Consider the following 144,179-nt stretch of genomic DNA (forward strand, 5'->3'; position numbering starts at 1 on the left):
GTCTGGTGATGACTGGAGAGGTGACCCTGCTGGGACATTATACAGTAATGGAGGGGTCTGGAGATGACTGGAGAGGTGACACTGCTGGGACATTATACAGTAATGGAGGAGTCTGGTGATGACTGGAGAGGTGACACTGCTGGGACATTATACAGTAATGGAGGGGTCTGGTGATGACTGGAGAGGTGACCCTGCTGGGACATTATACAGTAATGGAGGGGTCTGGTGATGACTGGAGAGGTGACACTGCTGGGACATTATACAGTAATGGAGGGGTCTGGTGATGACTGGAGAGGTGACCCTGCTGGGACATTATACAGTAATGGAGGGGTCTGGTGATGACTGGAGAGGTGACACTGCTGGGACATTATACAGTAATGGAGGGGTCTGGTGATGACTGGAGAGGTGACCCTGCTGGGACATTATACAGTAATGGAGGGGTCTGGTGATGACTGGAGAGGTGACACTGCTGGGACATTATACAGTAATGGAGGGGTCTGGTGATGACTGGAGAGGTGACACTGCTGGGACATTATACAGTAATGGAGGGGTCTGGTGATGACTGGAGAGGTGACACTGCTGGGAATGTTGGGACATTATACAGTAATGGAGGGGTCTGGTGATGATTGGAGAGGTGACACTGCTGGGACACTATACAGTAATGGAGGGGTCTGGTGATGATTGGAGAGGTGACACTGCTGGGACACTATACAGTAATGGAGGGGTCTGGTGATGACTGGAGAGGTGACACTGCTGGGAATGCTGGGACATTATACAGTAATGGAGGGGTCTGGTGATGACTGGAGAGGTGACACTGCTGGGACATTATACAGTAATGGAGGGGTCTGGTGATGACTGGAGAGGTGACACTGCTGGGACATTATACAGTAATGGAGGGGTCTGGTGATGACTGGAGAGGTGACACTGCTGGGACATTATACAGTAATGGAGGGGTCTGGTGATGACTGGAGAGGTGACCCTGCTGGGACATTATACAGTAATGGAGGGGTCTGGTGATGACTGGAGAGGTGACACTGCTGGGACATTATACAGTAATGGAGGGGTCTGGTGATGACTGGAGAGGTGACACTGCTGGGACATTATACAGTAATGGAGGGGTCTGGTGATGACTGGAGAGGTGACTCTGCTGGGACATTATACAGTAATGGAGGGGTCTGGTGATGACTGGAGAGGTGACACTGCTGGGACATTATACAGTAATGGAGGGGTCTGGTGATGACTGGAGAGGTGACACTGCTGGGACATTATACAGTAATGGAGGGGTCTGGTGATGACTGGAGAGGTGACCCTGCTGGGACATTATACAGTAATGGAGGGGTCTGGTGATGACTGGAGAGGTGACACTGCTGGGACATTATACAGTAATGGAGGGTCTGGTGATGATTGGAAAGGTGACACTGCTGGGAATGCTGGGACATTATACAGTAATGGAGGAGTCTGGTGATGACTGGAGAGGTGACACTGCTGGGACATTATACAGTAATGGATGGGTCTGGTGATGACTGGAGAGGTGACACTGCTGGGACATTATACAGTAATGGAGGGGTCTGGTGATGACTGGAGAGGTGACACTGCTGGGAATGCTGGGACATTATACAGTAATGGAGGGGTCTGGTGATGACTGGAGAGGTGACACTGCTGGGAATGCTGGGACATTATACAGTAATGGAGGGGTCTGGTGATGACTGGAGAGGTGACACTGCTGGGACATTATACAGTAATGGAGGGGTCTGGTGATGACTGGAGAGGTGACACTGCTGGGACATTATACAGTAATGGAGGGGTCTGGTGATGACTGGAGAGGTGACACTGCTGGGACATTATACAGTTATGGAGGGGTCTGGTGATGACTGGAGAGGTGACACTGCTGGGACATTATACAGTAATGGAGGGGTCTGGTGATGACTGGAGAGGTGACACTGCTGGGACATTATACAGTAATGGAGGGGTCTGGTGATGACTGGAGAGGTGACACTGCTAGGACATTATACAGTAATGAAGGGGTCTGGTGATGACTGGAGAGGTGACCCTGCTGGGACATTATACAGTAATGGAGGGGTCTGGTGATGACTGGAGAGGTGACCCTGCTGGGACATTATACAGTAATGGAGGGGTCTGGAGATGACTGGAGAGGTGACACTGCTGGGACATTATACAGTAATGGAGGAGTCTGGTGATGACTGGAGAGGTGACACTGCTGGGACATTATACAGTAATGGAGGGGTCTGGTGATGACTGGAGAGGTGACCCTGCTGGGACATTATACAGTAATGGAGGGGTCTGGTGATGACTGGAGAGGTGACACTGCTGGGACATTATACAGTAATGGAGGGGTCTGGTGATGACTGGAGAGGTGACCCTGCTGGGACATTATACAGTAATGGAGGGGTCTGGTGATGACTGGAGAGGTGACACTGCTGGGACATTATACAGTAATGGAGGGGTCTGGTGATGACTGGAGAGGTGACCCTGCTGGGACATTATACAGTAATGGAGGGGTCTGGTGATGACTGGAGAGGTGACACTGCTGGGACATTATACAGTAATGGAGGGGTCTGGTGATGACTGGAGAGGTGACACTGCTGGGACATTATACAGTAATGGAGGGGTCTGGTGATGACTGGAGAGGTGACACTGCTGGGAATGTTGGGACATTATACAGTAATGGAGGGGTCTGGTGATGATTGGAGAGGTGACACTGCTGGGACACTATACAGTAATGGAGGGGTCTGGTGATGATTGGAGAGGTGACACTGCTGGGACACTATACAGTAATGGAGGGGTCTGGTGATGACTGGAGAGGTGACACTGCTGGGAATGCTGGGACATTATACAGTAATGGAGGGGTCTGGTGATGACTGGAGAGGTGACACTGCTGGGACATTATACAGTAATGGAGGGGTCTGGTGATGACTGGAGAGGTGACACTGCTGGGACATTATACAGTAATGGAGGGGTCTGGTGATGACTGGAGAGGTGACACTGCTGGGACATTATACAGTAATGGAGGGGTCTGGTGATGACTGGAGAGGTGACCCTGCTGGGACATTATACAGTAATGGAGGGGTCTGGTGATGACTGGAGAGGTGACACTGCTGGGACATTATACAGTAATGGAGGGGTCTGGTGATGACTGGAGAGGTGACACTGCTGGGACATTATACAGTAATGGAGGGGTCTGGTGATGACTGGAGAGGTGACTCTGCTGGGACATTATACAGTAATGGAGGGGTCTGGTGATGACTGGAGAGGTGACACTGCTGGGACATTATACAGTAATGGAGGGGTCTGGTGATGACTGGAGAGGTGACACTGCTGGGACATTATACAGTAATGGAGGGGTCTGGTGATGACTGGAGAGGTGACCCTGCTGGGACATTATACAGTAATGGAGGGGTCTGGTGATGACTGGAGAGGTGACACTGCTGGGACATTATACAGTAATGGAGGGTCTGGTGATGATTGGAAAGGTGACACTGCTGGGAATGCTGGGACATTATACAGTAATGGAGGAGTCTGGTGATGACTGGAGAGGTGACACTGCTGGGACATTATACAGTAATGGATGGGTCTGGTGATGACTGGAGAGGTGACACTGCTGGGACATTATACAGTAATGGAGGGGTCTGGTGATGACTGGAGAGGTGACACTGCTGGGAATGCTGGGACATTATACAGTAATGGAGGGGTCTGGTGATGACTGGAGAGGTGACACTGCTGGGAATGCTGGGACATTATACAGTAATGGAGGGGTCTGGTGATGACTGGAGAGGTGACACTGCTGGGACATTATACAGTAATGGAGGGGTCTGGTGATGACTGGAGAGGTGACACTGCTGGGACATTATACAGTAATGGAGGGGTCTGGTGATGACTGGAGAGGTGACACTGCTGGGACATTATACAGTTATGGAGGGGTCTGGTGATGACTGGAGAGGTGACACTGCTGGGACATTATACAGTAATGGAGGGGTCTGGTGATGACTGGAGAGGTGACACTGCTGGGTCATTATACAGTAATGGAGGGGTCTGGTGATGACTGGAGAGGTGACACTGCTGGGACATTATACAGTAATGGAGGGGTCTGGTGATGACTGGAGAGGTGACCCTGCTGGGACATTATACAGTAATGGAGGGGTCTGGTGATGATTAGAGAGGTGACACTGCTGGGACATTATACAGTAATGGAGGGGTCTGATGATGACTGGAGAGGTGACACTGCGGGGACATTATACAGTAATGGAGGGGTCTGGTGATGACTGGAGAGGTGACCCTGCTGGGACATTATACAGTAATGGAGGGGTCTGGTGATGACTGGAGAGGTGACACTGCTGGGACATTATACAGTAATGGAGGGGTCTGGTGATGACTGGAGAGGTGACCCTGCTGGGACATTATACAGTAATGGTGGGGTCCGGTGATGACTGGACAGGTGACACTGCTGGGACATTATACAGTAATGGAGGGGTCTGGTGATGACTGGAGAGGTGACACTGCTGGGATATTATACAGTAATGGAGGGGTCTGGTAATGACTGGAGAGGTGACACTGCTGAGACATTATACAGTAATGGAGGGGTCTGGTGATGACTGGAGAGGTGACACTGCTGGGACATTATACAGTAATGGAGGGGTCTGGTGATGACTGGAGAGGTGACACTGCTGGGAATGCTGGGACATTATACAGTAATGGAGGAGTCTGGTGATGACTGGAGAGGTGACACTGCTGGGACATTATACAGTAATGGAGGGGTCTGGTGATGACTGGAGAGGTGACACTGCTGGGACATTATACAGTAATGGAGGGGTCTGGTGATGACTGGAGAGGTGACACTGCTGGGACATTATACAGTAATGGTGGGGTCTGGTGATGACTGGAGAGGTGACACTGCTGGGACATTATACAGTAATGGAGGGATCTGGTGATGACTGGAGAGGTGACACTGCTGGGACATTATACAGTAATGGAGGGGTCTGGTGATGACTGGAGAGGTGACACTGCTGGGACATTATACAGTAATGGAGGGATCTGGTGATGACTGGAGAGGTGACACTGCTGGGACATTATACAGTAATGGAGGGGTCTGGTGATGACTGGAGAGGTGACCCTGCTGGGACATTATACAGTAATGGAGGGGTCTGGTGATGACTGGAGAGGTGACCCTGCTGGGACATTATACAGTAATGGAGGGGTCTGGTGATGACTGAAGAGGTGACACTGCTGGGACATTATACAGTAATGGAGGGGTCTGGTGATGACTGGAGAGGTGACACTGCTGGGACATTATACAGTAATGGAGGGGTCTGGTGATGACTGGAGAGGTGACACTGCTGGGACATTATACAGTAATGGAGGGGTCTGGTGATGACTGGAGAGGTGACACTGCTGGGACATTATACAGTAATGGAGGGGTCTGGTGATGACTGGAGAGGTGACACTGCTGGGACATTATACAGTAATGGAGGGGTCTGGTGATGACTGGAGAGGTGACCCTGCTGGGACATTATACAGTAATGGAGGGGTCTGGTGATGACTGGAGAGGTGACTCTGCTGGGACATTATACAGTAATGGAGGGGTCTGGTGATGACTGGAGAGGTGGGAATGCTGGTACATTATACAGTAATGGAGGGGTCTGGTGATGACTGGAGAGGTGACACTGCTGGGAATGCTGGGACATTATACAGTAATGGAGGGGTCTGGTGATGACTGGAGAGGTGACACTGCTGGGAATGCTGGGACATTATACAGTAATGGAGGGGTCTGGTGATGACTGGAGAGGTGACCCTGCTGGGACATTATACAGTAATGGAGGGGTCTGGTGATGACTGGAGAGGTGACACTGCTGGGACATTATACAGTAATGGAGGGGTCTGGTGATGACTGGAGAGGTGACACTGCTGGGACATTATACAGTAATGGAGGGGTCTGGTGATGACTGGAGAGGTGACACTGCTGGGAATGCTGGGACATTATACAGTAATGGAGGGGTCTGGTGATGACTGGAGAGGTGACACTGCTGGGACCTTATACAGTAATGGAGGGGTCTGGTGATGACTGGAGAGGTGACACTGCTGGGAATGCTGGGACATTATACAGTAATGGAGGGGTCTGGTGATGACTGGAGAGGTGACACTGCTGGGACATTATACAGTAATGGAGGGGTCTGGTGATGACTGGAGAGGTGACACTGCTGGGACATTATACAGTAATGGAGGGTCTGGTGATGATTGGAAAGGTGACACTGCTGGGAATGCTGGGACATTATACAGTAATGGAGGAGTCTGGTGATGACTGGAGAGGTGACACTGCTGGGACATTATACAGTAATGGAGGGGTCTGGTGATGACTGGAGAGGTGACACTGCTGGGAATGCTGGGACATTATACAGTAATGGAGGGGTCTGGTGATGACTGGAGAGGTGACACTGCTGGGACATTATACAGTAATGGAGGGGTCTGGTGATGACTGGAGAGGTGACACTGCTGGGACATTATACAGTAATGGAGGGGTCTGGTGATGACTGGAGAGGTGACACTGCTGGGAATGCTGGGACATTATACAGTAATGGAGGGGTCTGGTGATGACTGGGGAGGTGACCCTGCTGGGACATTATACAGTAATGGAGGGGTCTGGTGATGACTGGAGAGGTGACACTGCTGGGACATTATACAGTAATGGAGGGGTCTGGTGATGACTGGAGAGATGACACTGCTGGGAATGCTGGGACATTATACAGTAATGGAGGGGTCTGGTGATGACTGGAGAGGTGACACTGCTGGGACATTATACAGTAATGGAGGGGTCTGGTGATGACTGGAGAGGTGACACTGCTGGGACATTATACAGTCATGGAGGAGTCTGGTGATGACTGGACAGGTGACACTGCTGGGACATTATACAGTAATGGAGGGGTCTGGTGATGACTGGAGAGGTGACACTGCTGGGACATTATACAGTAATGGAGGGGTCTGGTGATGACTGGAGAGGTGACACTGCTGGGAATGCTGGGACATTATACAGTAATGGAGGGGTCTGGTGATGACTGGAGAGGTGACACTGCTGGGACATTATACAGTAATGGAGGGGTCTGGTGATGACTGGAGAGGGGACACTGCTGGGACATTATATAGTAATGGAGGGGTCTGGTGATGACTGGAGAGGTGACACTGCTGGGAATGCTGGGACATTATACAGTAACACCACTGGAGGGGTCGGGGTGATGACTGTATCATTATGTGTCAGGTTCCTATAAGGTGTCAGGACGTGGCGGTCTATTTCTCCATGGAGGAGTGGGAGTATGTAGAAGGACACAAGGATCAGTATAAGGATCAGGTCATGATGGAGGATCAGCAGCCCCTCACATCACCAGGTAATAGACATGACTATATACACACGTCCTCTCATTATTTGTATATAAAGAATGAATTCAGTCTCTGTATGTGTTCCCTACAGTCAGATCCAGTAAGAGAACAGCACCAGAGAGGTGTCCCCGCCCTCTTCTTCCACAGGATGATCAGGTAGATGGAGATATTCCCTATGATCTGTAGAAGGGCTGTGAAGCTCTTGTGGTCAGTCCCCTCACCCTCCATGACTCCTCATCTCCTGCTCATCTATAACATCCCATGTGACTTCTCCTACTGTCTGATGACTTTTACAAAATTTCTTCCACATCTTATGAAACAGGGTGAAGATCTGAGCAATATTAATGCTCGAGAGACAGATATGAGCGGTGATGAGCAGTATAAGGAGAACATTCCTACAGAGAAAGATCTCATCTATATTAACGGTACAGACATGAAGGAAGAAGAAAAGACAGATATAAGCAGCAGTGAGCAGTGTAAGGAGGACATTCCTATAGGGAACGATCTGATCTATAATAATATTAGAGATTTAAGGGAAAAAAAAGAAACAGATGTGAGCGGTGATGAGCAGTATATGGAGGACATTCCTACAGGTAACCGCCCAGGTGAGTAGTAACCATGAAATGCAGAGAACAGTCACAGATTCTGCTTAGTCACCGACTTTAATAGTTTTTAATGGAATTTTTTTAAAGGGGTATTCCGATGGAAAACTATTTTTTTTAAGCAACTGATGCTAGAAAGTTAAATTACTTCTATTTAAAAATCTTTAGCCTTCCGATTAGGGATCGACCGATATCGTTTTTATTAGGGCCGATACCGATAATCGGTGGAGGTTAGGGCCGATAGCCGATAACTTATACCGATATTCCGGTATAAGTTATCGGCTATTTATCCCCCCGCGACTCCTCTGTAGATCATTGATTTAAAGCGGGCGCTTTAAATCAATGCACTGCAGTGGCTTTTGCGGTGCCACAGACCGCCGCCGCCACCCGCTTCTCTCCCCCTGCCTGTCCGGGGGTCCTGAGACCTATCACCGCCACCGCTCCCCCCACCACCGCGACCGCCTCCACCGCACCACACCCGCCACCCCCCCCCCTCACCCGCCGCACCGCGACCAACCCCCCGCACCGCACCGACACCATTGCCTCCCCCATCTCCGGTTTTATAATTATATAATTACCTGTTCCCGGGGTCCACTCCACATCTGGCTCCGATGGCGTCCTCCTGAACTGTCACTGTGCACACTGAGTCACATCACTCGTCATTGCGCATAGTGTAACACAGGACGCAGCAGGAGCAAGAAGTAGCGTGGGCTTGGGAACAGGTAATTATAAAACCGGGGATGGGGGAGGCAATGGGGGCGGTGCGGTGGGGGGTGCGACGCGGTGCGGTGCTGCGGTTCGGGGGGGCGGTCGCGGTGGGGGCGTGGCATTATCGGCAAGGTAATTGCCGATACCGATAATGCCCAAAATCGTGATTATCGGCCGATAATATCGGCCATACCGATAATCGGTCGATCCCTACTTCCGATACTAATCAGCTGCTGTATGCTGCAGAGAAAGTTGTGTAGTTCTTTTCAGTCTGACCACACTGCTCTCTGCTGCCACCTCTGTTCATGTCAGAACCTGTCCAGAGTAGGAGAGGTTCGCTATGGAGATTTTTTTCCTACTCTGGACAGTTCCTGACATGGACAGAGGTTTCAGCAGAGAGCACTGTGGTCAGACACAAAAGAACTACACAACTTCCTCAGGAGCATACAGCAGCTGATAAGTACTGGAAGGATTAAGATTTTTAAATAGAAGTAGTTTACAATTCTGAATAACTTTCTAGCATCAGTTGCTTAACCCCTTAAAGGACAAGTCTCACAGTAAACAATTGTTCAGCTTTTAGTGCTGAAGGTAAAGTTATATAGGTTTGTAAATCACTTCCATTACCAATGCTGCTTAGAAACAAGCTTTATCTGCATTCTTCTGTCTGACAGGAAATTCAGCTGTTCCAGGTTTTCATGACTTGCGACCCCCTATTCAGACTGTTATTAGCAGCATCCAGGGGCCGTGACGTGACAATTACCCAGAAAACCCCTGTGCTGCAGAGAGCTCCCTGAGCTCGGCCTTAGCCCCTCCCATCTGATGAATATTCACACTGTCCTCCCTCTGTTCTGCAGTGATTGGCTGAGCAGCACTGAGTTAGGGGTGGTAACAAGCTCTCTGCTCAGGCAGCTGAGAGCAGGAAATGTGAGCAGTGCATGCAGGGAAATGTAGTCTTTGAGATCACAGGCATAGCCACCATAACCAGGAAGTAACTGGAATTTATGAGCTGAATAGCCAGTGAATGGGGGCCGGAAAAAAAATCACAAACATGTCAGAGAGGTGGTAGGTGAATATACTATGGAATGGCTAGGTATTTATTTTTTTCTTTGCTGCATGGGATATCTTCTTTAAGGGCTCAGGGATTTTCCGTTTTTGCACTTTCGTTTTTTCCTCCTTACCTTTTAAAAATCATAACCCTTTCAATTTTCCACCTAAAAATCCATATTATGGCTTATTTTTTTGCGTCGCCAATTCTACTTTGCAGTGACATCAGTCATTTTACCCAAAAATATACGGCGAAACGGAAAAAAAAATCATTGTGCGACAAAATCGAAGAAAAAACGCCATTTTGTAACTTTTGGGGGCTTCTGTTTCTACGCAGTACATATTTCGGTAAAAATGACACCTGATATGTATTCTGTAGGTCCATACGATTATAATGATCCCCTACTTATATAGGTTGGATATTGTCGGACTTCTGGAAAAAATCATCACTACATGCAGGAAAATTTATACGTTTAAAAATGTCATCTTATGACCCCTATAACGTTTTTATTTTTCCACGTACAGGGCGGTATGAGGACTCATTTTTTGCGCCGTGATCTGAAGTTTTTATCGGTATGATTTTTGTTTTGATCTGACTTTTTGATCACTTTTTATTCATTTTTTAATGGTATAAAAAGTGACCAAAATACGCTTTTTTGGACTTTGGAAATTTTTTTGCGCGTACGCCATTGACCGTGCGGTTTAATTAATGATATATTTTTATAGTTCGGACATTTACGCACGCGGCGATACGACATATGTTTATTTTTATTTAATTTTTACACTGTTTTATTTTTTTTATTGGAAAAGGGGGGTGATTCAAACTTTTATTAGGGAAGGGGTTAAATGACCTTTGTTAACACTTTTTTTTAAATTTTTTTTGCACTGTTATAGGTCCCATAGGGACCTATAACACTGCACACACTGATCATTGTTATCCCATAGGGACCTATAACACTGCACACACTGATCTTCTACACAGATCACAGGCGTGTATTAACACGCCTGTGATCAGTGTTATCGGCGCTTGACTGCTCCTGCCTGGATCTCGGGCACGGAGCAGTCATTCACCGATCGGACACCGGGGAGGCAGGTAAGGGCCCTCCCGGTGTCCTGTCAGCTGTTCGGGATGCCGCGATTTGACCACGGCGGTCCCGAACAGCCCGACTGAGCAGCCGGGTCACTTTCACTTTCACTTTAGAAGTGGCGGTCAGCTTTGACCGCCGTTCTAAAGGGTTAATACCGCACATCGCCGCGATCGGCGATGTGTGGTATTAGCCACGGGTCCCGGCCGTTGAGGAGCGCCGGGACCGACGCGATATGATGCGGTATCGCGGCGCGATCCCGCTTCATATCGCGGGAGCCGGCGCAGGACGTAAATATACGTCCTGCGTCATTAAGGGGTTAAAAAGAGTACCCCTTTAAGCCCTGTGTCCTGTCAGTCTTTTCTGCTGTATATTCCTTTATTCAGTTGGAATACAAGGATTCCTGATCTCCCTCCTTACTGATAACGCTCTATCCCGGGGGAATCCTCTTTGGAGACTGATAAACGTATTATCTACGACTACAGAGACATTTCATCTCCCTGTCCGTTCTCCCTCTGCGGCAGAGCAGCTCATGTCCATGTAACAGGGGACGAGAACTGTGGCCAAGAATTCAATAGAGTTCTGTATTGTAGCAGCAGAAGTGTGCTGGGATAAGGAAGCGCTGGTGGACACGTTCTCTCCTGGACTCTCCGATATTATACAAGATGAGATTGTGGCCTCCTGGATCATCTGAAATGGTGAAACCAATGCAGCTCAGGACCACCCCCCTTTCCGTGGAGGAGAAGGAATATATTAGGGGGAGGGGATGTGTCTTTATTGTGGCCCTTTGCTCAGATCATGCCAAACCTGGTGAGGAAACACTTGGGGTCCTGCTAGGGACAGATATTGGGTGGGCTTTCTTCATCCCCAGAGTTCCACAAAGACAAAGCTATGATTAGGATTATCCTATCATGGTATATTTCCTCTGTGGTCACGCAGGTCCTCGTGGTCTCCAGTGCTGATGGGTATTTTGATGATGTGTTTGTAGCCAAAAACTCTATCCCACTCCAGCTTTGGGTCCTCTGGCCATGGAAGTGATTTATAGAAGACCCTTACAGCCCCCTCACCTTATCCATGAGACAGTTCCCTTGTCTGTGGTGTTGGGGGCACTTTACCAGGGGACCCTCTAGTTCCAGGTGATTATCTCTCGGCATTATCCTGTTGTGCTCGGTTCTCTTTGTTTCCAGAAACATAATCCCCGTTTGGACTGGGTCACAGCTGAGGTTTGTCTTGGTCCCCTCAGTTGGCTTCTACCTGTATATATAGATCGGTTTGGTTGGTTTGTATCTCCTCGGTCTGTCGTATAATTGTACACGACAAAGATCTTCCTTCCTAAAGTATACCAGGAGTACCGCAATGTGTTTGATAAGATGTAGGCGGGGGGCACTACCTCCCCACAGACCCCATGATTGTACCATTGAGCCTCAACCAGGTGCTATACCCCCAAAGGGCCGAGTCTACCCTCTGTTTGTGTCAGAGAACCAAGCCATAGAGGAGTATGTTACAGACGGACTGTCCCAGGGGTTCATAAATAAATCTAGTTGAGGCCCCTGGGATTGGTGAGTTGAGGCCCCTGGGATTGGTGAGTTGAGGCCCCTGGGATTGGTGAGTTGAGGCCCCTGGGATTGGTGAGTTGAGGCCCCTGGTATTGGTGAGTTGAGGCCCCTGGGATTGGTGAGTTGAGGCCCCTGGGATTGGTGAGTTGAGGCCCCTGGGATTGGTGAGTTGAGGCCCCTGGGATTGGGGAGTTGAGGCCCCTGGGATTGGGGAGTTGAGGCCCCTGGGATTGGGGAGTTGAGGCCCCTGGGATTGGGGAGTTGGGGCCCCTGGGATTGGTGAGTTGAGGCCCCTGGGATTGGTGAGTTGAGGCCCCTGGGATTGGTGAGTTGAGGCCCCTGGGATTGGTGAGTTGAGGCCCCTGGGATTGGTGAGTTGGGGCCCCTGGGATTGGTGAGTTGAGGCCCCTGGGATTGGTGAGTTGAGGCCCCTGGGATTGGTGAGTTGGGGCCCCTGGGATTGGTGAGTTGAGGCCCTGTATCAATCGTAGGGGCCTCAATCACATTACAGTCTTATCCAAAGTAACTTATAGAGAATCTGACCCCTTGTTCTCCACACTAAAGCCAATATACGGGGTTATAGTGGGGTAAACAGCTTTACAAAGAGGGGTCACTTACTCACATCCGTGTAGTATATGCAGAGTTCCGGCGCTGTAATCTTTAGCTGCATTGCTACGTTGTGAGAGATTGTTCTGTATTACAAACTGGAGAAATGTGAATTCCACGAAGGTCACAAACGTTTTCCACCCTGAAAGCTGCCGTCACCACAGCTCCCATCCTGGGTCACCACAACCCAGCTTTCCCATTCATACGATGCGTCTGAGACAGAATAGGTGTCTCACCTTCCTACCCCAGAGAGACCATTTTATCCTTATAGCTTTATTACCAGGAAACTTTCCTCAGTGGCCATCATTTGTCCCTCAAGGAGTGGCCGCACTTGTCTGTGGGTACTACCGGACCTATTCTAATTCTTCTGGATCACAAACACTTCATTTACCTCCCTGCGGCCAAATGTTTATCTCTAGGACAGGCTAGGTGGGCTCTCTTCTTCTTCTCCCCATTTTATTATGTGTCTCCTTTCTTCTTGGCACTAAGAACACTAAGGCCGGGTTCAAATGGCTGAAAATGTGCGGAATGAACACCCAGAAAACACGGGCGACATTCCGCAGATTTAAATGATCCGATGGCCGATAGGACGGCTCAGAAATGCTGCGTCTCATAGACTGTTATACATTTCCTATCGGAATCTGCAGGAAGAATAGACAAGTCTATCTGGACTTTCCGTTGTGTGCACAGTGCAGCAGAATCTTATAGAAGTCGCCTCGGCAGCACATATACTAAAATCTGTGTGGAATATTCCTGCTGAATTCCGTGCAGACATTCTGCTGTGTGAACATAACCTAAAGCTGATGCCCTGTCTCATACCAGTCATACCTGCTGACTGTATTATAGCCCTATATGTAGTACTGTCACCTGCCTGTTGGGGGCCCCATTCTCACCGCTCTAAGCTCTGCTCCTCCCGAGAAGCCTAGTGATAGGTGTTTTATGCCTAAAAAACTCAGGCTACCTCTGTTCTGTGTGCACCATGATTCCAAAGCAGCCGGACACCTCAGGAGAAATCAGTTATTATGGGCCCTGTTGTGAAAATTCTGGTGGCCCCGTGTTCTGACCTCTACACAGTGATCATTGGGTTTGAGACTGAACACAAGGTAGGATGAGGAGATTGTTCCATTGTGTAATATTCTGGACAAGATATAACAATGAATATATGAAAAGTTTAACCCTTCAGTGACCCATTATGTTTATTTACCTCATGGGGCCATTAAGGGTGTATGGGGAGGGTCCGGGACTCGGGCCCCCTCTATACCTGGTGGATCTTGGCTGCATTCTTCAGCTATGGGCCGCTGCTAATAGTTGACACTGAGCAATCTATGGCTCTGGATATTAACCACTTAGATGCTAAAGTCAAAGCTGACATCAGCATTTATACAGCCTTAGAGAGAATCATTGGGGTGCAGTGGTAAGGATTGGCTCCTCACGAAGCGAACATTGGGGGCCCATCCATCGTCATGGCAGCCTGAGGCCTTTGCTAGGACTCTGTCACTGCCGGGACTCTGCTATTGATACAGCCTGTCTATGGTCGGCTCTAATGGATCAATGCAGTAAATACGTACTGCACTGATCTGTATGAGCAATCCAATGACTGCTCATACAAGTCCTATAGAGGGACCAAAAAGTGTAAAATATGTTTTTAAAAATGTAAATGAACCCCTTCAATAATCTTTTAACATTTTTGTTGTAAAAATGTAAAGCTATTTTTATTTCAATTGTTTTTTGTGTAGTAAAGCGTAACAAAACTATACAAATTAGATATCGCTGTGATTGTATGTACCTGACTTATATTTTAATGCTTGTTGATATAAGTAGAGATGAGAGAACTTACAGTAAATTCGATTCGTCACGAACTTCTCGGCTCGGCAGTTGATGACTTATCCTGCACAAATGAGTTCAGCTTTCAGGTGCTCCGGTGGGCTGGAAAAGGTGGATACAGTCCTAGGCTGAACTAATTTATGCAGGAAAAGTCATCAACTGCCGAGCCGAGAAGTTTGTGACGAATCGAATTTACTGTAAGATCAGTCCCACAAAAAACAAGCTCTCAAATGCAATGTAGATGGAAAAATTTAAATAGTTATGGCTATGAGGAGAGGGGGAAAAAAGAAAACACAAAAGCTTAAATTTCCTGGGTTGTGTTATTCTCTGCAGATTCTTGTCCCAGGAGATCAGAGGAGAATCTTATATCTTCAGATTATAAAGCAGATGATGATATCACACAAGATACATATGAAGAACATTCCATTATCCCAGATACACCCTCAGCCCTTCACAGCCAAGATCTGTCATCTCATCCTTATATACAGGTCCTGTCTTCTCATTCATTGCAGGATGTTCAGCAAAATAAAGGTCACAGAAGGGGTGTTGGACATCAACGAGCTCATATAGGAAAGAAACCATATTCATGCTCAGAATGTGGGAAATGTGTTACTTCTAAATCAAATCTTGTTAAACATCAGAGAATACACACAGGGGAGAAGCCATTTTCATGCTCAGAATGTAGAAAATGTTTTACTCAGCAATCACATCTTGTTACACATCGAAGAACTCATACAGGGGAGAAGCCATTTTCATGTGCAGAATGTGGGAAATGTTTTACTCAGCAATCAGAGCGTATTAAACATCAAAGAACTCACACAGGGGAGAAGCCATTTTCATGTTCAGAGTGTGGGAAATGTTTTACTCAGCAATCAGCTCTTGTTAAACATCAAAGAACTCACACAGGGGAAAAGCCATTTTCATGTGCAGAGTGTGGGAAATGTTTTGCTCAGCAATCAGATGTTGTTAAACATCAAAGAACTCACACAGGCGTGAAGCCATTTTCATGTTCAGAATGTGGGAAATGTTTTACTGATAAATCAAGTCTTGTTAGACATCTAAGAATTCACACAGGGGAGAAGCCAATTCAGAGCAATAAATGATGCAGATAACACATCTATATATTATCCATGTACATAGGATATCTGACATTTATACATATATCATATACTGCATCTCCAAACTTGTTACCAATTGTTAAGAAAAGTTTTCTTTCTTATATGATTTATTATTCTTATATTCATCTCCGCACACTGGACTTATAATAAATGTAATATTGTCCCTGACGTTGTATATAGGGAATGTAACGCGTCAGTGTTGTCCCCGCCCCCTTCTCATTATGATTATAGAGACTTTAATTCAAGGCATCAGACAGGATCCGCGCGTCTCCCTTGAAGATCGTCTCTTCTGAACATAAGATGCTGTAAAACACAATAAACAGGTCATAATAGCAAGGTCATAAATTACTTTGATATCAACCTCTTCACTAGCATCAAATACCGGCATAAATAGGACAGAGCATACAACCACCCATGTGCACCGACAACACAAGACCAATAAGCTGACACACAAACAAACAGACAAGCAGAACAAAATATAACAATACAACACACGAAAAGGGGGAAGAGGGGAGGGGGCCAGGAAAGACAAAGAAAAGGAAAAGATAGAAGACCTGCAGACACATGTGAAACCCCAGGAAGCTCACTCCAGACCAGCTGAAAGACGAAGAGGACCAAGGGTATTAGTAAGGGACGCCAGGGAGTACCATTCAGTGTGACGGAAAGGTAACACTATGGCATCAATTGGGTTGTGGTATAGTGAGCGGACAGGAAAGTACGCCACTTTGCAAAGAATTTCCTCGCATTGTGTTCTCTGTGTCTTTCTGTATCCAGTCTGTCCACCTAAAAGAAAGTCTTAATTTCTACCACATGGGCTATGACCGGCATGGGAGTCTTTATCCAGTCACACATAATTATGCGCGCGGCCACCAGGAGAATGACGTGGAGGAATTTTGGAATAAATCGTAGACCCACCTCCTCTGCAACAGAAAGATCAACAGACTGGAACAGAAGTGCCTGAGGAGTCAATGGAACCCGAACGGTCCAATACCTAGTGATATAGTCTACAACGTCCCCCCAAAAGCTCTGCGACTTGGAACAGGACCAAATGCCATGATAAAACTCTGTGTCGGGAGTATTGCATTTCGGACAGGCAGTATGTCTGTCTGGGAATGCAGAGGTAGCCGGGATATTAAAGCCTAAGTAGCCAAAGTGCATAAGCTTAAAAAATGTTTTGCGCCAGCGCTCATTGATGACATTATCCGCTCGCGTACGTCAGGATCCTGAAGAATTGACTCCTATTTAGCAAAAAGTGTATGTTTGGAAACCTTTAAAAGACGGTCATTAAAGTATCTATACAAACCCGAAATAGACGCCTTCCTAGTTTGTGGACCTACCTTGTCTTCAAAAGAGGAGGAAGACAATTCAGAGGACAGTTCCTGAGCCGGGATGTGCAAAAACAGAGAAGTTGGGACACTTGGAGAAAATGAGAAGGCGGCAGAGAGAAGTTAGTAATTTCCTGCGGGCGGAGCCACAGTCTTTCCTCGGCATCCATCAACTGTCTTGCCACTTTTATCCCCTTCCTACCTCAAACAAACTGTTCTCTCTGCCCTGGAGAAATTCTAGATGACCCCAGAGATTAAGACGCCCAGATAGCAGAAAAGGTAGACCATAGGCCCTATGAACAGCTTTCCACGTTAAGATAGTGTCCCTAATTACTAATGAACGCATTATATGGGTGGGAAGGCATGGGATGCGGGTATGGAGGCAGGAAACCAAATTCTAAGGAGAAGTGAGCTCTTCCTCCAAAAAATTGTTGGAATGAAAGCTAGACTCATGGACCCAGTCCATGACATGTCTAGAGAGGCATGAGAGGTTATAGCCACGGAGGTTGAGAAAACCCACACCGCCATCAGCCCTGCTAAGCATCAGTTTTTGTAAGGCAATTCGCGGGCGCTTACCCGCCCATATAAAGTGTGTGAAGGCTGAGTTTAGAGTAGTCACAGCCTTATGTTTCAATAAAACAGGCAGGGTTTGTAACTGGTATAAGAGTTGAGGAAAGCTGATCGTTTTCAAATGACATTTGCCTTGGAAGGAGATTGGTAATTGATGCCAGCGACGAAGCTCATCCTGGATCTGCTCGAACAAAGGGAGATAATTCAAGGTGTAGAGGGAAGAGGGGTCTCTACCAATTTTTATACCTAAGTAAGTGATATGGGGCTTGACAAGATCCCCGGGTATTCCCAGAGTATTCCAGTAAGAGGAAGACCAAGAGGGTCCCCGCGGGAGTAGTTCACTTTTTAGTTGATTGATTTTATACCCAGAGAAGGTACCAAAATGAGCTAAAGTGGACATCAGGGGGGCGTAATGGGCACTCAGATTGGCTTGGAAGATCAAAACATCATCCACGAAAAGAGTTAATTTGACTGTTTTGCGCTGGATTGCAATGCCCTGATACATATCAGAGTCCTCCAGGTGACGGGCTAAAGGTTCCAGATTGAATAAGAGAGGGGACAGGGGACATCCCTGTCACATCCCTTTAAAAAGAGGAAAGGAGGGAGACAATATGCCTGTGTAAATTTGTGCCTGGGGGGGAAGCATAGAGACCCCCTAAAAATGTATGGAAATGACCAGTAATGCCTACCTTGTCCAACACCATCCCAAGCCAGTCCCACCTGACATTATCGTATGCCTTTTCGGCGTCAAGTGCCAGTTACAGTGGTTATTCCCCAGGCTCAGGACGGTGCTGCATCCTATCCAGGACAGTTAACAATTTGCAGATATTAGTCACTGATGACCGAAAGCCCACTTGGGAAGGACCTATCAACGAGAGCAGAAACACACTTAAGCGATCAGCAAGCATTTTAGACACTGGCTTAAGGTCTTGGTTAATAAGGGATATGGGATGGTAGGATTGGGGCAGGAGGGGATCCTTGCCGGGCTTTAGAAGGAACTTAATGACGGCTGTGTTTGAGTGCAAAGGCCAAGAGCCAGAATGCTGGAGATGGTTAAAGTAAGACGTTAATGGGGGCGTCACTTCATGAATCAAGACCTTATAAAATTCACCGGAGAAACCATCAGGGCCCGGCCCTTTCGCATTATGGAGACCTTTAATGTTCCGTCGAACTTTGTCTTCAGTGAAGTCCCCATTAAAAGCATCTCGGTGATCGGAGGACAGCGAGGGCAATTGAACAAACTCCAGAAACGTCTTACCAAATACCATATCCACAGGGGAAAATGTCATGGTATCCTGGTACATAGCGCACCGTGATGTACGTTTACGTTTATTTTTGGTTTCGATATAGATGTGGTGGTGAAATAATTGATGTTATTACAAAGTAAAATTGTTGGCGTATAAAACAAGCCTCATATGGGTCTGTAGGTGGAAAACTAAAAGCGTTCTGATTTTTAGAAGGTGAGGAGGAAAAAATGAAAGTGCAAAAATGGAAAAACCCTGAATCCTTAAAGAGTTAAAGTTGTCCTCTTATGACCCCTATAACTCTTTTATATTCCAGTATACAGGACTATATAAGGGTCATTTTTTTGTGCCATAATCTGTAGTTTCTATTTATATCATTTTGTTTCGATGACAATTTAGATAATTTTTTATAAATTTTTTCCTGGTATATGAAGCAACCGAAAATATTTATTTATTTTTGTTTACATTATTTTATTGAAAAATGGGAAAAGTGATTCAAACTTTACTAGGGGAGGGGCTTATTCACATTTATTAACACTTTTTTTTAGTATATTTTTCAGATTGTTTAGTCCCTTTAGGAAACTATTGCATGTGAACCTTAGATTACAGTAGGGATCAACCGATATCGATTTTTTAGGGCCGATACCGATAATCTGTGGAGGTTAGGGCCGATAGCCGATAACTTATACCGGAATATCGGTATAAGTTATCAGTTATTTATCTCCCCCCCCACCCCGGCAACACCACTGCAGATCATTGATTTAAAGCGGGCGCTTTAAATCAATGAACTGCAGCGGCTTTTGCGGTGCTAGAGACCGCCGCTGTCAACCGCTTCTCTCCCCCTACCTGTCCTGGGGTCCTTCTGAGTCCTATCACCGCCCCACCACCACCGCACCCTCCACCACCACGCCGCACCCCCCACCGCACTACCCCGGCCAGAGACCGCCGCCGCTGCCCCATTGCCTCCCCCATTCCCGATTTTATAATTACCGGGGTCCACGCTACTTCTGGCTCCGGCAGCGTCCTCCTGAGCTGTCACTGTGCGCACTGACTGTGACGTTGCGTTGAGGACGTCACTCGTCATTGCGCAGCGTAACACAGGATGCCGCAGGAGCAAGAAGTAGCGCGGACTCCGCGAACAGGTAACCGGGGATGGGGGAGGCAATGGGGCGGCGGCGGTCTCTGGCCGGGGCGGTGGTGGGGGGTGCGGCGTGGTGCAGGGGGCAGTGCATTATCGGCAAGGTAATTGCCGATACCGATAACGTCCAAAATCGTGAATATCGGCCGATAATATCGGGAAAAACTGATAATCGGTCAATCCCTAGATTGCAGACACTGATCAATGCCATCATATAGAACAGTGTTATCGGCGCTCTATTACTACAGGCTGCTGAGGCTGTCTACTGTAAGGGAGCGCTGATCGGATGAGCTGGAAGACGGTAGGGACCCTCCGCCTGTCCTCTCAGCTGATCGGGACCCTGCAATTTTGTCGTGATGATTGCAGGATCTAAAAGGTTAGTGTCAGAAATGTGACCAATCAGTGATGTCCGTCATTAGTTGTGGGTCCTGGCTGCTGATAACAACCGGGACCCACCAGGTATGAAGCGTGCTCAGCTTCATTTATGGCCAGTGTCCTGAAGGAGTTAATAGATTCCTTACTATACCCTGTTATAAACCTCATATAGGTAAATATCCTCAGGTGCCACCATGTAGGATTTCCGAGCTCTTTCTTTATTATAATCTTCCTGACAACATGGCCGACACTACATAAACAATAAATCTCCATATAATGGCCGTCCTTAGTATAGGTTATTCATATAGGAAGAGTCATATGGGCTTCAATGTCTTTAGTCTCATCTCTTGGACTTTCTTCCCAAAGGGCCTGGTTACCTCATCCAAAATGGTGGATTTCATCCTTCCAAGATGGCCGCCTCTGTCTCAGCTTCTCACAGCCTCCATTCTTCTCCTTCCTGTCCGTCCGTGTCCCTCCTCTATAATGAACTCGTGTGAGTTTATAGTAATAGTCATGGGTGTGTCTATTATAATGGAGGGTGTGTCTATTATAATTGGGGGGGTCTATTATAATTGAGTGTGTGTCTATTATAATGGAGGGTGTGTCTATTATAATTTAGGGTGTCTCCTTTATAAATGAGGGTGTGTCTATTATAATTGAAGGGGGGTCTATTATAATTGAGGGCGTGTCTATTATAATGGAGGGTGTGTCTATTATAATTTAGGGTGCCTCCTTTATAAATGAAGGTGCGTCTATTATAATTGAGGGTGTGTCTATTATAATTCAAGGTGTCTCCTTTATAAATGAGGGTGTCTATTATAAATGTGGTTGTGCCTATGATTGAGGGTGTGTCTATTATAATTTAGGGTGCGTCTATTATAATTGAGGGTGTGTCTATTATAATTCAAGGTGTCTCCTTTATAAATGAGGGTGTGTCTATTATAAATGTGAGTGTGTCTATGATTGAGGGTGTGTCTATTATAATTCAAGGTGTCTCCTTTATAAATGAGGGTGTGTCTATTATAAATGTGGGTGTGTCTATTATAATTGAGGGTGTGTCTATTATAATTCAAGGGGTCTTATTTAAAAATGAGGGTGTGTTTATTATAAATGGCCAGTGTGTCTATTATAAATGGGGGGTGTCTATTATAAATGGGGGGGGTTTATATAGTGCACACAGATTCCGCAGCGCTGTACACTCATATTGGTCCCCATTGGGGTCACATGTTATTGAAGTGTGGGAGGAAACCGGAGGAAACCCACACAAACATGGAAGAACATACAAACTCTTTGCAGATGTTGTCTTCTGTGCTGCAAGGTAACAGTGCAAACCACTGAGCCCCCGTGCTCCCCCATGAGGGGGGTTTATCCTAATATATATATATCTGGTTCATTACGAGTCCAATCCTCCTCCCTTGTGGGCCGGCATGGTATACATTAGGTGGTGGGTGTTTTCTTATTGGATACTTCATGTGTATATATGGTATATCCTCCCACTGTACTGAAATAGTATTGTACTATGTCATTAGATTCTATATATATACATCCAGCACTGTACAGTGTATCTCAGTGATAACCTGTAACCTTGATAATGAGAACATGTATTGAGAAATATCCCATTACATAATATGTAACATATGTGAATAAAGAGCGATCTGTCAATCATGGCTGGTGGGGGCGGAGTAACTGCGAGGACCCCCCCCCCCCCTTCCTGTTTCAGGCAGCATGAAAGTGATGAAAGTTCTAGAATCAGAACATTTTCCATACACATCATTATTCCCCCATGTGATCGTGTGGTGCAGACATAGAAGATAACTCACTTCTGTACGGCCGGGTTCACACTGCAGAATCTCCGCGGGCATCACTAGGACGGCACAGAGTAAGCGGATCTGCCGAAAGATCTGATCAGAAATGTATTACTGTCTATGGGGATGGCAATGCAGTCCGCGTGGTCTCCTAGTACCGCAAGCAGAGGGATGAGATGGATAAGGAACTCTGGGGGAGATTCTCAAAGAATTTTACGCAAAAAAAAACAATTTCTGCCAAAATTTTGGCATGAAAAGTATCGACCACATTTTCAAAGTGCTTTGTGGTGCGGCTTACACTGTTCACGTCAGTTTTGTAAAAGTGGGCGTGTCCACGAATATTGTCTGCTTTACATGATATTTGGGGTGAGAGTCCAGTTTACATCCAAAATTTCACTCCAGCTTTTTGATATCACAGAATTGGTTGTAGGTTTATTGTTTTTTTTTTCTTTGTTTTTTTGGAAAAGGTGTAATTTAGGTAATTATTAAAAAAAGAAATAATTATTATTGAAAAATGTAATTAAAAAAAACCATATATATATCAAAAGCTGAACTGTGAGCCGCTCACCGATAGCGCTCTCACCTCCCCACCTGTGCCCCGGGCCGACCGGTACCGCCTCCGGCTAAGTGCTTGTACGAACAGAACAATAAGGTCCGGCACTAGAGTGATTGCAGGTAAAGACTGTTTGTTGCTTTATTGAAGATATCGCAGTACAAAGCTGGAAGTCTAGACTGCGATATCTTCAATAAAGCAACAAACAGTCTTTACCTGCAACCACTCTAGTGCCGGACCTTATTGTTCTCTTGTGAGATGTTTCTGACAGAATTTTCTGGGATATAAAATTTGGTGCAAAAATCAGCAATTTTGGTTCCAAAATTGCCAATTTTGGCGCAAAAAAAAAATCCAATATGGCTGCAACAAGAAAAAAATTTTTTGCCACAAAGAAAAACAAAAGTGGCACAAAAATTAATGTTCACATATTTTCAAAGCAGCACAAAAGGCTTTTGAAATTGTGAGGAGAAAAAAAAAAAGGTGAATAATATCGCTGGAATAGAAATTACAGTATTAAACATTTGTAACAAGGTTTAATGTATAATATTCTAGTACCTGGTGACGTATATACAGATGTATTATTTTGATTCTGTTTGCATTTTGTATAACAGACATTTCTGTAGGTGTACAACAAGATGTGCTTTCCGAGTAAAACATTTCCCACATTCTGAACATGGAAATGGCTTCTCACCTGTGTGAGTTATTTGATGTTCAACAAGATTTGATTTCTTAGTAAAACATTTTCCACATTCTAAACATGAAAATGGCTTCTCCCCTGTGTGAGTTCTCTGATGTTCAATAATATTTGATTTTGAAGTAAAACATTTCCCACATTCTGAACATGAAAATGGGTTCTCCCCTGTGTGAATTCTCATATGTCTAACAAGCCGTGATTTAGAAGTAAAACATTTTTACACATTCTGAACATGAAAATGGCTTCCCTCCTGTGTGAGCTGTTTGATGTTCAACAAGATTTGATTTCTTAGTAAAACATTTCCCACATTCTGAACATGGAAATGGCTTCTCACCTGTGTGAGTTCTGTGATGTTCAACAAGCCGTGATTTAGAAGTAAAACATTTCCCACATTCTGAACATGAAAACAGTTTTTCCCCTGAGTGAGTTCTCTGATGCTGAACAAGCCACGTTTTAGAAGTAAAATATTTTCCACATTCTGAACATGAAAATGGCTTCTCTCCTGTATGAGTTCGTTGATGCCCAACACCCCTTCTGTGACCTTTATTTTGCTGAACATCCTGTGATGAGTGAGAAGACAGGACCTGTATATAAGGATGAGATGACAGATCTTGGCTGTGAAGGGCTGAGGGTGTATCTGGGATAATGGAATGGTCTTCATATGTATCTTGTGTGATATCATCATCTGCTTTATAATCTGAAGATATAAGATTCTCCTCTGATCTCCTGCTACAAGAATCTGCAGAGAATAACACAGATTTTATTAATAATTGCGCCCATATTTATAGTCTTTTTAGTACAACATTGTAAGTGCAGCATGTGACATCATGGAACCTTTTCAACAAGGGAACCACCAGTAATGGCGGACATCAGCGATATCGCTGATGTCCACCATTTACCCCTTAGATCCCGTAGATCAATACAGATCACGGCACCTGTGTCAGTGCGGCGCTTGTAATCGCTGATCTGATTGTAGGTGGCACAGAGGTGCCCTCACCTGCCTCCACCGCTCTCCCGGGGTCTTCTGCACTGATCTGCCTTCCAGCAGACCAGAGCAGAAGATCGCTGATGATACTGATCAGTGCTATGCCTATGTATAGCACTGAACAGCATTGGTAATCTAATGATTGCAATAGATAGTCACCTATGGGGACATAAGGAGTTAAAAATAAAAGTAAAAAAAATTGAAAAACCCACCCTAATAAAAATTTTAATCACTATTTTCCCCTATTTTACTCAAAAAAGCATCAAAAAATGATAATATAAACATATTTGGTGTTGCTGCCTGCATAAATATCCTATCAAATAATGTTAATGATCCCGTGCGGTGAACAGCGTAAACGTAAAAAAGTACAAAAAAATTGCTGCTTTTTGGTCACATCACATTCAAAATTAATTTTTTTTATAAAAAAGCGACTAAAAAGTCACAAATACACAAAAGTGAAATAAAAAAAAAAATACAGGTCATGATGCAAAAAATGAGCCCTCATACCGCCCGGTATACGGAAAAATGAAAAAGTTATAGGTGGTCCAAGTAGGGAGACTGATTTTGTAAAAAATAAAAAAAAAGGTTTGTGATTTTTTTAAAAGCAGGACAATAAAATAAAAATATGTGATCACGGGGAGAATTTTAATCATTGACCAACAGAATAAAGAAAACGTCATTTTTACCGTAAAGTGTCCAGCAGCGTTTTCATTAAAATTTCCTCACAAAAAATAATAATTTGGGTTCGCTGTACACTTTATGGTAAAATGAGTGATGTCATTACAAAGGACAATTGGTCCCGCAAAAAACAAGTCCTCATATGGGTCTGTGGATGGAAATTTAACCCCTTAAGGACTGAGCATTTTTCCACTTTTGTTTTTTCCTTCTTACCTTTAAAAAATCATAACTCTTTCAATTTTGCACCTAAAAATCCATATTATGGCTTATTTTTTGCATCACCAATCCTATTTTGTAATGACATCAGTCATTTTACCCAAAAACCTACGGCGAAATAGAAATAAAAATCATTGTGCGACAAAATTGAAGAAAAAACGCCATTTTGTAACTTTTGGAGGCTTCCAAAAGTAAGGGGCGGTATGAATGCTCATTTTTTTGCGCCGTGTTCTGAAGTTTTTATCGGTACCATTTTTTGTATTGATCAGACTTTTTGATCGCTTTTTATTAATTTTTTCATTATATAAAAAGTGACCAAAAATACGATATTTTGGACTTTGGAATTTGGACATTTCCGCACACGGCGATATCACATGTTTATTTTTATTTACACAGTTTTTTTTTATTTTATGGGAAAAGGGGGGTGATTCAAACTTTTATTAGGGAAGGGGTTAAATGATCTTTATTCACAATTTTTAAACTATTTTTTGCAGTGTTATAGGTCCCATAGGAGGCTATAACACTGCACACACTGATCTTTTACATTGATCATTGTTATCCCATAGGAGACTATAACACTGTACACACTGATCTCTTACACTGATCATTGTTATCCCATAGGAGGCTATAACACTGCACACACTGATCTTTTACATTGATCATTGTTATCCCATAGGAGACTATAACACTGTACACACTGATCTCTTACACTGATCATTGTTATCCCATAGGAGGCTATAACACTGCACACACTGATCTTTTACATTGATCATTGTTATCCCATAGGAGACTATAACACTGTGCACACTGATCTCTTACACTGATCATTGTTATCCCATAGGAGGCTATAACACTGCACACACTGATCTTTTACATTGATCATTGTTATCCCATAGGAGACTATAACACTGTACACACTGATCTCTTACACTGATCATTGTTATCCCATAGGAGGCTATAACACTGCACACACTGATCTCTTATCCTGATCATTGTTATCCCATAGGGTACTATAACACTGCACACACTGATCTCTTACACTGATCATTGTTATCCCATAGGAGACTATAACACTGCACACACTAATCTCTTATACTGATCATTATTATCCCATAGGAGACTATAACACTGCACACACTGATCTCTTACACTGATCATTGTTATCCCATAGGAGACTATAACACTGCACACACTAATCTCTTATACTGATCATTATTATCCCATAGGAGACTATAACACTGCACACACTGATCTCTTACACTGATTATTGTTATCCCATAGGAGACTAGAATGTACAAAAAAGAACAGGACAATGTGAACAAGAGTGAAGGTAATGCGGCAAATAAAGAAAAATCTGAAACCAGCGTAGCTCGGCATTTTTCAGAATACAGACACAATGTGAACGAACTTAGATGGCAGGTACTTGAAAACATAGAGGGCGAGAATAAGGAACAAGTAAAAATGAAACTATTGAGGAACGAGGTGCGCTGGATACAAAAACTGGGTACTTTAAAACCGGACGGGATTAATGAGATCTGCAATTTCAATGTATTTTTATAACTAAGCGTATACTGTAACTGTACTGTTGTTTTCATGTGGTTTTTTATGTGATTTTAATTCCTTTTGATACGTTTTTGTAACTTTTGTATTTCCGCTGTAGAATTAAGATCTCGCGAGAATGTAAACATATTTAACTTGATGATGGGCGTTTTTCACATTATGCTGGACAAAGAAGGTGTTTCCTTCAAAACGTTGCATGGACTTACACACCTGCTGGTGTAGGAGATGGCCGTATACAGGTTATACAACTAAAGACAACTTGATGAGCTGATACATATCTCCTGCTGGACACTGCTGATTTATTACTTTGTGCACATGGGTGAATATTCTAATGTTGAAAAATTGTATATCTTCTGAATATATATATATATATAAAGAAAACTTAAGCATCAATTGAAACGTGTGTTACACCCTTTTTTCTATTGGATGCATTTTTTCTGAATACAGAGCACTCAGGTAACCACGTTTACCCCATGCACAGTGAGCCCCCACACTTATGATTGTAATCCCATAGGAGACTATAATACTGCACACACTGATCTCTTATACTGATCACTGTTATCCCATAGGAGACTATAACACTGCACACACTGATCTCTTATACTGATCACTGTTATCCCATAGGAGACTATAATACTGGACACACTGACATTACACTGATCATTGTTATCCCATAGGAGATTATAACACTGCACACACTGATCTTTTACACTGATCATTGTTATCCCATAGGAGACTATAACACTGCACACACTGATCTCTTATACTGATCAATGGTTTCTCATAGGATCGATGATTCTTCCGCTTGACTGCTCATGTCTGGATCTCAGGCACTGAGCAGCCATTTGGCGATCGGACACCAGGAGGCAGGTAAGGGACCCTCCTGCTGTCCTACAGCTGTTCGGGATGCTGCGGTGAAATCGCTGCGATCCCAAACAGCCCGCTGAGCTAGCCAGGGGTAGTTTACTTTCACTTTAGACACGGCAGTCAACTTTGAACTCTGTGGCTAAAGGGTTAATAGCGCGCGGAACCGCGATCAGTGCTGCACGCTATAAGCAACGGCCGGGCCCTAGCCGCTATGACGCAGGGCCACAGCGTTATAGAACGGGAGCGGACTTAAGGGGTTAAAAGAGTTATGGATATTAGAAGGTGAGGACGAAAAAATTAAAACGCAAAAATAAAATTGGCCTGGTCCTTAAGGCCAAAATGGACATGGTCATTAAGGGGTTAATGATAAAACGCATGCTAAGTATCAGTAAAGGCAACACTTTGAAACCACTGATCTAAATCAAAATCCTGTCCGGCTGCAGCATCATCTCTGTCCCAGCTGAAGCACAGACCTGGCAGGACTAGTACTCCTCTGTGCTCACTCCTGTCCTATCAGACTGCAGCATGAAAGCAGAGAGGAGGGGGTTACAGAATAGCCTGCAGTGATTGGATAAAGAGACCCGGCACAGCAGACTCAGGGAGGAAGTGAATGAATGGTGAGTGAGGGTGGGCTCAGTGCTTGCCTCGGACACTCCCCTTCCTGAACAGTGGATGCCAGAATAGGTGAGCAGCAGAACAGAGGGATTTGTGAGCCAAATACAGAAGACAAATAAAACAGATCTGTATAGTATCTGGATGACCTAGTGAGTAACATATATGAGCATTATATTTTCTGTGATTACTGCAGTCGGTGACTGAGTAGAATCTGTGACTCTGTATTTAGTGGTTACTACTCACCTGGGCAGTTACCTGCAGAAATGTCCTCCTTATACTGCTCATCGCTGCTCATCTCTGTCTCTTCCTCTTTCTTTATGTCTGTAGCATTAATATAGATCATATCTCTCCCTGTAGAAATGCCCTCCTTATACTGCTTATCACTGTTTACATCTGTCTCTTGTTGGTCCTTTATGTCTGTAGCATTAATAGAGCTCAGATGTTTCCCTGTAGGAATGTCCTCCTTATACTGATCATCACTGCTCACATCTGTCTCTTGTTCTTCCTTTATGTCTGTAGGATTAATATAGATCAGATCTTTCCCTGTAGGGCTGTCCTCCTTATACTGCTCATTACCACTCCCATCTGACTCTTCTTTCTTTATGTCTGTAGCATTAATATAAATCAGATGTTTCCCTGTAGGAATGTCCTCCTTATACTGCTCATCACTGCTCAAATCTGTCTCTTCTTCTTTCTTTATGTCTGTAGCATTAATATAGATCCGATCTTTCCGTGTAGGAATGTCCTCTTTATACTGTTCATCACCGCTTACATCTGTCTCTTCTTTTTTCTTTGTCTGTAGCATTAATATAGATCAGATCTTTCCCTGTAGGAATGTCCTCCTTATACTGCTCATCACAGTTCAAATCTGTCTCTTGTTCTTCCTTTATGTCTGTAGTTTTAACATAGATCAGATCTTTCCCTATAGGTATGTCCTCCTTATACTGCTCATTACTGCTCACATCTGCCTCTTCTTCCTTTATGTCTGTAGCGTTAATATAGATCAGATCTTTCCCTGTAGGAATGTTTTCCTTATACTGCTTATTACGGCTCACTTTTGTCTCTGGAGCATTAATATAGATAAGAACTTCCCCTGTAGGAATGTCCTCCTTATACTGCACATCACCGCTCACATCTGTCTCTTCTTCTTCCTTTATGTCTGTAGCATTAATATAGATCAGATCTTTCTCTGTAGGAAAGTTCTCCTTAAACTGCTTATCACCGCTCACATCTGTCTCTATAGTTTTAATATTGTTCAGATCTTCACCCTGATTCATAAGATGTGAAAGAAATATTGTAAAAGTCATCAGACAGTAGGAGAAGTCACGTGGGATGTTATAGATGAGCAGGAGATGAGGAGTCATGGAGGGTGAGGGGACTGACAACAAGAGCTTCACAGCCCTTCTACAGATCATAGGGAATATCTCCATCTACCTGATCATCCTGTGGAAGAAGAGGACGGGGACACCTCTCTGGTGCTGTTCTCTTACTGGATCTGACTGTAGGGAACACATACAGACACTGAATTCATTCTTTACATACAAATAATGAGAGGACGTGTGTATATAGTCATGTCTATTACCTGGTGATGTGAGGGGCTGCTGATCCTCCATCATGACCTGATCCTTGTACTGATCCTTGTGTCCTTCTACATACTCCCACTCCTCCATGGAGAAATAGACCGCCACGTCCTGACACCTTATAGGAACCTGTATTGTGAATAAACATTTAATTCTATACAATTCCAGGATGTTATATGGAGACATTTGAGGGGATATTCCTGCACATGATTTATCTTCTTGCTCTCGGATGATGAGGTGAATACTTGTCGGGGCAGATCCTCTATATTATGGTCACATGTCCCGAACTGACCGCAAGTCTGATGATCCAGCTGTCAGTTCAGGTCATTATACCCAAAGTACCTGTCCCATGGAGTGTAAGGAGCTGATAAGGACCCCCACAGTGAAATAGCGGGGTCCTGGTCAGCTGAGAGAACGTATGGAGGTCCCTAACCTCGCTCCACGCTGTCTGAACGACGCTCCAATCCTGCAGGCAGCCTCAGCATCACAGCATTGATCAGTGTATGTAAGCTGATGCAAAATCATTTTTGTACAAAAAGTTAGAACTTTTTTATATTTTAAAAGTGTTAAAATAAAACCTATATAAATCATTTATCATTGTAATCGTTTGGACCTACAGAATAAAGAGAATTATTACCGTAATGTGCACTGCGTCCAAACAGAAGACCCCAGATTTTAAAAATTGCTTTTTTTTTTCACCCCATAAATAATATTTTATTTTTTGTTGTAGGTTTTACATTAAAATGATTGATGTAATTTTAAAGTACTAATCAGTGGTGCAAAAAAAACATCATCAACAACAACAACAAGACTCATATGGGTTTGTAAAGAGGAAATTACAAGCATAATAGGCTGTTAGAAAGCGAGGAGGAAAAAAGTTAAAATAACACAAAAATGAGAAATCGCTGTGTCGTTAATGGGTTAAAACTCAAAACTGCCGGGTCCTGAAGGGGTTAATAGTACAAAAAACATCTGACAGTACTCCACATGTGACCACACACATACCTCCACCTGCAGACTGTACAGGAGCCGTGTGTCACCGTCATGTGATCACTTGGAGGAGGAGTCACGTGATCAGGGGCCGCTGCTTTAGGCTCATCTGCTCAGTGTATGCAGGACTCTGCTGTCACATGACCATTATCACAGGTCCTTCAATCGCAATCTCTTCTATCCTGCACTGCTGAGCTCCGCCCACTCCTGTCACATGATCCTCCCACAGGTCCTTCAGCCACAGTCACATCTCTACTGCTAAACTTTGCCCCTAAATGTACTGGTCACATGATTGTGACATCATCACAGGTCCTACACCTCCAGCATGTAGCAGATACAGAGCAGGTCCTGGTGGGGCAGTCACTGCTGTTGTGTTGTGTGTGGAGATCTCTCAGAGCAGCAGCCCCTGATCATGTGACTCCTCCTCCTCCATGTGACTGATCACATGACGGTGACATCATCGCAGGTCCTGTAAGCACACGGCTCCTCTACAGATACAGGTATGTGTGTGCGGTCACCATCAGATCAGGATTATTGGGGATGTTTATTATTAACCCTTAAGGACACGGTGTATATTTACATTCTGTGCCCCATATGGGACTTTGAGGTGAGCTCAGGAGCTATAAGCAGCCAGGACTCACCACTAATGACGCTCATCACCATTAACCCTTTAGATTCCATGATCAAAGTCGATTGCAGGATCTAATATTAGTAAAATGCAGTTGTTGGGGGGCGGAGTCTAGATCAGCTGAGATGATGGCCGGAGGGCCCCTTACCGTGCTCTGTGCTCAGATCGGTGCTCTAAGTATACAGACACCTCCACAGCCTGTATAAGCCGAGCACCGATAACACTGATCACTATGGCAGAGCGTTATTCAGGGTTTGTAATAGAAGCCCCTCCCCTAATAAGTTTATATCCCATTTCTGTAATAAAATAATGTAGGTGGGCGTGGCTTAGACATGGCGCAGTACAGTTGTTTTTCTAGGGAGCGCCGTGCCGACCAGTGGTTGTTTGCCTGATTTCCTGCCTATACTGCCCCCCAGGGGATGTCTGGATGGTGAAGGTATCAGGTCACTTACCCGCCCATCCTGTCACCTGGTCAGTCTCTTTTCTCCGGGTATCAGCCACTTCTTCCATACAGGACTATGTAAGCATCAGGTTTTTTAAGTTTCTCCCGCACCCCTATTATTACTTAAGAGTTTCCAAACCAGTGTGCCTCCAGCTGTTGTAAAACTACAACTCCCAGCATGCCCTGACAGCCAAATGCTGTAACAGCTGGAGGCACCCTGCTTGGGAAACACTGACTCCGGTGGTGGCCCAGACCCTGCGGGTGTAACGGTATATGATGCTCGGCCTCTGCTGCAGGTAATAGCAGGTTCTTCCGGGGGGACATATCACAATTCACATAAAATCCTGATGTAATTGTGATGTATATTGTGCCCCCTAGTGGACACATTTCAGTATTCTTCATTGGACAATGTCATATTGAATCCCTCTATTCTTCTCCCTGCTCTGATGAAGACGTTCTGAATACACCGCAGCCTCAGAGATTAGGAGAAATGGATTCACAACGTCTTCAGCAGAGCAGGGAGAGCGACCTCAGAAGACCTGGAGGACCAGAGCGCCACCACTGGACGGGAGAGGGGAGTGCGCTCTAGTCTCTTATTTTACAGCCCTCGGACAATGGATTTTGTTTCATAGAGAAATCTGAAAACTCCTATAATGTCTCCTCAGATGTTTCCCCAGATTATCTCCAGGAAATGGATTTTATTTCTCCATAGAATCTGGTGCGGTTTATCATCGTCTCCTCTTCTTCCCTTCAGGTTTCTCCAATCCAGGATCCTCTGCTGATATCTTCTATATAAGAGAATTCTCCTGGATGACCCATCAACCATGGAGAGAGACAGGAACAAGATGGCCGACAGGATCATAAACCTCACCCTACAGATACTCTTCCGGCTTACTGGAGAGGTGAGGGATTCTGGGAGTGATGTCACATGACCTCATTCTTATCTATGTAATAACAGATGGTTATGACTGGAGAGGTGAGGGATTCTGGGAGTGATGTCACATGACCTCATTCTTATCTATGTAATAACAGATGGTTATGACTAGAGAGGTGAGGGATTCTGGGAGTGATGTCACATGACCTCATTCTTATCTATGGAATAACAGATGGATATGACTGGAGAGGTGAGGGATTCTGGGAGTGATGTCACATGACCTCATTCTTATCTATGGAATAACAGATGGATATGACTGGAGAGGTGAGGGATTCTGGGAGTGATGTCACATGACCTCATTCTTATCTATGTAATAACAGATGGATATGACTGGAGAGGTGAGGGATTCTGGGAGTGATGTCACATGACCTCATTCTTATCTATTGAATAACAGATGGATATGACTGGAGAGGTGAGGGATTCTGGGAATGTATGTAGTGATATTAATATGTCTCTCCATACACAGGATTACACAGTAGTGAAGAAGTCCTCTAGTGGGCGCTGTGGGGCCCCTGTGTGTGAAGGATGGGGAAGAACCCTGAGCCCAATCCCGGGGCCCCCACCTCACTCCCTGATACATGAGGAAATGGATGAACAGAAGATCCTAGAACTCATCAACAAGATGATGGAGCTGCTGACTGGAGAGGTGACCCTGCTGGGACATTATACAGTAATGGAGGGGTCTGGTGATGACTGGAGAGGTGACACTGCTGGGACATTATACAGTAATGGAGGGGTCTGGTGATGACTGGAGAGGTGACCCTGCTGGGACATTATACAGTAATGGAGGGGTCTGGTGATGACTGGAGAGGTGACACTGCTGGGACATTATACAGTAATGGAGGGGTCTGGTGATGACTGGAGAGGTGACACTGCTGGGAATGCTGGGACATTATACAGTAATGGAGGGGTCTGGTGATGACTGGAGAGGTGACACTGCTGGGACATTATACAGTAATGGAGGGGTCTGGTGATGACTGGAGAAGTGACACTGCTGGGACATTATACAGTAATGGAGGGGTCTGGTGATGACTGGAGAGGTGACACTGCTGGGACATTATACAGTAATGGAGGGGTCTGGTGATGACTGGAGAGGTGACACTGCTGGGACATTATATAGTAATGGAGGGGTCTGGTGATGACTGGAGAGGTGACACTGCTGGGACATTATACAGTAATGGAGGGGTCTGGTGATGACTGGAGAGGTGACACTGCTGGGACATTATACAGTAATGGAGGGGTCTGGTGATGACTGGAGAGGTGACACTGCTGGGACATTATACAGTAATGGAGGGGTCTGGTGATGACTAGAGAGGTGACACTGCTGGGACATTATACAGTAATGGAGGGGTCTGGTGATGACTGGAGAGGTGACACTGCTGGGACATTATACAGTAATGGAGGGGTCTGGTGATGACTGGAGAGGTGACACTGCTGGGACATTATACAGTAATGGAGGGGTCTGGTGATGACTGGAGAGGTGACACTGCTGGGACATTATACAGTAATGGAGGGGTCTGGTGATGACTGGAGAGGTGACACTGCTGGGACATTATACAGTAATGGAGGGGTCTGGTGATGACTGGAGAGGTGACACTGCTGGGACATTATACAGTAATGGAGGTGTCTGGTGATGACTGGAGAGGTGACACTGCTGGGACCTTATACTGTAATGGAGGGGTCTGGTGATGACTGGAGAGGTGACCCTGCTGGGACATTATACAGTAATGGAGGGGTCTGGTGATGACTGGAGAGGTGACACTGCTGGGACCTTATACTGTAATGGAGGGGTCTGGTGATGACTGGAGAGGTGACCCTGCTGGGACATTATACAGTAATGGAGGGGTCTGGTGATGACTGGAGAGGTGACCCTGCTGGGACATTATACAGTAATGGAGGGGTCTGGTGATGACTGGAGAGGTGACACTGCTGGGACATTATACAGTAATGGAGGGGTCTGGTGATGACTGGAGAGGTGACCCTGCTGGGACATTATACAGTAATGGAGGGGTCTGGTGATGACTGGAGAGGTGACACTGCTGGGAATGCTGGGACATTATACAGTAATGGAGGGGTCTGGTGATAACTGGAGAGGTGACACTGCTGGGAATGCTGGGACATTATACAGTAATGGAGGGGTCTGGTGATGACTGGAGAGGTGACATTGCTGGGACATTATGCAGTAATGGAGGGGTCTGGTGATGACTGGAGAGGTGACACTGCTGGGACATTATACAGTAATGGAGGGGTCTGGTGATGACTGGAGAGGTGACACTGCTGGGACATTATACAGTAATGGAGGGGTCTGGTGATGACTGGAGAGGTGACACTGCTGGGACATTATACAGTAATGGAGGGGTCTGGTGATGACTGGAGAGGTGACCCTGCTGGGACATTATACAGTAATGGAGGGGTCTGGTGATGACTGGAGAGGTGACACTGCTGGGACATTATACAGTAATGGAGGGGTCTGGTGATGACTGGAGAGGTGACACTGCTGGGACATTATACAGTAATGGAGGGGTCTGGTGATGACTGGAGAGGTGACACTGCTGGGACATTATACAGTAATGGATGGGTCTGGTGATGATTAGAAAGGTGACACTGCTGGGACATTATACAGTAATGGAGGGGTCTGGTGATGACTGGAGAGGTGACACTGCTGGGACATTATACAGTAATGGAGGGGTCTGGTGATGACTGGAGAGGTGACACTGCTGGGACATTATACAGTAATGGAGGGGTCTGGTGATGACTGGAGAGGTGACACTGCTGGGAATGCTGGGACATTATATAGTAATGGAGGGGTCTGGTGATGACTGGAGAGGTGACACTACTGGGAATGCTGGGACATTATACAGTAATGGAGGGGTCTGGTGATGACTGGAGAGGTGACACTGCTGGGACATTATACAGTAATGGAGGGGTCTGGTGATGACTGGAGAGGTGACACTGCTGGGAATGCTGGGACATTATACAGTAATGGAGGGGTCTGGTGATGACTGGAGAGGTGACACTGCTGGTACATTATACAGTAATGGAGGGGTCTGGTGATGACTGGAGAGGTGACCCTGCTGGGACATTATACATTAATGGAGGGGTCTGGTGATGACTGGAGAGGTGACACTGCTGGGAATGCTGGGACATTATACAGTAATGGAGGGGGTCTGGTGATGACTGGAGAGGTGACACTGCTGGAACATTATACAGTAATGGAGGGGTCTGGTGATGACTGGAGAGGTGACACTGCTGGGACATTATACAGTAATGGAGGGGTCTGGTGATGACTGGAGAGGTGACACTGCTGGGACATTATACAGTAATGGAGGGGTCTGGTGATGACTGGAGAGGTGACCCTGCTGGGACATTATACAGTAATGGAGGGGTCTGGTGATGACTGGAGAGGTGACACTGCTGGGACATTATACAGTAATGGAGGGGTCTGGTGATGACTGGAGAGGTGACACTGCTGGGACATTATACAGTAATGGAGGGGTCTGGTGATGACTGGAGAGGTGACACTGCTGGGACATTATACAGTAATGGAGGGGTCTGGTGATGACTGGAGAGGTGACCCTGCTGGGACATTATACAGTAATGGAGGGGTCTGGTGATGACTGGAGAGGTGACACTGCTGGGACATTATACAGTAATGGAGGGGTCTGGTGATGACTGGAGAGGTGACACTGCTGGGAATGCTGGGACATTATACAGTAATGGAGGGATCTGGTGATGACTGGAGAGGTGACCCTGCTGGGACATTATACAGTAATGGAGGGGTCTGGTGATGACTGGAGAGGTGACACTGCTGGGACATTATACAGTAATGGAGGGGTCTGGTGATGACTGGAGAGGTGACACTGCTGGGACATTATACAGTAATGGAGGGGTCTGGTGATGACTGGAGAGGTGACACTGCTGGGACATTATACAGTAATGGAGGGGTCTGGTGATGACTGGAGAGGTGACACTGCTGGGACATTATACAGTAATGGAGGGGTCTGGTGATGACTGGAGAGGTGACACTGCTGGGACATTATACAGTAATGGAGGGGTCTGGTGATGACTGGAGAGGTGACACTGCTGGGACATTATACAGTAATGGAGGGGTCTGGTGATGACTGGAGAGGTGACACTGCTGGGACATTATACAGTAATGGAGGGGTCTGGTGATGACTGGAGAGGTGACACTGCTGGGAATGCTGGGACATTATACAGTAATGCTGGGGTCTGGTGATGACTGGAGAGGTGACACTGCTGGGAATGCTGGGACATTATATAGTAATGGAGGGGTCTGGTGATGACTGGAGAGGTGACACTACTGGGAATGCTGGGACATTATACAGTAATGGAGGGGTCTGGTGATGACTGGAGAGGTGACACTGCTGGGAATGCTGGGACATTATACAGTAATGGAGGGGTCTGGTGATGACTGGAGAGGTGACACTGCTGGGACATTATACAGTAATGGAGGGGTCTGGTGATGACTGGAGAGGTGACACTGCTGGGACATTATACAGTAATGGAGGGTCTGGTGATGACTGGAGAGGTGACACTGCTGGGACATTATACAGTAATGGAGGGGTCTGGTGATGACTGGAGAGGTGACACTGCTGGGACATTATACAGTAATGGAGGGGTCTGGTGATGACTGGAGAGGTGACACTGCTGGGACATTATACAGTAATGGAGGGGTCTGGTGATGACTGGAGAGGTGACACTGCTGGGAATGCTGGGACATTATACAGTAATGGAGGGGTCTGGTGATGACTGGAGAGGTGACCCTGCTGGGACATTATACATTAATGGAGGGGTCTGGTGATGACTGGAGAGGTGACACTGCTGGGACATTATACAGTAATGGAGGGGTCTGGTGATGACTGGAGAGGTGACCCTGCTGGGACATTATACAGTAATGGAGGGGTCTGGTGATGACTGGAGAGGTGACACTGCTGGGACATTATACAGTAATGGAGGGGTCTGGTGATGACTGGAGAGGTGACACTGCTGGGATATTATACAGTAATGGAGGGGTCTGGTGATGACTGGAGAGGTGACACTGCTGGGACATTATACAGTAATGGAGGGGTCTGGTGATGACTGGAGAGGTGACACTGCTGGGACATTATACAGTAATGGAGGGGTCTGGTGATGACTGGAGAGGTGACACTGCTGGGAATGCTGGGACATTATACAGTAATGGAGGGGTCTGGTGATGACTGGAGAGGTGACCCTGCTGGGACATTATACAGTAATGGAGGGGTCTGGTGATGACTGGAGAGGTGACACTGCTGGGACATTATACAGTAATGGAGGGGTCTGGTGATGACTGGAGAGGTGACACTGCTGGGAATGCTGGGACATTATACAGTAATGGAGGGATCTGGTGATGACTGGAGAGGTGACCCTGCTGGGACATTATACAGTAATGGAGGGGTCTGGTGATGACTGGAGAGGTGACACTGCTGGGACATTATACAGTAATGGAGGGGTCTGGTGATGACTGGAGAGGTGACCCTGCTGGGACATTATACAGTAATGGAGGGGTCTGGTGATGACTGGAGAGGTGACACTGCTGGGACATTATACAGTAATGGAGGGGTCTGGTGATGACTGGAGAGGTGACACTGCTGGGACATTATACAGTAATGGAGGGGTCTGGTGATGACTGGAGAGGTGACACTGCTGGGAGATTATGCAGTAATGGAGGGGTCTGGTGATGACTGGAGAGGTGACACTGCTGGGACATTATACAGTAATGGAGGGGTCTGGTGATGACTGGAGAGGTGACACTGCTGGGAATGCTGGGACATTATACAGTAATGGAGGGGTCTGGTGATGACTGGAGAGGTGACACTGCTGGGACATTATACAGTAATGGAGGGGTCTGGTGATGACTGGAGAGGTGACACTGCTGGGACATTATACAGTAATGGAGGAGTCTGGTGATGATTAGAAAGGTGACACTGCTGGGACATTATACAGTAATGGAGGGGTCTGGTGATGACTGGAGAGGTGACACTGCTGGGACATTATACAGTAATGGAGGAGTCTGGTGATGATTAGAAAGGTGACACTGCTGGGACATTATACAGTAATGGAGGGGTCTGGTGATGACTGGAGAGGTGACACTGCTGGGACATTATACAGTAATGGAGGGGTCTGGTGATGACTGGAGAGGTGACACTGCTGGGAATGCTGGGACATTATATAGTAATGGAGGGGTCTGGTGATGACTGGAGAGGTGACACTACTGGGAATGCTGGGACATTATACAGTAATGGAGGAGTCTGGTGATGACTGGAGAGGTGACACTGCTGGGAATGCTGGGACATTATACAGTAATGGAGGGGTCTGGTGATGACTGGAGAGGTGACACTGCTGGGAATGCTGGGACATTATACAGTAATGGAGGGGTCTGGTGATGACTGGAGAGGTGACACTGCTGGGACATTATACAGTAATGGAGGAGTCTGGTGATGATTAGAAAGGTGACACTGCTGGGACATTATACAGTAATGGAGGGGTCTGGTGATGACTGGAGAGGTGACACTGCTGGGACATTATACAGTAATGGAGGGGTCTGGTGATGACTGGAGAGGTGACACTGCTGGGACATTATACAGTAATGGAGGGGTCTGGTGATGACTGGAGAGGTGACACTGCTGGGACATTATACAGTAATGGAGGGTTCTGGTGATGACTGGAGAGGTGACACTGCTGGGAATGCTGGGACATTATACAGTAATGGAGGGGTCTGGTGATGACTGGAGAGGTGACACTGCTGGGAATGCTGGGACATTATACAGTAATGGAGGGGTCTGGTGATGACTGGAGAGGTGACACTGCTGGGACATTATACAGTAATGGAGGGGTCTGGTGATGACTGGAGAGGTGACACTGCTGGATATTATACAGTAATGGAGGGGTCTGGTGATGACTGGAGAGGTGACACTGCTGGGATATTATACAGTAATGGAGGGATCTGGTGATGACTGGAGAGGTGACACTGCTGGGACATTATACAGTAATGGAGGGGTCTGGTGATGACTGGAGAGGTGACCCTGCTGGGACATTATACAGTAATGGAGGGGTCTGGTGATGACTGGAGAGGTGACACTGCTGGGACATTATACAGTAATGGAGGGGTCTGGTGATGACTGGAGAGGTGACACTGCTGGGAATGCTGGGACATTATACAGTAATGGAGGGGTCTGGTGATGACTGGAGAGGTGACACTGCTGGGACATTGTACAGTAATGGAGGGGTCTGGTGATGACTGGAGAGGTGACACTACTGGGACATTGTACAGTAATGGAGGGGTCTGGTGATGACTGGAGAGGTGACACTGCTGGGACATTATACAGTAATGGAGGAGTCTGGTGATGACTGGAGAGGTGACACTGCTGGGACATTATACAGTAATGGAGGGGTCTGGTGATGACTGGAGAGGTGACACTGCTGGGACATTATACAGTAATGGAGGGGTCTGGTGATGACTGGAGAGGTGACACTGCTGGGACATTATACAGTAATGGAGGGGTCTGGTGATGACTGGAGAGGTGACACTGCTGGGAATGCTGGGACATTATACAGTAATGGAGGGGTCTGGTGATGACTGGAGAGGTGACACTGCTGGGAATGCTGGGACATTATACAGTAATGGAGGGGTCTGGTGATGACTGGAGAGGTGACACTGCTGGGAATGCTGGGACATTATACAGTAACACCACTGGAGGGGTCGGGGTGATGATTGTATCATTATGTGTCAGGTTCCTATAAGGTGTCAGGACGTGGCGGTCTATTTCTCCATGGAGGAGTGGGAGTATGTAGAAGGACACAAGGATCAGTACAAGGATCAGGTCATGATGGAGGATCAGCAGCCCCTCACATCACCAGGTAATAGACATGACTATATACACACGTCCTCTCATTATTTGTATGTAAAGAATGAATTCAGTGTCTGTATGTGTTCCCTACAGTCAGATCCAGTAAGAGAACAGCACCAGAGAGGTGTCCCCTTCCTCTTCTTCCACTGGATGATCAGGTAGATGGAGATATTCCCTATGATCTGTAGAAGGGCTGTGAAGCTCTTGTGGTCAGTCCCCTCACCCTCCATGACTCCTCATCTCCTGCTCATCTATAACATCCCACGTGACTTCTCCTACTGTCTGATGACTTTTACTATATTTCTTCCATATTTTATGAGTCAGGGAGAAGATCTGAACAATATTAATGCTACAGACATAAAGGAAGAAGAGACAGATGCAAGCAGTGATGAGCAGTATAAGGAGAACATTTCTACAGGGAAAGATCTGATCTATATTAATGCTACAGACATAAAGGAAGAAGAGACAGATGTGAGTGGCAATGAGCAGTATGAGGAGAACATTCCTACAGGAAAATATCTGATCTATATGAACGCTACACACATAAAGGAAGTAAAAGAGACAGATGTAAGCGGTGATGAGCAGTATAAGGAGGACATTCCTACAGGGAAAGATCTGATCTATATTAATGCTACAGACATAAAGGAAGAAGAAGAGACAGATGTGAGCGGTGATGAGCAGTATAAGGAGGACATTCTTACGGGTAACCACCCAGGTGAGTAGTAACCACTAAATACAGAGAAGGGTCACAGATTCTATTCAGTCACAATAATATTTTCGGAAAGTATTTGTGTAACTAGAATCTTTGGGACTTCAGGGCAAATACTATCCCCCTCCCCCTCTATATTTACTCTATAGCAGTCGACTTGATCCCATCACCACTACAGAGTGACTGAATAATACCGCCATACTGTTTATGAATCAAACACATTATATACAGACTAATATTACTCCATATAGCAGTAGATACCAGCTCTCTGTCTCTCTGAAGTCGCTATCTTTCCTTTTTCATCCTGAGGAGAGGGGATAAGTGTCTGATCGTGGGGGTCCGACTGCTGGGACCCCCCATGTTCTCCTGCCCAGCACCCCAGATCTCTCCAGGCACAGGTGACCTCCGCTCCGTGCAGGGATTACTGTCAACCACCGCACCAAGAGGTGCCCGACATGTCTCTCCATGAATCTCTATGGGAGAGACGGAGATACACAAATGGGATGCCAGGCAGGAGATCGCGGGGGTCTCAGTGGTCGGACCCCCCCCCAGTGATCAGACATATATCCCCTATACACAGGATTCTGTGACTAGGGGATAAGTACTCATGTACTAGAATTTTCCTTTAAAGGGGTACTCCGGTGCTCCAGCGTTCTGAACTTTTTGTTCAGAACGCTCAGAACCAGAGGCAGTGATCGTAAAGTCATGGCCACGCCCCCTCGTGCCGTCACATAACGAGGGGGCGTGGCAGGGATGTCACGACCACTGGAATCTTTAAATCCCTTTATTCTTTCCCTCTGATACGGAAATGTTCCGGTTCGGGTCACCTGTGTGGGTCCAAATGGAGGTATAGGTGCAGTTGGCGAGTCGTGAGCGAAAATCATTAAAAATAACGGTTCCCCTTTTAACTTTGTTCCAGGAAAACTTCACTGTCTGCCTAGACAGGATAGGGAATAGATTATAGATCACGGGGGTCCGACCCTTGGGAGTCCCCGCAATCTCCTGAATGGGGCCCCAGCAGTCTGCCAGAAGCGGCCGTTCTCACCCCCACAGGATGCCGCGGCTGACACACCTCCTACATGTATTTCTATGGGATACATGGAGGGGGAGTGTCGTCCACCGCTCCATGCAGGGTCGGTCCGCTCCCTTCAAGCAGACTGCCAGGGCCCCGTTCAGGAGATCGCAGGGAGTCCCAAGGGTCGGACCCCCGTGATCTATAACGTATCCCCTATCCTTTGCCTGAATTCTCTGGCTGGCATGAGGATTATAAAGGGGGCGTTTGGATGACTGCTCCATTATAACCTGCGGGGTCAGGTGGATTGGGGGGCACGGTCATTTGTTCCCTGACCGGGCCCCATAGCAGTGATTTTCCCTGAGGCTGTGTCCACATGATTGTCAAAGACGGGTGTCCCTGCTCCTTGTAAGGCAGTGGTGTCAACCTCCAGATGTTGCAAAACTTCAACTCCCGGACATGCTGGGAGTTGACGTTTGCAACATCTGGAGGGCCACAGATTGAAGATCACTGCACTAAGGGATACCATAAGAGGGAAGCCTTGATTTACTTTTCGGGGACAGTGCATCCATCCTCTGGAGGAGGCAGACAGACCTTTGGTGTCCCAGCATGCTGGAGTTGAAGTTTTGCAACATCTGGAGGGCCACAGTTTGACACCACTGTTGTATGGCTGCTCCGCTATCATAGTTAGAGATGAGCAAACTTACAGTAAAGTCGATTTGTCACGAACTTCTCGGCTCAGCAGTTGATGGCTTTTCCTGCATAAATGAGTTCAGCTTTCAGGTGCTCCTGTGGCTGGAGACTCTTTCCTAGGACTGTATACACCTTTTCCAGCCCACGGGAGCACCTGAAGGCTGAACTAATTTATGCAGGATAAGCCATCAACTGCCGAGCCGAGAAGTTCATGACGAATCAAATTTACTGTAAGTGCGCTCATCTCTAATCATAGCAACTATCTTCAGTTTTGCAGTAAATCTTATTTAACCCCTTAAGGACACGGTTTTTCCATTTTTGCATTTTCATGTTTTCCTCATAACCTTCTAAAAATCATAACTCTTTCAATTTTGCACATAAAATTCCATATTATGGCTTATTTTTTGTGCCACCAATTCTACTTTGCAGTGACATTAGTCATTTTACCCAAAATTCCACGGCGAAACAGAAAAAAAAAAAATCATTGTGGGACAAAATTGATGAAAAAATTAAATGTTGTAAATTTTGAGGGCTTCCGTTTCTACACAGTACATATTTTGGTAAAAATGACACGTTTTGTCGCACTTCTGGAGAAAATCATAACTACATGCAGGAAAATGTATACGTTTAAAATTGTCATCTTCTGACCCCTATAACTTTTGTATTTTTCCGTGTATGGGCCGGTATGAGGGCTCATTTTTTGCGCCGTGATCTGAAGTTTTTAGCGGTACCATTTTTGTATTAATCGGACTTTTTGATCACTTTTTATTCATTTTTTCATGATATAAAAAGTGACCAAAAATACGCTATGTTGGACTTTGGCATTTTTTTGCGCGTACGCCATTGACCGCACGGTTTAATTAACAATATATTTTTATAGTTTGGACATTTACGCACGCGGCGATACCACATATGTTTACTTTTATTTCACTTTTTTTTTATGGAAAAAGAGGGGTGATTAAAAGTTTTAGTAGGGAAGGGGTTTATTACTTTTTATTATTTTTTTCCCTTTTTTTTTTTGCAGTGTTATAGCTCCCATAGGGGACTATAACACTGCACACACTGATCTCTTATACTGATCATTGTTATCCCATAGGGGACTATAACACTGCACACGCTGATCTCTTATACTAATCATTGTTATCCAGTAGGGACCTATAACACTGCACACACTGATCTCTTATACTGATCATTGTTATCCCATAGGGGACTATAACACTGCACACGCTGATCTCTTATACTGATCATTGTTATCCCATAGGAGACTATAGCACTGCACACACTGATCTCTTATACTGATCATTGTTATCCCATAGGAGACTATAACACTGCACACACTGATCTCTTATACTGATCATTGTTATCCCATAGGGACCTATAACACTGCACACACTGATCTCTTATACTGATCATTCTTATCCCATAGGGACCTATAACACTGCACAGACTGATCTCTTATACTGATCATTGTTATCCCATAGGGACCTATAACACTGCACACACTGATCTCTTATACTGATCATTGTTATCCCATAGGGACCTATAACACTGCACACACTGATCTCTTATGCTGATCCCTGCAAAGCCATAGCTTTGCATGGATCAGTGTTCTAGGGGCTCGATTGCTCAAGCAGCTCAGCTGTAGCTCAGGCTTGGAGCAATCAAACGCCGATCGGACATGACAGAGCAAGGTAAGGAGACCTCCGCTCGCGTCCTAGCTGATCGGGACATCATGATTTTATCGCAATAGTCCCGGTCAGCCCGACTGAGCTGGCGGGGAGTTTTTACTTTCAATTTAGACTCGGCGATCAACTTTGATCGCTGCGTCTAAAGGGTTAATAGTGCGCTGCACGACGTTCAGATCGGGACCGACCCTGTATGATGCTTGACGGCATGACCCCGTTTTAAATACCAGGACCGGGCGTAGGGCATACCGGTACGCCCTACGTCCTTAAGGAGCTAGGGTGCGTTCACACGGAGTAATTCAAGAGGAATTTACTCTAGTAATTCCTCTTGAATTCTCCGCTCCAAATGAACGCTCATCTCCTCTGCCCATTGACTTTAAAGAGTACCTGTCATCATCTAAACTTTCCCTGATCCCCCTTCCCATCTGTCCCTTACTCTATAACTATGCCTATCCCTGTGTTTATTGAGGTTTAAAACGCAGTGGAAATACCTTTTTTTAATCCCTCTTCATTAGCTCAGGATCACTGTCTTTCTGAGGGGTGGAAGGAGGCGGGTCCCGGCAGGCATGATGTCACATGAAGCTTGGCTGGGACTCTGCTTCTGCCAGTCTTCCTGTATGCTGCTCTCCCTCTGTAGCAGTGTTTCCCAACCAGGGCACCTCCAGCTGTTGCAAAACTACAACTCCCAGCATGCCCAGACAGCCAACAGCTGTCCAGACATGCTGGGAGTTGTAGTTTTGCATCAGCTGGAGGCACCCTGGTTGGGAAACACTGCTCTGCAGTGTGCATACAGACTAAGTACAGGGGAGGGACGTCAGCCTCTGTCTCTCTCCTGTGTCTCTCTGCACTAAAAAGCCAATGCTGAGAACCAGGGGCTGAGGGAGCAATTACAGAGGCAGTAATTAAGATGAATGTCAGGGGGCAGGGGGGTGGCACAGAGCAGGGGGTGCAGTGAGATAATACAATGTATAAGATAACGTGTGGTGAGGGGCAGGGAGAAAACAGAGCAGGGGGGGGGGGGAGGTGACTGGCTGTTATATGAGAGGCATGTGCAGGCTTGTAGCTCACAGGCTTGGAGCGAGTCCTGAGCTGAGAGGACTGAACTTCCGGTGGAAGGACCAGAGCCCTTCAGCATTAGTCCTAAAAGCTGTACACTTACTATGAAAAGCATAGGAAGCTGCCTGCAGACCAAGCATAGAAGAGAGACCCCTAGTGGCCAAAAGTATAAAATGAAAAAACTGGTATAAATATTAATATTTTTTAATGAAGATATATTACAATATCTCTTCATTAATGATTATGAACAACATATTAAAAGTTTTTGTTGATGACAGGTGCTCTTTAATGTTTTTTCCGCTGTCCTGTTCACACAGCGGAAATTCTGCTAGTGGAATGCCGATGCTGAATTCTGTTCCGCTTGAAGAAAGAGCATGTCCATTCTTCAAGCGGAAACCCCTAGCAGAAATCAATAGAAGTCAATGGTAAAAAAAAATTCAGTCCGACATCGTTTTCACGCGAAATTTGCGCGGAAATGGCTGAAAAACCCTTCACTTCTTTCTCCCCCATTTCTGTGCGCTAATTCTGCGTGAAAATAAAATGATTTTTTCTGCCTGTAAATTTTTGGGCGTGAATTCCTCTTGGTTTACTCCGTGTGACCGCACCCTTAAAATGAAGGGTGGATTTACTAAGTACTATTGCTTAGAAATGCACAAATGTCCTGGGTTGTTAAGGGGTTAATACTCAAAAATAAAATCTGTGTTATTCTCTGCAGATTCTTGTAGCAGGAGATCAGAGGAGAATCTTATATCTTCAGATTATAAAGCAGATGATGATATCACACAAGATACATATGAAGAACATTCCATTATCCCAGATACACCCTCAGCCCTTCACAGCCAAGATCTGTCATCTCATCCTTATATACAGGTCCTGTCTTCTCAGTCATCACAGGATGTTCAGCAAAATAAAAGTCACAGAAGGGGTGTTGGACATCAACCAGCTCATACAGGAAAGAAACCATATTCATGTTCAGAATGTGGGAAATGTTTTACTTTTAAATCAGACCTTGGTGTACATCAAAGAACTCACACAGGAGAGAAGCCATTTTCATGTTCAGAATGTGGAAAATGTTTTACTGACAAATCAAGTCTTCTTAGACATCAAAGAACTCACACAGGGGAGAAGCCATTTTCATGTTTAGAATGTGGGAAATGTTTTGCTCGGAAATCAGACCTTGTTGTACATCAAAGAATTCACTCAGGAGAGAAGCTGCTTTCATGCTCAGAATGCGGGAAATGTTTTACTAAGAAATCACATCATGTTCAACATAAAAGAACTCACACAGGGGAGAAGCCATTTTCATGTTCAGAATGTGAAAAATGTTTTATTGACAAATCAAGTCTTCTTAAACATCAAAGAACTCACACAAGGGAGAAGCCATTTTCATGTTCAGAATGTGGGAAATGTTTTACTTCGAAATCAGATGTTACTCGACATCAAAGAACTCACACAGCGGAGAAACCATTTTCAAGTTCAGAATGTGGGAAATGTTTTACTAATAAATCAGGTCTTGTTGTACATCAAAGAACTCACACAGAGGAGAAGCCATTTTCATGTCCAGAATGTGAGAAATGTTATACTTCTAAATCAGATCTTGTTGTGCATCGGAGAACTCGCACAGGAGAGAAATCGTATCTTGTTGAACAGCAAACCACTAACACAGGAGAGAAGCCATTTTCATGTTCAGAATGTGTGAAATGTTTTACATCTAAATCATGGCTTGTTGAACATCAGAGAACTCACACAGGTGAGAAGCCATTTCCTTGTTCAGAATGTGGGAAATGTTTTACTAAGAAATCAAATCTTGTTCAACATGAAATAACTCACACAGGGGAGAAGCCATTTTCATGTGCAGAGTGTGGGAAATGTTTTACTCGGAAAACAGACCTTTTTAGACATCAAATAACTCACACAGGAGAGAAACCATTTTCATGCTCAGAATGTGGGAAATGCTTTACTCAGAAATCAGATCTTGTTAAGCATCAAAGAACTCACACAGAGGAGAAGCCATTTTCATGTGCAGAATGTGGGAAATGTTTTACTCAGAAATCAGATCTTGGGAAACATAAAATAACTCACACAGTAGAGAAGCCATTTTCATGTGCAGAACGTGGGAAATGTTTTACTATTAAATCAGGTCTTGTACATCAAAAATCTCACATAGGAGAGAAGCCATTTTCATGTTCAGAATGTGGGAAATGTTTTACTCAGAAATCAGGTCTTGTTGTACATCAAAAAACTCACACAGAGGAGAAGTTATTTTCATGCCCAGAATGTGGTAAATGTTTTACTTTTAAATCGCATCTTCTTTTACATCAAAGAACTCACACAGGAGAGAAGCCATTTTCATGTTCACTATGTGGAAAATGTTTCACTCAAAAATCGCATCTTGTTGGACATCAAACCACTCACACAGGAGTGAAGCCATTTTCATGTTCAGAATGTGGAAAATATTTTACTTCTAAAATGTGGCTTGTACAGCATCAGAGAACTCACACAGGGGAAAAACTGTTTTCATGTTCAGAATGTGTGAAATGTTTTACATCTAAATCACAGCTTGTTGAACATCAGAGAACTCACACAGGTGAGAAGCCATTTCCTTGTTCAGAATGTGGGAAATGTTTTACTAAGAAATCAAATCTTGTTCAACATGAAATAACTCACACAGGGGAGAAGCCATTTTCATGTGCAGAGTGTGGGAAATGTTTTACTCGGAAAACAGACCTTGTTAGACATCAAATAACTCACACAGGAGAGAAACCATTTTCATGCTCAGAATGTGGGAAATGTTTTTCTCAGAAATCAGATCTTGTTAAACATCGAAGAACTCACTCAGGGGAGAAGCCATTTTCATGTGCAGAATGTGCTAAATGTTTTCTTGATCAATCAAGTCTTATTCAACATCAAAGAACTCACACATGGGAGAAGCCATTTTCATGTTCAGAATGTAGAAAATGTTTTACTCAGCAATCACATCTTGTTCAACATCAAAGAACTCACAAAGGAGAGAAGGCAATTCAGAGTAATAAATGATGCAGATAACACATCTATATATTCACCATGTACATAGGATAGTTGACAGTAATACATACTTATATATATTTATTAGGGGTGTGAATCGCCAAGAATTTGGCGATTCGATTCGAATCGCGATACCAGTGTGGCGATTCGATATATCGCGATATATCGCGATACCGTCTAGGTGACGATACATCGCGATATATCGCCCACCTGGGAGCATTCATAGATCCCAATAGACGCCGCTGTCAGCTTTGACAGCGGCGATCTAGTACTCCGGCGCGCACTTTTCTCATGTTATCCCGTCCGGGCTGCAAAATAAAATAAAACGCACTTTATCTTACCTGCCAACGAGCCCGCGGAGCTCCGGTACACTCCGGTACAGGTGTTCGGTCCCCGGGCTGTATTCTTCTTACTTCCTTTTAGCCCGGCACGTCACACGGAGCTTCAGCCTATCACTGGCCGCAGCGATGTCCCGCCTCCGCTGGTGATAGGCTGAAGCTCCATGTGACGTGCCGGACTAACAGGAAGTAAGAAGAATACAGCCCGGGGACCGAACACCTGTACCGGAGTGTACCGGAGCTCCGCGGGCTCGTTGGCAGGTAAGATAAAGTGCGTTTTATTAAAAATTCCACATCCCTAAAAGAATCGATTCAAAAATATTTTGAATCGATTCTGTATCGGCAAATGAAAAATCGCGATTATCGCGAGAATCGATTTTTTCTTACATCCCTAATATTTATACAATATATGCTTTATCTCCAAACTTGTTATCATTTTTTAAGAAGTTCTCTATATTATATGATTTATTATTCTTATATTCATCTCCGCACACTGGACTTATAATAAATGTAATATTGTTCCAGACGTTGTATATAGGGAATGTTACGCGTCAGTGTCGTCCCCGCCCCCTTCTCATTATGATTATAGAGATTTTAATTCAAGTCAATATCTCAGCGTCCCCCGGGTTCAGTAAACATCGGTGTAATTCTTTTCCTTTTCTTTGTCCTCCCCGGGGTATAAAATCCCTAGAGATCTGATCACATCTGGTACAAGATCTCTTTACTTCACACTTTGCGCCATTATTACACGGATTGAAGACCCAGTTACACGCTCGTAAATTCCCATATATGTCGTGGATTGGAAGGAAAAAGGTTCTTAAATCTTATATTTACCAATAATATTTTATATTTTTACAGTCCGTCCCTATCATAGTACGGAATTGTTATTTTTCTTCTATCCGATGGTTATTTAGTAATTTTGTTATGATTCAGAAGAGACCACGTGTCCCGTATAGACGCTCACCCTGAAGACATTAGACGGCGGTTTTGTGTTTCCGGCTTTACACACTTATTATAAAGCTTTTCCTTCGTTTGTATTATTAGAGCTCGTTCGCTCTTCTTTTTCTCATCCTCCCCTTTATATTCCTCCTCATGTGGATATGGAATTCTCCTCAGTCCCTCCTTCTATAGGGCCCATTTTGTGGCCCCCGCACTCCTCCTTGGCCTCTCTAGTTCTTTCCTCTTTTATATGTAACTTTGTCGGTATTACGAGACTGCTCTACGACTGATTCTGATTTCCCTTCTCCCCTAACCCCACTTTCTTTACTCCCTATAGTTATTACTAAACAAATTTTAAAATGATAAAAAAAATACAAAAATAAACTAAAGCAGGAAACAGGTCAAACACACAGCCAGGGGTCAGGAACCAAAGCTGGTAATCAGGAATAGCCAAAGTCAGAACCAGGATTAGGAACCAAAGTGGATGTCAGCCAGGCCAGGGACATAAATGGAATCACAAACAAGAACAACAGTAACGCTCTTGGAGATCAGACTGCCAATGCCCTTACATGGTCTTTGAACTGTTGCTGTTAAATAGCCAGGACTCAGCAGGGAAGGGGCTGACTGATTGAACAGTAGCCAGGGAAATAAGTAGCTGCTCATTAACATCAGCTAAGGTTTTGTTGTCTGAGAAACCAGCAGTGGAGCAAAGGAAAGACAAGAGCCCTCACAGTACCCACCTCTTAATGAACCCTCCACATAGGGGAGCAACAGATTTGTGAAGGGATTAAGCATGAAAGGTACGGAGAAGGGAAGAAGCGCAAACATCTGTAGCTGGAACCCAGGACCGTTCCTCTGGTCCATAGCCTTTCCAGAGGATTAGATACTGGAGGCCGCCCCTGGACATATGGGAGTCAATCATACTGCAGACCTCATAATCCGACCTCGTCAAGGAGGTAGTGAGGTGTAGTGATTGCATAACAACAACTTTAAGAATGAAATGTGGAAGATCTCGGAAGTCCGCATGGAGGGCGCGAGGTTAGGTTCATAGGCAACTGGGTTAACTTGTCTAAGTACGCAGTAGGGCCCAATATACAGGGGAGTAATTGTTTTGGTAGAAGTGCGGGGAATCACGTTTCCGGTAAACATCCATACCCTCTCTTGGCCTTCAAGGAGGGTGTCACTAATTGCCTTACAGTCAGTTTTGAGCTTCTGCTACATGGACCTCTAGAGCGATACTTGGATTTTAGTATATGCAACTTCAATAAGATTCTGCTGCACTGTGCACACAACGGAATTTTCAGATCAGACTTGTCCAGAAAGACTTGTGTAAGACTTGTATAATCTGCATTGTGATTGAGGCCCCTGCGATTGATACAGGGCCTCAACTCACCAATCCCAGGGGCCTCAACTCACCAATCCCAGGGGCCTCAACGAGATTTTTGGATGAACCCCTGGGACAGTCCATCTGTAACATACTCCTCTTTGGCTTGGTTCTCTGCCACAAACAGAGGGTAGACTCGGCCCTTTGGGGGTATAGCACCTGGTTGAAGCTCAACGGTACAATCATGGGGTCTGTGGGGAGGTAGTGCCCCCCGCCTACATCTTATCAAACACATTGCTGTACTCCTGGTATACTTTAGGAAGAGAAGATCTTTGTCGTGTACAATTATATGACAGACCGAGGAGATACAAACCAAACAAACCGATCTATATATACAGGTAGAAGCAAACTAATCACCTGATACCCAGAGTTCCTGAGGCACAGGTAACCACAGGCAACCAGCTACCAATGGGCTTTAGTCCAGCCCCTGATATATAAAGGGCTGTAGTCTCCACACTTAGGGGGAGATTTATCAAAACCTGTGCACAGGAAGAGTGGGGCAGTTGCCCATAGGCCTGTGAAAAATGAAAGAGGCGATCTGATTGGTTGCTATGGGCAACTGGAGAGGTTTTCCTCTGGTTCTGATAAATCTTCCCCTTAGCCTCTTGGTTCCTGCTCTTAGTTCCCGGACAGTAAAGCACCAGTCCTGTACAAGTTCAGTCCAGTCCAGCTAGGCCAAAGCCTACAAGTCTGCAGCCACATCTAATCTGTAAGTCTTCTATGTCTACAAGTCTCTACTGTCCCTACCAAAGTCCTAACAGTAGTACAGTGGCCTCCATCATCATTATTACCACTACAAGTCCAAGCCTGAGAGGTTCTCTGTGTCCCGGTCACCTCTGTAGGAATCTGAATGTATGTACAAATCAAGCCTGTATGTTTGGTGTGCCAGAGATCAATGCTGGGACTTGTAGTGTTACCCAGATGGTGGTGGGATGTCACATTTATGTCCATGGTGGTTTGGAGTGGCAAACAGTAGTCCCTTGTAACTTCCAAAGGCCCCTACACCATCTTAGTAATGGAGGGCCTGGACTAGATAGTGGTGTAGCGGGATCCTCGGCGTGCACCCAAGTTTACTGTGTGCTGCAGATGGAAGTCGGGGCCCTTGGTGTTTTGGGTTAAAGAAGACGTTTTTTAAAGTTTTAGATAGCGGGGGGTTCGAGCGCTGTGCCCCCCCCCCTCCGCGCGATCTCCTGCTTAGAGCCCCGACATTCCTTCATAGCGGCGCATCACAACCTCCGCCCGAAGCAAGGGCCGCCACGCCCCCTCCATATATCTCTGTGGGAGAGCCAAGGATAGCCAAACAGCTCTACCATGGAGATAAATGGAGAGGGGGGGTTTTGGCCCCCTCTTTGGGTGAGGGGGATGTGGCCGAGGCTCCGTACAGATGATCGCGGGGGGCCACAGCGCTCGGACCACTGCGATCTAAAACTGCAATTCCTTAGTGTGCAGCGGAATCTTAGGGTCTATTCACACGGCAAAATTTCCGCTTGCGGAAATTCAAAAGTTAGATGAATGGGAGTACGGAATCCCATAAATTCTTATAGGTTTTTATTTATTTATTTTTTATATTCTGTTTGACGTAGCGAGATTGTTCTCCCACCTATTATTACAGACTCCTGACTCCAGATATACAAAAACGATGGAAGACGGCGCTCCAAATGGTGTCCAAATAATGTGAGGTTTATTGGTCCATACACATACAGGGGATGCAACGTTTCCACCTGACAATCAGGTCTTTCTCAAGAATAGTGAATACAAGATTTATCAGGTGTTATATAGGATGACAAATTAGTGACATCATAAGGAGGTGTTACCCTCATACATATTAGTGGGAGGGACCAACAGTGACATCATAAGGAGGTGTTACCCTCATACATATTAGTGGGAGGGACCAACAGTGACATCAATAATACAATAAAGTGTTTCATAACAAATAAATATTATTTTAATCACATATAACATATAACCCCCCCCCCCCTATCAGTTTTTCCCATTTTACCCTAAAAAAGCATAAAAAAATGAATACACATATTTGGTATCGCTGCGTACGTAAACATAAAAAAAATCAGAAATTGCTGCTTTTTTGTAATTTTATTCCCCCAAAAATTTATAAAAAATTAATAAGTAAAACCTAAGCAAAAGTGGTACCAATAAAAACTACAAAGCTACACATCACTGTGCAAAAAATGAGCCCTCATACTGCCCCGCATATGGAAAAATTAGAAAGTTATATGTGGTCAGAATAGGGCAATTTCAAACATACTAATTTCGTTAAAATGGTTTGAGATTTTTATAAAGCGGTACAATTATAGAAAAGTATATAACATGGGGATCATTTTAATCGTATTGACCCACAGAATAAAGAAAACATAATTTTTACCGTAAAGTGTACAGCGTGAAAACAAAACCTTCCAAAATTTGCTAAATTGCGTTTTTCTTTTCAATTTTCCCACATAAATAATATTTTCTCGGTTGTGCCGTACATTTTATGGTAAAATAAGTGATGTCAATGCAAAGTAAAATTGGTGATGCAAAAAACAAGTCCTCATATGGGTCTGTGGATGGAAATATAAAAGAGTTATGATTATTAGAAGGCGAGGAGGAAAAAAGGAAAATGCAAAAATAAATTGGCCTGGTCCTTAAGGCCAAAATGGGCCTGACCCTTAAGGGGTTAAGGTAGTGCTGGGCGGTATGACCATAAATGCATATCACAGTACAGTGATCCCTCAACTTACAATGGCCTCAACATACAATAGTTTCAACATACAATGGTCTTTTCTGGACCACTGTAACTTGAAACCAGACTCAACATACAATTCTACAGACAGTCCAGATCTGTGAAACGCGTCACAAGTGGAGCAACTGACCAATCAGAATGGGCATTTTACTGGTAAATCACCTCTATTACTAAAGTGCATGCACTGACTGGCTGTCTGGTAGCGCCCCCTACAGCACAGGGAGGAACTACAAGTTCTGTACTACTCCTTACCTGTGCCAGGGTTAGCTGCTCCTTTGGACACCAGGTGAGGGCGGCTCCATTTGGGACACTGTGTGTACTGTATAGGACCCTGAAGAAGCTCCTGTCCTCTACATAAACCATTGTTTCCCACCAGGGTGCCTCAAGCTGTTGCAAAACTACAGCTCCCAGCATGCCCGGACAGCCAATGGCTGTCCGGGCATGCTGGGAGTTGTAGTTTTGCAACAACTGGAGGCACCCTGGTTGGGAAACACAGACATAGACAGTGATTACAGCTCCCAGTAGATCTTTATTACTTTTATATGTAAGGACTTGCTATATCTGTATTAGTTATCTACTTATTTTTCTGTAATCCTCCTTTTTTCCAATTTTTTGGATGACATTTTTTTGCTTCAGAACCAATTACCAGGTTCCCATAGAGTTATGGTCTCAACATACAATAGTTTCAACATACAATGGTCGTCCCAGAACCAATTAATATTGTAACTTGAGGGACCACTGTATTTTTGCAAGTTAGGGCGGTTCCACGGTGTTGAACGGTAATCCCCCCCCCCAAGGAACTAATCATATATGACCCCAGGCGCTGCTATATTTCTCTAATCCCCCCTCCTCTCTCCTCCAGGCCGCGGCGCTTTAAAATGAATGAAATGCGGGCCGCCGGCACTTTAAATTTATGACTTGCGGGCCGCGGCGCCTTAAATGAATGACTTGTGGGCCGCACTTTAAATGAATGACTTGCGGGCCTCTGATACTTTAAATGAATGACTTGCGAGCCACGGCAAGCTTTCACCTCCCCCTGCAAGCGCTAAAAGCCATCGCTTGCAGGGGGCCGGCACTTTAAACCGCGGCCCGCAAGTCATTCATTTAAAGCGCGACCCACAAGTCATTCATTTAAAGCGCTGCGGCCCGCATCTCATTTAAAGCACCGCTGCAACTCATCTGCGGCTGATAATTCATTCATTTGAGGGGGGGAGGGGCCTGACCAGTATTGCGGTATAGGAAAAATTCATATCGTGCAGGGAAAAAAATTCAGTATTCGGTATGAACTGGTATACCGCCCAGCACTAGGTTAAGAAATACCCCATAAATGACCCCATTATAGAATCTGCACCCCTCAAAGTATTCAAAATGACATTCAGAAAGTTTATCTCTTTAGGTGTTTCACAGGAATAGCAGCAAAGTGGAGGAGAGAAATCAAAATCTGCATTTTTTACACTAACATGTTCTTGTAGGCCCATTTTTTCATTTTTAAAAGTGATATAAGGAGAAAAAGCCCCCCTAAATTTGTAGCCCAATTTCTCTTGAGTATGGAAATACCTCATATGTTGACATAAAGTGCTCTGCAGGCGCACAACATGGCTCAAGAGGGAAAGAGCAACTGTGGGATTTTGGAGAGTGAATTTTGCTGTCATGGTTTTTGGGGGCCATGTTGCATTTAGGAAGCTCCCATTGTGCTAGAACAGCAGAAACCCCCCACATGTGACACCATTTTTTGAAACTACACCCCTCAAGGAATGTAACAAGGGTTACAGTGGGCTGTAAAAGTAAAAAATTAGATTTTTAATACTAAATTGCTGGACAAAAAATTGATGGACACACAGGCAGAAATTAAAGAGCGTAAAAGGGAGAAATTCGTACAGGACAAGGCCGACTATGAATCGGCCCAGTTGTTTACGTGGCACAATACCAACAAAAAAGCCACTAGGTGCCCATGCTTCCCACCTAATCGTAGACGAGGAAATGCCCACAGGCCACCTGCGGACTATTGAACTTCGGACTCGGATGCTACCGGGTCCGATGAGACAACCAGCATGCAGAACTCTCGTCCCCAAGTTCCAGTCCCAGGTTCATTCCCTTTAGAAGGAAAACGAGGAGAGGGAGAGGGAAAAAAGGACACCGCCATCGCCTCTACCAAGAGGAAGGGGGTCACATGGAAGGACTAGAGACTGCCCCCGATCCATCTAACGTAATGAATCTGACGGACATCCCTCTCATGGCTGAGTGCATGTTACTCCTATCCAAAGGCTTGAACTTTGGCCTCAACCAGTCCAAAAATTTCAGAGATTCCTAGAGAGAAGGATATTCCAGCTACAGTAGGACCTCTAGGTTTTTCACCAATTCTAGATATGACCTCTACGGACAGAGACACTGTCCGTAGAGGACTCGTAATACACTATGCGAGCTGGCATATGACAACATACCCAGCACCAGTCCCACCCGGTCTGAGGTATCCCCATTCAGAGGTGGTAACCCGTCTAAATTCTGCCCGTCCGCCCCAGCGGGAAGTTCTATCGACTTGTTCGCTCGGGTGGTGACAAGGGACGTGAAAGCGTTGCTTTACCCCCGTCCTGGGGATAACCTCACTCCGGATGAAACTAGAGCTCTAAAGTGGTTGGCGTCCAGAGCGGACCTCAAAGTAGTCAAAGCTGATAAAGGCAGCAGCACCGTGATATTGACCACTGTCGCCTATGACGCGGAGAAGCACCGCCTTCTAAGTGACGCCACCACTTACAGACCTATACCAGGGAATCCAACCAACAAAACTTTAGACCAGCTCAGAAGTTTCCTCTGTATTAATTGTGAAAAGGGCATTATCTCTAAAAAAAAACTGCAGAGAAACTTCTCCCTAAGGCTCCACGCCACCCAAAGTGGTATTACTTGCCCAAGGTACACATGTCGCAGAGCCGACCCCCCCCCCCCCCCCGGATGCCCTGTAGTGGCGGGGAACGGCTCTGTGACCAAATACCTTTCGCAATACTTACTTAAACCACTCTTGTCTTCCACCCCCACGTTTATCAAGGACACAGGAGCCTTACTTAATACCCTCACCGACTTCCACTGGCACGAGATGTACCAACTCGCGTCAGTGGGCGTTGAGAGCCTGTACACCCGCATCCCCCATGATGCGGGTGTACAGGCTGTCCGTGAGTTTCTGTCGGAAACAGACAAAATGGAGCAGTTCATATCCTTTCTGTGACGCATTGCGTTTCATCCTTACCCATAACGAGTTCAAGGACGGCGAGGACTGGTACAGGCAGGAGACCGGCACGGCCATGGGCACGCAGGTCGCCGGCACTTATGCCAATTTGTTCCACGCCGTCTTTGAACGCAGGTACGTCTTCTCACCCTCGAACCCCTTCTGTAAGTACATCAAAACCTTCTTGCGGTATGTCGACTACATACTTGTAGTCTGGGACTCCACAGAGGACGAGTTATAAATTTGTCGACTATTTAAATCAGTCCAATAAAGAAAATATGCTGTTCACCGCAGTGTTTGGGGGTTGCGAGCTCGATTTTCTTGATGTTAAGCTGAAGGCAGTGGGGAACACACTTACCACAGGTTTTCGTAAACCCACTGCCAGGAATGCGCTATTATCCGTTCACGTGACTTAGACACTCACCATTATGCCGGGCGACTGTCTGACGCCGCCCCTATATACAGGAGCGCGGCGCCAGAAGATGTCATTCTGGCTAGAGGAAGTGCGCATAGATGCACGAAACGGCTTGTTCCGGGTCTCTCCATCCCGCTCCCCCACTGTAACATTGTGTTTATGACGGAAGAAAATAAAGACCTGGATGGTGAGTGCGGCTCCTGTTTGTTCTATGTCTTCACTTTATGCTTCCTGTTCAAGCTTTGCACCTCCGCTACAGGATACTTGTCAGTCCAGTCCCGTCCCGTGTGTCGCTGCATGTCTAAGTGGCTGCTTAGTTTTGTATGTGCCGGCGTTCTGTCCTCCTTTGGCTTACTAAATTGCTGGTACTAACCAAAATATTTTTAGTTTCACAAGTAGTAACAGAAAAAAAAGCTCCCCAGAATGTGTAGCCCAATTTCTATAGAATAAGGAAATACCCCTTAAAAGGCAGTAAAGCACTCTGCGGGTGCAAAACAGGGCTTAGGAGTGAGACAGCACCGAAGAGATTTGAGGCCTAAAGTGGTGATTTAACTGCAAAAGCCGAGGATCTGACATAAAATAAAATAAAATAAAAACCTCGACAAGTGACCACAATTTTTAACCTCTTAAGGACCTGTAGGCCCTACGCCCGGTCCCGGTGTTTAAAACTCATACCGGGTTGGTCCCGGCTGCTATTCATAGCTGGGACCCTGGCCTAACAGTGCGCGGCATGCTATTAACCCTTCAGACGCGGCAATCAAAGTTTACCGCCACGTCTGAAAGTGAAAGTAAATGCTTCCCGGCAGCTCAGTCGGGCTGATCGGGACATCGCAATAAAATTGTGATGTCCCGATCAGCTAGGACGCGAGCTGAGGTTCCCTTACCTGTTTCCACCGTGTCCGATATGGGTTTGATTGCTCCAAGCCTGAGCTACAGGCTTGAGAAATCAAGCCCCTATCTCGCTGATCCATGCAAAGCTATGGCTTTGAAGGGATCAGCATAAGAGATCAGTGTGTGCAGTGTTATAGGTCCCTATGGGAGCTATAACACTGCAAAAAAAAGTGAAACAAAGGTCATTTAACCCCTTCCTCAATAAAACTTTGAATCACCCCCCTTTTCCCATAAAAAAAACTGTGTAAATAAAAATAAACATATGTGGTATCGCCGCGTGTGGAAATGTCCAAACTATAAAAATATATTTGAAGGTATATAAACGTAATTTATATAAAACCAGTCCTCAAGGTACAATTTGAAAAAAGAAAAAAGAAAAGAAAAAGGAATATAAGAAATAAGAGTTGGTCCAGAAAAAGTTAATATGTGGTATTTATTGGTTGCAACAATTATTTAAAATATAATATAATATAGGACAACTTATTAAACCTCAGCAGGGCCCTTGCATGGGGTATAGGGGTCCAAAAATGGTAAAATGGAAAAAAGAAAAAGGTAAAACAATTATGTGGAGATAAAATATAATAAAATATAATAATGTGCTGTATATCGAAAACAGTTATTGGCAGTCTCTGGTGTAAATCAAATAAATATTATATATAAAAATAGATTGTTAATTAAATCGCACGGTCAATGGCGTATGCGCAAAAAAAATCCAAAGTCCAAAATAGCGTATTTTTGGTCACTTTTTTTATATCATAAAAAAAATGAATAAAAAGCGATCAAAAAGTCAGATCAATAGAAATAAAAACTTCGGAACACGGCGCAAAAAATTAGCCCTCATACCGGCCCGTATGCGGAAAAATAAAAAAGTTATAGGGGTTAGAAGATGAGAATTTTTAACATATAAATTTTCCTGCATGTAGTTATGATTTTTTTCCAAAGTACGACAATATCCAACCTATATAAGTAGGGGATCATTATAACCGTATGGACCTACAGAATAAAGATAAGGTATCATTTTTACCCAAAAATGCACTACGTAGAAACGGAAGCCCCCAAAATTTACAAAATGACATTGTTTCTTCAATTTTGTTGCACAATGAATTTTTTTTTCCATTTCACCGTGGATTTTTGGGTAAAATTACTAATGTCACTGCAAAGTAGAATTGGTGGCGCAAAAAATAAGCCATCATATGGAATTTTATGTGCAAAATTGAAAGCGTTATCATTTTTAGAAAGTAATGAGGAAAAAAATGAAAATACAAAAACGGAAAAACCCTGCGTCCTTAAGGGGTTAATAAAGATAGGTTACTTGTAGAATCATATTAGCTGTTGGAAACACTTATAGGGAATATAATTAGAAGTCAATCTTTTTTAAAATAAAATTAAATAAAATGATCAATGATACTGACTCACGAAGAATTGAGTTTCTTAGCAAAAAGAAATGGGAAAGGGAAATGGGTGAAATATCTAAACTTGAACGGAGCTCTATAGTAAAAAGTCTGAAAATTGTTTCGAGATTCGAATTGTAATGAGAATTATAAAAAAATAATTACATTCAAAACTATTCATAGGTTATATTATACACCGGAGATGTGGTGTGAGAGCCTCTGCTGAATGTCCTTGTTATAATATACACCGGAGAGTCTACATAATGTGGTGTGAGAGCATCTGCTGAATGTCCTTGTTATATTATACACCGGAGAGTCTATATAATGTGGTGTGAGAGCCTCTGCTGAATGTCCTCGTTATATTATACACCGGAGAGTCTATATAATGTGGTGTGAGAGTCTCTGCTGAATGTCCTCGTTATATTATACACCGGAGAGTCTATATAATATGGTATGAGAGCCCCTGCTGAATGTCCTTGTTATACACCAGAGAGTATATATAATGTGGTGTGAGAGCCTCTGCTGAATGTCCTTGTTATATTATACACCGGAGAGTCTATAATGTGGTGTGAGAGCCTCTGCTGAATGTCCTCGTTATATTATACACCGGAGAGTCTATATAATGTGGTGTGAGAGTCTCTGCTGAATGTCCTCGTTATATTATACACCAGAGAGTCTATATAATGTGGTGTGAGAGTCTCTGCTGAATGTCCTCGTTATATTATACACCGGAGAGTCTATATAATATGGTGTGAGAGCCTCTGCTGAATGTCCTTGTTATATTATACACTGGAGAGTCTATATAATGTGGTGTGAGAGCCTCTGCTGAATGTCCTTGTTATATTATACACTGGAGAGTCTATATAATGTGGTGTGAGAGCTTCTGCTGAATGTCCTCACTATATTATACACAAGAGAGTCTATATAATGTGTGTGAGAGCCTCTGCTGAATGTCCTTGTTATATTATACACCGGAGAGTCTATATAATGTGGTGTGAGAGCCTCTGCTGAATGTCCTTGTTATATTATACACCGGATAGTCTATATAATGTGGTGTGAGAGCCTCTGCTGAATGTCCTTGTTATATTATACACCGGAGAGTCTATAATGTGGTGTGAGAGCCTCTGCTGAATGTCCTCGTTATATTATACACCGGAGAGTCTATATAATGTGGTGTGAGAGTCTCTGCTGAATGTCCTCGTTATATTATACACCGGAGAGTCTATATAATGTGGTGTGAGAGTCTCTGCTGAATGTCCTCGTTATATTATACACCGGAGAGTCTATATAATATGGTGTGAGAGCCTCTGCTGAATGTCCTTGTTATATTATACACTGGAGAGTCTATATAATGTGGTGTGAGAGCCTCTGCTGAATGTCCTTGTTATATTATACACTGGAGAGTCTATATAATGTGGTGTGAGAGCTTCTGCTGAATGTCCTCACTATATTATACACAAGAGAGTCTATATAATGTGTGTGAGAGCCTCTGCTGAATGTCCTTGTTATATTATACACCGGAGAGTCTATAATGTGGTGTGAGAGCCTCTGCTGAATGTCCTTGTTATATTATACACCGGAGAGTCTATATAATGTGGTGTGAGAGCCTCTGCTGAATGTCCTTGTTATATTATACACAGGGGAGTCTATATAATGTGGTGTGAGAGCTTCTGCTGAATGTCCTTGTTATATTATACACAGGGGAGTCTATATAATGTGGTGTGAGAGCCTCTGCTGAATGTCCTTGTTATATTATACACTGGAGAGTCTATATACTGTGGTGTGAGAGCCTCTGCTGAATGTCCTCGTTATATTATACACTGGAGAGTCTATATAATGTGGTGTGAGAGCCTCTGCTGAATGTCCTTGTTTTATTATACACTGGAGAGTCTATATAATGTGGTGTGAGAGCCTCTGCTGAATATCCTTGTTATATTATACACCAGAGAGTCTATATAATGTGTGTGAGAACCTCTGCTGAATGTCCTTGTTATATTATACACCGGAGAGTCTATATAATGTGGTGTGAGAGCCTCTGCTGAATGTCCTCATTATATTATACACCGGAGAGTCTATATAATGTGGTGTGAGAGCCTCTGCTGAATGCCCTTATTATATTATACACTGGAGAGTCCATATAATGTGGTGTGAGAGCCTCTGCTGAATGTCCTTGTTATAATATACACCGGAGAGTCTATATAATGTGGTGTGAGAGCCTCTGCTGAATGTCCTTGTTATATTATACACCGGAGAGTCTATATAATGTGGTGTGAGAGCTTCTGCTGAATGTCCTCATAAAAAATTAAATAGGCATATGTGTTTTATGTTAAAGGGGTTCTCCGGTGCTTACACATCTTTTCCCCTATACAAAGGATAGGGGATAAGATGCCTGACCGTGGGAATCGCGCCGCTGGGGACCCCCATGATCTTGCACGCGGCACCTCGTTTGTAATCAGTCCCCGGAGTGATCACAGGGCAGGCGGCGTGTGACGTCACAACTGCGCCCCCATGTGACGTCACGCTCCGCCCCTCAATGCAAGCCTACGGGAGGGGTGTGATAGCGGTCACGCCCCCTCCCATAGGCTTGCATTGAGGGGCCAAGCGGGACTTCACACGGGGGCGCAGGTGTGATGTCACACGCCGCCCGCCCTGTGATCGCCCATAATCAGACCCAGAGCGAACACACTCCGGGGACTGATTACAAATGGGGTGCCGCGTGCAAGATCACGGGGGTCCCCAGCAGCGGGACTCCCGCGGTCAGGCATCTTATCCCCTATCTTTTGGATAGGGGAAAAGATGTGTAAGCACCGGAGAACCCCTTTAACATAAAACACATATGCCTATTTTATTTTTTATGAGGATATTCAGCAGAAGCTCTCACACCAAATTATATAGACTCTCTGGTGTATAATATAACAAGGACATTCAGCAGAAGCTCTCACACCACATTATATAGACTCTCCGGTGTGTGATAGAACGAGGACATTACAAACGGGGACTGAGTTCAAACGGGGTGCCGCGTGCAAGATCACGGGGATCCCCAGCGGCGGGACTCCCGCGGTCAGTCATCTTCGCCTAAGCACTGGAGTACCCCTTTAAGTGATTATTTACCCAGGGTCTATGGAAGTGTTGCACGTCTTTTTTTTTTTTTTTTTACATATGTATGAAACGTAACATTATGCAATAAAAAAAAGTAATGTTAAAAAAATATATATTTATCGTTATGATCGTATGGACCTGACTTATATTTTAATGCACAGCGAATGAAAGTTGTTAATACCATGTAAGATTGGTGTCACAAAAAAGAAGCTCTCAAACGGCTCTGTAGATGAAAAAAATAAATTACGGGAATGTGGAGAGGAGGAAAAAAGAAAACACAAAAGTTTAAATTTCCTGGGTTGATTTAATAAAATCTGTGTTATTCTCTGCAGATTCTTGTACCAGGAGATCAGAGGAGAATCTTATATCTTCAGATTATAAAGCAGATGATGATATCACACAAGATACATATGAAGAACATTCCATTATCCCAGATACACCCTCAGCCCTTCACAGCCAAGATCTGTCATCTCATCCTTATATACAGGCCCTGTCTTCTCATTCATTGCTGGATGTTAACGAAAAGAAAGGTCAGAGAAGGGGTGTTGGACATCAAAAAGCTCATTCAGGAAATAAACCATTTTCATGTTCAGAATGTGGGAAATGTTTTACTTCTAAATCAAGTCTTGTTAAACATAAACAAACTCACACAGGGGAGAAACTATATTCATGTTCAGAATGTGGGAAATGTTTTACTCGGAAATCAACTTTTGTTAATCATCAAAGAACTCACACAGGGGAGAAGCCATTTTCATGTTCAAAATGTGGGAAATGTTTTACTGAGAAATCAAGTCTTGTTAAGCATAAAAGAACTCACACAGGAGAGAAGCCATTTTCATGTTCAAAATGTGGTAAATGTTTTACTGAGAAATCAAGTCTTGTTAAACATAAAAGAACTCACACAGGGGAGAAGCCGTTTTCATGTTCAGAATGTGGGAAAGGGTGTGTTCAAAAATCAGATCTTGTTAAGCATCAAAGAACTCACACAGGAGAGAAGCCATTTTCATGTTCAAAATGTGGGAAATGTTTTACTCGGAAATCAGGTCTTCTTCAGCATAAAAGAACTCACATAGGGGAGAAGCCATTTTCATGCTTAGAATGTAGTAAATGTTTTACTCAAAAATCAGATCTTGTTAAACATCAAAGAACTCACACAGGAGAGAAGCCATTTTCATGTTCAAAATGTGGGAAATGTTTTACTCGGAAATCAGGTCTTCTTCAGCATAAAAGAACTCACATAGGGGAGAAGCCATTTTCATGCTTAGAATGTAGAAAATGTTTTACTCAAAAATCAGATCTTGTTAAACATCAAAGAACTCACACAGGAGAGAAGTCAATTCAGAGCAATAAATGATGTAGATAACACATCTATATATTATCCATGTACATATGATATGTATAAATGTCAGATATCCTATACTGCATCTCCAAACTTGTTACCACTTATTAATAAAAGTTTTCTTTCTTATATGATTTATTATTCTTATATTCATCTCCGCACACTGGACTTATAATAAATGTAATATTGTCCCTGACGTTGTATATAGGGAATGTAACGCGTCAGTGTTGTCCCCGCCCCCTTCTCATTATGATTATAGAGACTTTAATTCAAGGCATCAGACAGGATCCGCGCGTCTCCCTTGAAGATCGTCTCTTCTGAACATAAGACGCTGCAGATACTTTTATTTATCACAAACCCTAGACCAGCGTTTCCCGTCTTGACGTCTATTTTCGGTCTCAGATCATAAAATCCATTTTTCTATATGAGAAGTCGTCAATATCTCAGCGTCCCCCGGGTTCAGTAAACATCGGTGTAATTATTTTCCTTTTCTTTGTCCTCCCCGGGGTATAAAATCCCTAGAGATCTGATCACATCTGGTACAAGATCTCTTTACTTCACACTTTGCGCCATTATTACACGGATTGAAGACCCAGTTACACGCTCGTAAATTCCCATATATGTCGTGGATTGGAAGGAAAAAGGTTTGATAAAGCAAAGATAACGTGAAACAGTTGGACCAAATGAAAGAGAAATTATTATTATTAATTAGGCAGGATTACAATGAAACCCGCATTAACACACAGCACGTCACATGATTTCTCCTGGGTATATGTTATGTGATCAGATAAGAGAACTGTCTTTATAATGTCATTTGTCCATAGTTCAGCCAATCCGGAGACAAAGAAAGTATATACGCATTCATCTTCTTTATCGTGACTCCAGATGCTCCTTGGTAGGTCGTGATAATATGAGTATCTTACACACACGTAAGCAGAAAAACAACTATTCATGACAAACAAAAATGTCATTGTTTCATTGCCTCTTAAGAATCAACTTAATATTAAAAGTAAGAAAAGTGGTAGAAATTCATTGATTTCTTTAACATATTTCACCCTTTTGATAATTATCACACATATATTGATGTTATTAGCACAGCACACGTAGAGGAGTTTTATTAGCATATCACACATATATGGATTGTTTTGCACTTCTCATCTAACAAACATCCTACCTGTCCGAAACTGACCTGGGCTAGTTCTTCATTAACCCCTTAAGGACTCAGGGTTTTTCCGTTTTTGCACTTTCGTTTTTTCCTCCTTACCTTTTAAAAATCATAACCCTTTCAATTTTCCACCTAAAACTCCATATTATGGCTTATTTTTTGCGTCGCCAATTCTACTTTGTAATGACATCAGTCATTTTACCCCAAAACCGACGGCGAAACGGAAAAAAAATCATTGTGCGACAAAATCGAAAAAAAAACGCCATTTTGTAACTTTTGGGGGCTTCCGTTTCTACGCAGTGCATATTTTGGTAAAAATGACACCTTATCATTATTCTGTAGGTCCATACGGTTAAAATGATCCCCTACTTATATAAGTTTGATTTTGTCGCACTTCTGGAAAAAATCATAACTACATGCAGGAAAATGTATACGTTTAAAAATGTCATCTTCTGACCCCTATACTTTTTTATTTTTCCACGTACAGGGCGGTATGAGGACTCATTTTTTGCGCCGTGATCTGAAGTTTTTATCGGTATGATTTTTGTTTTGATCGGACTTTTTGATCACTTTTTATTCATTTTTTTAATGGTATAAAAAGTGACCAAAATACGCTTTTTTGGACTTTGGAATTTTTTTGCGCGTACGCCATTGACCGTGCGGTTTAATTAAAGATATATTTTTATAGTTCGGACATTTACGCACGCGGCGATACCACATATGTTTATTTATTTTTTGCACTATTTTATTTTTTTTATGGGAAAAGGGGGGTGATTCAAACTTTTATTAGGGAAGGGGTTAAATGACCTTTATTAACACTTTTATTTTTTATTTTTTTTGCAGTGTTATAGGTCCCATAGAGACCTATAACACTGCACACACTGATCTCTTATACTGATCATTGTTATCCCATAGGGACCTATAACACTGCACACACTGATCTCTTATACTGATCATTGTAATCCCATAGAGACCTATAACACTGCACACACTGATCTCTTATACTGATCATTGTTATCCCATAGGGGGCTACAACACTGCACACACTGATCTCTTATACTGATCATTGTTATCCCATAGGGACCTATAACACTGCACACACTGATCTCTCATCCTGATCACAGGAGTGTATTAACACGCCTGTGATCAGCATTATCGGCGCTTGACTGCTCCTGCCTGGATCTCAGGCACGGAGCAGTCATTCGTCGATCGGACACCGAGGAGGCAGGTAAGGGCCCTCCCGGTGTCCGATCAGCTGTTCGGGACGCCGCGATTTCACCGCGGCGGTCCCGAACAGCCCGACTGAGCAGCTGGGATACTTTCAGTTTCACTTTAGAAGCGGCGGTCAGCTTTGACCGCCGCTTCTAAAGGGTTAATACCGCACATCGCCGCGATCGGCGATGTGTGGTATTAGCCGCGGGTCCCGGCCTTTGATGAGCGCCGGGACCGAAGCGATATGATGCAGGATCGCGGCGCGATCCCGCTTCATATCGCGGGAGCCAGCGCAGGACGTAAATATACGTCCTGCGTCGTTAAAGGGTTAAGGGCATGTATAGAACTTGTAGTCTCATTGATAATCCCATCCATATTGCCAGCATATTTATTTAATTTATTTGCCAACTCAACTCCCCATCCGGTCCAAGACGGGAACCACATCCACGACTTATCTGCAGCTGAAAACAATTCTCGCTTATGTCTGTTTCCCCCAGAAAATGTTTTAAATAATGAAATATTTGCGCGTGGTCTAATGGCTGCTACAACTCTTCCTATAGTCCAGTTACCCCATGTTCCCATAGGAAGCCATGAATAGGTCCTGTTACCACAGATGTAATAGAGTCCCTGCTTTAGGACCCTAGGAATGATCTTACCATGAATCCGTACCATATTACGGTACAACTGAGTGTTACAGATCCCATCATCCTCATCTGTCTGTTCAGGACGGGACACCTGGGGGCACAAGAAGCTTTAAGAGTTGGACAAAACATAAAGTATTACAGGCACCATCCTTCATATCACACGGCATCTCCCTGTACTCCATGTTATATATCAGGGTGACATTCTTACAATTCGTTTCTCCAACATATACCTTGGGCAAATTAACAAGTCGACCTGTAATTTTGGCTATGTAATTCAGGTACATGGGACCCAAACATATTGTGGGTGTAGAGACAATACCAGCAATTTCTAGATATGTATCCTGGTCTGAGAGAGGATTATGGGAAGTGTGATCAACATCTATTTGTACATCATAGCTATAATCTGTGAGATTCACATCATTCATTGATATAGGGGACACCTATTAGAGGAATCCCCTGTGGGTAGTAGGGATATGGGAACAGATCCAGCAGTCAGTCGTGTGTGTGTATATATGAGAACAGATCCAGCAGTCAGTCGTGTGTGTATATATATGAGAACAGATCCAGTCAGTCGTGTGTGTGTGTGTGTATATATATATATATATATATATATATATATATATATATATATATGAGAACAGATTCAGCAGTCAGTTATATGTATATGTATATATATATATATATATATATATATATATATATATAAACAGATCCAGCAGTCAGTTATGTATATATTTGTGATCGGGGCTCCATACGTGTACTAGTGACAGGAAAGATTGCCTACATACCTATACAAGATCTTACCCTAGCATAGCGGTCTGAGTTGTGCCATAACCGCGCAATGAGGGCACGCCTATAGAGGGCAAAAAGCAACCATGCTAGGATAAATACAATTCCTGAAATAAAACATCCTACATCCACCATCAATCTTCACATACCCGAAGTAGACTATACCTAATGTGCTGGAAGAGTAGCCCTGACCAACTAGTGACTACTAGAGGTGGTAACCATACCTTTGAAACCGTGGTAGTAACGTCCATCTGTAAAGAATCAACCTGAGAATAACATTCCCTGCCAAATATACTAACTGAACTATACCTATTACCATCCCTACTTGTGACATTACTTCAAATGGACACGGAAAGGCTAACTTCATGGCAGGTCTGACAAGCACCAATCCCCTGCTATTTAAGAGGCAAAAACTAAACTGACAGGTAAATGACAAGAAATACCTATCTACCTGATAGACCGTGTGGGTCATGTCGCCTAACAAGTTTCACGAAGGCTCCTAACCTGATTGAGACTGTAACAACAGACATACCTAACTAGCCACTGTACTGACCCAACTGGACTTGGAAGTGATGACCCGTTGCAGATGACAGCTCCCTGCGAGAGCAACGTACCTGTAGACGTGACCAGTGTTTAGGTGAACCATCATGCCTGTAGACCTGACAGCGTTGTGCCTGAACCCGACACAGGTCCCAGCGGAACCATCGAGCCTGTAGACATGACAGGTCTTTGTGAAATCATCGTGCCTGTAAAGGTCACAGGTCTTTGAAAACCACTTTTTTTTCTTTTAATACATAAGTGTGAAATGCCATATTGAGATTGTATGCTATCTCAAACGTGTCAGATTACCTACATAACCATGTCAAATCAATTGCTCTGAAATGAGACAGCAGCAACCACGATTCAATCCCCGATCCTAAAGAAATGAGTCATGTAACTGTGTATTAAATGCACAATATATCTGCAACTAAATGCTGGCCCTCCTTAAAAGAGAACATGCAATTATGCCGGATAGTTGAATCTGTGTACTATAACGAAATGATAACGTCATTGAGAAATACAACAGACGAGGTTGTATCTGACCTGAAAACGTGTCAGGTCATAACAAAAATAACACACAACAAAATTGCTCTGAAAACGAGTCAGTAGCAACTGGCATTACCCCTTTTAACCTGAAGAGGAGTCAGGCAACAGGGTAACATCATGAGTATGCATGACAAGATACCTGTATGAAGCTGGCGTGTTGTTCTGAAGGCGTGTCAGTAACAAAAATGACCAATTGTGTCCAATACCCTAAGCAAATGATCTACCTCCCCTGTGTGCACCGCATGAAACATGTTAACCGTATGTACGGCATAAACTGCTAACAGTATACCCAACTACAAGGCGCTACTCAATATGTTATTGCTCTGAGACATGTCTGTAACAATAACCTATGTGGTGCATCCCCCCTGCAGACGTAGGAGGTTTAAGAATATGGGCTCGATATATCTGCAATAAATGTAAGCACCATATGAATACTGTAATCGTGTATTGTAAATATATGTACAGCCAGAGGTGCAACTGCTATTCAACACTAGGAACGAATGCACATAATAACCTACCCGCATACAACTATGGTAGTATGCAACAAATGCTGTGTACTGGTGCATGTATCATACACAAGCTGGGAGCGTAAGTACCGTGAAAACCTAAGGAACGTTATGAATTTATGCTCTAACAACATTATGAGTACCTCATACATGCCTAGAAAATAAAGTGTAAACATATATCTAAAAAGATAGACAACGTGCAACTATGCCGGATAGCTGAATATGTCTACTATAAGTAACTGATAACGTGGTCATGAAATGAGGAGGCTGTATCTGTCCTGAGAACGTCTCAGGTCATGACAATAAACCACAAAGTAATTGCTCAGAAAATTCGTCGGTAGCAACCGACATTAACCCCTTAAGCTGAAGGAGTCAGGCAAAAAGGGCAACATCCTAACAAAACTGTATAAGTTTTCTGTATAAACACTATGCACGAATATGCAGTATGAAAGCTATGAGCATGAGTACAGTAAAGCTACGGGAGCATATGTATAGTGTAGACTAAGGATGGAAATGTAGAAAAACTATTACCCATGTGCAGTACAACAAAATAAAGCTATGAACGTAACCAGACTATGAGCGTAACGTGCAACTATGCCAGGTAGTTGAATCTGTGTACTATAACGAAATGACGTAATCGAGAAATACAACAGACGAGGTTGTATCTGACCTGAAAACGTGTCAGGTCATAACAAATACACCAACGACAAAATTGCTCTGAATACGAGTCAGTAGCAACCGACATTACCCCTTAACCTGAAGAGGAGTCAGGCAACAGGTTAACATTGTGAGTATTCCTGAAATTAGTTGCTCTGAATGTGAGTCAGTAACAACTGCGATTCAACCCCTGAAGGAACGAGTCAGGTGACCGGGTATTGAACAGCCGATTAGTGCCACTAAAATGATGACCACCCTTTGAACGAGTACCTGTGCCGGATAGTTGAATATGTGTACTATAACTAACTGATAACGTAGTCGTGAAATACAACAGAGGAGGTTGTATCTGACCTGAGAACTTGTCAGGTCATGACAATAAACAACAATGCGATTGCTCTGAACGAGTCAGTAGCAACCGACATTGACCCCTTAACCTGAAGAGGAGTCAGGCAATAGGGCAACATCATGACAAACCTGAGTGAACTTTCCATATAAAAGACTATGCACGAATACACAGAATGAATGCTATGAACATATGTACAGTAAAAGCTACGGGAGCATGTGTGTAGTGTAGATGCTATGGATGAACATGCAGAATAAATACCATTACCCATGTACAGTAAATGCTATGGATGTTAGTGCAGAGAACATAACAGAATGAATGCTACATGTACGCAGAATAAGTACTACAACGTGTCAGCATAATAATTACTACCATCGTATGTACAGAATGAATGCTACGAATGTCCGTGTAGTGTATTGCTACAATTCTATGTGCAATATACATGACGTGAACATGTCTGTGGTATGAATACAAGCGTATATGTGGTATAAATGCTATGAGCGTATAGTGGTATGATACTATGAGCAGTATAATGCTATGAGTATACTTGCGGTATTAATGCTAAGAGCGTATGTGCCTGATGTAGGCCATGTGTATGTGCAGTATAAATGCTACAAGTACATGTGCAGTATAAGCGTTGAGCATATGTGCTATGAATTAATATGTGGTATGACGCTATGAGGTATGAGTACTATGAGCAGTATAATGCTGTGAACATGCTATGAGCGCGTGGCCACAACTGCATGAAACAGCATGACACTATGTGTGAGAACCGTATGAAACCTGCATGTATGAATGCGATGAACGTGTGAACAACAAAACCATGACCGTGTAACCAATATAACTGCCATGAGCGTATGAATGCGGTGAACGTGTGAACAACAAAACAATGACCGTGTAACCAATATAATTGCCATGAGCGTATGAATGCGGTGAACGTGTGAACAACAAAACAATGACCGTGTAACCAATATAACTGCCATGAGCGTATGAACCCTGCGTGTATGAATGCGATGAATGTGTGAACAACAAAACCATAACCGTGTGACCAATATAACTGCCATGAGTGTATGAAACCTGCGTGTATGAATGTGGTGAACGTGTGAACAACAAAACCATAACCGTGTGACCAATGTAACTGCCATGAGCGTATGAAACCTGCGTATATGAATGCGGTGAATGTGTGAACAACAAAACCATGACCGTGCAACCAATATAACTGCCATGAGCGTATGAACCCTGCGTGTATGAATGTGATGAACAACAAAACCATAACCGTGTGACCAATGTAACTGCCATGAGCGTATGAAACCTGCGTGTATGAATGTGATGAACAACAAAACCATAACCGTGTGACCAATGTAACTGCCATGAGCGTATGAAACCTGCGTGTATGAATGCGGTGAACATGTGAACAACTTAAGAACCGTGAGCGTGTGACCACTATAACTGCCATGAGTGTATGAACCGTATAATTGCTATAGGCAGTATACTGCCGTAACCAGTATGAAATACCATTAACATATGAACCGAATGATACTTTGAGCGTATGAACCAGTGATAATTACGAGGTGTTTGATTGCCATGAACGTAACATGGTAGAAAGAACGTAAGACCGTGAACATGCCAAGAATATGTGAACAGCATAAAAGCCAAGTTTGTGGACCATGTAACACACCAGCGAGTGAGAGAATAACCATGAGGTGAACATCATAAACGAGTTTGCCCAGTATAAATGCTGTGAATGTATCGTCAGTGAGTATATGTACCGTATATAATGATATTAGCACATGAAACTGTATACATACTATGCGCGTACGAGCAGTGTGCCATAAGCGTATGAATTAACCATGAGAGTACGGACGATAAGAAACTCATGGAGTTATCAAACCGTGAAGATGCTCTACTCGTGTGCACCTTGTACCAGTAATGCGTGTATGCCCATAATAAACCAAGCGTATGAACCGTATGGATACCATGATCGTGCAAACAACGAGTATTACACTGTGTATACTATGATTTAATTGGATGTAGCCTATGTTATATCTCTACAGAGCATTGCACCCTACTGTATACTATATTGAAGCAAGACAGTCTGCAGAGCACTGCATCAGCACACACAGCATATGCTACCCTGCAACGTGATCCTCTGCAGAGTATTGCACCACACCAAACAGTAAATGCCACCCTGTGTTGCAACGAGACCCTTCGCAGAGCACTGCACCACACTGGACATGCTAACTGTAACGACCCTCTGCAGAGCATTGCACTATGCCCTATATAATATGTTGTATTGAAACCATCCCATCTGCAGAGCATTGCACTAACTGTATAAAGTTTATTTATGAGACCATCTGCAGAGTATAGCACTATACTGTATATAGTATATATTATATTGTAATGAGACCATCTGCAGAGCATTGCACCTTAACTATATATCATGTATACTATATTGTAACGAGACCATGTGCAGATTATTGCACCATAACTGTATATCATGTATACTATATTGTGAAGAGGCCATCTGCAGAGCACTGCACTATACCGTTATACAGTACATGTTATATTGTAACGAGACCCTTTGCAGAGCATTACACTGTACCGTATACTGCAAGGGCACCGTATACCCCGCAGAGCACCGCACCACACAGCAAAAGTTATATTGAAACGACTCTTTGCAGAGCATTGCACCACACTGTATACAGCAAACGTTATATTGAAACAACCCTCTGCAGAGCATTACACTATACTTTAGATTAACGATAGCAGCCAAGCTGACAGGACCGCATAACGAGGACTGGGCAGCTGCCGCAACCTGTCCCAAGAGCATAGACAATTGTAGCAGGCAGAGCCAGTCAGAACCATACCTGCCCTATATTACCTTATAATCCGAGTGAGACAGCATCCCCAGATAAGACAGCCAGCACTATACCTGCCCTATATTACCTTATAATCAGAGGAGACATCCCCAGATAAGACAGTCAGAACCATACCTGCCCTATATTACCTTATAATCCGAGTGAGACAGCATCCCCAGATAAGACAGCCAGCACCATACCTGCCCTATATTACCTTATAATCCGAGTGAGACACAGCATCCCCAGATAAGACAGCCAGAACCATACCTGCCCTATATTACCTTATAATCCGAGTGAGACACAGCATCCCCAGATAAGACAGCCAGCACCATACCTGCCCTATATTACCTTATAATCCGAGTGAGACACAGCATCCCCAGATAAGACAGCCAGCGGAGCTGCCAGGGATGCGGAGCTGCCAGGAATGCCGCGCCTGCACCCCCCCGACTCATGATCAGCGAGGCCTCCGCACCGTGAGCAGCAGCTCTGAAGATTTTTGTGGGAGATTCAAACACCAGCCTGCCACAGGAAGCAGAGATTCCACAAACGACACGAGCTCCGCCCCTGTAGGAGAGGGAGGAGTTATATACACACGCCCCCACCTGTTCCCAATGAGCCCCACCTGGAAGTGCAGGGAGCGATAATTACTTCCACCCCTCGCACAAACACAGCCCATCAGACTTTATACATATATGAGAACAGATCCAGCAGTCAGTCATGTGTATATATATATATATATGAGAACAGATCCCGCAGTCAGTCATGTGTGTATATATATATATATATGAGAACAGATCCCGCAGTCAGTCGTGTGTATATATATATATATGAGAACAGATCCCGCAGTCAGTCATGTGTGTATATATATATATGAGAACAGATCCAGCAGTCAGTCGTGTGTGTATATATATATATATATATATGAACAGATCCAGCAGTCAGTTATGTATATATATATATATATATATATGAGAACAGATCCCGCAGTCAGTCGTGTATATATATATATGAGAACAGATCCCGCAGTCAGTCGTGTGTGTGTGTGTGTATATATATATATATGAGAACAGATCCAGCAGTCAGTTATGTGTATATATATATATATGAGAACAGATCCCGCAGTCAGTCGTGTGTGTATATATATATATATGAGAACAGATCCCGCAGTCAGTCGTGTGTATATATATATATATATATGAGAACAGATCCCGCAGTCAGTCGTGTGTATATATATATATATATATGAGAACAGATCCAGCAGTCAGTCGTGTGTGTATATATATATATATATGAGAACAGATCCCGCAGTCAGTCGTGTGTATATATATATATATATATAAGAACAGATCCCGCAGTCAGTCGTGTGTATATATATATATATATGAGAACAGATCCAGCAGTCAGTTATGTGTATATATATATATATGAGAACAGATCCAGCAGTCAGTTATGTATATATATATATGAGAACAGATCCCGCAGTCAGTCGTGTATATATATATATGAGAACAGATCCCGCAGTCAGTCGTGTATATATATATATATATATGAGAACAGATCCCGCAGTCAGTCGTGTGTGTATATATATATATATTCTGCTGATGTAGAAGCCAGATTGAATTTTTCTTCTTTCCACCTTCCACTTGTGCATGAAGATATAAAGCACAACACACCACGTAGGACAGTACATGCATTTTGATTCCGTCAATCCTCTTCGTCCCCTGGGGCCTCACCCTTTTGGTGCTAGTCCTTTTTTTGGCCTTCCTTCCCCCTTGACTGAGGTGGGTGTAGTCAGTAGCACCTGGTATGGGCCGTCAAATCGGGGCTCCAGATGTCTCCTCACAAATCTTCTTATCACCACCCAGTCTCCAGGGTGCAGGGGGTGAGTTCCGGTTACTTCTTCAGGATCTGGTGAGGAAGAGAAAACTGTTCCATGCTAGTTAGTCAGTTGTATATGCAGCTGGACGACATAGTCAGGTAAGGACGGGGACTGTCCATGTAGTTCTTGTGGAAAGAATAGACCTGTCAGTGGGGGTCTGCCAAACAAAATCTCAAATGGTGAAAGGCCATGTTTTCCCTTTGGGGTATGTCGCATTACAAAGAGGGCTGAAGGTGAGGCTTGTACCCACGTAAGATTTGTCTGCTCACAGATCTTAGCTATTTTGTTTTCTCAAATCCCCATTTGCTCTCTCTCCTTTGCCAGATGATTGTGGACGGTACGGAGTACGGAGATTAATCTGCAAACACTTGTCCTGTAAAGTGAGTCCCTCGGTCGGACTCTACTGTCTCAGGTCGGCCATATCTACACACAATCTCACATATCAGCTTCTTTGCTGTCACCTTAGCAACAGGCCACGCCTCCACCCAAGAGGAGAACATGTCTACACACCCCAGAACATACTCATAGGGGGAGATTTATCAAAACCTGTGCAGAGGAAGAGTGGTCCAGTTGCCCATAGCAACCAATCAGATTGCTTCTTTCATTTTCCACAGGCCTCTTTAGAGGCCTGTGGAAAATGAAAGAAGCAATCTGATTGGTTGCTATGGGTACCTGCACCACTCTTCCTCTGCACAGGTTTTGATAAATCTCCCCCATAGACACCACATTTGGGCAGCTGGATGTGGTCTATTTGTAGTCTCTGGAATGGGTAGTCAGGTTTTACAAGACGTGTCATTTACCTGGATTGTACTTGGCGCAGATCATGCACTTTTTACACCACTCAACTGTGAGAAACCTGGAGCAAACCACAATGTGTTGGTGATAGGAATCATTCCCCCTTTGGAAACATGGGAAGGGAGATGAGAGAAACTCGCCAAAATGGGATACAAGACTGGGGGTGCACACAATCGACCATCCCCATGTTTCCAAACATCATTGTCCGGTCTACAACCAGCCTCCCTCCACCTGCTCTCAGTTTGAGGTCCTGTTTGGTTTTGGAGGGTTTTTAAAACATCCATTGTCACATTCTCTGTGGTGGTAGAAGCAGCTGGAGAAGCATTAGGCTAGGTTTCCACTCGTTTTTTTTTTTTTACAAAAACGCCAATAAAAACGTTTTGTGAAAAAACGCTGCGGCCAGATGTTCGCTGCAAGTCAATAGTAAACTGCAAAATGCCAAATCCACTTGCCTTTTTTCAGTTTGGCTTTTTTTTTTTTTTTTTTTTTATCCTTTTGGCGTTTTTGGGCTCCTTGGCAGTTTTTTTAAAACCACCTCTTGTCGAGCCTTTGGCGTTTTTTCGGGAAAATCTTGGCGTTTTTCTCCCATAGAAGTCTATGGGAGTGAAAAAACGGCAAGAAAAATGCCATGTGGGTTTTAAATTTGGCGTTTTTTCAGGCGGTTTTTATTACTTTTTGGACTTGAGCGATCCAAAATAGTGATGGAGATACCTTTTTTATTAAAATTTAGTAGGGTACCATTAAATGTAGTGTGTGTTTCACTTTTTATTTTATTTTTAGATTTTTTTTAGGTAGTACTACTACTCCCAGCATGGAACACACTGTTCCATGATGGGAGTAGTAGTTACCTGTACTAATTGACAGATCGCCGGGGTCTGTTGTGATCCTCCTGTATAATGTATAGATGCGGCGGCCGCTCTTCTATGGTCCCTGCACTGACGTATATATACACATATGAAAAATGGAAATGTCCAGCGCTTTAGGATGCAAAATTCTTCGACTTTATTAAGTCATAAAAGCATACAGCATAGGGACAAGAACGCCGACGCATTTCGGATCTGTGCGATCCTTAGTCATGGCCATGACTAAGGATCGCACAGATCCAAAACGCGTCAGCGTTCTTGTCCCTATGCTGTATGCTTTTATGACTTAATAAAGCCGAAGAATTTTGCATCCTAAAGCGCTGGACATTTCCATTTTTCATTTGCTGTTCCCATTGGGCCAGGCGCGCTGCTGGCCTGTCCGACCGCAGGTGCGGGAGATTGGAGCTGTCGAGAGACTTCATGTATATATACTCATATTTCCCACAGAGCTGTGATTGGTCAGATGGTTCCAGCCAATCACAACTCTGTGGGAAATAGGAATATGTGTATATATACGGTCGTGCAGGGGACCATAGAAGAGCAGCCGCCCACATCCATACATTATACCGGAGGATCACAGCGGGTGTCAGGAGGAGTGACGCTGCGATCTGTCTGTCAATGCAGATACTACAGCTCCCAGCAGAGTGTGCTCCATGTTGGGAGTAGTAGTACCTGCAGTAAGGGACAGATCCCAGCGGATGTCACTCCTCCTGACACCCGCTTCGATCCTCCTGAAGTGACTGTCGGGATCAGCTGTTCTCATGGCTACAGAGTCGGGAGAACAGCTGACGCTGAGCCGTAGGTATACATCGTATATCTACTGCCCAGCAAGAACTTACAGTGAGCCTGCAATGTGTATACAGTATACACATTGCTGGCTCACTTAACCCCTTGCTGAGCTGTGCGCTAAGCCAGCCCGGCAAGGAAAGAGTTAACTTACACTGCTTGACAGTGTAGGTTAACCCTTTGGGCAGTATACACTATATACAGCTATCTACAGATAGCTGTATATAGTGTATACAGAAGATGGAGAAGTCCCCTTACCTCCGTCCAGTCCCCACGTGTAGCTCCGCCCCTAGTGATGACGTAATTAGGGGCGGAGCTACAGACGAGATCCAGGCTAGTAAGTCTGAAGCTCTGTTCACATTGTCCATTTTGGATAATGGGAACAGACCCTTCTGCCAGTGTCTACCCAGACAGGGAGACTCCAGCTGTTGCTAAACTACAACTCCCAGCATGCCCAGAAAAGGCTGTCTGGGCATGCTGGGAGCTGTAGTTTTGCACCAATTGGAGGCTCACTGTTTAGGTAGACATTGCATTATGGGCGCTCTCCCCTGCTCTCTTCTCGTTTCATATCCGTGTATGCAGAGGATTACGACGGATTCGATGGCCTGTGGGGGAGTGTTTTTTAAAATAAAATAATTTTTCCAATGTGTTGTGTTTTTGTTTTTTTTATAGAATTTTCAGGCTTAGCAGTGGAAGCCGGTCTTATTGACGGACTCCATTACTAAGCCAGGGCTTAGCGTTTGCCCCAAAAACAGCTAGCGCTAACCCCCAATTATTACCCCTGTATCCACCGCCACAGGGGTGCCAGGAAGAGCCGGTACCAACAGGCCCAGAGCGTCAAAGATGGCGCTCCTGGGCCTAGGCGGTAACAGGCTGGCATTATTTAGGCTGGGGAGGGCCAGTAACAATGGTCCTCACCCACCCTGGTAATGTCAGGCTGTTGCTGCTTTGTTGGTATCTGGCTGATACTGAATATGCAGAAAACCCTATGCTTTTTTTTTTCTCCCATAAATAAATGAAGAAAAAAAAAAAAAAACTGCATAGGGTTCCCCGTATTTTCATTCTCAGCACAATACCAACCAAACAGCAACAGCCTGACATTACCAGGGTGGGCGAGGACCATTGTTACTGGCCCTCCCCAGCCTAAATAACACCAGCCTGTTACCGCCTAGGCCCAGGAGAGCCATTTTTAATGCTCCAGGCATGTTGGTACCGGCTCTTCCCGGCACCCCTGTGGCGGTGGGTACCGGGGTAATAATTGGGGGTTAGCGTCAGCGGTTTTTGGGGCTAAGCCCCGGCTTAGTAATGGATTCCGTCTATTAGACAGCCTTTGGCTGTCTGGGCATGCTGGGAGTTGTAGTTTAGTAACAGTTGGAGTCTCCCTATCTGGGAAGACACTGCCAGAAGGGTCTGTTCACATTATACAAAAAGGACAATGTGAACAGAGGCTTACTAGTCTAACTCCCGTCTGTAGCACTGCCCCCTAATGATGTCATCAATAGGGCGGATCTACACAAACCCGACGGGGACAGGGAGCGAGGAGGGTAAGTGGATCTCCTGTTCTGTATACACTATATACAGCTATCTGTAGATAGCTGTATATTCTGTATTCCGCACAAAGGGACTATAGGAGTAGGGAGTCAGTCTGGTGACAGGATTCCCGGCTCCTGTATAGTATACACGGGTACACTATGCCCCCCTGTATACTATACGGCGGGGGAGGTGAGTAGTGATGTTATATATCCTTCCTCATCTCTTTACACTCAGCATCCGACCCATAGAGTAGTACCCAGAAGACAGTGAAAAAACTGCAACAGGGTACACATTTGGCTGTTTCCACACACCAGGAAAAACACCAGAAAAATTGCCAAAACTAAGGAAAAACCTGCGGCAGTTTTTCTGGCGTTTTTTTAGGTGTACAAAAAGAACCAAGTGGAAACCTAGCCTCACATCTAGAATGATAAACGCCGGCCAATGTATCCATAAGTTACACTGAAAAACTAAATATTTAATCTTTGAGACACTTAAATAAAAATGTTCATAATAATTTGGAACAGGGTGTATATATATATACATTAGGGTACAATATTCTAGTACTTGGTTGAGTATTTTTTTGGGAACACTCATACTTTTTCAATGTTAGTTTATTACTCTTTCTTGTGACTCTGACTGCAATGGTCGTAGTATTTGTACTATTTGACAAGTTGGAAGGTTACTTTCCAGTGTGAGCTCTTTGGTGTATAAGAAGAGTTGCTTTCCGAGTAAAACATTTCCCACATTCTGAACATGAATATGGCTTCTCCCCTGTGTGAGTTTTCTGATGTTTAACAAGATCCGATTTCCAGGTAAAGCATTTTCCACATTCTGAACACGGAAATGGCTTCTCTCCTGTGTGAGTTCTCTGATGTTCAGCAAGATGATAATTTTGAGTAAAACATTTGCCACATTCTGAACATGAATACGGCTTCACCCCTGTGTGAATTTTCTGATGTTTAACAATATCCGATTTCCGAGTAAAGCATTTTCCACATTCTGGACACGGAAATGGCTTCTCCCCTGTGTGAGTTCTCTGATGTTTAACAAGATCTGATTTCCAAGTAAAGCATTTTCCACATTCTGAACATGGAATTGGCTTCTCTCCTGTGTGATTTTTTTGATGCTGAACAAGATGTGATTTGCAAGCAAAAGATTTCTCACATTCTGAACATGAAAATGGCTTTTCTCCTGTGTGAGTTCTCTGATGTACAACAACATGTGATTGCTGAGTAAAACATTTACCACATGCTAAACATGAAAAGGGCTTCTCTCCTGTGTGAGTTTTCTTATGTTTAACAAGATTTGATTTATGGGTAAAACACTTTCCACATTCTGGACATGAAAATGGTTTCTCCCCTGTGTGATTTCTCTTATGTCTAACAAGATTAGATTTTTGGGTAAAACATTTCCCACATTCTGAGCATGAATATGGTTTCTTTCCTGTATGAGCTCGTTGATGTCCAACACCCCTTCTGTGGCTTTTATTTTGCAGAACATCCTGTGATGAATGAGAAGACAGGACCTGTATATAAGGATGAGATGACAGATCTTGGCTGTGAAGGGCTGAGGGTGTATCTGGGATAATGGAATGTTCTTCATATGTATCTTGTGTGATATCATCATCTGCTTTATAATCTGAAGATATAAGATTCTCCTCTGATCTCCTGGTACAAGAATCTGCAGAGAATAACACAGATTATATTATTTACACTTCCTCCCCCCCCCCCCCCCCCAGTCACAATATACAATGTATCCAGAAAGTCTCCCCCCGGTCACTATATACAATGTATCTAAACCTGTGGTCAGTAAAGATACACGCACCATGTAAAATCATCGGCAACAAAAGTGGAATCGAAAATAACGGGGGACATAGTAAAAACTTGTTGCGCCACGAAATTTTGTGGAAATAAAAGCATCACACTACATCACAAACACCAAAAAGAACAAACGTTGACACGTTGCGCTGTAATTTTTGAAGTGATGGATTTGCAGGGATTCAGTCTCGATTACAGGACATCGCACTCGTGTTTACAGGAAAATTAGGAGGCGGAAATTGTTGTTTTTACATTATAAGGGGTTCGGGGTATTGTTCAATCTCTAATATTCTCAATGTTTTGAGGTAATAAACACCCGACCCTTCACCTTTCCCTAATAAATTATGATTCTTCTAGAAATTCTACTACAGGGTCCTCCCTTAAAGGGGTACTCAGGTGAAAAACTTTTTTATTATATCAACTGGTGCCAGAAAGTTAAACAGATTTGTAAATTACTTCAATAAAAAAAATCGTAATCCTTCCAGTACTTATTAGCTGCTGAATACTACAGAGGAAATTCTTTTCTTTTTGGAACACAAAGCTCTCTGCTGACATCACGACCACAGTGCTCTCTGCTGACATCTCTGTCCATTTTAAGAACTGTCCAGTGTAGGAGAAAATCCCCATAGAAAACATATCCTGCTCTGGACAGTTCCTAAAATGAACAGAGGTGTCAGCAGAGAGCACTGTGGTCGTGATGTCAGCAGAGAGCACTGTGTTCCAAAAAGAAAATAATTTCCTCTGTAGTATTCAGCAGCTAATAAGTACTGGAAGAGTTTTTAATAGAAATTATTTACAAATCTGTATAACTTTCTGGTACCAGTTGATTTAAAAAAAAAAAAAAGTTTTCCACCGGAGTACCCCTTTAACTCGTTCACGACCGAAAACATACGTTTACATCATGGGTCGGGTGAGGAAGTATGGGCAGAGCTAGAGATCTGAGGGTAAAGACCGACATGGAAGACCAATCCGGTGCTGGTTTTCATTTAACCTTTTGAATGCTGCATTCACTAATGGCTGCAGGATTTAAACTGTTTTGCTGGGCATTTCTGATGTTTAGAGGCCCAATCACCCTCCCCCCCCACCCTAGTACTTTGTGCACCGGGCCGAGACTCTTCTCTGCATTTAGTAGGTAATACTCACCAGAGAGGTTACTTGTAGGAATGTCCTCCTTATACTGCTCATCACCGCTCACATCTGTCTCTTCTTCTTCCTTTACGTCTATAACATTTTCTTTCCCTGTAGGAATCTCCTCCTTATACTGCTCATCACCGCTCACATCTGTCTCTTCTTCTTCCTTTACGTCTGTAGCATTTTCTTTCCCTGTAGGAATGTCCTCCTTATACTGCTCATCACCGCTCACATCTGACTCTGGAACATTAATATTGTTCGGATCTTCACCCTAATTCATAAGATTTGGAAGAAATATAGTAAACGTCATCAGACAGTAGGAGAAGTCACGTGGGATGTTATAGATGAGCAGGAGATGAGGAGTCATGGAGGGTGAGGGGACTGACCACAAGAGCTTCACAGCCCTTCTACAGATCATAGGGAATATCTCCATCTACCTGATCATCCTGTGGAAGAAGAGGGCGGGGACACCTCTCTGGTGCTGTTCTCTTACTGGATCTGACTGTAGGGAACACATAGAGAGACTGAATTCATTCTTTACATACAAATAATGAGAGGACGTGTGTATATAGTCATGTCTATTACCTGGTGATGTGAGGGGCTGCTGATCCTCCATCATGACCTGATCCTTGTACTGATCCTTGTGTCCTTCTACATACTCCCACTCCTCCATGGAGAAATAGACCGCCACGTCCTGACACCTTATAGGAACCTGACACATAATGATACAGTCATCACCCCGACCCCTCCAGTGGTGTTACTGTATAATGTCCCAGCATTCCCAGCAGTGTCACCTCTCTAATCATCACCAGACCCCTCCATTACTGTATAATGTCCCAGCATTCCCAGCAGTGTCACCTCTCCAGTCATCACCAGACCCCTCCATTACTGTATAATGTCCCAGCAGTGTCACCTCTCCAGTCATCACCAGACCCCTCCATTACTGTATAATGTCCCAGCAGTGTCACCTCTCCAGTCATCACCAGACCCCTCCATTACTGTATAATGTCCCAGCAGTGTCACCTCTCCAGTCATCACCAGACCCCTCCATTACTGTATAATGTCCCAGCAGTGTCACCTCTCCAGTCATCACCAGACCCCTCCATTACTGTATAATGTCCCAGCAGTGTCACCTCTCCAGTCATCACCAGACCCCTCCATTACTGTATAATGTCCCAGCAGTGTCACCTCTCCAGTCATCACCAGACCCCTCCATTACTATATAATGTCCCAGCAGTGTCACCTCTCCAGTCATCACCAGACTCCTCCATTACTTTATAATGTCCCAGCAGGGTCACCTCTCCAGTCATCACCAGACCCCTCCATTACTGTATAATGTCCCAGCAGTGTCACCTCTCCAGTCATCACCAGACCCCTCCATTACTGTATAATGTCCCAGCAGTGTCACCTCTCCAGTCATCACCAGACCCCTCCATTACTGTATAATGTCCCAGCAGTGTCACCTCTCCAGTCATCACCAGACCCCTCCATTACTGTATAATGTCCCAGCAGTGTCACCTCTCCAGTCATCACCAGACCCCTCCATTACTGTATAATGTTCCAGCATTCCCAGCAGTGTCACCTCTCCAGTCATCACCAGACCCCTCCATTACTGTATAATGTCCCAGCAGTGTCACCTCTCCAGTCATCACCAGACCCCTCCATTACTGTATAATGTCCCAGCAGTGTTACCTCTCCAGTCATCACCAGACCCCTCCATTACTGTATAATGTCCCAGCAGTGTCACCTCTCCAGTCATCACCAGACCCCTCCATTACTGTATCATGTCCCAGCAGTGTCACCTCTCCAGTCATCACCAGACCCCTCCATTACTGTATAATGTCCGAGCAGTGTCACCTCTCCAGTCATCACCAGACTCCTCCATTACTTTATAATGTCCCAGCAGTGTCACCTCTCCAGTCATCACCAGACCCCTCCATTACTGTACAATGTCCCAGCATTCCCAGCAGTGTCACCTCTCCAGTCATCACCAGACCCCTCCATTACTGTATAATGTCCCAGCAGTGTCACCTCTCCAGTCATCACCAGACCCCTCCATTACTGTATAATGTCCCATCAGTGTCACCTCTCCAGTCATCACCAGACCCCTCCATTACTATATAATGTCCCAGCAGTGCCACCTCTCCAGTCATCACCAGACCCCTCCATTACTGTATAATGTCCCAGCAGTGTCACCTCTCCAGTCATCACCAGACCCCTCCATTACTGTATAATGTCCCAGCAGTGTCACCTCTCCAGTCATCACCAGACCCCTCCATTACTGTATGATGTCCCAGCAGGGTCACCTCTCCAGTCATCACCAGACCCCTCCTTTACTGTATAATGTCCCATCAGTGTCACCTCTCCAGTCATCACCAGACCCCTCCATTACTGTATAATGTCCCAGCATTCCCAGCAGTGTCACCTCTCCAGTCATCACCAGACTCCTCCATTACTGTATAATGTCCCAGCATTCCCAGCAGTGTCACCTCTCCAGTCATCACCAGACCCCTCCATTACTGTATAATGTCCCAGCATTCCCAGCAGTGTCACCTCTCCAGTCATCACCAGACCCCTCCATTACTGTATAATGTCCCAGCAGTGTCACCTCTCCAGTCATCCCCAGACCCCTCCATTACTGTATAATGTCCCAGCAGTGTCACCTCTCCAGTCATCACCAGACCCCTCCATTACTGTATAATGTCCCAGCATTCCCAGCAGTGTCACCTCTCCAGTCATCACCAGACCCCTCCATTACTGTATAATGTCCCAGCAGTGTCACCTCTCCAGTCATCACCAGACCCCTCCATTACTGTATAATGTCCCAGCAGTGTCACCTCTCCAGTCATCACCAGACCCCTCCATTACTGTATAATGTCCCAGCAGTGTCACCTCTCCAGTCATCACCAGACCCCTCCATTACTGTATAATGTCCCAGCATTCCCAGCAGTGTCACCTCTCCAGTCATCACCAGACCCCTCCATTACTGTATAATGTCCCAGCATTCCCAGCAGTGTCACCTCTCCAGTCATCACCAGACCCCTCCATTACTGTATAATGTCCCAGCGTTCCCAGCAGTGTCACCTCTCCAGTCATCACCAGACCCCTCCATTACTGTATAATGTCCCAGCAGGGTCACCTCTCCAGTCATCACCAGACCCCTCCATTACTGTATAATGTCCCAGCAGTGTCACCTCTCCAGTCATCACCAGACCCCTCCATTACTGTATAATGTCCCAGCATTCCCAGCAATGTCACCTCTCCAGTCATCACCAGACCCCTCCATTACTGTATAATGTCCCAGCAGTGTCACCTCTCCAGTCATCACCAGACCCCTCCATTACTGTATAATGTCCCAGCATTCCCAGCAATGTCACCTCTCCAGTCATCACCAGACCCCTCCATTACTGTATAATGTCCCAGCAGTGTCACCTCTCCAGTCATCACCAGACCCCTCCATTACTGTATAATGTCCCAGCAGTGTCACCTCTCCAGACATCACCAGACCCCTCCATTACTGTATAATGTCCCAGCATTCCCAGCAATGTCACCTCTCCAGTCATCACCAGACCCCTCCATTACTGTATAATGTCCCAGCAGTGTCACCTCTCCAATCATCACCAGACCCCTCCATTACTGTATAATGTCCCAGCAGTGTCACCTCTCCAGTCATCACCAGACTCCTCCATTACTGTATAATGTCCCAGCAGTGTCACCTCTCCAGTCATCACCAGACCCCTCCATTACTGTATAATGTCCCAGCAGTGTCACCTCTCCAGTCATCACCAGACTCCTCCATTACTTTATAATGTCCCAGCAGTGTCACCTCTCCAGTCATCACCAGACCCCTCCATTACTGTATAATGTCCCAGCAGTGTCACCTCTCCAGTCATCACCAGACCCCTCCATTACTGTATAATGTCCCAGCAGTGTCACCTCTCCAGTCATCACCAGACCCCTCCATTACTGCATAATGTCCGAGCACTGTCACCTCTCCAGTCATCACCAGACCCCTCCATTACTGTATGATGTCCCAGCAGGGTCACCTCTCCAGTCATCACCAGACCCCTCCATTACTGTATAATGTCCCAGCAGTGTCACCTCTCCAGTCATCACCAGACCCCTCCATTACTGTATGATGTCCCAGCAGGGTCACCTCTCCAGTCATCACCAGACCCCTCCATTACTGTATAATGTCCCAGCAGTGTCACCTCTCCAGTCATCACCAGACCCCTCCATTACTGTATAATGTCCCATCAGTGTCACCTCTCCAGTCATCACCAGACCCCTCCATTACTGTATAATGTCCCAGCATTCCCAGCAGTGTCACCTCTCCAGTCATCACCAGACTCCTCCATTACTGTATAATGTCCCAGCATTCCCAGCAGTGTCACCTCTCCAGTCATCACCAGACCCCTCCATTACTGTATAATGTCCCAGCAGTGTCACCTCTCCAGTCATCACCAGACCCCTCCATTACTGTATAATGTCCCAGCATTCCCAGCAGTGTCACCTCTCCAGTCATCACCAGACCCCTCCATTACTGTATAATGTCCCAGCAGTGTCACCTCTCCAGTCATCCCCAGACCCCTCCATTACTGTATAATGTCCCAGCAGTGTCACCTCTCCAGTCATCACCAGACCCCTCCATTACTGTATAATGTCCCAGCATTCCCAGCAGTGTCACCTCTCCAGTCATCACCAGACCCCTCCATTACTGTATAATGTCCCAGCAGGGTCACCTCTCCAGTCATCACCAGACCCCTCCATTACTGTATAATGTCCCAGCAGTGTCACCTCTCCAGTCATCACCAGACCCCTCCATTACTGTATAATGTCCCAGCAGTGTCACCTCTCCAGTCATCACCAGACCCCTCCATTACTGTATAATGTCCCAGCATTCCCAGCAGTGTCACCTCTCCAGTCATCACCAGACCCCTCCATTACTGTATAATGTCCCAGCAGTGTCACCTCTCCAGTCATCACCAGACCCCTCCATTACTGTATAATGTCCCAGCAGTGTCACCTCTCCAGTCATCACCAGACCCCTCCATTACTGTATAATGTCCCAGCAGGGTCACCTCTCCAGTCATCACCAGACCCCTCCATTACTGTATAATGTCCCAGCATTCCCAGCAGTGTCACCTCTCCAGTCATCACCAGACCCCTCCATTACTGTATAATGTCCCAGCAGTGTCACCTCTCCAGTCATCACCAGACCCCTCCATTACTGTATAATGTCCCAGCATTCCCAGCAGTGTCACCTCTCCAGTCATCACCAGACCCCTCCATTACTGTATAATGTCCCAGCAGTGTCACCTCTCCAGTCATCACCAGACCCCTCCATTACTGTATAATGTCCCAGCATTCCCAGCAGTGTCACCTCTCCAGTCATCACCAGACCCCTCCATTACTGTATAATGTCCCAGCAGTGTCACCTCTCCAGTCATCACCAGACCCCTCCATTACTGTATAATGTCCCAGCAGTGTCACCTCTCCAGTCATCACCAGACCCCTCCATTACTGTATAATGTCCCAGCAGTGTCACCTCTCCAGTCATCACCAGACCCCTCCATTACTGTATAATGTCCCAGCATTCCCAGCAGTGTCACCTCTCCAGTCATCACCAAACCCCTCCATTACTGTATAATGTCCCAGCAGTGTCACCTCTCCAGTCATCACCAGACCCCTCCATTACTGTATAATGTCCCAGTAGTGTCACCTCTCCAGTCATCACCAGACCCCTCCATTACTGTATAATGTCCCTGCAGTGTCACCTCTCTAATCATCACCAGACCCCTCCATTACTGTATAATGTCCCAGTAGTGTCACCTCTCCAGTCATCACCAGACCCCTCCATTACTGTATAATGTCCCATCAGTGTCACCTCTCCAGTCATCACCAGACCCCTCCATTACTGTATAATGTCCCAGCATTCCCAGCAGTGTCACCTCTCCAGTCATCACCAGACCCCTCCATTACTGTATAATGTCCCAGCAGTGTCACCTCTCCAGTCATCACCAGACCCCTCCATTACTGTATAATGTCCCAGCAGTGTCACCTCTCCAGTCATCACCAGACCCCTCCATTACTGTATAATGTCCCAGGAGTGTCACCTCTCCAGTCATCACCAGACCCCTCCATTACTGTATAATGTCCCAGCAGTGTCACCTCTCCAGTCATCACCAGACCCCTCCATTACTGTATAATGTCCCAGCAGTGTCACCTCTCCAGTCATCACCAGACTCCTCCATTACTTTATAATGTCCCAGCAGTGTCACCTCTCCAGTCATCACCAGACCCCTCCATTACTGTATAATGTCCCAGCAGTGTCACCTCTCCAGTCATCACCAGACCCCTCCATTACTGTATAATGTCCCAGCAGTGTCACCTCTCCAGTCATCACCAGACCCCTCCATTACTGTATAATGTCCCAGCAGTGTCACCTCTCCAGTCATCACCAGACCCCTCCATTACTGTATAATGTCCCAGCAGGGTCACCTCTCCAGTCATCACCAGACCCCTCCATTACTGTATGATGTCCCAGCAGGGTCACCTCTCCAGTCATCACCAGACCCCTCCATTACTGTATAATGTCCCATCAGTGTCACCTCTCCAGTCATCACCAGACCCCTCCATTACTGTATAATGTCCCAGCATTCCCAGCAGTGTCACCTCTCCAGTCATCACCAGACTCCTCCATTACTGTATAATGTCCCAGCATTCCCAGCAGTGTCACCTCTCCAGTCATCACCAGACCCCTCCATTACTGTATAATGTCCCAGCATTCCCAGCAGTGTCACCTCTCCAGTCATCACCAGACCCCTCCATTACTGTATAATGTCCCAGCAGTGTCACCTCTCCAGTCATCACCAGACCCCTCCATTACTGTATAATGTCCCAGCAGTGTCACCTCTCCAGTCATCACCAGACCCCTCCATTACTGTATAATGTCCCAGCAGTGTCACCTCTCCAGTCATCACCAGACCCCTCCATTACTGTATAATGTCCCAGCAGGGTCACCTCTCCAGTCATCACCAGACCCCTCCATTACTGTATAATGTCCCAGCATTCCCAGCAGTGTCACCTCTCCAGTCATCACCAGACCCCTCCATTACTGTATAATGTCCCAGCATTCCCAGCAGTGTCACCTCCAGTCATCACCAGACCCCTCCATTACTGTATAATGTCCCAGCAGTGTCACCTCTCCAGTCATCACCAGACCCCTCCATTACTGTATAATGTCCCAGCAGTGTCACCTCTCCAGTCATCACCAGACCCCTCCATTACTGTATAATGTCCCAGCAGTGTCACCTCTCCAGTCATCACCAGACCCCTCCATTACTGTATAATGTCCCAGCAGTGTCACCTCTCCAGTCATCACCAGACCCCTCCATTACTGTATAATGTCCCAGCAGTGTCACCTCTCCAGTCATCACCAGACCCCTCCATTACTGTATAATGTCCCAGCAGTCCAAGCAGTGTCACCTCTCCAGTCATCACCAAACCCCTCCATTACTGTATAATGTCCCAGCAGGGTCACCTCTCCAGTCATCACCAGACCCCTCCATTACTGTATAATGTCCCTGCAGTGTCACCTCTCTAATCATCACCAGACCCCTCCATTACTGTATAATGTCCCAGCAGTGTCACCTCTCCAGTCATCACCAGACCCCTCCATTACTGTATAATGTCCCAGCATTCCCAGCAGTGTCACCTCTCCAGTCATCACCAGACTCCTCCATTACTGTATAATGCCCCAGCATTCCCAGCAGTGTCACCTCTCCAGTCATCACCAGACCCCTCCATTACTGTATAATGTCCCAGCATTCCCAGCAGTGTCACCTCTCCAGTCATCACCAGACCCCTCCATTACTGTATAATGTCCCAGCAGTGTCACCTCTCCAGTCATCACCAGACCCCTCCATTACTGTATAATGTCCCAGCATTCCCAGCAGTGTCACCTCTCCAGTCATCACCAGACCCCTCCATTACTGTATAATGTCCCAGCAGGGTCACCTCTCCAGTCATCAACAGACCCCTCCATTACTGTATAATGTCCCAGCAGTGTCACCTCTCCAGTCATCACCAGACCCCTCCATTACTGTATAATGTCCCAGCAGTGTCACCTCTCCAGTCATCACCAGACCCCTCCTTTACTGTATAATGTCTCAGCAGTGTCACCTCTCCAGTCATCACCAGACCCCTCCATTACTGTATAATGTCCCAGCATTCCCAGCAGTGTCACCTCTCCAGTCATCACCAGACCCCTCCATTACTGTATAATGTCCCAGCAGTGTCACCTCTCCAGTCATCACCAGACCCCTCCATTACTGTATAATGTCCCAGCAGTGTCACCTCTCCAGTCATCACCAGACCCCTCCATTACTGTATAATGTCCCAGCAGTGTCACCTCTCCAGTCATCACCAGACCCCTCCATTACTGTATAATGTCCCAGCAGTGTCACCTCTCCAGTCATCACCAGACCCCTCCATTACTGTATAATGTCCCAGCAGTGTCACCTCTCCAGTCATCACCAGACCCCTCCATTACTGTATAATGTCCCAGCAGTGTCACCTCTCCAGTCATTACCAGACCCCTCCATTACTGTATAATGTCCCAGCAGTGTCACCTCTCCAGTCATCACCAGACCCCTCCATTACTGTATAATGTCCCAGCATTCCCAGCAGTGTCACCTCTCCAGTCATCACCAGACCCCTCCATTACTGTATAATGTCCCAGCAGTGTCACCTCTCCAGTCATCACCAGACCCCTCCATTACTGTATAATGTCCCAGCAGTGTCACCTCTCCAGTCATCACCAGACTCCTCCATTACTGTATAATGTCCCAGCAGTGTCACCTCTTCAGTCATCACCAGACCCTTCCATTACTGTATAATGTCCCAGCATTCCCAGCAGTGTCACCTCTCCAGTCATCACCAGACCCCTCCATTACTGTATAATGTCCCAGCATTCCCAGCAGTGTCACCTCTCCAGTCATCACCAGACCCCTCCATTACTGTATAATGTCCCAGCATTCCCAGCAGTGTCACCTCTCCAGTCATCACCAGACCCCTCCATTACTGTATAATGTCCCAGCAGCGTCACCTCTCCAGTCATCACCAGACCCCTCCATTACTATATAATGTCCCAGCAGTGTCACCTCTCCAGTCATCACCAGACCCCTCCATTACTGTATAATGTCCCAGCAGTGTCACCTCTCCAGTCATCGCCAGACCCCTCCATTACTGTATAATGTCCCAGCAGTGTCACCTCTCCAGTCATCACCAGACCCCTCCATTACTGTATAATGTCCCAGCAGGGTCACCTCTCCAGTCAGCAGCTCCATCATCTTGTTGATAAGTTCTCGGATCTTCTGTTCATCCATTTCCTCATGTATCAGGGAGTGAGGTGGGGGCCCCAGGATTGGGCTCAGGGTTCTACCCCATCCTTCACATACAGGGGCCCAACAGCGTCCACTAGAGGACTTCTTCACTACTGTGTAATCCTGTGTATGGAGAGACACATTAATATCACTACATACATTCCCAGAATCCCTCACCTCTCCAGTCATATCCATCTGTTATTCCATAGATAAGAATGAGGTCATGTGACATCACTCCCAGAACCCCTCACCTCTCCAGTCATATCCATCTGTTATTACATAGATAAGAATGAGGTCATGTGACATCACTCCCAGAACCCCTCACCTCTCCAGTCATATCCATCTGTTATTACATAGATAAGAATGAGGTCATGTGACATCACTCCCAGAATCCCTCACCTCTCCAGTCATATCCATCTGTTATTACATAGATAAGAATGTGGTCATGTGACATCACTCCCAGAATCCCTCATCTCTCCAGTCATATCCTTCTGTTATTACATAGATAAGAATGAGGTCATGTGACATCACTCCCAGAATCCCTCACCTCTCCAGTCATATCCATCTGTTATTATATAGATAAGAATGAGGTCATGTGATATCACTCCCAGAATCCTTCACCTCTCCAGTCATATCCATCTGTTATTACATAGATAAGAATGTGGTCATGTGACATCACTCCCAGCATCCCTCACCTCTCCAGTCATATCCATCTGTTATTACATAGATAAGAATGAGGTCATGTGACATCACTCCCAGAATCCCTCACCTCTCCAGTCATATCGATCTGTTATTACATAGATAAGAATGAGGTCATGTGACATCACTCCCAGAATCCCTCACCTCTCCAGTCATATCCATCTGTTATTACATAGATAAGAATGAGGTCATGTGACATCACTCCCAGAATCCCTCACCTCTCCAGTCATATCCATCTGTTATTACATAGATAAGAATGAGGTCATGTGACATCACTCCCAGAATCCCTCACCTCTCCAGTAAGCCGGAAGAGTATCTGTAGGGTGAGGTTTATGATCCTGTCGGCCATCTTGTTCCTGTCTCTCTCCATGGTTGATGGGTCATCCAGGAGAATTCTCTTATATAGAAGATATCAGCAGAGGATCCTGGATTGGAGAAACCTGAAGGGAAGAAGAGGAGACGATGATAAACCGCACCAGATTCTATGGAGAAATAAAATCCATTTCCTGGAGATAATCTGGGGAAACATCTGAGGAGACATTATAGGAGTTTTCAGATTTCTCTATAAAACAAAATCCATTGTCCGAGGGCTGTAAAATAAGAGACTAGAGCGCACTCCCCTCTCCTGTCCAGTGGTGGCGCTCTGGTCCTCCAGGTCTTCTGAGGTCGCTCTCCCTGTTCTGCTGAAGACGTTGTGAATCCATTTCTCCTAATCTCTGAGGCTGCGGTGTATTCAGAACGTCTTCATCAGAGCAGGGAGAAGAATAGAGGGATCAATATGACATTGTCCAATGAAGAATACTGAAAAGTGTCCACTAGGGGGCACAATATACATCACAATTACATCAGGATTTTATGTGAATTGTGATATGTCCCCCCGGAAGAACCTGCTATTACCTGCAGCAGAGGCCGAGCATCATATACCGTTACACACACAGGGTCTGGGCCACCACCGGAGTCAGTGTTTCCCAAGCAGGGTGCCTCCAGCTGTTACAGCATTTGGCTGTCAGGGCATGCTGGGAGTTGTAGTTTTACAACAGCTGGAGGCACGCTGGTTTGGAAACACTGTCTTAAGTAATAATAGGGGCGCGGGAGAAACTTAAAAAACCTGATGCTTACATAGTCCTGTATGGAAGAAGTGGCTGATCATGGAATCTAAAGGGTTAATGGTGATGAGCGTCATTAGTGGTGAGTCCTGGCTGCTTATAGCTCCTGAGCTCACCTCAAAGTCCCATATGGGGCGCAGAATGTAAATATACATCGTGTCCTTAATGGTTAATAATAAGCATCCCCAATAATCCTGATCTGATGGTGACCGCACACACCTACCTGTATCTGTAGAGGAGCCGTGTGCTTACAGGACCTGCGATGATGTCACCGTCATGTGATCAGTCACATGGAGGAGGAGGAGGAGTCACATGATCAGGGGCTGCTGCTCTGAGAGATCTTCACACACAACAGCAGTGACTGCCCCACCAGGACCTGCTCCGTATCTGCTACATGCTGAAGGTGTAGGACCTGTGATGATGTCACAATCATGTGACCAGTACATTTGGGGGCGAAGTTTAGCAGTATAGATGTGACTGTGGCTGAAGGACCTGTGGGTAGGATCATGTGACAGGAGTGGGCGGAGCTCAGCAGTGCAGGATAGAAGAGATTGTGATTGAAGGACCTGTGACAATGGTCATGTGACAGCAGAGTCCTGCATACACTGAGCAGATGAGCCTAGAGCAGCAGCCCCTGATCATGTGACTCCTCCTCCTCCATGTGACTGATCACATGACGGTGACATAATCGCAGGTCCTATAAGCGGCTCCCGTACAGTCTGCAGGTGGAGGTATGTGTGTGGTCACATGTGGAGGCTGTCTGATGGTTTTTGTTCTATTAACCCCTTCAGGACCCGGTAGGTTTGAGTTTTAACCCCTTAAGGACACAGCGATTTCTCATTTTTGTGTTATTTTATTTTTTCCTCCTCGCCTTCTAATAGCCATAATGATTGTAATTTCCTCTTTACAAATCCATATGAGGCTTCTTGTTGCTGTTGTTGTTTTTTTCACCCCTGATTTGTACTTTGTAATGACATCACTCATTTTACTGCAAAATCTACAACAAGGGACAAAATAATATTATTTGTGGGGTGAAAAAGAAAATAAAAGCAATTTAAAAAATCTGGGGTCTTCTGTTTGGACGCAGTGCACATTACGGTAATAATTCTCTTTATTCTGTAGGTCCAAACGATTACAATGATAAATGATTTATATAGGTTTTATTTTAACACTTTTAAAATATAAAAAAATTCTAACTTTTTGTACAATAATGAGTCTGTATCAGATTGTCCTACCTTGTCCCCTATAACTCTCTTATTATTCCGTATACGGGGATGTATGAAAGTCATTTTTTGCGCCGTGATCTGTAATTTTTATCGGAAACACTTTAGTTTTGATGAGACTCTTTGATCTCTTTTTAAGAAGTTTTTTCTGGACCATGAAGTTGTATTTTTTTACGTTTACGCCATTGACCGTGCGGTTACACATATGTTTAGATTTATTTTTATTTACATTATTTCATTTAAGAGAAATAAAATGGTAAATGGGGAAGACTTAAACGTTTATTAGGGGAGGGGCTTATTCACATTAAGTTAATGTTCTCTTTACCTTATTCCCAGTTTTTTAGTCCCTGTAGTAGACTATTACATGGAATCTATAGATTACATACACTGATCAATGTTGTGATGCTGAGGCTGCCTGCAGGATTGGAGCGTCGTTCAGACAGCGTGGAGCGAGGTTAGGGACCTCCACCCGTTCTCTCAGCTGACCGGGACCCCGCTATTTCACTGTGGGTGTCCTTATCAGCTCCACTGAGCTACCGGAAATAGATTTTTGGCATTGGTGATGTCCGGCATTAGCAATGAGTCCCAGATGCTGATAGCAGGTAGGTCCTAGGGGCTATGAATCGTGCTGAACTCCTGACTGTGCTTCATAGACTGGCAGCAGCCTCCCTCCCCTCCAAATCTTATCACTTTAATGACAGGAGTCCCTGCTCTGAAAGGGGTTTCCTGCACAAGAGCAGAAGATATTCCAGATTTGATGCATCTCCTGCTCCGGAGCTGGGCCCATGGCTATACATTATATACCTCCTGTCCAGTCAGCCATGAAGGAGTTAAATGGTGGTCATGCATTGACACTTAACATTTCTGGGGCCACACACTATACAGATAGCTGCTTATTGTCCCTTCTACTCGCTGGGATAACATCAACCAGTCTAGCTAGGGTTAAAGGGAACCAATCATCAGATTTTACCCTATATAACGCTCTGCAAAGCGTTATATAGGGTAAAATCTTTATTTTCGCCATTCCCGGGGGATGCTCCTGCCCCCAGGGATGGTGAAGATATGAAGTTATAAACTAGTCACCGCCGCCGCCGTAAGTAGTCACTTGGGCGGGGAGGTCTTCTCCCCTACTCCCGTTCTTCCGCCGGCAGCGACGCCCCTTCCGCTTGATTGACGGGCCCAGTCATCGTTCCGCTCACTGAACAGACGGAGCTGAGTGATGACGCGGCCCGTCAATCAAGTGGAGGGGGCGTCGCTCCCGGCCGAAGAACGGGAGTAGGTGAGAAGAGCTCCCCGCCCAAGTGACTACTTACGGCGGCGGTGGTGACTAGTTTATAACTTCATATCTTCACCATCCCTGGGGGCAGGAGCATCCCCCGGGAATGGTGAAAATAAAGATTTTACCCTATATAACGCTTTGCCAAGCATTATATAGGGTAAAATCTGATGATTGGTTCCCTTTAAGTGGCGCACAGCACTGCCAATTCTACCCTTAGGGGCCAGACAGTAAGTAGCCATCTATATAGTCCCGGGGGAGGGGAGCAGTGATACTATGAAATATCACTTAACTCCTTACACTCCATGGGACGGGCACTTTGGGTATAATGACCTGAACTGACAGCTGGATCATCAGACTTGCGGTCAGTTGGGGACATGTGACCATAATATAGAGGATCTGCCCCGACAAGTATTCACCTCATCATCCGAGAGCAAGAAGATAAATCATGTGCAGGAATATCCCCTCAAATGTCTCCATATAACATCCTGGAATTGTATAGAATTAAATGTTTATTCACAATACAGGTTCCTATAAGGTGTCAGGACGTGGCGGTCTATTTCTCCATGGAGGAGTGGGAGTATGTAGAAGGACACAAGGATCAGTACAAGGATCAGGTCATGATGGAGGATCAGCAGCCCCTCACATCACCAGGTAATAGACATGACTATATACACACGTCCTCTCATTATTTGTATGTAAAGAATGAATTCAGTCTCTGTATGTGTTCCCTACAGTCAGATCCAGTAAGAGAACAGCACCAGAGAGGTGTCCCCGTCATCTTGATGAACAGAATATGGAGGATATTACTACAGGGAAAGATCTGAGCTATATTAATGCTACAGACATAAAGGAAGAAGAAGAGACAGATGTGAGCAGTGATGAGCAGTATAAGGAGGACATTTCTACAGAGCATGATCTCATCTATATTAATGCTACAGACATAAAGGAAGAAGAAGAGACAGATGTGAGCGGTGATGAGCAGCATAAGGAGGATATTACTGCAGGGAAATATCTGATCAATATTTATACTACAGGCATAAAGGAAGAACAAGAGACAGATATGAGCGGTGATGAGCAGTATAAGGAGGACATTCCTACAGGGAAAGATATGATCTATATTAATGCTACAGACATAAAGGAAGAAGAAGAGACAGATGTGAGCGGTGATGAGCAGTATAATGAGGACATTCCTGCAGGGAAAGATCTGATCTATATTAATGCTACAGACATAAAGGAAGAAGAAAAAACAGATGTGAGCGGTGATGAGCAGTATAAAGAGGACATTCTGACAGGAAAAGATCTGGATAATATTAATGCTACTGATATGAAGGAAGAAGAGACAGATGTGAGCAGTGATGAGCAGTATAAGGAGGACATTCCTACAAGTAACCACCCAGGTGAGTAGTAACCACTTAATATAGAGACTGTAGTAATTGTGTAGAATTCTTTAATCTCTCTGTCCTGTCTCTTGCTGTATATTCTTCTATTCACCCAAAATGTAAACTAATGTGATACTACAGCTGGAATATGGACAAGAAATATCCCTGTGTGTACGAGGCCATCACGCCCACTCCTATAGACTTGCACTGAGGGGGCACGGTATGACACCATGACCCCCGCAGCCCTCACCCAGCGTTTGGAACTAAATGTTCTGACCGCTGGGGCAGTGGAGTACCCTTTTAATCCCCCTGTCCGTTCTCCCTCTGCGGCAGAGCAGCTCATGTCCATGTAACAGGGGACGAGAACTGTGGCCAAGAATTCAATAGAGTTGTGTATTGTAGCAGCAGAAGTGTGCTGGGATAAGGAAGCGCTGGTGGACACGTTCTCTTCTGGACTCTCCCATATTATACAAGATGAGATTGTGGTCAGAGATCTCGAGGAGCTTTTGTCTTTCATTATCCTAATTTACACTAGGTTCCGAGAGAGAGAGAGAGAGACCACCATTTTGGGACCCCTTGAGGAGGCCTTCTGTCAGATTGTCACCTCGCCTTTCATGCCCTCCCTCACCTCCCATGCCCCCCTCACCTCCCATGCAAAATTGCATTGTTTCGTTTTTTTATTTTGTCCCACAAATATTTTTTTTCTTGTTTTCGCCATAGATTTTTGGGTAAAATGATTGATGTCAAGGACAGCAATTATTTTATAACATAATCTGCGGCGAAACAAAAAAAATTGTTTGTGGGGTGAAATAAAATAAAAAATCGCCAATTTGCCACTTTTTAGGGCTTCCGTTTTTACGCAGTGAGCTTTTCGGTAAAAATAACACCTTATCTTTATTCTGTAGGTCAAGACGGTTACAAGGATACCCAAAGTATATAGGTTTTATTTTATTTTACTACTTTAAAAAACTTTTCAAACTTTTTTATTAGGGGAGGGGCTTATTCACATTTATTAATTTAACATCTTTTTTTTACACTTTTTTTTAGCCCCCATAGGGGACTATTACATGTAATCTTCTGATTGTATATACTGATCAGTGCTATGCCATAACATTGATCATTGTTATCAGTGCTCTGCTGCTTCAGTCTTGGAGTAATAGAACACTGATCAGACGGCGAGGAGGCAGGTAAGGACCCTCCCACCGTCCTCTCAGCTGATCGGGACATCAGGATTTTGTGGTGATAAAGGAATAAAAGGGATAAATAATTGCACCACATCATGACCACCACCATTACCACCATATAGTGACGGGATAATACTGCCATACTGATACTGAATAAAACCCCTGTACACAGACTAATATCCCCCCATACAGTGCCCCCGACTCTACACAGGCACTGCAGACCATATAAGTGATTACAGTGCAGTTACATGTAGTGAATCACAGGGGGCGTCTTCCTGAAGTCGTTCTCTTTCCTCTTTGTCCCCACAGAATCTGCCGGAGAAACAAGTTAGGCACCGCACGTTTCCAGCACATTTCCCAATTCTTTCCTACCCTCAGTGCCCTAAATAGTGTAGATAATGTCAGTATAAAGGCAGATAATGGCGGTAGGTAGATAGCATTGGTAGGTAGATGGTGTAGGTAGGTACTGGTGGTAAGTAGATAGATCAAAAACAAAAGAATACATCATTTGTGTCTTCCATTCTTATGCAGAGCACTTTTCGGTACAAATGACGTCATCTATATTGTGTCCAAACAATGACATCGATACCCAATATATATAGGTTTTGTGTTATTGGATTATATTATTATTGTATTATAACTTTTTGTAATTTTTCTGTAATATTTCTGCCCCCCCCCATAACACTTTATTTTCCTGTATGAGGGATCGTTTTTATTTGCACCGTGATTTGGAGTTTTTGTATAGATTGTTCTTTTGTTTCGCTTTTTATACTTTTTTTTCTACTATTTTTTACATTTGCGCCATTCACTGTGCGGTTTAATTAACAACATTATATTATAATAGTTCGGATATTTACACCAAATATGTTAATTTATTTTTGTTTACATTATTTTATTCCAAAAATGGAAAAAGTGGGGGGGGGGGGGGGGGGTGTAATCAAACTTTTATTAGGGGAGGGGCTATTTCACATTTGTTTCTATTTTTTTTTTAAATATTTTATTTACTACTTTTTATGCTATAAATTAGTGATCCGAAACCTAAGGCTCTCTGCCTGTTGTAAAACTACAACTCCCAGCATGCTGCACTATATAGTAGTATAGGTCCTGGTACAACATGCTGGGAGTTGTAGTTTCGGGTCGGCTGCAAAGCCAGAGGCTGTGTCAAGGAATGCTGGGAGTTGAAGTATTTACTACATCACCCAGCATGCCCTGATACGGCCTATGGCTCTGCAGCTGATCCAACCCAAAACTACTCCCAGCATGTTTCACCATATACTAGTATAGTAAAAGTAATGGTGCAACATGCTGGTAGTCGCAGTTTTGGGTCTGCTGCAGAGGTATAGGCTGTATGAGGGCATGCTGGGTGTTGTAGTTGGTAACTGCCACTCCCACCATTCTTTGAATCCCAGCATTCGTGATGTCAGACATCACCGCCCCCCGCCCACATTCCCCCCCCCCCCCCCCCGCAGCTTGCCCCCTCCAATAGACTTACATTGATGGGGTGTGACTGTGACATCACTACACCTGCAGCCCAAGCCCAGCGTTCATAACAAAATGTTTTGAACACTGGAGCAGTGGAGTGCCCCTTTAAGGGGTTACAAAGTAGTAAAGTGTAACAAAAACTATGCAAACTGAGTATTGTGATCGTATTCACCTGAGAAATAATTGTACCGCACCGTGAATGAAGGATCGGCGCCGCAAAATAAGTTATGGCAAAATAAGTGTTTTGGCTCTTAGAGGAAAGCTTAAATCTCCTGAGTTGTTAAGGGGTTAATACTGATAATAAAATCTGTGTTATTCTCTGCAGATTCTTGTAGCAGGAGATCAGAGGAGAATCTTATATCTTCAGATTATAAAGCAGATGATGATATCACACAAGATACATATGAAGAACATTCCATTATCCCAGATACACCCTCAGCCCTTCACAGCCAAGATCTGTCATCTCATCCTTATATACAGGTCCTGTCTTCTCAGTCATCACAGGATGTTCAGCAAAATAAAAGTCATAGAAGGGGTGTTGGACATCAACGAGCTCATACAGGAAAGAAACCATATTCATGCTCAGAATGTGGGAAATGTTTTCCTTTTAAATCAAGTCTTGTTACACATCAAAGAACTCACACAAGAGAGAAGCCATTTTCATGTTCAGAATGTGGGAAATGTTTTCCTGCGAAAACAAATCTTGTTCAACATCAAAGAACTCACACAGGGGAGAAGCTATTTTCATGTTCAGAATGTGAGAAATGTTTTACTAATAAATCATATCTTGTTGTACATCAAAGAACTCACACAGGGGAGAAACCATTTTCATGCTCAGAATGTGGAAAATGTTTTACTCAGCAATCGCATCTTGCTGTACATCAAAGAACTCACACAGGGGTGAAACCATTTTCATGTTCAGAATGTAGAAAGTGTTTTACTGACAAATCAAATCTTGTTCAACATCAAAAAACTCACACAGGGGAGAAGCTTTTTCCGTGTTCACAAATTACTGAGAAATCAAGTCTTGTTTATCATCAAAAAACTCACATAGGAGAGAAGCTATTTTCATGTTTAGAATGTGGAAAATGTTTTACTGAGAAATCAAGTCTTGTTACACATCAAAGAACTCACACAGGAGAGAAGCCATTTTCATGTTCAGAATGTGGAAAATGTTTTACTAAAAAATCATATCGTGTTGAACATCAGAGAACTCACACAGGGGAGAAGCCATTTTCATGTTCAGAATGTGGAAAATGCTTTACTTGTAAATCAAATCTTGTTAGACATCAGATAACTCACACTGGAGATAAGTCATTTCCATGTTCAGAATGTGGAAAATGTTATTCTATGAAATCAAGTCTTGTTAATCATCAAAGAACTCACACAGGTGAGAAGCCATTTTTATGTTCAGCATGTGGAAAATGTTTCACTGGGAGATCAAGTCTTGTTTATCATCAAAAAACTCACACAGGAGAGAAGCCATTTTTATGTTCAGAATGTGGAAAATGTTTTACTGACAAATCAGGTCTTGTTCATCATCAAAAAACTCACACAGGGGTGAAGCCATTTCTGTGTTTAGAATGTGGAAAATATTTTATTCAGAAATCAGATCTTGTTAAACATGAAAGAACTCACACAGGGGAGAAGCCAATTCCGAGCAATAAATGACGCAGATAACACATCTATATATTCACCATGTACATAGGATATCTGACATTTATATGTATCATATACTGCAGGGGTCTCAAACTGGCGGCCCTCCAGATGTTGCAAAACTTCAACTCCCAGCATGCCTGTGAGGGAAGTCAGCTTGTTATACATTTCTATATAACCTTTTATAATAAACCTTTATATGATTATACGCCATTTTGTATATCATCACCATGTTGTCTATAGTCCACCATCTTGTCTATGTTCCTTCATTATGAACTGAGTGTGAACTTTACCAGAATTATAACCAGGAAACTTGTAAACAAGAACCACAACTGCTGAGCGTACAGAAAACTCCAAGGCTTTGGATAGGGGATAAGATGTGTAATCCCCGGAGGACCCCTTTAAATAATACAATACACTAATTCATACTATAGAAGAAAGGATGTCCAGCGCAGATTCTTGCAGAACGGAGCTTTTATTTGCAGACTTTCACCTCGGTGCACAGACAATGTAGACACACATGACGGGTTTCTGTCCTACATCTGGACCTTAGTCATACAAGTTATATAATTACATGTCAGCCATTTATAGAGGACGTGAGACATCAGCTCCTCCTTAATGGGGCGCTTCTTAGATGTCCCATCTTCTCCATCCCCCATCATACAGGTGGATTGTACCACCTCTACATGACCAGGGGTGATATCTGACTATAGGAACATATTCAATGTATCTATCACAACCACATATAATGTGAAATATAAAGAACATATCCAATCACCTATATAGAAAATACGTATCATAAATATACAGTATATAAAACCAATGGCTGTCATTGTGGGAATAGGCCGGGCATTATATAAAGAACTTTTTCTGTAATATGGAAATATATATAAAAATGATTGTAGCATCACAGAATAAAGATATGGTGTGAGAGCATGATGGGAGGAAGTGAGAGCTAGCTCCTCCTCCTGATCCTGAATCCTCGGGGCTGAGATCTAGTTTAAAGGGGTACTCCGGTGAAAACCTTTTCTCTTTTAAATCAACAGGTGGCAGAAAGTTAAACATATTTGTAAATTATTTTTCCTTTTTCTTTTTCCTTTTGTTTTTATATTTGTAAATTACTTCTATTAAAAAATCTTAATCCTTCCAGTTAGGGATCGACCGATATCGTTTTTTTAGGGCCGATACCGATAATCGGTGCAGGTTAGGACCGATAGCCGATAACTTATACCGATATTCCGGTGTAAGTTATCGGCTATTTATCCCCCCGCGACACCGCTGCAGATCATTGATTTAAAGAGGGCGCTCTAACTCAATGCACTGCAGTGGCTTTTGCGGTGCCATAGGCCGCCGCCACCACCCGCTTCTCTCCCCCTGTCTGTCAGGGTGGTCCGGGCCATCCTTCCTTCCTTCCTGTAGTGTCCGGCGGCATTCCGGGTGGAGGGTGAACCGGTCCGGGCTGTCCTTCTCCGGGGGTCATCTTCTCCACTCCGGGCAGGCTCCGGCATAGTAACGCAGCATAGACGCCGCTGTGCAGTGAAGCCCGTGCGCAGCGACACACCTGACGTCACGGCGTAGCGGCGTCTATGCAGCGTACTAGGCCGGAGCCTGCCCGGAGTGGAGAAGATGACCCCCGGAGAAGGACAGCCCGGACCGGTTCACCCTCCACCCGGAATGCCGCTGGACACTACAGGAAGGATGGATGGCCCAGACCACCCCCATTACGGGTAAGTTTAATTTTTTTTATTGACTTGAAGGGTGGGGGAGGGGTATGGTATAGCGGTATGCCCCAAATCATGATTATCGGCCGATGATATCGGCCATACCGATAATCGGTCGATCCCTACTTCCAGTACTTATTAGCTGCTGAATGCTACAGAGGAAATTCCTTTCTTTTTGGAACACTGATGACATCACGACCACAGTGCTCTCTGCTGACATCTCTGTTCATTTTAGCAACCGTGCATAGCAGATGTTTGCTAAGGGCAGCATGGTGGCTCAGTGGTTAGCACTGCTGCCTTGCAGTGTTGGTGACTTGGGTTCAAATACCACTAAGGACAACAATAAATAAAGAGTTATTATTATTATAATATTGTCAGCAGAGAGAACTGTGGTTGTGATGTCATCAGAGAGCATTCCAAAAAGAAAATAATTTCCTCTGTAGCATTCAGCAGCTAATAAGTACAGGAAGGATTAAGATTTTTTAATAGAAGTAATTTACAAATATGTTTAACTTTCTGCCACCAGTTGATTTAAAAGAAAAAAGGTTTTCACCGGAGTACCCCTTTAACCCCTTCCCGACCTATGACATACCTGTACGTCATGGGTGGCAAGGTGTTCCCGACCCATGACATACAGGTACGTCATGGACATTACTGCCGCTACTCGCGGCATCCCGCAGCGCCCGGAAAGATGGTGGCTATCACTGATAACCAACCATTTTACCATGTGACCACGGGGGGTTTCATCCCCCCACCCCCCCCCCCCCCCCAGCGATCGCTGCTATCAGCTGGTCAAATCTGACTAGCTGATAGCAGCGTTTCGCTATGAAAATACTTAGCAGCGCGGTGTGTGAGTCCCGATCACGGGGATCAGGACACACACCGCTCTGCTAAGTGTCCCTGACCTGTCCCCCGGCGTCACTTACCCGTCTGAGCGGTGTCCCGAGCGGTCCCGGCGTCCTCCGTGCGGTCCCGGCTGCGCTGCGTCCCGGAGGTGAGTTTCCGGCAGCAGTGCGGCATCTTCATTGGCAGCAGTGAGATCGCCGTAAAGCGATCTCACTGCTGCCTCTGAGAGTTTCAAAACTGCAACTCCCAGCATGCCCAGACAGCCTTTGGCTTTCTGGGCATGCTGGGAGTTGTAGTTATGCAACATCTGGAGGTCCTCAGTTTGGAGACCACTGTATAATGGTCTCCAATCTGTGCTCTTCCAGATGTTGCAAAACTACAAATCTCAGCATGCTCAGTCTGTCCAGGCATGCTGGGAGTTGTAGTTCTCTAACATCTGGAAGAGCACAGATTGGAGACCATTATACAGTGGTCTCCAAACTGTGGACCTCCAGATGTTGCAAAACTACAACTCCCAGCATGCCCAGACTGCCCAAGCATGCTGGAAGTTGTAGTTCGGCAACATCTGATCCTTCAGATATTGCCGAACTACAACTTCCAGCATGCCTTGGCAGTCTGGGCATGCTGGGAGTTGTAGTTTTGCAACAACTGGAGGCACACTAGTTGGGAAACATTGTCCGTTTCCTACCTCAGTGCCTCCAGCTGTTGCAATTGTTGCAAAACTATAACTCCCAGCATGCACTGACAGACCATGCATGCTGGGAGTTGTAGTTTTGCAACAGCTGGGGGCACACTGGTTTGGAAACACTAAGTTTGGTTGCAAAACACTTGAAAGTTTATTACTTAACTTAGTGTTTCCAAACCAGTGTTCCTCCAGCTGTTGCAAAACTACAACTCCCAGCATGCACGGACAGCCAAAGGGCATGCTCGGAGTTTGCAACAGCTGGATGTTTGCCCCCTCCCCCCAATGTGAATGTACAGGGTACACTCACATGGGCGGAGGTTTACAGTGAGTGCTGCAAGTTTGAGATGGCGCAAATTTTGCGCTGCAGCTCAAACTTCCAGCGGCAAACTTGCTGTGAACCTCTGCCCATGTGACTGTACCCTAAAAACACTACACTACACTGACACTAACCTAAAATAAAAAGTAAAAAACACTACATATACACAAACCCCTACACAGCCCCCCTCCCCCCAAAAAATGAAAAACGTCTGGTACGCTACTGGTTCCAAAACGGAGCCTCCAGCTGTTGCAAAATAATAACTCCCAGTATTGCCGGACAGCCATTGACTGGTCAGGCATGCTGGGAGTTTTGCAACAGCTGGAGGCACCCTGTTTGGGAATCATTGGCATAGAATACCCCTATGTCCACCCCTATGCAAATCCCTAATTCAGGCCTCAAATGCGCATGGCGCTCTCTCACTTTGGAGCCCTGTCGTATTTCAGGGCAACAGTTTTGGGACACATATGGGGTATCGCCGTACTCGGGAGAAATTGCCTTACAAATTTTGGGGGGCTTTTTCTTCTTTAACCCCTTATGAAAAGGTGAAGTTGGGGTCTACACCAGCATGTTAGTGTAAAAAAATGAATTTTTTACACTGACATGCTGGTGTTGCCCTATACTTTTCATTTTCACAAGAGGTAAAAGGGAAAAAAAGACCCTCTAAATTTGTAACACAATTTCTCCTGAGTACGGAGATACCCCATATGTGGGCGCAAAGTGCTCTGGGGGCGCACAGCAAGGCCCAGAAGGGAGAGTGTGCCATGTACATTTGAGGCGATTTGCACAGGGGTGGCTGATTGTTACAGCAGTTCTGACAAACGCAAAACAATAAATATCCATATGTGACCCCATTTTGGAAACTACACCCTTCACGGAATGTAATAAGGGGTACAGTGAGCATTTACACCCCACTGGTGTCTGACAGATTTTTGGAACAGTGGTCTGTGAAAATGAAAAATAAAATTCTTGATTTGCACAGTCCACTGTTTCAAATATCTGTCAAACGCCAATGGGGTGTAAATGCTCACTGCACCCCTTATTAAATTCTATGAGGAGTATTGTTTCCAAAATGGGGTCACATGTGGGGGGGGGGTCCCCTGTTCTGGCACCATAGGGGCTTCCTAAATGGGACATGCCCCCCAAAAACCCTTTCAGAAAAACTCACTCTCCAAAATCCCATTGTCGCTCCTTCCCTTCTGAGCCCTCTACTGCACCCGCCGAACACTTTACATACACATATGAGAAAGAAATTGGGTTACAAATTTTAGGGTGATTTCTCTCCTTTTACCCCTTGTAAAAATTCAAAAATTGGGTCTACAAGAAAATGTGTAAAAAATGAAGATTTAGAATTTTCTCCTTCACTTTGCTGCTATTCCTGTGAAACACCTAAAGGGTTAAAACACTTACTGAATGTCATTTGGAATACTTTGGGGGGGGGGGGGGGTGCAGTTTTTATAATGGGGTCATTTATGGGGTATTTCTAATATGAAGACCCTTAAAATCCACTTCCAACCTGAACTGGGCCCTGAAAAATTACGATTTTGAAAATCTTGAGAAAAATTGGAAAATTGCTGCGGAACTTTGAAGCCCTCTGATGTTTTCCAAAAGTAAAAACTTGTCAATTTTTTTATGCAGACACAAAGTAGACATATTGTATATGTGAATCAATATGTAATTTATTTGGAATATCCATTTTCCTTTCAAGCAGAGACTTTCAAAGTTAGAAAAATGCTAAATTTTCAAAATTTTCATGAAATTTTTAGATTTTTTACCAAGAAAGGATGAAAATATCAGTGAAATTTTACCAATAACATAAAGTAGAATATGTCACGAAAAAACAATCTCGGAATCAGAATGATAAGTAAAAGCATTCCAGAGTTATTAATGTTTAAAGTGACAGTGGTCAGATTTTCAAAAAATGCCCAGGTCCTGAAGGTGAAAATGGGCTGGATCATGAAGGGGTTAAAGGAGTAGTCCAGTGCTGAAAAACATCCCCTATCCCAAGGGTAGGGGATAAGTTTCAGATTGCGAGGGGTCCGACCGCTGGGGGCCCCCGCGATCTCCTGTACGGGGCCCTGGCTCGCTGGCCAGATAGCGCGTGTTGACCACCAGACGAAGCGGCAGCCGACACGCCCCTTCAAAAAAAGCGCTATGGCAGAGCCAGAGATTGCCAAAGGCAGAGCTGCATCAGTCCCCCCAAAAATTTGAGTTCCTGGATTTAAATATCTATATTCCGGATGGCTGTTTGCATACTGCCACCTATTTTAAGGAACTACCTCGACTTTAACAGTTGCCATCGGAAACAATGGAAGAAGAACATTCCATTCGGTCAAATGAAAAGAATCCGGAGGAATTGTTCTTCCACACAAAAATGCCGGCAACAACTCGATAACCTGGAGGATCGTTTTAAACAAAAAGTGTATCCCAAACCCCTTATACAAGGAGCACGCCAGAGAGTGGACGAATTAGAACAAAGTGCTTGCTTGGAAAATAATAAACAGGGTAATGCAGAGGGAGGTTATAATGATTCTGGTTTTCTAACGTATATACTGGAGTATAAGCCGACCCGAATATAAGCCAAGGCCCCTAATTCCCCCCCCCCCCCCCAAAAAAAAAAAAAAAAAAAATATATATATATATATATATATATATATATATATATATATATATATATATATATATATATATATATATGTTATTGACTCGACTATAAGCCTAGGGTGGGAAATACCTCATCCCCCCATGTAATCATCCAGACCCCCGTCATCATCCCCCCCCCCCCCCTTCATCATCATCGCCTGTCAATCCCTTCATCAGTGGTTTTCAACCTGCGGACCTCTAGATGTTGCAAAACTACAACCCCCAGCATGCCCGGACAGCCATCGGCTGTCTGGGCATGCTGGGAGTTGTAGTTTTGAAACCTCTGGAGGTCCGCAGGTTGAATACCATTGCGGCCTTCATCATCATCCCCCCTTAATCATCATCCCCCTCCCTTTCATCATCACCGCCTGTCAATCCCTTCATCAGTGGTCTTCAACCTGCGGACCTCCAGATGTTGCAGAACCACAACTCCCAGCATGCCCAGACATCTATCGGCTGTTCGGGCATGCTGGGAGTTGTAGTTTTGAAACCTCTGGAGGTCCGCAGGTTGAAGACCACTGTGGCCTTTTTGTTTTGTACTCACCTCCCCTTGGCAGGAAGTTAGGGTGAGCTGGTCCTAGTGATGTTGCCTTGACGACGACGCACAGGGACGTTGCGCATGAAGAGGGCCCTCCGGTGAAAATGGACAGCCCGGAACGAGTATCCCTCCCCACCGGATGGTCCCTGCAACATAGATGGCCCGGACCAGCTCACCCAAACTGGGGGGGTGAGTACAAAACAAGAGAGGGGGGGGGGGCCTGGATGATGACGAAGGCCGAAGTGGTCTTCAACCTGCGGACCTCCAGAGGTTTCAAAACTACAACACCCAGCATGCCCAGACAGCTGTGGCTGTCTGGGCATGCTGGGAGTTGTAGTTTTACAACATCTGGCGGTCTGCAGGTTGAAGACCACTGAAAAGGGATTGACAGGCGGAGAGATCACTCGAGTATAAGCCGAGGGGGGCGTTTTCAGCAAGAAAAATGGTGCTGAAAAACTCGGCTTATACTCGAGTATATACGGTAGGTATTACACATCACACACTAATATTTTTTTTTAATGTTTTTTATTTTTTTTGTATAGGTAATATTACCAGCTCATATTATTTTTTTTATGGTTTTCCCGTGTCCTGTGCAGTATCTCTCCCAGACGTCCACTTGATGGCCCCCGTGGTGGTCTACACCCCGAAGTCATCAATTCTTACTCTAAGAGAGAGTTTGCAGCTGTTCCTGGAGACGGTTAACATTAACCTCTGCATGGTGGAATAATAGGTCACGATGTTTATCAGGATCAGTAGAAGCATCACCCACTCCATGATTATGGTGGTGATTTCACGGATCTCGTCCCAGTCTTCATCATCATAGAATAATTCCTGTAATGTTTTATATCCAAAGTAGAAAATTGCGCAGGTAAAAGTCAGGCCACAGCAGGTGCATCTACTATGGCGGATGACTTTGTTTGCTCCTGGTAATTTATACATCTGGATGGACTGCCCAAGGTAGTATAAGGCTTCACATGTAATGGAAATTACCGTGCTGACAAAGTGTATCCTGGGATATTCTTCGGGGGACAATACATGCATGACAGCTGTACCAAAACAGGAGGCCCACACAATGGCGAGCAGGATCCTCTGGATCAGGACCTGATGACCCCTGAACTCTTCAGTATGCATAACCATATACTTATAAATAAGAAAGGTTAGTACCAAAGTGCCAATGGATGTCCCTATGAAACCAATTCTCAATAATATGTTTTCGGGAAAGAAATTTCCCACGTCACTGTGAAGGAAAAGAAACCAATGTTATTATGGATATTTCCTCACTCCTAACCCATGAAATAAGAATCTTGTGCTTGTTTATCTTACCTGATGTGCATCAGTGGCGAGGCGGCATGGCCGAGGACGACCGTCACGATGTAGCTGGTGGCAAGCCAGGCCGCACACCAAAACGCCAACAGAAGGGGGACGAACCCCAAACCTTTTAGCTCCATCTCAGTCAAGAAGAAGAAATAGAAGTTGCTAATCGCACTGTACAAATCTACAGAATGAAGGCTCGGGCGGCTGTCAGTGGAATGTCAGGACTCCAGCTGTCTATGACATCACATGTCTGATGTCACGATGACTGCTTGTTTCTTAGAGCTGCCATGATTTAGTATCTGCTATGGACAGAACCTGATGTTTCTACTATGGACCTTACAGACCCCAGAACCCAAGTAATTAGTGCAGGGGCTCCATTTTGATCATCTCATATTTCACATTATTTGAGTTCCAGGGCTCGGATACATTTGCACCCTCTATAGCAGTGGTCTCTAAGCTGTGAACCCCCAACCGCTGCAAAACCACAACTCCCAGCATGCCCGGACAGTAACTTTGCATAAGGAAATAGTCTAATTAAACTTTTCTTATATATAGACTCCCCGACATCTCCAAGGATAAGCATATAAGGGTCTCGTTCGATCTTAATGTTATACCTTTTTTCAATAACATCGATGATTCCAAAATGTATGAATATAGGAATAATTCCATATAAGATACAAAAAGTTAGCATCCTCCATTTCTGGAAAAGTTTCTGAGTTGCCCAAAGCAACCAATCAGATTGTTTCCTTCATTTTTCAGAGGTCTTTTAAAAAATGAAAGAAGCAATCTGATTGGTTGCTATGGGCAACTGCATAACTCTTCCTCTACACTGGTTTTGATGAATCTCCCCCATAGAGAGAGATTTATCAAAACCTGACCAGTGGAAAAGCTGCTGAGATGCCCATAGCAACCAATCAGATTGCTTCTTTTATTCTTGAAAAAGCCTATGAAAAATTAAAGAAGCGATCTGATTGGTTGCTATGGGCAACTCAGAAACTTTTCCTCTGGACAGGTTTTGGGTTTTGATAAATCTTCCTCTCTGGGGGAGATTCAACAAAACCAGTGCAGATGAAGAGTTGTGCTGTTGCCCATAGCAACCAATCAGATCGCTTCTTTCATTTTTGAAAAGGCCTCTGAAAAATGAAGGAAGCAATCTGATTGGTTGCTATGGGCAACTCAGAAACTTTTCCAGGAAAGTAAAGTTTAACCACAACCAGGGGCGGATCCAGAGTCTAGTCTCGGGAGGGGCACTATTAGAGAATTTTGCATTGGCGGACAGAAAATAAGGTGTTTCTTAACCCCTTAAGGACGCAACCCTTTTTCACCTTAAGGACTGGGCCCTTTTTCGCAATTCTGACCACCGTCACTTTACGAATTAATAACGCGAAAAAACTTTTACCGAATATTCTGATTCTGAGATTGTTTTTTCGTGACATATTCTATTTTATTTTGGTGGTAAATTTTCGGCGTTACTTGCATCCTTTTTTGGTGAAAAATCCCCAAATTTAATGAAAATGTTGAAAATTTTGCATTTTTCTAACTTTGAAGCTCTCTACTTGTAAGGAAAATTGATATTCACAATAAATTTTATTTTTCTTCACAAGTACAATATGTTCACTTTATGTTGGCATCATAAAATGGACATATTTTTGCTTTTTTAAAAAAATTAGAGGGCTTCAAAGTAGAGAAGCAATTTTCAAAAATTTCATGAAAATTGCTAAATCTGAAGGGACAGATGTTACAGAACTACAACTATTTAAAAAAAACAAAAAAAAAAACGTATAGTGTTCCCCGTATTTTCATTCTCAGCACAATACCAACCAAACAGCAACAGCCTGACGTTACCAGGGTGGGCGGGGACCATTGTTACTGGCCCTCCCCAGCCTAAATAACGCCAGCCTGTTACCGCCTAGGCCCAGGAGCACCATTTTTGACGCTCCGGGCCTGTTGGTACCGGCTCTTCCCGGCACCCCTGTGGCGGTGGGTACCGGGGTAATAATTGGGGGTTAGCGCTAGCTGTTTTGGGGGCTAGCGCTAAGCCCTGGCTTAGTAATGGATTTAGTCAATAAGACAAGCTTCCACTACTAACCCTGAAAATTCATAAAAAAAAACACATTGGAAAAATTATTTTATTTAACCCCTTAAGGACGCAGGACGTAAATGTACGTCCTGGTGAGGTGGTACTTAACGCACCAGAACGTACATTTACGTCCTGTGCATAACAGCGGGCATCGGAGCGATGCCCGTGTCATGCGCGGCTGATCCCGGCTGCTGATCGCAGCCAGGGACCCGCCGGCAATGGCCGACGCCCGCGATCTCGCGGGCGTCCGCCATTAACCCCTCAGGTGCCGGGATCAATACAGATCCTGGCATCTGCGGCAGTGCGTGATTTAAATGAACGATCGGATCGCCCGCAGCGCTGCTGCGGGGATCCGATCATTCAGAACGCCGGACGGAGGTCCCCTCTCCTTCCTCCGTGCGGCTCCCGGCGTCTCCTGCTCTGGTCTGTGATCGAGCAGACCAGAGCAGGAGATGACCGATAATACTGATCTGTTCTATGTCCTATACATAGAACAGATCAGTATTAGCAATCATGGTATTGCTATGAATAGTCCCCTATGGGGACTATTCAAGTGTAAAAAAAAATGTAAAAAAATGTAAAAGTAAAAGTAAAAAAAAAGTGAAAAATCCCCTCCCCCAATAAAAAAGTAAAACGTCAGTTTTTTCCTATTTTACCCCCAAAAAGCGTAAAGAACATTTTTTATAGACATATTTGGTATCGCCGCATGCGTAAATGTCCGAACTATTAAAATAAAATGTCTATGATCCCGTACGGTGAACGGCGTGAACGAAAAAAAAAAAAAGTCCAAAATTCCTACTTTTTTAATACATTGTATTAAAAAAAATTATAAAAAATGTATTAAAAGTTTTTTATATGCAAATGTGGTATAAAAAAAGTACAGATCATGGCGCAAAAAATGAGCCCCCATACCGCCGCTTATATGGAAAAATAAAAAAGTTAGAGGTCATCAAAATAAAGGGATTATAAACGTACTAATTTGGTTAAAAAGTTTGTGATTTTTTTTTAAGCGCAACAATAATGTAAAAGTATGTAATAATGGGTATCATTTTAACCGTATTGAACTCTCAGAATAAAGAACACACTTCATTTTTACCAGAAATTGTACGGCGTGAAAACAAAACCTTCCAAAATTAGCAAAATTGCGTTTTTCGTTTTAATTTCCCCACAAAAATAGTGTTTTTTGGTTGCGCCATACATTTTATGATATAATGAGTAATGTCATTACAAAGAACAACTGGTCGCGCAAAAAACAAGCCCTCATACTAGTCTGTGGATGAAAATATAAAAGAGTTCTGATTTTTAGAAGGCGAGGAGGAAAAAATGAAAACGTAAAAATTTAATTGTCTGAGTCCTTAAGGCCAAAATGGGCTGAGTCCTTAAGGGGTTAAGGACCGAGGGTTTTTCAGTTTTTGCAATTTCGTTTTTTCCTCCTTGCCTTTAAAAATCCATATGATGGCTTATTTTTTGCGCCACCTATTCTACTTTTTAATTACGTCAGTCATTTTGCCCAAAAATCTACGGCGAAATGGAAAAAAAAATCATTGTGAGACAAAATTGAAAAAAAACCCGCTGTTTTGTAACTTTTGGTGGCTTCTGTTTCTACGTAGTACATTTTTTGGTAAAAATGACACCTTATCTTTATTCTGTAGGTCCATACGATTAAAATAATACCCTACTTATATAGGTTTGATTTTGTCGTACTTCTGGAAAAAGTCATAACTACCGTATTTATCGGTGTATAACACGCACCCCCATTTTAACAGGGAAATTTAAGTAAAAAAAATAAAATGTAAAATAAATGACTTGGACTAAATGCCACATCATCTCCCCAACTTCGTTTACTTCTGCACCTCAGTTTGGTCCCGTCCCCTCCAGTGCCACATCATTCCTTCCCTTTTATCAGTTCCTGTGCCACATTTACCCCTCTCATCGCCACCCCCCATATCTCATCATCTCCCCATGTCTCATCATTCCCCCCTCATCATCCCCCACCCTGTCTCATCATTTCCCCCTGTCTCATCCCCCCCTCATCATTTCCCCCTGTCTTATCCCCCCTCATCATTTCCCCCCTCTTCCCCCCATCATCCCCCCTCTCATCATTTCCCCCTGTCTCATCCCCCCTCACCCCCCCATCATTTCCCCCTGTCTCATCCCCCCTCATCCCCCCATCATTCCCCCCTGTCTCATCCCCCCATCATTTCCCCCTGCCTCATCCCCCCATCACCCCCCCTCATCATTTCCCCCGTCTCATCCCCCCATCATCCCCCCTCATCATTTCCCCCTGTCTCATCCCCCCTCATCCCCCCATCATTTCCCCCTGTCTCATCCCCCATCATTCTTCCCTCTCATCATTTCCCCCTGTCTCATCCCCCCCCCTCATCATTTCCCCGTCTCATTATTCCCCCATCATGTTCCTCCTATGGCATTCAGTGGTCTTCAACCTGCGGACCTCCAGATGTTGCAAAACTACAACTCCCAGCATGCCCGGACAGCCAATTGCTGTCAGGGCATGCTGGGAGTTGTAGTTTTGCAACATCTGGAGGTCCACAGGTTGAAGACCACTCTTCCCCTTTCCTTACTTGTCTGCGCTTCGGCTGTCTTGCGGGGTCAGTGAAGCAGATGAGTTACGTCCTCTCCCGGCTCCTCTGCACGGCATCACGGAGTCACTTTTCGGCGGCGACTACAGGAAATAAAGTGATGCCGCACAGAGAAGCCGGCAGAGGACGTAACTCATCTGCTTCACTGACCCCGCAAGACCCTCCGCCTGACCTGACCTGCCGAAGCGCAGACAGGTAAGGAAAATAAACGAAACTATAAAAAGCAGGGAAAGGGGGAATGATGAGGGAGGGGGGAGGGAGGGAAAATGAAAAGTAAAACTCACTTGTTTTCTCCTGCACTATCCACAGGAACTGGTGGATAGTGCGGGAGACGCTGATTAAAAGGTAGCGCAGATCCGGACAAGGTAGGGCTCATTTTAATCAGCATCTCCCGCACTATCCACCACACCAGTACCTGTGGATAGTGCGGGAGAAAACAAGTGACAGTGCGGGGAGGAGACACCGCTGGTCACTGATTTAAAGTAGCCACGGTTGTGCTGTTAATACTTAACAAGCAGACGCTGCTGCGGCCGCTTTAAATCAGGGACCAGAAGACTTATCGGCGTATAACACGCAGGAAGACTTGTTGCCTTAAATGTAAGTTTTAAAAGTGCGTGTTATACGCCGATAAATATGGTACATGCAGGAAAATTAATGCGTTTAAAATTGTCATCTTCTGACCCCTATAACTTTTTAATTTTTGCGCATATGGGGCAGTATGAGGGCTCAATTTTTGCGCCGTGATCTGAAGTTTTAAGCGGTACCATTTTTGCATTGATAGGACTTATTGATCACTTTTTATTAATTTTTTCATGATATAAAAAGTGACCAAAAATTCACTATTTTGGATTTTGGAATTTTTTTGCACGTACACCATTGACCATGCGGTTTAATTAACGATATATTTTTATAATTCAGATATTTCCGCACGCGGCGATACCACATATGTTTATTTTTATTTACACAGTGTTTTTTTTTTTATGGGAAAAGGGGGGCGATTCAAACTTTTAATAGGGAAGGGGTTAAATGATCTTTATTCACTTTTTTTCCCACTTTTTTTTGCAGTGTTATAGCTCCCATAGGGACCTATAACACTGCACACACTGATCTATTACATTGATCACTGGTTTCTCATAGGAAACCAGTGATCGATGATTCTGCCGCTTGACTGCTCATGCCTTGATCTCGGGCACTGAGCAGTCATTCGGCGATCGGACAGCGAGGAGGCAGGTAGGGAGCCTCCTGCTGTCCTGTAAGCTGTTCGGGATGCCGCGATTTCGCCGCGGCTATCCTGAACAGCCCACTGAGCTAACCGGCATACTTTCACTTTCACTTTAGACGCGGCGTTCAACTTTGAACGCCGAGTCTAAAGGATTAATAGCGCGCGGCACCGCGATCAATGCCGTGCGCTATTAGCCACGGCCCGACCCGCTATTATAGATTGGGAGCGGACACATGACGTTCCAGTACGTCATGTGTCCTTATGGAGTTAACTTACTAAGGGGTGACTAGGGTATAACTAGGGAAGCGGACCCTGACAGGGACTGTGACTTTGGGGCCCCCCCAAACAAGGGACAGTATGAAATACGTGCCAGGACACCACAAACCCCCTTACTTAAAACAAGTAGACCCCGACGCCTGTCCCCTAAGGCAGAGGGACTAGGACAAGGACAGAATTATTAAAGAGTCTATACATCCTGACAACATTTTCTTTTAATTTGCCTAGTATTCTTACTAAACAATTATGAAGCTATCTAACATTTAGTCTCTAGCTCCTTAGACATTTTTATAGCTCTTTCTATACATTTATGAGGCTAACTAGACGTTGAGCTCACTAGACATTGGATGAAGCTGTCTAACATTTAGTCTCAAGCTCCCTGGATTTTTATACAGAGCTCTCTATACATTTAGTCTCAAGCTGTCTAGACATTTTTGAAAACTCACCACATTTTCTTTTGTTTTGCCACGATGAGTCACCTGTTAGTACACAAAAGTTATATTGGCTTGCCTGAGGCTATCTACCAATAAGTTTAGCCACCAGGGTCTATTGGCTACACGCTTCTTACCTCTAGAACACAACAGTATACCCTTACCTAGGTTACCTTTAGAAATATGTGTTTAATTTTAGCACTCAAAAGCATCTACTGGCCAGGTAGAGCATTTCATACACGTAATAAAGAAAAGAGAGATTAGTGTACCTAACAGTGGCAGGAATAGAATTTCAATAGGCTACAATTCCTAAAGTGTTTCTTGAGTGTGAGACATATTTTTATTTTACTTTGTGTATTGAAGAAGACTGAGATAAGTACATTTGAGTGAGCTATTTGAGGTACTATGTGTGCACGTACTGCTTAAAAGTTAGTCTTAATACCTTAAGGGTAGTTCACCCTGAGTAGTCCTTTGAGACTCTCGCAACATCACCCCCGGGCTGGCAGGAGTCTCTTCACATAGAGATTCTGCGGAAACTTCAGTCCCCGAGGGACCAGCTTGAAGGCTGGACACAGGAGCAACATCTTCGGTTGGACTGGGAGATTCTCTGAAGTCAGGTAGAGAAGGTGTAGCAGGACTTGGAGTAGCCACAGGAGCAGGACTGGTGCTGGGGGAAGCAACCAATGGTGGCTGACTGGATGGAGCAGCTATTGGTAGCTGGCTGGGCGGAGCAACCAGTGGAGGCTGGCTAGGTGGAGCAACAAGGGGCAGCTGGCTTGCAGCTGAACATGGCATACCCCAAAACATGACAGGTTGGTGAGAAGAGAATAAAGGAACGTCCATACTGGGATGAATTCCTTCTCCTGGTACATATTCCCTGGCTGGCCTGGCTGGAGGAGAAGTAGGGAGAAGTGCAGGAGGAGGGGGTCCCGGTAAGTCTTCCTTCAAGCACACTTTTATTCGGTTTTGGTGGACCACCTGTGGCTCAAACCCTTTTTTCTGTATCTCATACACATCTGTGTCGGGATAAGGAATTGCAGTAATAGTATAGGGTTCTGTTTCCCATAGAGAATCCAGCTCATGAGTTCTTGGGAATTTCCTGAGCCAAACTTTGTCTCCCAGCTGCAGGGGTTAAGCCGAGGCATGCCGACTTTTTTTGCTGTCGGCCCTGGGCTTCGCCCATTTTTTCTCCACAATGTCTCGGGCTTCTTTGATTCTCCTGCGATGTTCAGAGACCCAGTCCTGCAAGACTTGAGGGGAGTTATTGAAAGGGGCCTGTAGCCCAAAAGTTCTGTCCTTCGGCAATTGACCATGTCTTCCCATCATGAGAAAGAAGGGGGTATACCCTGTAGAACAATGAGTAGTGTTGTTGTAGATTTCCAATAACTCAGGCAGTAGTCGGGGCCACTCTTCATGTTTCGAGACAGAAGCTGCTCGGAGCATATGGATAAACACCTGGTTGATCCTTTCACAGAGCCCATTTCCTTGAGGATGGTAAGCTATCGTTCCGAGCTTCTTACAATCATGCAGCTGGCAGAGTTCCTGGAACAACTGAGCTTCGAAGGCCGTCCCTCGATCAGTGAGGACTGCTTCGGGACACCCCAAGGGCTGGATCCAGTGGCTGTAGAAGAGTTATGCTGCCGTCTTGGCGGTCAGATCCTTGACAGGAACAACAACCATCCACTTAGAGTAATGTTCCACCATGGTCAAGGCATAGCAATAGCCAGATCCAGTGGGGGTCAGCTTCACATGGTCAAGGGCAACCATTTGATTTGGCCTCTCAGTATGGATGGGGTGCAAGGGTGCTCTTGCATCTTTTTGGGGGTTCCTGATGAGATTGCATGTGGTGCATTCAGCACACCATATTTCGATGTCTCCTCGCATTCCTATCCAATAAAATCTTCGGTGAATAGTGGCCTCTGTCTAATGGATTCCAAAATGCCCCGACTGGTCGTGATATGCATTCAGGACCATAGCTGCATCTCTTCTGGGGATTACAATTTGATGCACCCGTTCTCCAGACACCGGGTCCAATGAGTTTCTGTATTGCAGCCAATTATGGAGGAATAGGCGATTTCGCTGTCGCCACAACTGTCTCAGTTCAAAGTCCCCTTGCTGCTTGTGGAGTCGAGTGGGCACCTTCTTGTGGAGGCAGTAATTCAAGAGGTCCCCTATGACCCAGTTTTCATCCTGCAGAGTCTTCCACGTGTATTGGTCTTCAGGGACTTCCAGAGGTCCAGGTTCGTCACCCTCTTGGGCCGTTAGAGCATTCTGGCTCATGAACCGTTGGTAGAAGGGTGGCATTTCCACATCTTCCCATTCGTCCCCTGCAGGGGGTTCTTCACCTGGGGCCATCCGGGAGAGAGCATCCGCATTGACATTGGATTTTCCACTGCAGTACTTAATACTGAAGTTATAATTGGCCAACCGGGAGACCCAGCACTGTTCAATAGCCCCCAACTTAGCAGCGTTCAAGTGGGCCAAGGGATTGTTGTCCGTATAGACCGTGAAGGGGGTGGCCACCAGATAATCCTTGAATTTTTCAGTGATGGCCCAGACCAGGGCCAAGAGCTCCAACTTGAAAGAGCTGTAGTTGTCATCGTTCATTTCCGCGCCTCGAAGATGACGGCTGGCGTAGGCTATTACCCTCTCTTTACCATCTTGGAGGTGAGATAAGACGGCTCCCAGTCCTTCGAAACTGGCCTTAGTATATAAGCGGAACGGCTTACCGTAGTCAGGATAGGCCAAGATAGGAGGTTCTGTAAGAAGGTACTTTAAAGCTCGGAAGGCAGTTTCTTGGTCTTCAGCCCATTGTGTCGGGAGCCTCCCATTATAATTTTCCTTGGCAGTACCCCTCAGTAAGGCAGTCAAGGGGCCAGCAATTTGTGCAAAGTGAGGGATGAAAAGTCGGTAGTAGCCGGCAAATCCCAGGAAACTTATGACGTCTCGTACTGTCTTGGGTGTAGGCCAGTTCCTCACAGCACTTATTTTCTGGGGGTCAGGTTGGACACCATCGGCACTTACGACAGGTCCTAGATAGTGCACTTGTGGCTTTAACAGGTGACACTTGGATGGCTTGACCTTCAGTCCTTGCCGTATAAGGACCTGGAAAACTTCTCTTTTTTTTTAAATCTGATATTTTTATTAAGATCTAAAACATACAGGACCCTGACCCATTCCAAAAATCTGCCACCCAAACCTTTCCATCGCCGGCCTGAGGTAGCTACAATCTACCCTGTCGAAGGCCTTCATGGCATCTATCGACAGGATGGATCGGAGCCCCTACTCCGGCATATGAATATTAGCAGACAGCTTAATCAAATTATCATGACTATTTCGGCTCGGTACAAAGCCGGTTTGGTCAGTAGCAATAATTTTGTTACAAACCTTTGCCAATCTCATTGCCAAAAACTTGGCAATAGTTTTGGCATCTGAATTTAATAGAGAGATGGGTCTATATGAATCAGCTGAAAGAAGGTTCTTTCCCATTTTTAACAGCAGAATTATGTTTGCTTCACGCATAGTCAATGGGAGAGACCTACTAATACAGGATTTTATTACAAGCAAGAGGCGAGTATTATAGTGCCAAATCTTTCTTTTAGTGAAAAAACAGCAGCAAAAGAGTTAACGGAAATAAGAAGAGAAAAAACACAGGTGAACGCAGGTGATAGCAGGTAGGTAATCAGCAAGGTATCCACCAATCAGCACACGGCATAGGTTATAAGAGGTATAGGCATTCCTTAACCCCTTAACCCCTTAAGGACCAGGCCATTTTACACCTTAGGACCAGAGCGTTTTTTGCACATCTGACCACTGTCACTTTAAGCATTAATAACTCTGGAATGCTTTTAGTTATCAATCTGATTCCGAGATTGTTTTTTCGTGACATATTCTACTTTAACAAAGTGGTAAAATTTTGTGGTAACTTGCATCCTTTCTTGGTGAAAAATCCCAAAATTTGATGAAAAATTTGAAAATTTTGCATTTTTCTAACTTTGAAGCTCTCTGCTTGTAAGGAAAATGGATATTCAAAATAAAAAAAATTTTTATTCACATATACAATATGTCTACTTTATGTTTGCATCATAAAATTGACATGTTTTTACTTTTGGAAGACACCAGAGGGCTTCAAAGTTCAGCAGCAATTTTCCAATTTTTCACAAAATTTTGAACCTCGCTTTTTTTCAGAGACCAGTTCAGGTTTGAAGTGGATTTGAAGGGTCTTCCCATTAGAAATACCCCACAAATGACCCCATTATAAAAACTACACCCCCCAAAGTATTCAAAATGACAATCAGTAAGTGTTTTAACCCTTTAGGTGTTTCACAGGAATAGCAGAAAAGTGAAGGAGAAAATTCACAATCTTTATTTTTTACACTCGCATGTTCTTGTAAACCCAATTTTTGAATTTTTACAAGGGGTAAAAGGAGAAAATGTATACTTATATTTGTAGCCCAATTTCTCTCGAGTAAGCACATACCTCATATGTCTATGTAAAGTGTTCGGCGGGCGCAGTAGAGGGCTCAGAAGGGAAGGAGCGACAAGGGGATTTTGGAGAGTACGTTTTTCAGAAATGGTTTTTGGGGGGCATGTTGCATTTAGGAAGCCCCTATGGTGCCAGAACAGCAGAAATAACCCACATGGCATACCATTTTGGAAACTAGACCCCTTGGGGAACGTAACAAGGAATAAAGTGAGCCTTAATACCCCACAGATGTTTCACGACTTTTGCATATGTAAAAAAAATATTTTTTTTTCCCACTAAAATGTGTGTTTCCCCCCAAATTTCACATTTTTGCAAGGGTTAATAGCAGAAAATACCCCCCAAAATTTGTAACTCCATCTCTTCTGAGTATGGAGGTACCCCATAAGTTGGCATGAAGTGCATTACGGGCGAACTACAATGCTCCGAAGAGAAGGAGTGATATTTGACTTTTTGAGAGCAAATTTTGCTCGGGGGGCATGTTGCATTTAGGAAGCCCCTATGGTGCCAGAACAGCAAAAAAAAAAACACATGGCATACCATTTTGGAAACTAGACCCCTTGAGGAACGTAACAAGGAATAAAGTGAGCCTTAATACCCCACGCGGGTTTCACGACTTTTGCATATGTAAAAAAATATATATTTTTTTTTCACTAAAATGTGTGTTTCCCCCCAAATTTCACATTTTTGCAAGAGTTAATAGCAGAAAATACCCCCCAAAATTTGTAACTCCATCTCTTCTGAGTATGGAGGTACCCCATAAGTGGACCTGAAGTGCACTACGTGCGAACTACAATGCTCAGAAGAGGAGGAGCACCATTGAGCTTTTGGAAAGAGAATTCGTTTGGAATGGTAGTCAGGGGCCATGTGCATTTACAAAGCCCCCCGTGGTGCCAGAACAGTGGACCCCCCCCACATGTGACCCCATTTTGGAAACTACACCCCTCACAGAATTTAATAAGTGGTGCAGTGAGCATTTACACCCCACTGGCGTTTGACAAATCTTTGGGACAGTGGGCTGTGCAAATGGAAAATTACATTATTCATTTTCACGGATCACTGTTCCAAAAATCTGTCAGACACCTGTGGGGCGTAAATGCTCACTGCACCCCTTATTACATTACATGAGGGGTGTAGTTTCCAAAATGGGGTCACATATGGGGGGGGTCCATTGTTCTGGTACCATGGGGTCTTTGTAAACACAAGTGGCCTTCAATTCCGGAAAAATTTTCTCTTCAAAATCCCAATGGCGCTCCTCCTCTTCTGAGCATTGTAGTGCACCCATAGAGCACTTTACATCCACATATGGGGTATGCTCTTACTCATAAGAAATTGGGTTACAAATTTTGGGGGGCTTTTTTTTATTTTCCCTTGTGAAAATGAAAAATTTAGGGTGACACCAGCATTTTAGTGAAAAAAATATTTTTTTTTCACTTTCCCATCCAACTTTAATGAAAATTTGTCAAACACCTGTGGGGTGTTCAGGCTCACTATACCCCTTGTTACGTTCCGTGAGGGGTGTCGTTTCCAAAATGGGGTCACATGTCTGTATTTATTGTTTTGTGTTTATGTCAGAACCACTGTAAAATCAGCCACCCCTGTGCAAATCACCAATTTAGGCCTCAAATGTACATGGTGCGCTCTCACTCCTGAGCCTTGTTGTGCGCCCGCAGAGCATTTTACGCCCACATATGGGGTATCTCCGTACTCAGGAGAAATTGCGTTACAAATTTTGGGGGTCTTTTTTTCCTTTTACCTCCCGTGAAAATAAAAAGTAAAGGACAACACCAGCATGTTAGTGTAAAAAAAAATTTTTTTTTACACTAACAGGCTGGTGTAGACCCCAACTTTTCTTTTTCATAAGGGGTAAAAGGAAAAAAAGCCCCCAAAATTAGTAACACAATTTCTCCCGAGTACGGAGATACCACATATGTGGCACTAAACTGTTTCCTTGAAATACGACAGGGCTCCAAAGTGAGAGAGCGCCATGCGCATTTGAGGACTAAATTAGGGATTGCACAGGGGTGGACATAGGGGTATTCTACGCCAGTGATTCCCAAACAGGGTGCCTCCAGCTGTTGCTAAACTCCCAGCATGCCTGGACAGTCAGTGGCTGTCCGGAAATGCTGGGAGTAGTTGTTTTGCAACAGCTGGAGGCTCTGTTTTGGAAACACTGCCGTACAATACGTTTTTAATTTTTTATTAGGGGGACAGTGTAAGGGGGTGTATATGTAGTGTTTTACCCTTTATTATGTGTAAGTGTAGTGTAGTGTTTTTAGGGTACATTCACACTGGCGGGTTTACAGGGAATTTACCGCTAGGAGTTTGCGCTGCGGTGAAAAATTTGCCACAGCCCAAACTTGAAGCAGAAAACTTACTGTAAACCCGCCAGTGTGAATGTACCCTGTACGTTCACATGGGGGGGCAAACCTCCAGCTGTTTCAAAACTACAACTCGTAGCATGTACTGACAGACCGTGCATGCTGGGAGCTGTACTTTTGCAACAGCTGGAGGCACACTGGTTGGAAAACCTTCAGTTAGGTTCTGTTACCTAACTCAGTATTTTCCAACCAGTGTGCCTCCAGCTGTTGCAAAACTTCAACTCCCAGCATGTACTGATCGCCGAAAGGCATGCTGGGAGATGTAGTTATGCAACAGCTGGAGGGATCGCAACTACAACTCCCAGCATGCAGAGACAGCTGTTTGCTGTTCAGGCTTGCTGGGAGTTGCAGTTTTGCAACATCTGTAGAGCTATAGTTTAGAGACCACTGCATAGTGGTCTCCAAACTGTGGACCTCCAGATGTTGCAAAACTACAACTCCCAGCATGCCCAGACAGCAAACTGCTGTCTGGGCATGCTGGGAGTTGTAGTTTTGCAAGATCTGGAGGTGCACAGTATAGAGATCACTTTGCAGTGGTCTCAAACTGTAGACCTCCAGCTGTTGCAAAACTTCAACTCCCAGCAAGCCTAAACAGCTCTCTGGGCATGCTGGGAGTTGTAGTTTTGCAACATCTGGAGGGTTACAGTTTAGAGACCACTATAGTGGTCTCAGACTGTAGCCCTCCAGATGTTGCTAAGTAACTTACCGGCTTCCGTTGGATCCAGGGAGCTGCGTCGCGGTCCTCTTCTTCCGCCGATCGTCGCCCGCTGCCGCCGCTGATCGTCGCCGCTGCCGTCGCCGATGGGTAAGTGGATCTTCGGCGCCGGTCCCTGTCGGTTTCCCCGTTCTGCCCCGCCTATTGTGGGAGGGCAGGACGGGGAAACCGAAAGTAAACCCCTCCGCCCCTGATCTGCTATTGGTGGTCGCGTCTAGACCACCAATAGCAGAGATAGGAGGGGTGGCAACTCTGCCACCTCACTCCTATCGCTACAGGGGGATCGTGGGTGTCTAGGACACCCGCGATCCCCCTTCTATTCCGGGTCACCGGGTCACCATAGACCCGTATGACCCGGAATCGGCGCAAATCGCAAGTGTGAATTCACTTGCGATTTGCGCCGATCGCCGACATGGGGGGGTCTAATGACCCCCCTGGGCATTTGCGCGAGGTGCCTGCGCGGCGGGGACCGAAATTCCCACGGGCGTACAGGTACGCCCTTGGTCCTTAAGTACCAGGGAGCAAAGGCGTACCTGTACGCCCTTGGTCCTTAAGGAGTTAAAGGGGTTATCCAGGGAAAAACTTTTTTTTTAAATATCAACTGGCTCCAGAAAGTTAAACAGATTTGTAAATTACTTCTATTAAAAAATCTTAATCCTTTCAGTACTTATGAGCTTCTGAAGTTTAGGTTGTTATTTTCTGTCTAAGTAATCTCTGATCTCAGTTTAGAAGAGGTTTGCTATGGGAATTTGCTTCTAAACTGGGCGGTTCCCGCGAGATTCTATCTCTGTCCCTCTCTCCACTATTCAGCATTACGCGCCCGTTACCTCACAGGCTCCTCAGACTGCCGTGTCATTGGAGTCTTCAGATTCTCAGTATTTTCTCCAACTAGTTGTTTCTCTTTACTCATTTAGCCCTCTGGTTTTCCAATAGTCTCTTGCTGGACAAATATTAACCCCTTAAGGACCCAGCCATTTTACACCATAGGACCCAGCCATTTTTTGCACATCTGACCACTGTCATTTTAAACATTAATAACTCTGGAATGCTTTTAGTTATCATTCTGATTCCGAGATTTTTTTCGTGACATATTCTACTTTAACATAGTGGTAAAATTTTTTGGTAACTTGCATCCTTTCTTGGTGAAAAATCCCAAAATTTGATGAAAAATCTGAAAATTTTGCATTTTTCTAACTTTGAAGCTCTCTGCTTATAAGGAAAATGGATATTCCAAATAATTTTTTTTATTCACATATACAATATGTCCACTTTATGTTTGCATAATAAAATTTACATGTTTTTACTTTTGGAAGACACCAGAAGGCTTCAAAGTTCTGACGCAATTTTCCAATTTTTCACAAAATTTTCAAAATCACAATTTTTCAGGGACCAGTTCAGGTTTGAAGTGGATTTGAAGGGTCTTCATCTTAGAAATACCCCACAAATGATCCCATTATAACTGCACCCCTCAAAGTATTCAAAATGACATTCAGTCAGCATTTTAACCCTTTAGGTGTTTCTCAGGAATAGCAGCAAAGTGAAGGAGAAAATTCACAATCTTCATTTTTTACACTCGCAAGTTCTTATAGACCCAATTTTTTTATTTTTACAAGGGGTAAATGGAGAAAATGTATACTTATATTTGTAGCCCAATTTCTCTCGAGTAAGCACATACCTCATATGTCTTTGTAAAGTGTTCGGCGGGCGCAGTAGAGGGCTCAGAAGCGAAGGAGCGAAAAGGGGATTTTGGAGAGTACGTTTTTCTGAAATGGTTTTTGGGGGATATGTTGCATTTAGGAAGCCCCTATGGTGCCAGAACAGGAAAAAAAAAAACATGGCATACAATTTTGGAAACTAGACCCCTTGAGGAACGTAACAAGGAATAAAGTGAGCCTTAATACCCCACAGGTGTTTCACGACTTTTGCATGTAAAAAAAGAAAAATAAAATTTCACTAAAATGTGTGTTTACCCCCAAATTTCACATTTTTGCAAGAGTTAATAGCAGAAAATACCCCCCAAAATTTGTAACCCCATCTCTTCTGAGTATGGAGGTACCCCATAAGTTGACCTGAAGTGCACTATGGGCGAACTACAATGCTCAGAAGAGAAGGAGTCATATTTGGCTTTTTGAGAGCAAATTTTGCTCGGGGGCATGTCGCATTTAGGAAGCCCCTATGGTGCCAGGACAGCAAAAAATACCCACATGGCATACCATTTTGGAAACTAGACCCCTTCAGGAATGTAACAAGGAATAAAGTGAGCCTTAATACCCCACAGGGGTTTCACGACTTTTGCATACGTAAAAAAAATTATTTTTTTTTTCACTAAAATGTGTGTTTCCCCCCAAAATTTCACATTTTTGCAAGAGTTAATAGCAGAAAATACCCCCCAAAATTTGTAACTCCATCTCTTCTGAGTATGGAGGTACCCCATAAGTTGACCTTAAGCGTACTACGGGCGAACTACAATGCTCAAGAGAAGGAGTCATATTTGGCTTTTTGAGAGCAAATTTTGCTCGAGGGGCATGTCGCATTTAGGAAGCCCCTATGTTGCCAGGACAGCAAAATAACCCCCACATGGCATACCATTTTTGAAACTAGACCCCTTGAGGAACATTACAAGGGGTACAGTGAGCATTTACTCCCCACTGGTGTCTGTCAAATCTTTGGAAAAGTGGGCTGTACAAAATTTTTAATGTGCACAACCCACTGTTCCAAAGATCTGTCAGACACCAGTGGGGTGTCAATTCTCACTGCACCCCTAGTTTCCGAAATGGGGTCACATGTGTTTTTTTTTGTTTTTTTTCCGTTTGTCAAAACCTCTATAACAATCAGCCACCCCAGTGCAAATCACCTCAAATGTACATGGTGCACTCTCCCTTCTGGGCCTTGTTGTGCGCCCCCAGAGCACTTTGTGCCCACATATGGGGTATCTCCGTAGTCGGGAGAAATTGCATTTCAAATTTTGGGGGGCTTTTTTCCCTTTTACCTCTTGTCAAAATGAAAAGCATAGGGCAACATCAGAATGTTATTGTAAATGTTTTTTATTTTTTTACACTAACATGCTGTAGCATGATGTAGACCCCAACTTCACCTTTTCATAAGGGCTGAAAGTAGAAAAAGCCCCCCAAAATTTGTTAGGCCCTAAACTGTTGCCTTGAAATACGACAGGGCTCCACAGTGAGAGCGCCATGTGCATTTGAGGCCTGAATTAGGGATTTAATAGGGGTGGACATAGGGGTATTCTACTCCAGTGATTCCCAAACAGGGTGCCTCCAGCTGTTGCAAAACTCCCAGCATGCTTGGACAGTCAACGGCTGTCCGGCAATACTGGGAGTTGTTGTTTTGCAACAGCTGGAGGCTCCATTTTGAAAACAGTGGCGTACCAGACGTTTTTAATTTTTATTGGGGAGGGGGACTGTGTAGGGGTATGTGTATATGTAGTGTTTTTTACTTTTTATTTTATTTTGTGTTAGTGTAGTCTAGTGTTTTTAGGGTACAGTCACATGGGCGGGGGATTACAGTGAGTTTCCCGCTGCGAGTTTGAGCTGCCGCACAAAATTTGCTGCATCGCAAACTTGCAGCCTGATACTCACTGTAAGCCCCTGCCCATGTGAATGTACCCTGTACATTCACAGGGGGGGGGGGAATCTCCCAGCATGCACAGTCTATCAGTGCATGCTGGTAGTTATAGTTTTGCAACAGCTGGAGGCACACGGGTTGGGAAACGCTGAGTTAGGAAACAGACAATGTTTCCCAACCAGTGTGCCTCCAGTTGTTGCAAAACCACAACTCCAAACATTCTCAGGCATGCTGGAAGTAGTAGTTCGGCGACATCTTTAGAGCCAGATGTTGCTGAACTACATCTCCCAGCATACTTGGAGTTGTAGTTTTGCAACATCTGGAGGACTACAGTTTGCAGACTACTTATACAGTGGTTCCCAATCTGTGCCCTTCCAGATGTTGCAAAACTACAACTCCCAGTATGCCAAAACTGTCCAGGCATGCTGGGAGTTGTAATTCTGCAACATCTGGAGGGCCAGATGTTACAGAACTACAACTCCCAGCATGACTGGACAGTAAGGGCATGCTGAGGATGTGTAGTTTTGCAACATCTGGAAGGGCACAGTGGTCCCAAAACTGCGGACCTACAGATGTTGCAAAACTCCAAGGACTGTCTGGGCATGCTGGGAGTTGTAGTATACAGGGCTTTATGGCGACGTGCATTGCTGTAAAGGGCCCGACCGCGGCTGAAGATCCACTCACCTGTCGCCGCCGCCGTCTTCATCGCCGGGATCCGGGTCTTCAGGGACGAGGTAAGTAACGGGGCCGGGCCCCAGCACTCCCCCGTCGCGTCCTCCGGTCTTCCTCCTGTCCTCTCCGGACTTCCAGGGGCCGGGCAGGGCGGGAGGAAGTAACCGCCCCCCACCCACCCCGTGCGATTGGTCGGTTAGCTAACCGAAGAATCGCAGGGGATAGGAGGAGGTGGCACCTCGCTCCTATACTTTAGCATGGTCCTGGCCTTCTGTGACAGCCGGGATCATGCAAAATTACCGGGCGGTCGGGTCCCAGAGACCCGATCAGCCCGGTATCGCCGCAGATCACAGGGGCGATTTCCCTAGCGATTTGCGGCGATCACCGACATGGGGGGCCTACATGGCCCCCCTCGGCGTTTGCCCTGGATCCCTGCTGAAGGATTTCAGCAGGGATCCGCTTGCGATCTCCACCGGGTGAGCGGCGGAGACCAGGAAAAGACCATGACGTATGCATACGTCATGGGTCCTTAAGGGGTTAAGAATATTACTTTAATATTAATATTTCATTAATATTAATAATATATTACCTTTCTGTCATTGACATTGTGTCCCAGTCACTGCCACACATTAGACTTGTGCACTACAAAATTTTTTGTTCTGTTTCGTTTCGTTTTTTCGTTATGGAAAAAACTTTTCGCTTCGGTAATATTTTCGGTTTTGATTCTTCGGATACATTCAGTATTCGGGTGTTCGGGCTGATTTTTTTTTCGGATACATTCGGTATTCGGGTGTTTGGGGTTGATTTTTTTCGGATACATTCGGTATTCGGGTACATTCGGTAAATCTTTTTATTCTTTTTTTGGACTTTAGCGATCCTAAAAAATTATGGAGATGCCTTTTTTATTAAAGTTTCGTAGGGTACCATAAAAAAAATCATAACAAAAAAGATACAGTAGTGATGGAAAAAATTGTATCTAACGAAATGTATCTTTTTTATTATGAAATGTTTATTAATTTTTAAACAGGGATCAATTTATGTGAGCGGGTAAAGCACTAAAAATGTAGCCGACAATAATGAAAATGTAGTGTGTGCGTGTTTTTCACTTTTTTTTAAAAAAATATTTTAGGTAGTACTACTACTCCCAGCATGGAACACACTCTTCCATGTTGGGAGTAGTAGTTACCTGTACTAATTGACAGATCGCTGGGGTCCCTTGCGATCTTATTGTATAGATGGGGCGAAAGCTCTTCTATGGTCCCCTGCACTCACGTATATATACACATATTCATATTTCCCGCAGAGCTGTGATATGTCTCGCTACGATATGTCTATTAATGCAGGTACTACAGCTCCCAGCATGGAGCAGAGTGTGCTCCATGTTGGGACTATTAGTACCTGCAGTAAGGGACAGATCCCAGCGGATGTCACTCCTCCTGACACCTTCTGCAATGTCCTGATGTGAATGTCGGGATCAGCTGTTCTCATGGCTACAGAGCTGGGAGAACAGCTGACGCTGAGCCGTAGGTATACATGGTATATCTACTGCCCAGCAAGAACTTACAGTGAGCCTGCAATGTGTATACAGTATACACATTGCTGGCTCACTTAACCCCTTGCTGAGCTGTGCGCTATGCGCAAGCCCAGCAAGGGAAGAGTGAACTTACACTGCTGGACAGTGTAGGTTAACCCTTTGGGCGGTATACACTATATACAGCTATCTATAGATAGCTGTATATAGTGTATACAGAAGACGAAGTCCGCTTACTTCTCTCGAGTACTGGGCAGGTCTGTGTAGCTCCGCCCCTAGTGATGATGTCATTAGGGGGCGGGGCTACAGAAAGGAACAAGGCTAGTTAATCTGAAGCTCTGTTCACATTGTCCGTTTTGTATAATGTGAACAGACCTTTCTGGCAGTGTCTACCCAGACAGGGAGACTCCAGCTGTTGCTAAACTACAACTCCCAGCATGCCCAGACAGCCAGAGGCTGTCTGGGCATGCTAGGAGTTGTAGTTTTGCACCAATTGGTGGCTCCCTGTTTGGGTAGACATTGTATCATGGGTGCTCTCCCCAGCGGACAGCGGCAAAAATGTCATAACCATTTTTTTGTGTTTTTTTTCTTCTCGTTTCAGATCCGTGTATGCAGAGGATTACTGCGGATTCGATGGATTACGGTGGATTATTATTTTTTTCTTTTAATAAAATGGTTAATGAGGGCTGTGGGGGAGTGTTTTTTTAAATAAAATAATTTTTCCAATGTGTTGTGTTTTTTTTTATGAATTTTCAGGGTTAGTAGTGGAAGCTGGTCTTATTTACTGAATCCATTACTAAGCCAGGGCTTAGCGCTAGCCCCAAAAACAGCTAGCGCTAACCCCCAATTATTACCCCGGTACCCACCGCCACAGGGGTGCCGGGAAGAGCCGGTACCAACAGGCCCGGAGCGTCAAAAATGGTGCTCCTGGGCCTAGGCGGTAACAGGCTGGCGTTATTTAGGCTTGGGAGGGCCAGTAACAATGGTCCCCGCCCACCCTGGTAACATCAGGCTGTTGCTGTTTGGTTGGTATTGTGCTGAGAATGAAAATACGGGGAACCCTATACGTTTTTTTATTTTATTTTTTTTAAATAGTTGTAGTTCTGTAACATCTGTCCCTTCAGATTTAGCAATTTTCATGAAATTTTTGAAAATTGCTTCTCTACTTTGAAGCCCTCTAATTTAAAAAAAAAGCAAAAATATGTCCATTTTATGATGCCAACATAAAGTGAACATATTGTACTTGTGAAGAAAAATAAAATTTATTGTGAATATCAATTTTCCTTACAAGTAGAGAGCTTCAAAGTTAGAAAAATGCAAAATTTTCAAAATTTTCATTAAATTTGGGGATTTTTCACCCAAAAAAGGATGCAAGTAACGCCGAAAATGTACCACCAAAATGAAACTCAGAACTCAGAAACTTTTCCAGAAATGGAGGATGCTAACTTTTTGTATCTTATATGGAATTATTCCTATATTCATACATTTTGGAATCATCGATCTTATTGAAAAAAGGTATAACATTAAGATCGAACGAGACCCTTAGAGGCTTATCCTTGGAGATGTCGGGGAGTCTATATATAAGAAAAGTTTAATTAGACTATTTCCTTATGCAAAGGTGCTGTCCGGGCATGCTGGGAGTTGTGGTTTTGCAGCGGTTGGGGGTTCGCAGCTTAGAGACCACTGCTATAGAGGGTGCAAATGTATCCGAGCCCTGGAACTCAAATAATGTGAAATATGAGATGATCAAAATGGAGCCCCTGCACTAATTACTTGGGTTCTGGGGTCTGTAAGGTCCATAGTAGAAACATCAGGTTCTGTCCATAGCAGATACTAAATCATGGCAGCTCTAAGAAACAAGCAGTCATCGTGACATCAGACATGTGATGTCATAGACAGCTGGAGTCCTGACATTCCACTGACAGCCGCCCGAGCCTTCATTCTGTAGATTGTTACAGTGCGATTAGCAACTTCTATTTCTTCTTCTTGACTGAGATGGAGCTAAAAGGTTTGGGGTTCGTCCCCCTTCTGTTGGCGTTTTGGTGTGCGGCCTGGCTTGCCACCAGCTACATCGTGACGGTCGTCCTCGGCCATGCCGCCTCGCCACTGATGCACATCAGGTAAGATAAACAAGCACAAGATTCTTATTTCATGGGTTGGGAGTGAGGAAATATCCACAATAACATTGGTTTCTTTTCCTTCACAGTGACGTGGGAAATTTCTTTCCCGAAAACATATTATTGAGAATTGGTTTCATAGGGACATCCATTGGCACTTTGGTACTAACCTTTCTTATTTATAAGTATATGGTTATGCATACTGAAGAGTTCAGGGGTCATCAGGTCCTGATCCAGAGGATCCTGCTCGCCATTGTGTGGGCCTCCTGTTTTGGTACAGCTGTTATGCATGTATTGTCCCCCGAAGAATATCCCAGGATACACTTTGTCAGCACGATAATTTCCATTACATGTGAAGCCTTATACTACCTTGGGCAGTCCATCCAGATGTATAAATTACCAGGAGCAAACAAAGTCATCCACCATAGTAGATGCACCTGCTGTGGCCTGGCTTTTACCTGCGCAATTTTCTACTTTGGATATAAAACATTACAGGAATTATTCTATGATGATGAAGACTGGGACGAGATCCGTGAAATCACCACCATAATCATCGAGTGGGTGATGCTTCTACTGATCCTGATAAACACCGTGACCTATTATTCCACCATGCAGAGGTTAATGTTAACCGTCTCCAGGAACAGCTGCAAACTCTCTCTTAGAGTAAGAATTGATGACTTTGGGGTGTAGACCACCACGTGGGCCATCAAGTGGACTTCTGGGAGAGATACTGCACAGGACACGGAAAAACCATAAAAAAAATATGAGCTGGTGATATTACCTATACAAAAAATTAAAAAAAAATTAAAAAAAATATTGGTGTGTGACGTGTAATACCTACCGTATATACTCGAGTATAAGCCGAGTTTTTCAGCACCATTTTTCTTGCTGAAAACGCCCCCCTCGGCTTATACTCGAGTGATCTCTCCGCCTGTCAATCCCTTTTCAGTGGTCTTCAACCTGCGGACCTCCAGATGTTGTAAAACTACAACTCCCAGCATGCCCAGACAGCCATCGGCTGTCTGAACATGCTGGGTGTTGTAGTTTTGAAACCTCTGGAGGTCCGCAGGTTGAAGACCACTTCGGCCTTCGTCATCATCCAGGCCCCCCCCTCTTTTGTTTTGTACTCACCCCCCCAGTTTGGGTGAGCTGGTCCGGGCCATCTATGCTGCAGGGACCGTCCGGTGGGGAGGGATACTCATTCCGGGCTGTCCATTTTCACCGGAGGGCTCTCTTCATGCGCAACGTCCCTGTGCGTCGTCGTCAAGGCAACATCACTAGGACCAGCTCACCCTAACTTCCTGCCGAGGGGAGGTGAGTACAAAACAAAAAGGCCACAGTGGTCTTCAACCTGCGGACCTCCAGAGGTTTCAAAACTACAACTCCCAGCATTCCCGGACTGTCCGGGCATGCTGGGAGTTGTGGTTGTGCAACATCTGGAGGTCCGCAGGTTGAAGACCACTGATGAAGGGATTGACAGGCGGTGATGATGAAAGGGAGGGGGATGATGATTAAGGGGGGGGATGATGATGAAGGGGGGGGATGATGATGAAGGCCGCAGTGGTCTTCAACCTGCGGACCTCCAGAGGTTTCAAAACTACAATCCCAGCATGCCCAGACAGCCGATGGCTGTCCGGGCATGCTGGAGGTTGTAGTTTTGCAACATCTAGAGGTCCGCAGGTTGAAAACCACTGATGAAGGGATTGACAGGCGGTGATGATGATGAAGGGGGGGGGATGATGACGGGGGTCTGGATGATTACATGGGGGGATGATGTATTTCCCACCCTAGGCCTATAGTGAAATTAGGGGCCTCGGCTTATATTCTGGTCGGCTTATACTCGAGTATATACGTTAGAAAACCAGAATCATTATAACCTCCCTCTGCATTACCCTGTTTATTATTTTCCAAGCAAGCACTTTGTTCTAATTCGTCCACTCTCTGGCGTGCTCCTTGTATAAGGGGTTTGGGATACACTTTTTGTTTAAAACGATCCTCCAGGTTATCTAGTTGTTGCGGGCATTTTTGTGTGGAAGAACAATTCCTCCGGATTCTTTTCATTTGACTTAATGGAATTATCTTCTTCCATTGTTTCCGATGGCAACTGTTAAAGTCGAAGTAGTTCCTTAAAATAGGTGTCAGTATGCAAACAGCCATCCGGAATATAGATATTTAAATCCAGGGACTAAAATGTTTTTGGGGGACTGATGCAGCTCTGCCTTTGGGAATCTCTGGCTCTGCCATAGCGCTTTTTTTGAAGGGGCGTGTCGGCTGCCGCTTCGTCTGGTGGTCAACAAGCGCTATCTGGCCAGCGAGCCAGGGCCCCGTACAGGAGATCGCGGGGGCCCCCCAGCGGTCAGACCCCTCCCCCGCAATCTGAAACTTATCCCCTACCCTTGGGATATTGGATGTTTTTCAGCACTGGACTACTCCTTTAATTGCCTCCAAAATGAAGTTCCTCTAATGTATTTTTTTTCGGTCTTTATGTACCTTAGGTAGAAAATAAACATAAGGTACATTTAGGTTGGGGTTAAATATATATCATGTTTTTCCCTCTTAACTCCTTGGGGACGGAGCCCATTATAACCCTAAGGACGGGAGCATTTTTTGCAATTCTGATCACTGTCACTTTAAGCATTAATAACTCTAGGATGTTTTTACTTTTCATTCTGATTCCGAGATAGTTTTTTCATGACATATTCTACTTTATGTTAGTGGTATATTTTTGTCGATACTTGCATCATTTCTTGGTGAAAAATTCCAAAATTTGATGAAAGAATTGAAAATTTTGCATTTTTCTAACTTTGAAGCTCTCTGCTTGTAAGGAAATCAGACATTCCAAATAAATTATATATTTATTTACAAATACAATATGTCTACTATATATTTGCATCATAAAGTTGAGATGATTTTACTTTTGGAAAACATCAGAGGGATTAAAAGTTCAGAAGCAATTTTCCAATTTTTCACAAAATTTTCAAAATCAGAATTTTTCAGGGGCCAGTTCAGTTTTGAAGTGGATTTGAAGGGCCTTCATATTAGAAATACCCCATCAATTACCCCATTATAAAAACTGCACCCCTCAAAGTATTCAAAATGACATTCAGTAACCCTTTAGGTGTTTCTCAGGAATAGCAGCATAGTGAAGGAGAATATTCAAAATATTCATTTTTTACACTCGCATGTTCTTGTAGACCCAATTTTTGACATTTTACAAGGGGTAATAGGAGAAAAAGCCCCCCAAAATTATAACCCAATTTCTCTCGAGTATGGACATATCTCATATGTGTATGTCAAGTGTTCGGCGGGCACAGTAGAGGGCTCAGAAGGGAAGGAGCAACAATGGGATTTTGGAGAGTGAATTTAGCTGAAATGGTTTTTGGGGGCATGTCACATTTAGGAAGCCCCTATGGTGCCAGAACAGCAAACACAAAACACATGGCATACCATTTTGGAAACTACACCCCTCAAGGCACGTAACAAGGGGTCCGGTGAGCCTTAACACCCCACAGATGTTTGACGACATTTCGTTAAATTCGGATGTGTAAATGAAAAAAAACATTTTTCACTAAACTGCAGTTTTTTCCCCCAAATTTACCATTTTTACAAAGGGTAATGGGAGAAAAATCTCCCCAAAATTTGTATCGCAATTTCTCCCGAGTACGGAGATACCCAATATGTGGCCCTAAACTGTTGCCTTGAAATACGACAGGGCTCTGGAGTGAGAGAGCGTCATGCGCATTTGAGGCCTGAATAAGGAATTTGCAGTAGGGGTGGACCCGGTTACAAGGATGGGGCTTGTCTCCACCAAAACCCTACAGCAGTGTTTACCAAACAGGGTGCCTCCAGCTGTTGCAAGACTCCCAGCCTGTCAGGACAGTCAATGGCTGTCCGGCAACACTGGGAGTTGTGGGTTTGCAACAGCTGGAGGCGCTGTTTAGGAAACACTGCCGTATGAGACGTTTTTCATTTTTATTGTGGGGGGGGGGGGGGGGCGACGTGTAAGGGGGTGTATGTGTAGTGTTTTACTTTTTATTATTTGTTAGTGTAGTGTTTTTAGGGTACATTCAATTCCTTGAAGGAAACCCACTGTAAACCCACCCGTGTAAATGTACCCTGTACATTCACATGGGGGGGGGCGCGCCCCAAACCTTCAGCTGTGGCAAAATGACAACTCCCAGAGTGCACTGACAGACCGTACATGCTGGGAGTTGTAGTTTTACAACAGCTGTAGGCACACTGGCGGGGAACCACTGAGTTGGAAAACAGACTCTAGCTCAGTGATTCCAACCCATGTGCCTCCAGCTGTTGTAAGACTACAACTCCCAGCATGTACGGTCTGTCAGTGCACTCTGGGAGTTGTAGTTTTTCAACAGATGGAGGCACACGGGTTGGAATCACTGAGTTGGGAAACAGACTCTAGCTCAGTGTTTCCCAACCAGTGTGCCTACAGCTGTTGCAAAACTACAATTCCCAGCACGGCCAGACAGTCAGGGATGCTGGGCATGTAGTTCTGCAATATCTGGCCCTTCAGATGTTGCAGAACTACAACTCCCAGCATGCATGGACAGTCTGGGCATGCTAGGAGTTGTAGTTATGCAACAACTGGGGAAGAACAGTTTGGAGACCGCTAAGTAGTGGCCTCCAAACTGTAGCCCTCCAGATGTTGCAAAACTACAACTCCAAGCATGCCCAGACTGTCCAGGCATGCTGGGAGTTGTAGTTCTGCAACATCTGAAGGGCCAGATAATGCAGAACTACACGCCAAGCATCCCTGACCGCTGCTCCGTGGATGCCGCCGATGTCGCCTCCGAAGGTCCTGGTAAGCCGGGCCATGCTCCCCCCTCTCCGCCCGTGTTCCCCCGCTCTGTACCGACTTCCGATCTGTGGCCAGAGCGGGGGAAATGAACTCTAATCCCCCCGCCCCCCTCCTGCCATTGGTGGTCAGCCTGACCGACCAATGGCCGGGGATTGGAGGGGGTGGCAACACTGCCACCTCGCTCCTATCCTTTAGGCTGGTCGGAGCAGTCTCTGACAGCTCCGATCAGTCTTATTTTCCAGGAGATCGGGTCACCAGTGCTGCGATTTGCTGCGATCGCCGATATGGGGGGGTCTCAGGACCCCCCTAGGCATTGCCACGGGATGCCTGCTGATAGATATCAGCAGTCATCCCGGTCCGATCACCGCCCGGCGAGCGGCAGTGATCGGAAATGCCGAGGGCGTATAGATACGCCCTCCGTCCTTAAGTGACAGGACACGAGGGCGTATGCATACGCCCTTCGTCCCCATGGAGTTAAAGGGGTACTACGCACCTAGACATCTTATCCCCTCTCCAAAGGACCCCCGTGATATTGGTTGCGGCACCCTGCTGTCAGCAAACTTGCTCTGTGCGTAATGACGGGTGATACAGGGGCCAGAACATCGGCATAGCCATTGACTGTCCTGGCACGCTGGGAGTTTTGTAACAGCTGGAGACACCCAATTTGGGAAGCACTGCCGTAGGGTAATTTGGTGGTGGATGCAAATCCCTAATTTAGGCCTCAAATGCGCAAGGTGCTCTTTCACTTTGGAGCCCTCTCATATTTCAAGGGAACAGTTTTGGGTTACAATTTTTTTTCTCTTCTTTTACCCCTTAAGAAAAGGTAAATTTGGGGTCTACACCAGTATGTTAGTGTAAACAAATTACATTTTTTACACTAACATGCTGGTGTTGCCCCATACTTTTAATTTTCACAAGAGGTAAAAGGAGAAAAAATTGTATATTTTGACGCAAAGTGCTCTGCAGGCGCATAACATGGCTCAGAAGGGAGAGTGTACCATATACATTTAAGGCCTAAATTGGTGATTTTCACCGGGGTTGCTGGTAGTTACAGCGGTTCTGGCATAAACATAAAAAAAACACCCACATGTGACCCTATTTTGAAAACTACATCCCTCACGTAAAGTAACAAGGGGTATAGTGAGCCTTAACATCCCACAGGTGTTTGACAAATTTTCGGTAAAGTTGGAGGTGAAAATAAAAAAATGCATATTTTTTTTCACTAAAATACTGGTGTTACCCCAATTTTATCATTTTCACAAGGGGTAATAGGAGAAAAAGCCCCACAAAATTTGTAACCCCAATTCTTCTGAGTCAGAAAATACCCCACATGTGGATGTAAAGTGCTCTGCGGGTGAACTACAGGGCTCAGAAGAGAAGGAGCACCATTGGGTTTTTGGAGAGAGAATCTGGCTGAAATTGAAGGCCATGTGCGTTTAGGCCTCCATGGTGCCGGAACAGTGACCCCCCCCCCTACATCTGACCCCATTTTGGAAACTACACCCATAATAAGAGGTGCAGTGAGCTCACAGGTGTCTGATAGATTTTTTGAGCAGTGGTCTGTGAAAATGAAAAATGAAAATGTTTCATTTGTACAGCCCACTGTTCCAAAGATCTGTCAAATGCCAGTGGGGTTTAACCCCTTAAGGAACCAGCCCATTTTCACCTTAAGGACGCAGCCATTTTTTGCACATCTGACCACTGTAACTTTAAGGCTAGGTTCACACTACGGAATCTCTGGGCAGAATTTCTGCTGGAGATTTATCCGGCGGCACTAAGATCGCACAGACTGCATTGCCGTCCCCATAGATGGCAATGCATTTCTGGGTGGATCTTTTTGGAGATCTGCTCAGAAATGCATTGGCATCTATAGGGACGACAATGCAGTCTGCGGGGTCCTAGTGCTGCCATCTTGATCTCCGGCAGAAATTCTGCCCAGAAATTCCACAGTGTGAACCCAGCCTAAGCGTTAATAACTCTGGGATGCTTCTACTTTTCATTCTGATTCTGAGATAGTTTTTTTGTGACATATTCTACTTCATGTTAGTGGTAAATTTTTGTCGATACTTGCATCATTTCATGGTGAAAAATTCCAAAATTTTATGAAAAAATAGAAAATTTAGCATTTTTCTAACTTTGAAGCTCTCTGCTTGTAACGAAAACAGGCATTCCAAATAAATTATATATTTATTCACAAATACAATATGTCTACTTTATATTTTCATCATAAAGTTGAGATGTTTTTACTTTTGGAAGACACCAGAGGGCTTTAAAGATCTGCAGCAATTTTCCAATTTTTCACAACATTTTCAAAATCTGAATTTTTCAGGGACCAGTTCAGTTTTGAAGTGGATTTGAAGGGCCTTCATATTAAAAATTCCCCACAAATGACCCCATTATAAAAACTGCACCCCTCAAAGTATTCAAAAGTGTGTTAACCCTTTAGGTGTTTCACAGGAATAGCAGCAAAGTGAAGGAGGAAATTCAAAATCTCAATTTTTTTACACTCGCATGTTCTTGTAGACCCAGTTTTTGAATTTTTACTAGGGGGTAATAGGAGAAAAATCCCCCCAAAATTTGTAGCCCAATTTCTCTCGAGTAAGGAAATACATCATATGTGTATGTCAAGTGTTCAGAGGGCGCAGTAGAGGGCTCAGAAGGGAAGGAACAACAATGGGATTTTGGAGATTGAATTTTGCTGAAATGGTTTTTGGGGGGCATGTCCCCGTGGCTCAATGTCGCATTTAGGAAGCCCCTTTGGTGCCAGAACAGCAGAAAACCCCCACATGGCATACCTTTTTGGAAACTAAACCCCACACGGCACGTAACAAGGGGTCCAGTGAGCCTTAAAACCCCACAGGTGTTTGACGAGTCGGATGTGTAAATTAAAAATAAACATTTTTCACTAAAGTTCAGTTTTTTTCCCCAAGTTAACCATTTTTGCAAAGGGTAATGGGAGAAAATGACCCCCAAAATATATAACCCCATCTCTTCTGAGTATGGAAATACCCCATGATAGGATGTAAAATTCTCTGCGGGTGAACTACAATGCTCAGAAGAGAAGGAGTCACTTTTGGAAAGTAAATTTTGCTGAAATAGTTTTTGGGGGGCATGTCACATTTAGGAAGCCCCTATGGTGCCAGAAGAGCAAAAAAAAAAAAACACGTGGCACACTATTTTGGAAACTACACCCCTTAAGGATCATAACAAGGGGTACAGTGAGCCTTAACACCCCACAGGTGTTTGACAACTTTTTGTAAAATTTGGATGTGTAAATGGAAAAAAAAATTTCACTAAAATGCAGTTTTCCCCCCAAATTTTACATTTTTACAAGGGGTAATAGGAGAAAATTACCCCCAAAATTTGTAACCCCCTTTCTTCTGAGTATGGAAATACCCCATGTGTGGACATCAAGTGCTCTGCTGGCACACTACAATGCACAGAAGAGGAGGAGTAGATATGAGCAAACTTTTCAAAAATTCGATTAGGCCGATTCGCCGAATTTTCCCTAAAAGTTTGTTTCGATCCGAATTTATTTGCAGCGAATCGATATTAAAAAAGGCTGTTTCTAGCCTACATACAGCCTCTATAGGGGTATAGAACAATTTGCTGTGTCCTAAAAAGCATATGGAGTGTGCTGGGGTAGTGAAATAATACTGTTATTCAGAATAGCATGCAGATTATCGGCATCGTTCTTATAATCACTGCCGCACAGCAGTACAATGACAGAGCCTGGTGGTGGCGTCAGTGTCAGGAGACCATTTAGTGACTGAATGACATAACGTGGACATGTTGGCAGCAAGAGGAGACCATTTAGTGGCTGAATGGACAGCGTGGAGTTGGCTGATGCACTAGTACACTACACACCAGGGCTTCACAATCCCCCCCCAAAAAAACAACACAATATATGAAATTTTTGACAAAGATTTCTCATTGGTAGCACCCGCTATCCAAAAATTTGAAATTAACAGACCCAGGCCCCACCTCTGCGGCATCAGTAACCCATATATTGCCTTCATGACCCAGCCTGGAGTTGGCTGATGCAAGAGTACACACCAGGGCTTCACAATCCCCCCCAAAAAACAACACAACATATGAAATTTTTGACAAAGATTTCTCATAGGTAGCACCCGCTATCCAAAATTTAGAAATTTCCAGACCCAGGCCCCACCTCTGTGGCATCAGGAACCCATATATTGCCTGAAGGACACAGCCTGGAGTTGGCTGATGCACCAGTACACACCCGGGCTTCACAATCCCCTCCAAAAAACAACAACATTTTTGAAATTTTTTAAAGAAATACCTTTCTATAAGAACAAGCGCATATCCAACAGTTCACAAGACTCTATAATGCAGGATGGTGGACCACCCAAAGACATTCTTCTCAAAAATAATAAACGACATAATGTTTGAAATGTTTTTACAAAAACTAATTCAATATGTGTGTAAGCGCATCTGTCTCCAAAAGATCAGATCACCAAAGGACTTTTTTCGCCCAAAATGATAAAGCAGAGTTAAAGGGGTACTCCGCCCCTGGCATCTTATCCCCTATCCAAAGGATAGGGGATAAGATGTTAGATCGCCGCGTTCCCTCTGCTGGGGACCCCGGGGATCGCTGCTGCAGCACCCGGCCATCATGACTGCACAGAGTGAGTTCGCTCTGCGCGTAATGACAGACGATACAGGGGCTGGAGCAGCGGGACATCATGGCCCCGCCCCTCATGACATCACGGCTCGTCCCCTTAATGCAAGTCTATGGCAGGGGGCGTGACGACCACCACGCCCCCTCCCATAGACTTGTATTGACGGGGGTGGGCCATGACGTCACGAGGGCCCCTGTATTGCCCGTCATTACGTGCAGAGCGAACTCGCTCTGCGCAGTCATGATAGTGGGGTGCTGCAGCAATGATTCCCGGGGTCCCCAACAGCGGGACCCCGGCGATCTGACATCTTATCCCCTATCCTTTGGATAGGGGATAAGATGTCTAGGGGCGGAGTACCCCTTTAATCCCTGTCCTTAATTTTTTTTTTCATTAAAAAATCACACGCAACAAGCGTTCCGTTGTGTAACGATTAGCATTCTGGAAAATTTTATTTTATTACTGATATAATTATCAGTAAATAAAAAAAAAAAAAAAAAACTACCCAAGAGTGTTTAATTACCCCATACATTGCACCAGAAGCAGTCAAGAGTGGGCCACAGCAGTACCCAAGAGGCTTTAATAACCCCCTACCTTTGCACGATCAATTGCGAGATCGAGCAATACCAGGTGTGTTATGCCCTCTGATTTCCGGGGCCGCAGACGCGCTCCACTGAACGGATTAGCGTGTCTCTATCTTTCATCGACCGGTGCTGGTAACCTGCTAACTCCCGGAAAGGTAAGCTGCCGCGAAGCAGGTGGTCTCCCCCGGCACGTTTGGCTCCAGAATTTCCACTACTGCTGACTCAAGGGCAACCTGCAACTCTCTTCTCCCGATGATGAACCCCCTTCTCCTGAGATCGAGCAATAACAGGTGTGTTATGCCCTCAGATGTCCGGGGCCGCAGGCTCGCTCCACTGAACGGAGTAGGGTGTGTCCATCTTTTTTTGTAGCACCCGCAATCCAAAAATGTTTAATTCCCAGACCCAGGCCCCACCTCTGCGGCATCAGGAACCCATTTATTGCCTGAAGAACACAGTCTGGAGTTGGCTGATGCACCAGTACACACAGGGCTTCACAATCCACCCCAAAATCAACAAAATTGTATACATTTTTTTTTTAATTTACAACTTTGTGTAAGCACAAGCGCATATCCAACATTTCAGAAGACTCTATAAGGCAGGACGGTGGACCACCCAAAGACTTTCTTCTCAAAAATAATGAACCACACAATTGTTGATTTTTTTTTTATTGAAATTCCTAGACCCAGGCCCCACCTCAGCTGCATCAGTAACCCATAGATTGCCTAAAAGACACAGCCTGGAGTTGGCTGATGCACGAGTACACACCCGGGCTTCACAATCCACCCCAAAAAAACACAATTTTTTAAAAAATTGTCTGACAAAATATCTTTTTGTTAAAACAAGCGCATATACAGCAGTTCAGAAGACTCTATAATGCAGGATGGTGGACCACCCAAAGACATTCTTCTATAATATAATAAACCACACAATATGTTAAATTTTTTTAAATAATTGAAATTCCAAGACCAAGGCCCCACCTCTGCTGCATCATTAACCCATATATTGCCTAACGGACACAGACTGGAGTTGACTGATGCATGAGTACACACTACACACCCGTCACCCAGGCTTCACAATCCACCCCAAAAAAACGCTTAATTTTTATCGAAATTGTGTGACAAAATACCTTTTTTTTTAAAACAAGCGCATATACAGCAGTTCAGAAGACTCTATAATGAAGGATGGTGGACCACCCAAAGACATTCTTCTATAATATAATAAACCACACAATGTTTGAAATTTGGTTCAAAAAAATGTTACATGTGTGTAAGCGCATCTGTCTCCAAAAGATCAGATGGCAAAAGGATTCTATTCACCAAAAATGATTAAGCAGAGTTAATCCCTCTCCATCAAATTTTTTTTTTTCATTAAAAAATCACACGCAACAAGCGTTCCGTTGTGTAACGGTTAGCATTCTGCAAAATTCTATTTTATTACTGATAAAATTACCAGTAAATTTAACAATAACACTACCCAAGAGTGTTTAATTACCCCATACATTGCACCAGGAGCAGTCAGGAGTAGGTCTCAGCAGTACCCAAGAGGTTTTAATAACCCCTTACCTTGCCCGATCAATTGCGAG

The 144,179-nt window shown here is 44.6% G+C and overlaps 6 protein-coding genes and 2 long non-coding RNA genes across 8 annotated transcripts; 5 read left to right on the top strand and 3 right to left on the bottom strand.

The window, feature by feature from the left end:
• The first annotated feature begins 7,317 nt into the window (after positions 1–7,317).
• On the top strand, positions 7,318–16,625 carry LOC130338144 (oocyte zinc finger protein XlCOF7.1-like). Its single transcript, XM_056553973.1, has 4 exons — positions 7,318–7,391; positions 7,475–7,539; positions 7,706–7,988; positions 15,142–16,625. The coding sequence occupies exons 1-4, from the start codon at positions 7,358–7,360 to the stop codon at positions 15,909–15,911; spliced, it is 1,152 nt and encodes a 383-aa protein (XP_056409948.1). The 5' UTR covers positions 7,318–7,357; the 3' UTR covers positions 15,912–16,625.
• Positions 16,626–29,184: 12,559 nt separating this feature from the next.
• On the bottom strand, positions 29,185–30,448 carry LOC130338145 (uncharacterized). Its single transcript, XM_056553974.1, has 3 exons — positions 30,134–30,448; positions 29,986–30,050; positions 29,185–29,819 (listed from the first exon to the last, which is right to left on the bottom strand). Exons 1-3 carry the CDS (start codon positions 30,315–30,317, stop codon positions 29,313–29,315), a joined length of 756 nt encoding a protein of 251 aa, XP_056409949.1. The 5' UTR covers positions 30,318–30,448; the 3' UTR covers positions 29,185–29,312.
• Positions 30,449–32,955: 2,507 nt separating this feature from the next.
• LOC130338151 (zinc finger protein 585A-like) lies at positions 32,956–64,928 on the top strand (the record flags this gene model as incomplete). Its single annotated transcript, XM_056553977.1, has 7 exons — positions 32,956–33,093; positions 33,592–33,771; positions 40,898–41,024; positions 41,108–41,172; positions 41,815–41,902; positions 47,455–49,184; positions 64,092–64,928. Coding segments are annotated over exons 1-7 (3,105 nt in total), but the record flags the coding sequence as incomplete, so codon positions are not given.
• A 503-nt stretch (positions 64,929–65,431) lies between these two features.
• LOC130338146 (uncharacterized) lies at positions 65,432–76,587 on the bottom strand. The gene is made up of 3 exons (XR_008878901.1): positions 75,877–76,587; positions 67,977–68,055; positions 65,432–65,888 (listed from the first exon to the last, which is right to left on the bottom strand). It is a non-coding gene; the product is annotated as an uncharacterized LOC130338146 (long non-coding RNA).
• Positions 76,588–80,406: 3,819 nt separating this feature from the next.
• On the bottom strand, positions 80,407–92,414 carry LOC130338143 (gastrula zinc finger protein XlCGF57.1-like). The gene is made up of 5 exons (XM_056553972.1): positions 92,337–92,414; positions 83,593–83,719; positions 83,445–83,509; positions 83,020–83,278; positions 80,407–81,739 (listed from the first exon to the last, which is right to left on the bottom strand). Exons 1-5 carry the CDS (start codon positions 92,394–92,396, stop codon positions 80,739–80,741), a joined length of 1,512 nt encoding a protein of 503 aa, XP_056409947.1. The 5' UTR covers positions 92,397–92,414; the 3' UTR covers positions 80,407–80,738.
• Positions 92,415–94,915: 2,501 nt separating this feature from the next.
• Positions 94,916–97,478, top strand: LOC130338148 (uncharacterized). The gene is made up of 3 exons (XR_008878902.1): positions 94,916–94,995; positions 97,225–97,351; positions 97,435–97,478. It is a non-coding gene; the product is annotated as an uncharacterized LOC130338148 (long non-coding RNA).
• Positions 97,479–97,489: 11 nt separating this feature from the next.
• LOC130338149 (oocyte zinc finger protein XlCOF22-like) lies at positions 97,490–102,477 on the top strand. The gene is made up of 2 exons (XM_056553975.1): positions 97,490–98,097; positions 101,071–102,477. Exons 1-2 carry the CDS (start codon positions 97,494–97,496, stop codon positions 102,414–102,416), a joined length of 1,950 nt encoding a protein of 649 aa, XP_056409950.1. The 5' UTR covers positions 97,490–97,493; the 3' UTR covers positions 102,417–102,477.
• A 29,716-nt stretch (positions 102,478–132,193) lies between these two features.
• LOC130338150 (DNA damage-regulated autophagy modulator protein 1-like) lies at positions 132,194–133,269 on the top strand. Its single transcript, XM_056553976.1, has 2 exons — positions 132,194–132,557; positions 132,644–133,269. Exons 1-2 carry the CDS (start codon positions 132,433–132,435, stop codon positions 133,242–133,244), a joined length of 726 nt encoding a protein of 241 aa, XP_056409951.1. The 5' UTR covers positions 132,194–132,432; the 3' UTR covers positions 133,245–133,269.
• Positions 133,270–144,179: the final 10,910 nt, after the last annotated feature.

This window comes from Hyla sarda, unplaced genomic scaffold, assembly GCF_029499605.1.
Source record: "Hyla sarda isolate aHylSar1 unplaced genomic scaffold, aHylSar1.hap1 scaffold_514, whole genome shotgun sequence".
Classification (NCBI taxonomy): domain Eukaryota; kingdom Metazoa; phylum Chordata; class Amphibia; order Anura; family Hylidae; genus Hyla; species Hyla sarda.

Excerpts from the sequence above, each read along its gene's own strand:
- LOC130338144 (XM_056553973.1), top strand. The coding sequence starts at position 7,358 with ATGATGGAGGATCAGCAGCCCCTCACATCACCAG. Across the intron at positions 7,392-7,474 it reads GCAGCCCCTCACATCACCAG|TCAGATCCAGTAAGAGAACA; the intron begins GTAATAGACATG and ends TGTTCCCTACAG. Across the intron at positions 7,989-15,141 it reads TCCTACAGGTAACCGCCCAG|ATTCTTGTCCCAGGAGATCA; the intron begins GTGAGTAGTAAC and ends TATTCTCTGCAG.
- LOC130338145 (XM_056553974.1), bottom strand. The coding sequence starts at position 30,317 with ATGTCTCCATATAACATCCTGGAATTGTATAGAATTAAATGTTTATTC. Across the intron at positions 30,051-30,133 it reads GCAGCCCCTCACATCACCAG|TCAGATCCAGTAAGAGAACA; the intron begins GTAATAGACATG and ends TGTTCCCTACAG. Across the intron at positions 29,820-29,985 it reads TTCTTCCACAGGATGATCAG|GGTGAAGATCTGAACAATAT; the intron begins GTAGATGGAGAT and ends CTTATGAATCAG.
- LOC130338143 (XM_056553972.1), bottom strand. The coding sequence starts at position 92,396 with ATGGATGAACAGAAGATCCGAGAACTTATCAACAAGATGATGGAGCTG. Across the intron at positions 83,510-83,592 it reads GCAGCCCCTCACATCACCAG|TCAGATCCAGTAAGAGAACA; the intron begins GTAATAGACATG and ends TGTTCCCTACAG. Across the intron at positions 83,279-83,444 it reads TTCTTCCACAGGATGATCAG|GGTGAAGATCCGAACAATAT; the intron begins GTAGATGGAGAT and ends CTTATGAATTAG.
- LOC130338149 (XM_056553975.1), top strand. The coding sequence starts at position 97,494 with ATGGAGGATATTACTACAGGGAAAGATCTGAGCTATATTAATGCTACA. Across the intron at positions 98,098-101,070 it reads TCCTACAAGTAACCACCCAG|ATTCTTGTAGCAGGAGATCA; the intron begins GTGAGTAGTAAC and ends TATTCTCTGCAG.
- LOC130338150 (XM_056553976.1), top strand. The coding sequence starts at position 132,433 with ATGGAGCTAAAAGGTTTGGGGTTCGTCCCCCTTCTGTTGGCGTTTTGG. Across the intron at positions 132,558-132,643 it reads TCGCCACTGATGCACATCAG|TGACGTGGGAAATTTCTTTC; the intron begins GTAAGATAAACA and ends TTTCCTTCACAG.